At 41.2% G+C, this 144,179-nt stretch overlaps 2 protein-coding genes and 1 pseudogene across 2 annotated transcripts; 2 read left to right on the forward strand and 1 right to left on the reverse strand.

Annotated features, from left to right (window-relative positions):
• Positions 1-31,329: 31,329 nt before the first annotated feature.
• On the forward strand, positions 31,330-34,686 carry TEX37 (testis expressed 37). Its single transcript, XM_041754538.1, has 3 exons — positions 31,330-31,356; positions 32,270-32,362; positions 34,264-34,686. Exons 1-3 carry the CDS (start codon positions 31,330-31,332, stop codon positions 34,684-34,686), a joined length of 543 nt encoding a protein of 180 aa, XP_041610472.1.
• A 20,524-nt stretch (positions 34,687-55,210) lies between these two features.
• Positions 55,211-119,385, reverse strand: EIF2AK3 (eukaryotic translation initiation factor 2 alpha kinase 3). Its single transcript, XM_041756559.1, has 17 exons — positions 118,856-119,385; positions 107,600-107,729; positions 86,385-86,579; positions 84,899-85,029; positions 83,010-83,244; positions 81,582-81,744; positions 80,445-80,585; positions 79,471-79,593; positions 77,675-77,895; positions 77,205-77,317; positions 75,330-75,452; positions 72,653-72,802; positions 70,858-71,635; positions 66,426-66,593; positions 61,304-61,405; positions 58,149-58,211; positions 55,211-56,406 (listed from the first exon to the last, which is right to left on the reverse strand). Exons 1-17 carry the CDS (start codon positions 119,158-119,160, stop codon positions 56,206-56,208), a joined length of 3,342 nt encoding a protein of 1,113 aa, XP_041612493.1. The 5' UTR covers positions 119,161-119,385; the 3' UTR covers positions 55,211-56,205.
• A 10,472-nt stretch (positions 119,386-129,857) lies between these two features.
• Positions 129,858-131,719, forward strand: LOC121491851 (annotated as a pseudogene).
• The last annotated feature ends 12,460 nt before the right edge of the window (positions 131,720-144,179 follow it).

A 144,179-nucleotide genomic window follows, 5' to 3' on the forward strand; every position in this document is an offset into this window, starting at 1 on the left:
CAAAGGCAGCACTAAACTGCAGAGCCACCCGGGCTGCCCCCATTTTCTTTTTAGTGTTAGCATGGTATATATTTTTCCATAATTTAATTTATTGTATATTTATATTTAAAGCATGTTTCTTGTAAGCAACATCTAGTTGCTTTTTATTCAATCTGATAGTCTCTGACTTTTCATTGTGATGTTTGGACAGTTTTCCTGTATTTTCATGTCAGACATTTAAAATAGCTCTTTTGCCTGAAAGAAGGAATACCAATATACGTATACTGATCAAAAGGTCTGGCCTTAAGTGCTATAAAAAAAATAAAATGTTTTCAAGAGTCACATTTCATTCTTGGTGTATTTATCTACTTGCATTTGTTCTTAAACTTAAATCAGTACAAAACCCACCATGTTTTAATATTTAGGTTTCTGGGCCCCTCTCCCAAAGAGTCTGATTTAAGTCTCGGTCTGGTCCTGGAGCCTGTGCTTCATGACACAAACTGTGCCTCTCTCTGCCATCACTGTGGTAACAACATGGCAGGAAGTTCTCAGATCACGGTTGGAGTAACACTAGGAAAGCAGCCAGGTTCACTAGAAATACCATCATCTGTTTTTCTTTTCTTTTTTGAGGTTATCAAAAGTAGTGAATAATTATACTGAGGCTTGCCTTTCCATTCTCAGCTGTGGGACAACATGAGCCAATTTCCTTTTAATTCAAGCCAATTTCCATTGACATAAATTGAGCTCTCTGGGGAAGCAAATTTATTCTTCAGGGCTAGGTCTCCATCCTTTAGCAGAATCTTTGTTACCAAGAAATGAAAGAGAAGAAGAAAACTACTCAAATGAAATCTGAATTTAATGAGGACAAAAGGTTTTAATGAGTTATTTAATTGCAACAATAACAGCATATATTTATAATAGGAAAGTATCTTGCATTTGCCAGTCATCTATTTTGAAACCTTTTCTTGTTATTGTTGTTGTGGTTGGTGGTGGTGTTAGAGATTTTTTTGCTCATGCTGATTTTTTCCCTCTGGAGTGTTTCTTCCCAACTACCCCCTATCATGGCCCAGCTGAATCTTGCCCATTCTTCAGGGCCAGCCCAAATAAGTTCCTTTCTACAGTTCTGCTTCTCAGATTTACTATAAAGCTAGAGTTGTTTGTGCAAGTTGGTCATTTGGTAAATTGACCCATAACATTAGAACAAATCAGCTTTGGAAGCCAGATGTCAAATGAGGAGAAGAAATTACAACCTGGGCCCATAAATTGGGGGAAAAAAGTATTGGTTCCCTGGATGCTGGGATGGATGGGAAGTCCCACCTGCCAGAACAGGTGCTGAGAAGAAGCAGCAGGTATGAGGAGAGAGTACCACCGAATGCGGAGCACTAAAGATTAAAAGAATTTTTTTCCCTGTGCTAGTAAACATGGATGTAAATAAATTCAGTACACTTTTATTTAAAATTCTAGCAGCAAAACATCATTTAGCCTCTCCCATACCAGGAAGTCTCTGATGTAGCCTCAGCCAAATTGGCACAGAAGTCAGGCACATGAACAGACCATGCAGTGAAAATCTGAGGCAACCCAGAGGAGGCTTCTGGGGAAAGTGACATAGGAACTGGGGGTAGTCTCAAAAGGAAGAATGAGCATTTCTGATGGGTTTTTTTGTGGGGATGGCTGAAAGTGAAGTTGAGGTTGCAAAGATGGGAGATTGGGTTGGGACCAGACCAAGAAGGACCTTAGATGTCAGAAGTTTGAAAGTCGTAAGAAGCCAGAATCTTGCAGGTTGACACTGGAACCTCATCAGCTCATCCGGGGCCTAAGGGGAACGATACAGAGACACAGATGTGATATCTTGCAGTGTATGGCAATTAAATCTGCATTTGATTTGTGTTGTTGTTTTAATGCTCATTGAAGTTTCTAGGCCGTCTCACCAATGATGGACAGTGATCTGTGCACAGACTGAGCAGTGTAAGAAGATAGATCACCACGAGAAGGGGCTCTGTTTATCCACAAACACTTTGACAACTTGCCATGATGGAAAAGGAGACAGGCAAAATGGCAGGTGGAATAGGCAGTGGTCAAATTGGCAATGCTTCCCTTCCCTCTCTCAACTTTGTTCTTTTCCTGGCCATGTTTTTGCAGCCTGTGATGGCTTAGTAGTCTATGCCCCTGACCCCAGTGCAGAGGTCTTTTCAAAGTATTGCTTTCAGCACGTGTTCATGTGCTAATGAATATGATCTAGGCGGTTTCAAAGCTAGGCAGGAAGAGAAATGGGGATATCCAAGTTTCCAAACTGCAGCCCTAAGATCTGTACCTGCCTAGTGGCATCACCTCAGCTGCCATCTAAAACTATGCCTGAGTCCTTTTTCATCCTCATGTAACTCCTATGTCTCACCAATAATATAGCCACTCAATGGTCAATAGCAAAGGACTTCTCCTGGTGGTTGTTTGAATCTATACCTGATATTGGGATACTTCTCATGAAAGTATAAAATAAGAAAGACTATGGAAGAGAATACTAGACAGAATGGATGGGTAAAAAAATGGTTTGTTTTTTTTTTAAGATTTAAAAGATTTATTTATTCATGAGAGACACAGAGAGAGAGGCAGAGACATAGGCAGAGGGAGAAGAGGTTCCCTGCAGGGAGCCTGATGTGGGACTTGATCCCAGGATCATAGGATCACGCCCTGAGCCAAAGGCAAATGTTTCACCACTGAGTCACTCAGGTGCCCCTGGATGTATGTTTTAAATATTGCTTGCATATTTTTTTTTTAAGATTTTATTTACTCATGAGAGACACACAGGGAGAGGCAGAGACACAGGCAGAAGGAGAAGCAGGCTCCCTGTGGGGAGCCCGGTGTGGGACTCCATCCCAGGACCTAGGGATCAAGACCTGAGCTAACAGCAGATGCTCAACCACTGAGCCACTCAGGTGCCCCGCTTGCATATTTTAAATATTGGCTCAGATGATCAGTGAATTGTTTCTTTTATTATTATTGTTGTTGTTGATATTAGTTTAAGTATACTCCACGCCCAATGTGGGGCTTGAACTTATAACCCCGAGTTCAAGAGTTGCATGCTTTACTGACTAAGCCAGCCAGGTGCTCCTGAATTGTTTCTTTCAAAGTAAAGTTTATAAAATGAAGTATTTATAAATTAACACAAGTAGAGTATAGAACACTTAGGAAATATTCAAACATTGAAAGAAAAGAAATAATATATATTTCTGCCAACCTAATACATCAGTTATTAACATTTTGCTGATTTCCTTTTAGACTTTTTTTATACACAGTTCTGATATCTTTTTTAAATAATAAATTTCTGTGGGCCAGCCCCGGTGGCGCAGCGGTTTAGCGCTGCCTGCAGCCCAGGGCGTGATCCTGGAGGCCCTGGATTGAGTCCCGCTTCGGGCTCTCTGCATGGAGCCTGCTTCTCCCTCTGCCTGTGTTTCTGCCTCTCTCTCTCTCTGTCTCTATGAATAATGAATAAATAAATAAATAATCGTTTAAAAATAAATAAATAAATAAATAAATAAATAAATAAATTTCTGTCAAAAGTGTCAGGGGAGCACCTAGAATTCCTGACAATTACTTTTTATTTTTAAAGTTTTATTTATTTATTCATGAGAGACACAGAGGGAGAGAGGCAGAGACACAGGCAGAGGGAGAAGCAGGCTCCATGCAGGGAGCCCAATGCGGAACTCGATCTCCGGAATCCAGGATCATGCCCTGAGCTGAAGGCAGGCATTAAATGGCTGAGCCACCCGGGCGTCCCTATTTTGGAACTTGAGAGAGGTGATCACTATACAACATTGTGAACACAGTAAATGCTACTGACCTTTATAGTGTAAAATGATTAATTCTATATTATGTGAATTTCACTTGAATAAGAGCTGTTAGATACAGACATATAAAGGCTTATACAGACATAAACTAGATTTTTCATACTTTAGAGATTTTATTTATTTATTAATGAGAGACACAGAGAGGGGGTGTGTGCAGAGACACAGGCAGAGGGAAAAGCAGACTCCATGCAGGGAGCCTGATGCAGGATTCGATCCTAGGTCTCCAGGATCAGGCCCTGGGCTAAAGGCAGCGCTAAATCACTGAGCCACCCAGGCTGCCCACTTTTTACTTTTTTTTATTTTTATTTATTTTTCATTTATGATAGTCACAGAGAGAGAGAGAGAGAGGCAGAGACATAGGCAGAGGGAGAAGCAGGCTCCATGCACCGGGAGCCTGACGTGGGATTTGATCCTGGGTCTCGAGGATTGTGCCCTGGGCCAAAGGCAGGCGCCAAACCACTGTGCCACCCAGGGATCCCCCACTTTTTACTTTTTAAATGAGAGAGACACGCTTAGCCTGATGTCACCCAACTTCTGGATAGGTCAGTAGAAACACTTTGATATCCAGAAACCTTAAGACAAAAATGAATTTGGGCCATTATTTCCTTTGCCAACATTGAGCCCCTCTTCTGTGGTCTGCATGGTAGTAGGCATGAGGTAAGTTAAAAATTACCGAATTCTCCAGGTGGCTAGATGTGAAAAACAAAAATATGTTCATTAGTCAAAGCTGCTAGTTGACAGGATTTGAGTGATGACAGGGACAATGACCAAATCTGGAAGATAAATGGAAACCATGGAGAGAAAATGAATTTTTTTTTTCAGTTAAAATAAATAACAACCTACTATGTGGTTAATGCTCAAAGATATAACAGGATTACATGCTGTAAGGACAGGACCGAATTGCCCCTTCAGGTAAACTTCCTTCAGTTTCTGGATAGTGAGTGGCAGAAGGATGTCCCAGGGGGGCAGCAAACTGCCTTCAGAGGAACGCTGCTAGTTCTCATGAGGTGGGCACAGTGTGGAGACAACACACAGCCCATAATAAGTCATCAACTTTACTTCTCCCCACAGGTACCCTGGACATGAATAATACTCCTCATATCTAATGATGACAACTGAAGCCCAGAGAGGTCCAGGAACGCCTGTGAGCCCACAGCCCAGAAAAGGTTGAAGCCAGTATCCAAACAATCTATTGTTTCTGCTCTTGAAAACAAGAAATGCCTCATCTCTGAATAAAGGGCTTGCTCTGTTGGCAAGGCAGGAGGATATACCAATCACCCTATCAGGTTCCCCCAAAAAACCCTTTATCTACAAATCAAAGAGCAGTATCTCCATGTCTTACTCAGCTAGATCTACAATGAGTAGCTAATCAGTGTCACCTTCAAATCACAATGGCAAATATTTTATTTCATGGTTGTGCAAAATAAGAAACAGAAGCCTGGAGTTCTGGAGAGCCAGTGTTTTTGTCTACAGGCTACTGCTTCTGAATGATACTAGTGATACCTCTGCTCATTTCCAGGATATCTGACTTATAAATTAGGACGAAAGTACTTTGGGTTTAGCCAAATTAGGGAGGGTGGGGAAAAGATTCCTGGAATAGCATCTCTGGTTCCACAGTGGTTTATCTCTACTCTGGTTAATCACTTTGAAATTAATGGGGCCTCAGGGCCTTGCGGTTGGGGAATGGCAAGAAAATGCACAAAGAGAGAATTTCACATTTTACTGCACTGCCAATGAATGATATGAAGTCATAAGAGGGAAACAAACCAAAAAAAAAAAGAGAGAGAGATAAACTTTAGAACTAGAAAAATCATTGGTGATCTTCATGAGCCTTTCCCTCAGCCCCCCAAGTCAGATAAAAAGCCCTCTTTTGGGATCCCTGGGTGGCGCAGCGGTTTAGCGCCTGCCTTTGGCCCAAGGCGCGATCCGGGATTGAATCCCACGTTGGGCTCCCGGTGCATGGAGCCTGCTTCTCCCTCTGCCTATGTCTCTGCCTCTCTCTTTCTCTCTCTGACTATCATAAATAATAATAATTTAAAAAAAGCCCTCTTTTGCATCACTGTACTTAGCTGTAGGATCTTCAGTTTGTGGTAATATTCATGGAGTGAGGGACAAAGGGGTGGGCCACAATTGAAGGGTTAAACAAAATGCCATTCCTTTTAATTGGTATCATGGTGATGATTATTTTCAATAGTACAGAGACTGCATTTAGATTCTGGTAACAAAAGATTGAACCACACTGAAAAGAAAACAGAGGAGCCTCCAAAAAACTCACAGCCTGCTTCAGAGCCCCCAGATTTTATGATGTTTCAGAGACCCCTGACTTCATTTTGAGCTTCTTAAAGTCTTGAGAGAAGCTACTGACCATTCCAGGGCAGGTTCATTAAGGAATTCAGGGGGTAGATTTTCAGGAGAGAGGAAGTGAGACGGAATGTCTGGGGAAAAGCAAACAATTCACATTTGAAGGTGGACTGAAATTTCTCTCTGCCCTACCCCTCCTCTCCCATGACCCTTAAGATCCTTGATGCACCTTCGCTGAAGTACAGATCAAAGGGACAGGGTGCCTCTTGACACAAACTGAAACCATCCAGTTGTTTAATTATCTCTTGATGCAAAAGGCCAGGTCTTACTCTGCTTGTCCGTCAGTGTGGGCAGGTAGCTGGTTAGTACCATGGTATTTACTTTCTGGGAGAGGTTCATGTTACCTAACAGCACAAAAGTGGGCCAATAACAGAAAATCTTGGACTTAATTATCCATTTTGGAATGATTGAACTAATGACTCATTTTGTAACCAACATAATATCTTTTAAGCATATGAAATGTAGGCATTACACTCAATTTAGAATTTCGTGCGAGAGAACCTGAATAGACATTTTTCTAAAGACAGGCATATGGCCAACAGACACATGAAAAAAATGTTCAACATTTCATCATCAAGGAAAAACGCATTAAAAACACGATGAGGGGCGCCTGGGTGGCTCAGGAGGCTAAGCACCTGCCTTCGGCTCAGGTCATGATCCTGGGGTCCCAGTATTGAGCTCCACGCAGGGCTCTCTGCTCGGCAGGGAACCTGCTTCCCCTCTCCGCTGCCTATTGCTCTCTCTCCTTGTGTTCTCTTGTTCGCTTGCTCTCTCTCAAATAAATAAATAAATGAAATCTTTAAAAATAAAATAATAAAATCACAGTGAGATATCAGAATGGCTAAAATAAGAAACACAATAAATAACAAGTGTTGGCAAGAAAGTGGAGAAAAAGGAACTCTTGTGTACTGTTGTTAAGAATGCAAATTGGTGCAGCTACTGTGGAAAATAATGTGGACGTCCCTCAAAAAATTAAAAATAAAATTATCATATGATCCAGTAATTCCACTATCAGGTATTTACCCAAAGAAAATGAAAACAGTAATTTGGAAAGGTATATGCTCTCCAAGATTTATTGTAGCATTATTTACAATAGCCAGGATAGTCAAGATAGGACCAAGTGTCCATCTATAGATAAGTGGATAAAGAAGATATGGTACAATGGAATATTATGCAGTCATAAAAAGAATGAAATCTTGCCCTTTGCAACAACAGGGGTGTAATGCTAAGTGAAAGACGTCAGAGAAAAACAAATACCATATGATATCACTCATATGTGGAATTTAAAAAACAAATGAACAGCAAAGAAAAAAAAAGAGATAAACAAAAAACCAGACTCAAATACAGAGAACAAACTGATATTTGCCAGAGGGGAGGGTGGGCTTAAATAGATAAAAGGGATTAAGAGTACACTTATAGTGATGAGCACTGAGAAATGTATAGAATTGTTGAATCCTTCTATTGTGCACCTGAAACTAATATTACACTGTTAATTATACTTGAATTTTAAAAATTTACTGAGACACACCAAAAAAATAGAATTTGATGCTAACTGTATGCTTAGGCTTAAAAAAAGGTCTATAATTAAATTGTCAAATTCCTTACTTACTCTGACATGAAACTAAAATATTCTCTGCTAGTTCTGTTTGAGCATCAATCCACTTTCTTTGTCTCAGCTTCGAGTTTTAGGAACATGAGGAGTTTCAGTAACGGCAGCTCTGTTTAAGGATAAAGTCACAACATTTCTGCTTGTAAGGGCAGGAGGATACTTTATAAATAGCAGTCCAAGTCCAAACTGAGGCCTAAGAGGCAATGTAATAGCTGAAAAAGAGTGGACTTTTAAGCCAACAAATGGGTTACTTTCCAGCTTTGTGATCTTGGGTTTCAGTTTCCTTATCTGTAAAACTGGTGTTCTGATAGATTACAGGATTGTTATGAGGATTAGTGATAATATTCATGGGGTAGGAAGTACATGATCACTTTCTAATGGCCTTGGGTAAAGATTATAACAATGGCATATTAAAGTTGTATCATATTATACCATATTATGGTTTACCCATTAGTACGCTAATTATAAAATGCAACTCCAGTAAATTTAGGAATTATAAGAGTTGTGCTTTCAAGTCAAATTTTGACCTACCGATTAGATATTTTGTTGGAAGTGATGTGTGTATGAAGCACTTTTAAATTCAAAGTCCCCTGCAAACAGTAACCAGAAGAAATGACTGTATTGTTAACCATTTGTATTTCCCTTGGAAGAACAGGTGGACAGCTTTTGTAATAAAAGTATAACCTATCCCAACTGCCCCCTCCAATGGATCTGGTTTTTAGAGCTCTGGAACTGTAGCAATACTGAAGGAGCACTGCAGGACATCTACAAACCAGTTCAAAGGTAGGTTCAGATTGAAAATTAAAGGTCTTCACATTAGCGGCAGCATCAGTTCAGCCAAAAGACATTGCTAAAATTTTATGTTTTGTGAGATTGAAGGGTTGGTTATAGTAACATTTTTTTTTTTGAAACGCAGAATGTAAAAAAGGAAAAACTGCTCTGTGATTCAAAAAAAAAGGTAATGGTGCAAGCTCATGAGACAATATATCATAATACGTGTGTGTGTAGGAAGGGAGAGACAGAGCAGAGAGCACAGCAGTTATAAAATGCATGTCAGAGGAAGAATATTTGCTTCATAAAAGATTCTCTGTTTAAATCCAAAAAAACAGCTTATCACTGGAGTCTGTGGATTGCCCCCCAAGGCTCTGGGAATTCCTCAAAGGTGTAGGTATGATTTTTTTGCATGTGAATAAATTTCCACCTTTCTGAAGAAAACGTCCATGGCTTTCATCTGATTATTATAATAATAATAATAATAATAATAAAGAAATGTGGAGGGTGGCAATATAGTTGCTTTAAATATTGAAATTTAAAAAAATAAAATAAAAAATATTGAAATTTTATTTTTTATGTCTTTAAAGATAAAAAAAATTTTTTTAAAAGTAATCTCTACACCCAACATCGGGCTCAAACTCACAGCCCTGAGATCAACAGTTACATGCTCTACCGACTGAGCCAGCCAGGTGCACCTAAATATTGAAATTTTAGAAACATTTCAAGTGAGTTTCATTACCTATTTATGGGAAATGTTAAAACTGACTATAAATAGCCCTTGTATTATGGTTCACCAATGAACACCTTAATTTTAAATGCAAGTCAAGGGAACTTGGGGACCATAAGAGTTGTGATTTCTTTCTTTCTCTCTTTTCTTTTCTTTCTTTCTTTCTTTCTTTCTTTCTTTCTTTCTTTCTTTCTTTCTTTCTTCTTCTTCTTCTTCTTCTTCTTCTTCTTCTTCTTCTTCTTTCTTTCTTTCTTTCTTCTTTCTTTTTTTCTTTCTTTTCTAAGATTTTATTTATTTATTCATGAGAGACACAGAGAGGCAGAGACATAGGCAGAGGGAGAAGCAGGCTCCCTGTGGGAAGCCCGATATGAGACTCGATCCCAGGACCCCAGGATCATGACCTGAGCCAAAGGCGCTCAACCACAAGCCACCCAGGTACCCCAGGCATTTTCCTATTATCTCCTATCAACATCAGCTTAACAGAGTTAAGCTGGACGCTATTGGTTGTTTTAGGTTGAACAAATAAAATTCACTAAGTTGTGTGTAAAATATAAATGCCCCTGTTGGAATGGATACAGCCATCGGTGGATCTGGAAATGTGCCTCATGGCTGGGTTACAGGGGCTCCTGACTAACCAGCAGGGAGCAGTGCCCGGAACCAGCACAGAGTGGATTATCTATACCAGCTAGCAGGACCCTGTAACTGAACTGAATTCCGTAGTGGTGGTGGAAGCCCCAAAGCAGAGGGAAGTCAACTGAGTTTGACACTCAGTGTGGCATTTCATTACCTTTGTAACTTAGGGCAAGTTTCTTAACACTCTGGGCCTCAATGTCCTTATCTATAGGATGGGCTTGATAATGGGAGCTCCCCCTTAGTGCTATAACAAGGATAAAAAGGAGGTAAGCCTTTTAAGGGTATTTTGCATAGTACCTAATACTACATAGTAGATACTAAGTTGTGTGAGTTAAGAAGTACTTACTGCAAAAAAAAAAAAAAAAAAAAGTACTTACTGCATGTCTGACTTGATGCTGAATTTGAAAATCTGAATTAGCTCTTGTAAAAGTATCTCTGAGGTAGGTGCTAGTAATATCCCTGTTTTATACAGAAGAAATCTGGGCATAAAGCATTTGAGAAAGTTGCCCAGAGTCACGCAGCTAGAGAAGGAGGAAGGCAGATTCGTCAGGATCTGCTGGATCCCAGCCATGGTCACCGCACTGTCAGCCAGGTCTTTGTTAGATCAGGATTCCTCTATGCATGGCACTGGCCTTGAGGTTCCAAATCCCTCCACACCCAAAGTGGTGGCAAAGGAGGACAGAGAGTAAATCCCTTAGCCCAGAAAACTGTCCCTAGATCACTCAGATCCCACAAAATGTACCAAATGGACACACAAACAATTATGCATTAGGTTTGTCTAGCATCTTCTCTATGTGGGGACAAAAAAAAATCTGTGCCTAAGGAGTTTATGTGTTGGAGGAATCTGGAGGAAAGCTAAGCTTTAAGTAGTAGTGGGGGCTCTGGTGAAAGGGTCAGAGCACTCAGAGAAAAAGGATCATCAGCAGCAGTTAGGGGTTTGCCTCCTTCAATGTATGATTTGCCTAAGGCGAGGTCTGAAGGAAGTTTTCAAGAAGTGCCTCCTAATTGCAGGATGACTCCCCACCCTCTTCTGCAGCCACACAGGCTCTACTTTGCCTTTTTGGCCCAATCAGTATCCTCGGAGTTAACAGTAGGGAGCCTGGCCTTTGTGACTACCCAGCCCCCAGCCCAACAATCCTATCTTTCTGGCTATTAGTGGCAATATCAGTGTGAAGGCCTTCCCTAGATGGAGCCCTTCATTTGGCCACATGGGTGGGCCTTGTCATTTTAATGAGATCGAGTCACTCAGAAGGGGAGACAGGCTGTCTCAGGGCAGCCCAGGTTGAAACAGCATTCCTTTTAGCCGATCACGTCTCCTGGTTTTAAGAAGCAGAACTTATACTTCTGCAGAAATAGATGTTCTGCACACCCACTGATGGATTGAATCATGTTCAAGTTATTTTTCTGGAAATATGTATGGAAATACACTTGATATTTCAGATTTCATAAGTGGTCAAATGAAGCAAAACAGAAAGGACATCTGTGCAGCAAGAAGATGGTAAAATCGTCTTCAAATATTTATAATATTGAAGTGTACATAATGGTGTTATGGATGTCCCTCCTTACAGCCTCAAGAAGGGATTGGGTTTAAAGGATGTGAAGAACTGGCTGTATTCAAAAGCTGAAATCTTTGAATTCAACAGTTCACTTGGATGTGTCATACCTCATCAGACTGACCATGTTTAATGCATACTTGGGGGATAAACTAGAAAGAAAATCAGGGAGGCAATATGCTGTAATCAGGGTATCAAAAATAATAAAATAAAATAAATAAAATCAGGGTATCAATTACCTTGGTGGGAGGGATGTTTGGGATCAAGAAGAACCTTGGAAGATCTGGTGATTTGCAGGGTTCTATTTCTTGACTTGGGTAGAGGTTATATACATACAATGTGTTAGAATAATTCATTAAATGGTACATGTATATCTTAAGCATTTTTCTTTACATGGACTTTTTCACAATGACCAAAAAAGAAAGATGTTACCCATATAAGACTAGGCCTCCCTCCATTCTCTACCATTTCAGTCATCGGTGGCACCACCATTAAGGATCTAAGACCTGAGCATTATTCTTGACTCTTTCCTTCCATGCCTCCATCCATTCCATCAACAGCCCAGAAAGTTCTCTCCTCGCTTCAGGCCTCAGCATCTCCAACTGCTCCCACACTGTTCAACCTCAGCCATGTCTTGCCTGGATAGCTGGTCTCCTCTTATCCACCTGTTCTCCCCACACAAACCATGAACTTATAAAAATACTGTCTATTTGAAATGATTATAGGTTCACAGGAAGTTGTAAACATAGTAGAGAGAGGTCTCATGGGCCTCCAGTTGTTCTGAGTGTTAAGGTCTTCTGTAACTATACTGTACCATCAACACAGGAAGGTGATATAGGTATAATCCCTGGAGCTTGTTTGGATTTTATCAGTCTCACTTGCTCTTGTGTGTGTGGAGTATGTGTGAGTGGGCAGATGGGTCTCAGTCTTTAATTTTATCACAAGTGTGGTTTCATGTAAGTACACCACAATCAAGACATAGCCTAATGCCCTGGAGATCCGTTCATGCTGCTGTATTGGTAGTTGGCTCCTTTTCAACGCTGAGTAGTATTCCATGATACGGATGTGGAGTAATTTTTTTTAAAAGATCTTATATATTTATTTGAGAGAGAAAGAGAGAGACAGCACAGAGAATGAGTGAGAGAGACAGACTGCTCGCTGAGCAGGGAACCCGATATGTGACTTGATCCCAGGACCCTGGAATCATGACCCGAGCTGAAGGCAGACACTAAATGGACTGAGTCACCCAGGTGCCCCTAGAGTAATTTTTTAAAAAAGGATTTTGGCTCAGGTCATGATCTTGGAGTTGTGAGATCGAGCCCCATGTTGGGCTCTGCACTGGGTATGGAGCCTGCTAGGGATTCTCTCTCCTTCTCCCCCTGCCCCTCCTGTGCCTCTGGAAAAAAAAAAAAAAAGAGAGAGAGCACAGTCTTACATCATTGCAAGATGCCTACCAGTAGTATCTGCAGCCACTTGCTTTATATTCAGGGAGGGGCCACCATAAATCTGCGCGCCCATCCCTGACTCAGTTGTAAGGCAAAGGAAATAATATACCCTGACTAGTATAGACCTGTGCTTCTCTATGTCTGGTCTTTGGGCCAGCAGCATAAGGATTTGCCGAAAATACAAATCCTTGGGATCAGAATCTGAATGAAGGACTCAGGGGTATGGTCCAGCAATCTGCACTTAACAAGCCCTCTAGGTAATCCTGATGCATAGTCAAGTTCGAGAACTGTGCTTGGAAGTATCAGATCCCATCTGTGGAGCTGGTGGTGGAGTTTTTCTACCCAAACTACATAACCATTACACAGTGGCAGAAGGACAGAATGGATAATGTGGAAGCAACCCTAGTGGCCACTACCTTTAGTGGTTATGACAACTATCATGATAGCCAGCTTTTACTGAATATCTATCATATGCCAGGTCACTCTGATGAACACTTCATGTGCAGGATCTCATTTGATCCTCACCACAACCCTGTGAGTTAGGTACTATTATTATCTGTGACCATTGAAGAAACTGAGGCCCAGTGCAGTTGAGTAAAGTTATTTAGGGTTGCACAGCTAAGTATCAGGGCTGTAGTTTGAGGCTATGTGCTAATAAAGAGCCAGTTGCCACGATGTGAAGTGAACAAAACATAGAGGAAGTTCCGGGTGTGTTAGGAGCACTATGGAGGCACCTAACATGCTCTAGTGGGGGTCACAGAGGACTTCCTGAAGGAAGTGACAAGCTGAAGAGGAGTTTGCTGGCTGGGTAAAGAGGAGGAGGAGGAAGAGTGTGCAGGGATGTGGAGTCCAGAGATGTGCTTGCCATGCTTGAGGGACTGGCTGGCTTCAGTGTGATGTTGGAGGTGGGAGGCAGGGAGGGGGGAGAGAGGCGGGCAGAGGCTACACCTAGAAGGGCCCTGTGGACCAAGTGAAGAGGTTCAGCTTTGTCCTAAGTAGGAATAGTAGGGAACACAGGGAGTTCTAACCCTGGGGGGATGAATACTTGGGACAAGATCTCTAAAAAGATTATCCTGTCTGCAGGGTAGAGAATTGAGCAAAGACAGAAAAGCTGCCCCTTTGCAGGCAGGGGTCCATCTCCATAAAAATGATGGTGGCTGGAAGAAGGGTATGGAGAAAAACTGACACATTGAGGACTTGGTAATTAACTGGGTAGCTCTTGATTGTCTGGCTTGGGCTGATGGGTGACCTTCTTCACAAAGACCTCATCACAAAGATAAGAAAGAGAAGATTTGGGAGAGTGAAGCTCAGTTTTTGACCTGATAGATTTAACAAAAATTGCAATGAATTATATATGTAGGATTTTTATTAGTAGTATTCAGTATAATTGACATACAGTGTTGTATTAGTTTCAAGTGCACAATAGAACGATTCAATAATTCTGTATATTTCTCAGTACTTAAGATAAGCGTATCCCTTTTATCTATTTCACCCTCTCTGGCAACCCCCAGTTGTTCTCTGTATTTAAGAGTCTGGTTTTTTGTTTATGTCTTTTTTCTTTGTTCATTTGTTTTGTTTCTTAAATTCCACACATGAGTTAAATCATATGGTATTTGTCTTTCTCTGACTGATTTCTTTCACTTAGCATTATACCCTTTCGGTCTGTCCAGGTTGTTGGAAATGGCAAGATCTCATTCTTTTTATGACTGCATAATATTCCATTATACCATATATTCCATTATGCCATATTTTATCTGCTCACCTATAGATGGACACTTGGTCCTACCTTGGCTATCTTGGCTATTGTAGATAATGTTGCAATAAGTATAGGTGTGCACATAACTTTTTCAATTAGTGTTTTTATTTTCTTTGGGTAGATACCCAGTAGTGGAATTACTGGATCATATGGTAATTTTATGTTTAATTTTTTTTAATTTTTATTTATTTATGATAGTCACAGAGAGAGAGAGAGAGAGAGGCAGAGACACAGGCAGAGGGAGAAGCAGGCTCCATGCACCGGGAGCCCGATGTGGGATTCGATCCCGGATCTCCAGTATCGCGCCCTGGGCCAAAGGCAGGCGCCAAACCGCTGCGCCACCCAGGGATCCCTTATGTTTAATTTTTGGAGAGACATCCATACTGTGTTCCAGTGGCTGCATCAATTTGCATTCCTACCAACATTGCATGAGGATTCCTTTTTTCTCCACATCCCTGCCAACATTTGTTATTTGTCATGTTTTTTATTTTAGCCATTCTGATAGGTATAAAGTGATATCTCATTGTGCTTTTAATCTGCATCTCTCTAATGATTAGTAATGCTGAGCATTTTTCATGTGTCTGTTGGTCATCTGCATGGCTTCTTTGGGAAAATGTCTATTGAGGCCCTCTGTCCATTTTTAATTAGATTATTTATCTTTATATATTTTAGATATTAATCCTGTTTCAGATATATCATTTGTAAATATCCTTGGAGAAAAAAATTTGAAGATTACACAAACAAATGGAAAGACATTCTATGCTCCTGGATTGGAAAAACCAATATTGTTAAAATGTCCATACTACCCAAAGCAATCTACAGATTTAATGCAATCTCTATCAAAATATCAATAGCATTTTTCACAGAACCAGAACAAATAATCTTAACATTGCATGGAACCACAGAAGCCCTGAATAGCCAAAGCTATCTTAAAAAAGAAGAACAAAGCTGGAGGTATCACAATCCCAGATTTCTAGGTATACTACAAAGCTGTCATAAGAATCAGAATAGTATGGTACTGGCACTAAAATAGACACATAGATCAATGGAACAGAATAAATAACCCAGAAATAAACCCAGATTATATGGTCAATCGATCTTCTATAATGGAGGCAAGAATATGCAATGGGAGAAAATCTCTTCAACAAATGGCAAAACTGGGAAGCTACATGCAAAAGAATGAAACTAGACCACTTTATTACATCATACACAAAAAACAAATTCAAAATGGATTAAAGACCCAAAAGTGAGGCATGAAACCATAGAATTCCTAGAAGAAAACATAGGCAGAAATTTTTCTGATACTACTATAGAAAAATTTTTCTAGATATGTCTCCTCTGGCAAGGGAAATGGAAGTAAAATACATATATTTTAAAAAATATATAGAGGGACACCTGGGTGGCTCAGCAGTTGAGCATTCTTAGGGCATGATCACAGAATTCCAGGATCGAGTCCCCCAGGATCTTAAAAAATAATAATAATAAAAAATAATAAAAATAATTTAAAAAATAATAATAAATACATAGAGTTGAGGATTTTTTTGGGGGATAACTATCAGTTGGTGAGTTTTTACTGTTCAGCAGATGCTTTATATATACATATATATGTATGTATATATATATAATTTTGAATGCATTCAACTACTCTACAAGGCAGATATTCTTTTAAAAAAATGTTTATTTAAATTCATTTAACACATAGTGTATTATTAGTTTCAGAGGCAGAATTTAGTGATTCATCAATTGCATATAACACCCAGTGCTCTTTACATCAGGTGCCCTCCTTAATGTCCATTCCCCACCCTCCTCTTGCAACCTTCAGTTTGTTTTCTTTTTTTTTTTTTTTAAGATTTTATTTATTTATTCATGAGTGATACAGAGAAAGAGGCAGACACATAGGCAGAGGGAGAAGAAGCAGGCTCCACGCAGGGAGCCAGATGTGGAACTCAATCCCGGGACTCCAAGATCACGCCTCAGGCCAAAGTCAGGCGCCTAACCGCTGAGCCACCCAGGGATCCCCTATATCCACATTTTCTTTATCCATTTATCTGTCTTTGGACTTCTGGGCTCTTTCCATATTTTGGCAGTTGTGGACATTGCTGCTACAAACATTGGGGTACATGTGTCACTTCCTATCACTATGTTTGTATCCTTTGGATAAACACTGAGTAGAACAATTGCTGAGTCGTAGGGTAGCTCTTTTTTTTTTTTTTTTTTAAGATTTTATTTATTTATTCATGAGAGATACAGAGAGAGAGGCAGAGACACAGGCAGAGAGAGAGGCAGAGAGAGAGAAGCAGGCTCCATGCAGGGAGCCCGACATGGGACTTGATCCTGGGTCTCTAGGATCACGCCCTGGGCCGAAGGCAGGTGCCAAACCACTGAGCCACTATCCACTAGCTAGTTGCTAGATAACCACTAGCTACCCCCATGGGTAGCTCTATTTTTAACTTTTTGAGGAAACTTCATTCTGTTTTCCAGAGTGGCTGCACCAGTTGATGTAGGCATTCTTATCTGCATTTTCTGTAAGAGGAAGCAGAGATAAATTATCTTCCCTGGGAATCACACTCAAGTGGTGGGACAGCTGAGTTGAACCTAAGTCTTCATCCCATGCAGGGAATCATGCTGCCTCCCCAAACCACAACCATCACTAAAGCCTTCTATGGATCAGGTATATTCATGAGTTATTTCTAATCATTTCTATAATTATACTTACATGATTAGTTATGTCTATAAAACCCACTCCAGAAAGTGAAAGGGTGGGACATGTCCCTTGTTCACTAATACATGTCCAATGCCAGGCATATATTGGGTGCTCAATAAATATTTGTGAAAAAAAAAAGAATAAAGGTAGGAAGGAGAGAGGGAGGAAATGGTGAAGGTTCCGGGCATGTTACACCTAGGTGGTTAATCAGTTTTAACCAGTGAAAAGGTTACATTCAAGGTTTCAATTGAAAGAGTAGGGAAAAACAAAATTCTTACCTGTGTATACTACATGTTACAAATGAATACAAATAGAAACTCTCTGGGAACTGAAGATAGGTTTTTTTTTTTTTTTTTTTTCCCACCAAGCTTTAAAACTTTTGTTTTATTTTATTGTATAAACAAATTCTTGTTTACAGCTGTGAGCTGTTTAATGTTTGCTAATTAAGTGAGTCAATAAATGGCATGTATCTACACAATATGACTTGATGTCTTCTTATTTTTTGTTCTAAATTTTTTTTTATTATGTCTGATATTGCTGGACTATAACAGAGGTGCCCACTTAAATCAGGGTTCATTTATTTTTAAATATTCTCTACACCAGGGGAATGGAGTACTTGACTAGGGTCACTTGACTACTTGCAAAAATGCTTCACACCAAGATATGATCAGTCATAATGGGATTTTGAAATACTTACCTATGGACAAAATATCATTAAGGCCTTCCTCGGTTGTCCCCAAACTTCAGGGCACAAAGGAATTCCCTGAGAGCAAGTTTAACATGTTGATTCCCATACCTGACCCCAGTCCCCCATCAGATTCTGATTTGGAAGATACGTAGTAAAGTCTTGAAACTGTGTTCTTAGCAGTCACTTCGGGAGGTCCGAGGACCACACTTTAAGATCGACCAGATCTTAAATACTAGAAAGTATTTGTAACCGGAAGAGTTACAAAAAGTATTTGTAGCCCACTGCCAGGTTGCGTTATGAGGTGCGAAGGGGCTGACCTCAAATTGACTGGCCAATCTGTCAGCGCAATTCCTAGGAGAGATGCTCCTCTCGGCACTTCATTCCAATGTGATGGCATGAAGGGAGATCCCCTCACAGATTACACCACTGGTGCCAGGTCAAGCAGGGAGGGACAGAGGTGTGACTTACTGGTCACCTTACCCTTTCAACATCTAAATGGCCCGACCCACCACTGACCCCAGATTCATGGCCCAAAAGGCATTTGGAAGGACTTAGGAAAGTTGACAGAGGCACAAGGAGAAAAATTACACGCTGCTAATATGTTGCTGTAACTGCTAGGCAGAGTAAGATCTCTAAGGGATAATATTCTTCTAATTCTTTTGGGCATTGAATCTTCACCATTACCATCTTCATCTTCATCATCATCATCATCATCATCATCAAAAACAATTACAATAATCAATTGTTACTGAATACCTATAGAATGCATCTTAGATTTATTATGGGCAAGATCCTGAGGGTTATGAATTTCCATTCCATTTCCAGACCTTTGAGCCAAAGCATCTTATCCAGCCATCTCCAGGGACAATGAATCATTCTTTAGTATCTTCACAGAAATGGTTTTCTTCTTCTCAAGAACATGGACATCCTTCCATTTCAGTTCACCTGAAGATCTATCTTTTTTTTTTTTTTTAATTTATTCATGAGAGAGAGAGAGAGAGAGAGAGGCAGAGACACAGGCATAGGGAGGAGCAGGCTCCATGCGGGGAGCCTGATGTGGGACTCGATCCCGGGTCTCCAGGATCACGCCCTGAAGGTGGCGCTAAACCGCTGAGCCACCGGGGCTGCCCAAGATCTATCTTATTTTCTTTAAAGAACACTAGTATTTCATAGTGTGGGTGGACCCATATCTATTTAATCAGTTCCTGCTGATATAGATTTAGCTTGTTGCAGGTATTTGTTATTTCAAGCAATGCCATATGAACATGTCATGCCTATCTTTGTACATGTGAATGAGTGATCATTGATGTAAGAGCAACATCTAGAAGCATAATTGCCAAAGGTCAAAAGGTACAGCCATTTCAATTTTTGGCAGGTACCTCCTGTTGCCTTCAAAAAGATTATGGCAGCCTATATTCAAAACAATAGTGTGTGAGACAGGGCAGCCTGGGTGGCTCAGCGGTCTAGCGCCCCCTTTGGCCCAGGGTGTGATCCTGGAGACCTAGGATCAAGTCCCATGTCGGGCTCCCAGCATGGAGCCTGCTTCTCCCTCTGCCTGTGTCTCTGTCTGCCTCTCTCTCTGTGTCTCTCATAAATAAATAAATAAAATCCTAAAAAAAAAAATAGTGTGTGAGGCAGTGCCTGTTTTCTTCACACCAGGACTGGATATTATATTTAAAACGTTTTTGGCGCTCTGATAGATGGGAAATTGCCTGTTTGTTTGCATTCCTTTTGATTTGTGATGATGTGGTTATCAGTCATTTGAGTATTTTAATTCTGAGAAATGCCTGATCTTCTACTAAACATTTGAAAAATTATTAAACAAGTTAATTTTTTGGAAATATGTCATTTTAAAAATCATAAGCTTCACTTAATGAGAAAATGTATGCTATAAGGCCACTGAACACCTCACCCCTCACTTACAGCACATATTTTGAGCTTTATTGTAATAGAAGAGAGAAGCTGATCATCTGAATGGATTTTTTTAAAATTTTATTTATTTATTCATGAGAGAGAGAGAGAGAGAGAGAGAGAGAGGCACAGACACAGGCAGAGGGAGAAGCAGGCTCCATTCCATGCAGGCAGTGGGACTCGATCCCCCACTGAACCCCCCGGGCTGCCCTGGATGGATTTTTTTTAAAAGGTTTTTGGTTTTTATTTTTTTAAAGATTTTATTTATTTATTCATGAGAGACACAGAGAGAGAAAGAGAGGCAGAAACACCAGGGCTGCCCTAAAGTGTTTTTGAACATTACTGAAACAACAGTAAAATAAAACAAATTATGGGCAGGCTGGGTGGCTCAGCGGTTTAGCACCACCTTCAGCCCAGGACGTAATCCTGGAGACCAGGGATGGAGTCCAATGTTGGGCTCCCTGCATGGAGCCTGCTTCTCCTTCTGCCTCTCTCTCTCTCTCTCTCTCTCTCTCTCTCTCATGAATAAATAAATAAAATCTTTAAAAATTAAAAAAAAAAACCAACAAATTAAGAATTGTAAGGGTGCCTGGGTGGCTCAGTCGATTAAGTACCTGACTCCACTCAGATCCTGATCCTGGAGTCCTAGGATAGAGCCCCTCATTGGGCTCACTGCTCAGAGGGGAGTCTGTTCCTCCCTCTCCCTCTGGCCCTCCCCACTGCTAGTGTTCTTTCTCTCAAATGAGTAAATAAAAATCTTAAAAAAAAAAAAAAAAAAAGAATTGTAGTCTGAGTTCTCTCTGCCAGTCACCATGGCCTCATGTCCTAGTACTAAATCTTCTTAACAGTTCTTTGATGTTGGTAGGATTATCATCCTCACTTCAATAGAAAATTCGTCCCCCCTTTCTACAGGAGAGATTAGAGAAACACAAAAATGAAGCAACCAAAGATGAGGACTGTGAGGCTTTCCAAGTCCCCAGCCATGGATAGGACAGTGTTTGGTCATTTTTTGTGTCTAGGACAATGTTCCTGGTTTATATGTGTTCAAACATAATTATCCAGTTGTCTTGTTTTTGTCGTGATCCATCTTGATCACAGTGGTCTTGTCCGACATGGGTATTGTGGGAAATTGTTTGTGTTCAACTGGAGAACACCACATCCTCAGTATGGGTGCCAGCCTCCAGGATCAGGGGCTGCTTTTCACTTTGTGAGGGAATTCAGGACATTGTTTGAAATGAAGACTATCCCCCAAATTCCAGCATATAACTTGTCCTCTTTAGAACCCCATCCTGGGACGCCTGGGTGGTTCAGTGGTTTAGCGCCTGCCTTCGGTCCAGGGCGTGATCCTGGAGTCCCGGGATCAAGTCCTGCATCAGGCTCCCTACATGGAGCCTGCTTCTCCCTCTGCCTGAGTTTCTGCCTCTCTGTGTATCTCTCATGAATAAATAAAATCTTTAAAAAAAAAAAAAAAAGGAAAGAAAAGAAAAGATAGAACCCCATCCTATTTCTGTCCAGGGCTACAGAGGCCATAGGGCCCAGTGATTGAAGACATGAACTCTGGCTGCAGACAGTTGGGGCTGAAATCCTGCCTCTGTCACTTACTAAATGTGGGGGACCCTAAGCAAGTCATCTATCCTTTCTGTGCTTCATTTTCCTCATTTACAAAATGGGGAGAGTAAGGAGAATCTACATTGTAGGGTTATGGTCAAGCTGTCAGGACAGAACCCAGCACAGAGATGTGCTCTGTTGTTACCACTATCACCAAATGTCCATTCAACTCTCAAGTGCCTGGCCGAGTGTAGGAGCCTCTGGCTGCTATCATTTCTTCTGTTGCCTTCCCCCTTCTCTGTCTGTGTTGTGCACCTCCCCCACACTGATCTTCTTTAAAAAGTCCCTTTCGTCATGTTCTTTTCTTTTCTTTTTGTAAAGATTTTATTGATTTGAGGGAAAGAAAGTGAGCAAGAGAGAGCACCAGCAGGGGAAGGGCCAGAGGGGGTGGGGGGAGAAGCAGACTCCCCACTGAGCAGGGAGCCTGATGCAGGGCTTGATCCCAGGACACCGGGATCAGGACCCAAGCCCAGACATTTAACCAACTGAGCCACCCAGATGTCCCCTTTTTCATTATGTTCTGTTGAGTCATATGTTCCATACTCTTGTTTATTGAGCATGTGCTAGGTAGGGGCCAGATGTGGGGCTTGAGCAGGGCATTTACAGCATTCTCATCCATTCCCCTGAAAGGTAGGGGCTTTTAATCCCTTTTACCCCGGAGAAGGAAACTGAGAAGATACTATAAGGAACTTACCCAGGGACACCTGGTTTGTAAGCGGCAGAGCTGGGTTAAAATGCAAAATCATCTGACTCTCAAAACTCTTTGCTATCTATACTAAGCCTCCCCTCTGAAAGTCCCCACCTCTTCGCCCTGCATGGAAGGTGTTTGGTGTGCAGCCCCAGCCTGACTGTTAAAAAGCCCCCAAACAACCAAAGAACACTCTTGGAGGGTCTAGCATTTATGAGTCTAGTCTGGCATGCTCAAGAGAGGCAAAAGGCAGTTAAATCTTTTGGGGCAGTAAGAAATGCATACCTAAATAAAGACATGGAAATGGCATCAATTAAATGAGAGATATCTCCCGGAGTATTATGTTTAGAGACAAGGGATGTGGATGAGCATGAGCAGGCAGGAAGGGATTCTCTCCAGAGAGAGGGGGTTGCCTGAACCTTCAGAGATGAGCCAGATTTGGACAAAAGGAGGCTTTTATTTAACACTTGATTTCATCCCATCGTTTCTGCCACGTGTCTCTCTTATACCAGATGGCCCTCACTCACTTCTAGCCCCCCTCCCTGGGCCTACTCACTCTCACTTTGGGCACTTCCTCCCCCCTCCCCATCACCAGTTTGTAAAGTTCTTGATGGCAGGAACCTTTTCTTTTCCATCTTTCTTTATCACGGTGCCCCTTCCTACTTCTACCCATCCATCCTCCAGGGACACACATAGCATCTGACATCATGCCTTGCTCACCTAAGGGAGACAACAGTTGCATTTGTTGTTGCTGTTTTTTAAAGATTTTATTTATTTATTCATGAGAGACACACAGAAGAAGAGACATAGGCAGAGGGAGAAGTAGGCTTCCCCCGGGGAACCCACTGGGGACTTGATCACAAGACTCTGGGATCACGACCTGAGCCCAAGGCAGATGCTCAACCACTGAGCTGCTCAGGCGTCCCCAACAGTTGCATTTTGAACAAATGAAGCAGAAGACCCTAAGTTCTTAGCCCAGTGTAACAATTTTCCAGGCTTTTTCTGTATCACTTCTGGCTTCCTGTGTGCATCTACCACCCTGCATGCCCCCCAGGTTGGGCCCTGATTGGCTTTCTGCACTGGTACAAGTCCTTGGAAGACTGTGGTCCTCACCTCCATCCTCTATAAAGAGCTAGGATGGCCCGGCCATAGTTTGCTTGTAGGTGAGTATAAGAATCAGAAGAATCTCCTACGAAGCTCCTTAAAAGGTAGACTCTGGGGAACACCTGGGTGGCTCAGTAGTTGAGCATCTGCCTTCCCCTCAGGTCCTGATTCCGGGGGTCCTGGGATCGAGTCCTGTATCAGGCTCCCTGAAGGAGCCTGCTTCCCCCTCTGCCTATGTCTCTGCCTCTCTCTGTGTCTCTCATGAATAAATAAATAAATAAATAAATAAATAATCCCAGAGCCAAGACTCTGGGCTTGGCTCCTTCTCCCAGAGTTTCTGACATGGAAGGTAGCAGCAGAAATCTAGGTTTTAATGCGTATCCAAGGGACTCTGAAACAGGTGGCCACTGGGGGGCCTTTGGAGAGCGCCTACACTAGGGGACTCAGCTAGGGCCTATGAATCCAGAATGAAAAAAGTTGGCAGACCCTGTGTTTGGGGCCGATGAAGGCATCTGTGGGAGGACAGACCTCTCCGAAGCACAAACGGGTCTTAATTTTCAGAGCTGTCCACTTGAAAGCTAATGAGCTGGTTGTGTGAGTCCCCAGGGGAAATCTAGAAGAGCTGAACTGTGGGCCCATCTAGCGTCCGGCCCCCTCTGGAAGACACGGTCCTTCCGCTTGGCCTCTTGCCGCCTGAGCTGCGTGGCAGGGGCTGATCTAAGACCACGGATCTGTTTTTGTTTGTTTGTTTGTTCTCCGCGGGAAGAGGTGTCCATTTCTGCGGAGGGCCCTCCCGGCTAAGGCACCCTGTTTGGGAAAGGCGACGTTGGCTAAGCCCTTTGGAGGCTCCTGGCTCCCGGAGAGGGATCAGTATCCCCATCCCTCTGGGAGGAGGCCTTTGTAGTGTCGACTTGCTGTTTGTGTTTCAGGCTCTAAGGGAAGGTTTGCTCCTAATTAAAGGCGTAAATGCTTTAATCCCTGGCCTGAGGGCTTCCCATAGCGCATTAGCCGTATTAGGAAGGAAATGGATTGTAATCCCTTTAATATAAGCCTGGAGGAACTCGAAGGCTTCTGGTTTGGGAAAAGAATTTCCTCCTGTGATTTAACAATATTAACATGCTGAATTTGCATAGACAGAAACCTGAGGCCCAGCTTTCCCTCCAGAAAGAGCCAAGCTGATTCTCTCGCAGATGAATGAATACTACAGTAATTAAGCTCCTACAGCATACCAGACCCGATGCCAAGGCACATATTTTTCTCCTTTAGTTTTGTCATCCAACCCTGTACATATGTATTTTGTCAATAAGGAAATGAATGAAGATAGAGAAGTGAATATTCTCACAGGAGGAAGGGGAGGAGGATCTCCGTGAGAGCCTTTGGTGTGCCCTGTGCTTTTTGTATACACTGCTTATGGATTGCTGTCCACACGATGTTTTTTATTTATTCATGAAAGACAGAGAGAGAGAGAGAGAGAGAGAGGCAGAGACACAGGCAGAGGGAGAAGTAGGCTCCACGCAGGAAGCCTGACATGGGACTCAATCCTGGGTCTCCAGGATCCTGCTGAATGGAAGACGGCGCTAAACCACTGGGCCACCCAGGCTGCCCTGTGTGTGCTTTTAAACAATGTTTACTTCACCCTGACCATGCTTTTAGAAATACATTCATGTCGGGATCCCTGGGTGGCTCAGCGGTTGAGCATCTACCTTTGGCCCAGGGCATGATCCTGGAGTTCCGGAATGGAGTCCCGCATCGGGCTCCCGGCATGGAGCCTGCTTCTCCTTCTGCCTCTCTCTCTCTCTGTGTGTCTCTCATGAATAAATAAATAAAATCTTAAAAAAAAAAAAAAAACCACTCATGTCAGTTTCATTTGTGCAATTTAATTTGTCTTACCCTACACAGTTTGAACCCAACACTTGTATTCAGGTTTAAAAAAAACAACAACAGGATTTGTTGTCTGGCTTATTTTTCAGCCCTGACAAATGCTGAAAAGATCCCTTTTGCGTGCTGCTAAAGGAGACAGCAAGGACCATGAGAAACTTACCTGTGTTATTTCAGAGAAGAACACGGGTCATACTACGAAAACTTAAACGTTGGTACATGGCGATTTTGCCAGGCTTCAGGATGCGCTTACAAAAGTCCCTAACTCTGTCGTAGTGTGGATGGAGGAAGTCTCGGCGCTTCAGTTCTCAGTGAAGAAACGAGGATACAGGCTCTCCAAGGGGACCTGCCCACCGTTACAGGATTCGTGATGCCTTAGCACTCCTGGTTCTTGGTCACATCGCTTCAAAGGATGAAGACCAGAGTGATGGGCAGCAAAGCAAAGTTTATCGAGCAAGATTATAAAGCTCGAGGAGAGGGAAGGGGTTCCGAGTAAGTTGCCCTCGGAGTTTCTAAGTTTGGGGGTTTTTATGGGGTCTTTTGAGGAACTCTTTTAAGCAATCAGGGTGTGATGAGTCGTGCCAATCAGGGCTTTGGTCACATATCTGCCTAACTGTTAGGTTAATGTCCGTGTGCTGATGGTCCTTTTTTTGCTGATGTCTGGGGGCTTACGTCTTAATTGCCCCTTGCCCGTAATATTGACAAAAGGTTTGGTGGTTGTCTTATTTTAGGACAGTTCGCAGAAGTCATTTCTGCAAAGGCTGCAAAGCAGGATGCCAGTGTGGTCCTGTCTAAGCTGCAGAACAGGATGTCAGTGCAGTTTTCTTTTAGCTGTCCTGACTCCATATTTCCTTGTAGGGGACCCCAGCCCTGACTACCTCACTGTCCAACTAACCCCTATCACCATGGACCGGTGGCCTCAAGTGGCCCAACTGAGGCCCCGCCCAGCTCCTGCAGGTTGTCACATTGATGCTGCTGTATTAACTCTGAAGCCCAGAGATTCTGCAGAAACCTGACCACAGTGAAATCGGCAAACACCGGAAACCAGAGAGAAGACTGAGTACTGGACCCCTCTCCATCTCTTCACTCCCGTGGCCTGATTTCCTGTCCTGCTGCCCTTAAGGAGGGCAGCAGAGAGTTCTTCAGGGCAGCCTTGCACTGCGGGGCCACGTGGGAGGGAGGCTATGCGCCCCAAAATGCGGCAGATCCTCTCTGTTCACTTCAAATGCTTCCTATATCACCAGCAGTTCCAGAATGTCTGGAGCTTTCTTCCCAGGGCTATAGATTCTCTTACCCAGGTGTTCACCCCACTTCTCCACTCGGAAGCCACTCGGAAGCCACGGAGGCTGCACAAATGCAGTCAGTGGTCTTACCCCCAGGCTGGCTCCTCTGCCGGCATTTCCTACCTTACCAAAGGGCAACCAACCCCTAACAGCTCATTTCAGAAATCTGAGAATCATCTCTAATACCTCTCTCTGTCTTGCCCTTGCCAATTCTTGATAAAGATGATATTCTATAGAGTTTACTTCCAAAATTTCTCTCCAATCTACCCCCTGTTCTCCATATCACTGCATCTCCTCCAACCTGTCCCAGCCACCATTGTCCATCAACCAGTGGCCTAATCACCAGGATCCTGTCTCATCCTCCTCCCAGCCCATTGTTCACCAGTGATGTTTTTGATAAGTTGCTTCATCCTTCTGCTTAAACTCCCCAGTACTTCCCACTATTTTCAGGATAAAACCCACTGATCCTCCCGTACCCCACTGGAGGAACCACCCCCACCCCTAGCCGCATCTGGAGCCACACGTGGCCTAGCAGAGCAGCCTCCATCTTCCACATAGGACCAGGCTCCCCTTAGCTCTAGAGTGGTCATGCAGGCCAGAGCATCCCTCTTCCTCCCTAGGACTGAGTTATAAAGTCACTACTTGACGCGGGTCTTCCCTCCAAGACTGGGTCAGGTCCCCTCACCCCACTTCTCTTCCATGGCATTGTCACAGTTATAATTAAAGACTCACTTGCATAAGATCTATCATCACAGTGTAACTTCATGAAGGCAGAGGCCTCTTCTGGCTTACTTCACTCCTCTGATTATAGGCCCTATACAATGCCTGGCAGAGAGCAGAAACTCAGACAATGTGGGTGAACCCTAACATGAAGAATCCCAAGGACCACCAAGGACCATCACAGACACATCCATTTGACTTTCTACATTCATTTCCGGTGGAGATTACACCCCTGTTTCACAGATGATCACACTGACTTCTATTGAACTTACATGATTTGCCCAAGGGTGTGAAGATAGCAAGTATCAGGATTTATTATTTTTTTTAAGATTTTGTTTATTTATTCATGAGAGACACAGAGAGAGGCAGAGACATAGGCAGAGGGAGAAGCAGGCTCCCCACTTGGAGCCCCATGTGAGACCTGATCCCAGACCCCGAGATCACGCCCTGAGCCGAAGGCAGCAGACGCTTAACCTCTGAGCCACCCAGGCATCCCGCAAGTACCAGGATTAAAGGCAGAACTCCAAAATCAACTTGGTAATATTTTCCTGAAAATGTCCTTGAGGCACAAAAATCCCTTGCTGTGGCCCAGTTGTCCCCTCCACTTTCACCTCTGCAGCCTTTCTGTTCTTCACTCTGTCCTTTGTTATTATTTTTTTTTTTTTAAGATTTTATTTATTTAGTCATAGAGACAGAGAGAGAGAGGCAGAGACACAGGCAGAGGGAGAAGCAGGCTCCATGCAGAGAGCCTGACGTGGGGCTGGATCCCAGGTCTCCAGGATCACGCCCTGGGCTGCAGGCGGCGCTAAACCGCTGTGCCACCGGGGCTGCCCTGTTCTTTGTTACTTTCTTCAGTATTCTGTTCACACAAGCACTTCGTAAATCCCTACAAGTCAGTAGCAGTGCACCATGGGATGAAAAGGTGACTAAGACCACGTTCTTTACCTGAAGGATACTACAGTTTGTTAGGGGGATTAACTACTTCAGCTCTCCAACCTTGAATTTGTTGGAACTGCTTCAGTTGTTAGCTACGTAAACTCAACTAAAGCGGGCCTCAGCAGGAAAAGGAACCCAATGGCTCACGTAAATGCAAAGTCCAAATGTAGTTAGGCTTCAGGCATGTTGTATCCAGGGACTTAGTGTCCTCATGATGCAGTCACTCTTTGCCTTCATCCCTTGGGTCTTCTTTTCTGTGCTGATTTTATTCTTGACCAGGCTCTCTCCACTTGGTGACAAAGATGGCCCCAGACAGCTCCCGGGTTCCCACAGTTCCTAGTACCCACTGTCTCAGAAAGAGACAGACTCTGCCAGGAGCTGGGGGTGATGCTTCTCAGCCCACCTTGGGTCACGAGCCTGTCCTTGAACCAATCACGGTGGCCTAGGAAATGGAATATTCTAGGGACAGCACACCCGTTTAGAGCTGGAGAAGAATCAGTATCATACAAACATGATCCCGATAGGGAAGAAAAATAGTTCTCCAAAAGGAAACCGGCATGCCATTACAGAAAGCGGAAAATCAGAGATTCACAACACCCTTGCTCTTGGCCTCTTGCCCTCACCCACTCCTCTCCTGGGCCCTTCTCATTCCACTTTGTTCCTGTCTTACAGGCTTTGCACTCGCTGACCTGTGCTGAGAAGCCCTATCCTCCAGATCTTTCTATGACTGGTTCTTAAGCTTCCGATCTCTTCTCTAATGCCACTGTCTCCGAGAGGCCTTCTCAGATCCCCCTGAAGTGCCACTCATTAATTCTCTCACACTTCATTTTTTTTTTTTATTTGCTGGATCTAAAGGAGCAGTTAAGCAATTATTATTTTGTTTGCTCTGTGTTTTGCTCTCATCAGAATGTAAACTCTGTGCAATCAAGGGGGGTTCCCATCTATTTTGTTCACTTGTTGTATCTGCACAGTTCAGAACAGTGCCTGACACCAAACAGCGCACAGTAAATATTGGTTGGATAAACGAAAAGAATCTAGTGGCATCTAGTGAGAGACCAAGGAGAGCTTCCTGGAAAAGGTGACCCTTAAAGAGAATGAATAATTTTTATTGTCTTAAATACATAAAACAGGGCAGCCCGGGTAGCTCAGTGGTTTAGTGCCACCTTCAGCCCAGGGCCTGATTCTGAAGACCCAGAATCGAGTCCCACATTGGGCTCCCTGCATGGAGCCTGCTTCGTCCTCTGCCTGTGTCTCTGCCTCTGTGTGTGTGTATGTGTGTGTGTGATGAATAAATAAATAAAATCTTTTTTTTTTAAAGATTTTATTTATTTATTCATGAGAGACACAGAGACAAAGAAAGGCAGAGGGAGAAGTAGGCTCCATCCAGGGAGCTCGACGTGGGACTTGATCCCAGGTCTCCAGGATCAGGCCCTGGGCTGAAGGCGGCGCTAAATGGCTGAGCCACCCAGGCTGCCCAAGTCCCTTCTTTCAATTCTTTGGGTCACACACTCAAAGGAGGAATTGCAAGATCGTACGGTAATTCTATGTTAATATGTAAGTTTTTGAGGAACCACCATACTGTCTACCATAGTGCTGCACTAATTTCCATTCCCAGCAGCAACACACAAAGGATCCAACTTCTCCATATTCTCAACAATGCTTATTTTTTCTTTTTTGGATCACAGCCAGCCTAAAGGTGTGAAAGAGGGTGAAATTTTGATGGAGGAGGGACAAGCCAGCTTTTCAGGCAACAGCACCCTGGAGGGGCCATGGTATGCAGTGGATGGATTCGCACACGATCTGATGTGCAAAAAGCCATGTGGAGTTCTGTTTACCTCCCTCTCCTGGAAATGACTGATTCTGTAGAGTTTTGGGTAGCCGGGGTCTCCCCGGTACCTTCTAATGCTGCTGCCAGAGTTCACATGGGATCAGGCCTTCTGGAACACCAGCGGCTTGCCGTGGGAGGGTGAGCCAGGAACAGAGGAACTGACACCCAAGAGGTTAGCCAATCACCCATCACAATGACCAGGGACTATGACCAAAGCAACCTGCATTACATAGGTGGGGGTTCATCTCAAAGACAGGTGTGGCAGTGGGACACAGTGGCAGCGCTCTTCATGCAGCAGGGGCACCTGGAGTTGCAGGGGCAGGAGCATCTTCGTCCCCCTGAGAGAAGGAGTGGTAGGTGCTGTTTGCACTGAAGCTGGCCCCCAGCCCCAGGAAAGGAGCTGTCTGTGCACCAAAATAATGGGACACGGGGACTATTTGAGGTCTGGCAAAACCACCGTGCTGAGCCACAGCCCACTGCATGGAGTGAGGCTCAGGGACCTGTTCCGCGGGACTGAAGCAGAGTACCCATCAAGAACCTAGGGGTCTGTGCACACTGGATAGGATGAGCTCAGATTGCTCCCCTGTGCCCAGCTGTAAGGCTCCCCACTAGGACTTCAGGGCTGGGGGCAGCGAGGGGCAGGATTGGACCTATCTGCTGCTATTGTTCAACTGGGAATGCGGAGCCCTGCAACTTTTTTCAACCTGGTTATCCTCAATCCCTGCTAGAAAACATGATTTGTGTTTCTGAATCAGGCAGGGCGCCTCTAAGTCCTGGGTCTGCAGCCTGCTTCCTCAGGCCAGACCAGAGCCCTGATTCGGTGGGACCATCCTGGCTCTGGGAGCCCGTTCTGTGTTTATCTTTGTGACTGGGCATTAGTGACATTATGCTGATGGCTTGAAATGGGCCAAGGTCAGAGCATTTACACCTCAGGAACTGGTAAATGCTATCAATCAGTGTTTATTCATTTTCCTAAAAAAAAAAGTGGTTGTTAAAGATTTTACCAGCACACTAACTGCCCTGCTTGAGAGGTGAATCTGATGTTCTCATCAGCTCTGATTCCTGCTGGGCCTTCTCCTGCCCCTTTGTCCCAGGACCCCTGTCCACCTGCCCATTTATCCTTGCTGCTGCCATTAACCCTTGGATGACTGTGTAATGTGCAGGGTGGCGCTAGGAGGATTGGGGTGGTTGTGCTTGGTGGCACAGCTTTGGGGATGATGGCAGTTTTCCCCGACCTTTCCTGATAAGAGACCTGTGGCAGAAGCAGGGCTAACCAATTTGTCTGTGTCTAGGTTATCTGCTATGGCAGGTGTGGTGTACCCCAGACAGGTGAGTATTGTGGATTTCTGTCCCCTGTGACCACCTCAACATTGAGCAGCTTTAGCAAACAGGCCCTGGCATCTTGGGGCTCCTTCTGGTCATCATTCTGGAATGGTGTGTGTGTGTGTGTGTGTGTGTGAGGAGGGATGCCGGGGTGGCTCAGCCGGTACGCATCTGCCTTTGGCTCAGGGCATGATCCTGGAGGCCCCTGGATCGAGTCTCACATCGGGCTCCCTGCATGGAGCTTGCTTCTCCCTCTGCCTATGTTTCTGCCTCTCTCTGTGTGTGTTTCTCATGAATAAATAAATAAAATATTTTTTTAAAAATAGGCAGAGGAAAGTAAGGATTTACAATTTTCTGGGAGTTCATTTATGTATTCAGTATGCATTTATTAGCACCCTCAGTGTGTCAGGCTCCATGCTAGGCTTTGAGGCTGCAGAGATGAAAAAGATTAGGTCCTAATCTAGTATACTTCATTTAATCAATTACAATTACCATAGTAAGTGCTGTAATGAGAGATGCTAAATGTGCTACAAAAGCAGAGGAGAAAGAGTTCAATTTGGGGGGTGATAAGGAATAAAAGTGTGGGATAGCTGTTTTAGGGGAGAAATTTCATCCGGGTTTTGGAGGCTATGTAGGAGTTTGCCAGGCCTTGAGGAATACAACTAGCATTTCCAGCAGGAGATAAGAGCATGTGCACCTGTGAAAAGTGGAAAGTAGTGAGATTGGAGAACAGAAGGCATGGAGGGGAGCCAAGCAGGGCAAGATGGTAAAGGTCAGTAGAAGCCAGATGATAAAGGCTCCAAATGCCAGTCCCAAAACTTGGTCTTGGTCCTATAGACAATGAGAAGCCATTGAATGCTTTTGGGTGGAAGAATAGCAGGATGGGATCTCCTGTCTTATACTCTCCCTTGCTCTGCAGGCCCCTGTGGATTTAGACATATACCAAAGCTCCTACATGGTTGACTATCAACCCTACGGGAAGGACAAATACTCCAGGGTCACACCACAAGAGGTAAGAAGTCACCCAATCTTATCTTCTTTTCAATGGCCCACTGAAATTATCTTTACTTCATTTTTATTATGTGTGGATATTGGGGGCACTGATTTAGAACAATATCTGTGGCCAGGAGATCTAAAGAAGTCTTTTATGGGTATGCTTTGGGTATATGTTTTAAAATGTACATCAACGCTAAGTCATGCACATGAGAGGTAAATAATATACATTCACAGTTTAAATAACATTGACAAAACAAACACTAGTATACGCATTATCAGCCAGCTGAAACAGCACATTAGAAGTCCCCTATATGGGACCCCTGGGTGGCTCAGCAGTTGGGTGTCTGCCTTTGGCTCAGGGCATGATCTGGGAATCCCAGGATCGAGTCCCACATCGGGCTCCTGCATGGAGCCTGCTTCTTCCTCTGCCTGTGTCTCTGCCCCCCTCTCTCTATGTCTCTCATGAATAAATAAATAAAATCTTTTAAAAAAAAAAGAAGTCCTCTAGAGCTGCCATGGCCCCTCCCTTTTCCCACCTCCCGAGGTAGCCACTATACTGACTTTTGCATTAATCATTCCCTTGTGTGTCTTTTAAAAAATCACCTAAATCTGTATGTATGTATCTCTTTAAACAAATATTGAGGTTTGCCTTTGAGCTCTATTATATACTGGATTATACTATTTGTACTTTTCTGTGACTTTTACTTTTTGCTGAACATTATATTACACATAATACATTATTCATTTTCTGCTGTGTAGTATCACATTGCATGAATGTGCCACCATACATTTGTCCCCTTTCTTGTTGGACATCAGAGTTTTTACTTTTTTGCTGCTCCTCCCACTGCCCCATGCCACAAGGCAGGTTGCACAGCCCAAGGCTCAAGAGTCCACCGCCCCAGGAAGGGCAATTGCTTGTCACAGGGAACATCCCTATTTGTCAAAGTGGCTGTGTCGATGCAGTAGAGGCAGCCTGTTCTGTAGTTCTCCAACCTTGCTGCCAACTCAGTATTAAAAGCCTTTCCAATTTTGACTCATTTGGTGGGTTTGAAATGATATTTTTCTTGTGCTCATAATTCTCATTTCACTGCTTATTAATGAGGTTCGGCATCTTTTTGTTTGCTTACGGATGTTTATTGTTCTGTGAGATATCATGTCTTTTGCCCATTTTTTTTAATTGGGATGCTTGTCTTTTTCTTCTTAATTTGTAGGAGTTCTTTAAATATTCTAGACATGTTCCATTTGTCAGTTATACATGTGGCAACACTCTTTCCGTGAATGGAAATTTTCACTTTAACATAGTCAGCTGTTGCCATCTTTCCCTTTATCAGGTGTTCTTCTTAAGCCTCGTTCAAAAAATCCTTTCCTGTCTCCAGATAACTCCATTGAAAATAAGAAGAAAATCTGTATAAACATGGAACAATTTCTGGAATATATTATTTAGTGGAAACAAAATGCAGAGCGGGATTATAACATGCATCATTTGTGTACAAACTGGGGTGTGTGGAGGAGGGGTGAGAAAGAGACTTCTTTTTCACTAGAAACCCTTTTCTATTATTTCAGTATTTCCCTGGATCATAGTATATATCACCATTCAAAAACCAATTAAATTAAATTAAATTAATTAATTTATTTAAAGATTTTATTTATTTATTCATGAGAGACACAGAGAGAGAGGCAGAGACACAGGCAGAGGGAGAAGCAGGCTCCATGGCAGGAGCCCAACGTGGATCTCGATCCCGGGACTCCAGGATCACACCCTGGGCCAAAGGCAGGTGCTAAAACCACTGAGCCACCCAGGAATCTCCTAATTTTTTTTTTTTTTAAATAAAGAGAAGTGTGCTCTGTCTCAGATGAGCCAAGGAAGCTTCACCTCTCACCTCTCTCAGCCCTCCATGCATGTGATTTATTTCACAGCAGGTGAAGCTGGATGCCCAACTCCGGGACAAAGAATTGTATAGGCCCATCCCCAGCTCCAAGCCCAAGCTAGAGGATGGGTACCCCGCCTTCAAAACACTCCACATGACCGCCAGAGACCTGGGGCAGCCCGGCTTCTTCCCCCCGCAGGACCATGGGACCGCAGCAGAGGACGAATGCAGGTTCACCAGTATCTGCCGTTCCGTGTACCCCGCTTCCCACACCCTGTACCTGGCCCAAGGTGATCCCAACCGGGGCCGCCAGAGCACCGGCTTCCCATGCCTCCTGGAGCCTGAGCGCCAGCCTGCGGCGGATGTGGGCAAAGGCTACTTTCTACTGCCTGGCTGTCTCTGTCCTTATCACCACAAAGTCAAGTTCCCCATCTTGAACCGATGGGGCCCCTTGATGCCATTTTACCAGTAGGAAGGGCAAGAGCCCCTTCGGGGGTGCCGTGGCAATCCTCCCTCTCCCAAGGAAGCCCCCCACCCCGCCGTGGCCCTGGGAGAACTGAAAATAAAACCCTGCAAAGGTGTCACCTTGTTCGCTGGCCAGCCCTGGGACGGGATGGCATCCCCACCGTGGCACCACTTGCAGAAGGAGGGGGAAGGGAAAGCTGGTGCATGGAGCCTGGAATTTGGGTAGCACCTCATTACAGTGAAGAGCCGTGCTGAAAAGGTTCTTGCTGTTTTAGACATTTTCTTACAAAGTGGGAAAAATCGTGCTTCCCGTAGTTGTCTACACGTCGAGTGTGATTGTAAAATGCTGCTGGGTCACTTTCCCTCGGTATGCTTAGTTTGCTCACCGCCCCCACCCCTCAATGATCAGTGTAACCATTTCCAGGGCATCATTTTATACTTTCCTTCTTGGTCAGTGGAGCTTTTGTAAACATATCCCTGTGTGCGTCGGTGAGGAAGCCAGTGAAGCCACCGAACAAAGAGCTGAAGAGCCGTGGCTTGAACAACATACTAGCTTCTCCCCGGTCTAAGAGTTCAAAGGGAGGCCAATGAGCAGGGCGGGGCATCACTGCTGTGGCCCCCATCTCTGGGTCGAAGGTGACTGCCATAGACTAAATTTTGTCCCTCTCCAAATTCATAGGTTGAAGCCCTAACCTCTCATGTAACTGTATTTGGAGATAGGGCCTTTAGGAAGTAATTAAGGTCAAATGAGGTCATAAGAGTGCGACCCTGTTCTGATACGATTGGCAGCCTTCGGAAAAGAGGAAGAGGAAGAGAGCTCTCTCTCTCTCTCTCTCTCTCTCTCAGCACACACACACACACACACAGACACACACACACTCTAAGGAAAAGCCATGAGAGGACAGACATAGCAGGGAAGGCAGCCATCTGCAAACCAGGAAGAGAAGCCGCACCAGAGACCTCCTCTGTCAGACTTTGATCTCAGACTTTCAGCTGCCAGAAGTATGGGAAAATAAATTTCTGTTGCTGAAGCCCCCTGGCCTGTGATATTTTGTAATGGTAGCCCCCAAGCTAAGACAGTGACTCATTCAGGTATTGACATTTTCCTGTTAGCAGAAAGTGAGAAATACCCAGAGGAATACAGGTGTATTCCCTTTTAGGGCCACAAGGCAGAAATGATATTCTTCACTTCCAATCCTGTCCTCTTGGCCAGAGTTCAGCTCATGGTCCCATCAAACTGCAAGGCAGGCTGGGAGATCTACCTATATCCTGGGTAGCCATATGCCCAGCAAAAAATGAGAAGTTAGCAGAATAGAAGGAGAGGATTATTTGGATGGATGACTATCCATTTTTGCCACAACACATGAGAAGGCTTTCCCATTGGAATCACCTTATACATCAGTACTTCCCTAGTGGATCTTGTTAAAATGGAAATTGGGAGTTGGTTGGCCTTGGGTGAGGGCAAGATTCTGCATTTGCAACAAGCTCTCAGGTGTGCGGTGCTAGACAGGAGACCATACCTGAGTAATGAGGGTCTACACAATACTCTGCATCTTCCTTTTCTCTCAAGTCATTATTTATGGGTCTAGTTATTTTTAATGGCTGCCCGATATTCTATTGAATTGATGGATCTTGATTTATTAAACTGCTTCCTTATTGAGGGGCAGTCATGCTTTTCCAATTCGCTTCCTACAAATTATGCAGCAATAACAATTCCTGAACATATATCCTTACAAATGATGCTTTTATTTTTCCTGTAAGACAGAGTCTCACAAGTGCTGGGTTTGCGCTGGGTGGGGTGGGTGTATGGTGTTAACAGATACCACCAGAACGGTCCCCTTCCTCCCAGCCCCTTATTCCCATCTCCTCACCAGCGTATGGATATTAGCAATCTTTTTTATTTTTGCCAATCTAATGAATAGTAAATGGTATCTCATCATGCCTTTAATTTGCAATTACTTGGCCACTAGTGAGATACAGGATCTATTTTATATCATTAGCCATTGGGCTTCCGAGTCACATCTTTTGTCCTGAATTATCTTTTTCCTTATCAACTTATAGGAGTTTTTATGCACATTGCCCACGTTAGCCTGTTATCTAGCACATGTTCCAAACATATTCAGTCTTAACTTTTAAATATACAATTTTAAATATGTAATCTGAACATATTTTTTTCTAACATAAAATTAATACCTTCAGTAGAAAATGTTGCAAAGTGAAGAAAGGTGTGAAGGAGAAAAAGAAATCACCTCTAATCCCACTGCTCAGTCAGTGACAACTACTGTTAACATTTTGATGCCCAGGGCGGCAGATAATGGTTAGACCCTTGGGCTGTTGAGCCAGACAAATCTCAATTCACCTCTGAGTTTACTCTGTGCAGCTGAAGGGTATTCTGGAAAGTTATTTCATGTCTCTGAACAGCAATGTGCTCACCTGTAAGAGGCATTAATTAATTAATTAATTAAATCCTACCTTCTGAGTAAATTTGCACAGCATCTGAGATAAAGTCAGTGTTCAGAGAGACCTTTTATAGACATTTTTACAAATCTCATTACTGAATACATAATTTTAAATCCTGCTTGGTCTTCATTGTACTAACTATAAGCATTGCTTCTCAACCTTAAAACTTTATAAATATCCTTGCACGAACATACCATAATTACTAATGTTAAACATTCAAGTTGTTTCCAGTTATGTATTTTTCTCTACAAAATAATCTTTTTTCTGGAATTAGGTAGAAAAAGAAATGAAATTACTGTGTCAAAGTGTATGGATATGTCCTCAGTGAGTATTACCAAGCTGCTTTCTAAACAGGTGTATCTTTAATATTAAGGCATCAGGGATCCCTGGGTGGCGCAGAGGTTTAGCGCCTGCCTTTGCCCCAGGGCGCGATCCTGGAGACCCAGGATCGAATCCCACGTCGGGCTCACGGTGCATGGAGCCTGCTTCTCCCTCTGCCTGTGTCTCTGCCTCTCTCTCTCTCTGTGTGTGTGTGTGACTATCATAAATAAATAAAAAAAAATTTTTTTAAATATTAAGGAATCATGTGTTAGGTGCCATGGTCGCATTGTGGTTATGTTAGAGAGATTTCATTTTTAAATATTTACAGAAGAGTTTATTTATTTTTTTTTGAAGTTTACTTTAAAATGCTATAACAGGGATCCCTGGGTGGTGCAGCGGTTTGGCGCCTGCCTTTGGCCCAGGGCGCGATTCTGGAGACCTGGGATCGAATCCCACATCGGGCTCCCGGTGCATGGAGCCTGCTTCTCCCTCTGCCTGTGTCTCTGCCTCTCTCTCTCTCTCTCTCTCTCTCTCTGTGACTATCATAAATAAATAAATAAATAAATAAATAAATAAATAAATAAATAAATAAAATTTAAAAAATAAAAAAATAATAAAAAAAATAAAATGCTATAACAAGGGCATCTGGGTAGCTCAGTCCATTGAGCGGTTGAGCATATGCCTTGGGCTCAGATCATGATCCCAGAGACCTGGGATCAAACCCTGAAAGGTGGGAGGGGGCTCCTTGATCAGCAGGGAGTCTCCTTCTCCCTTGCCTTCTGCCCCTCCTCCCTGCTTGTGTGTTCTCTCTCTCAATTAAATAAATAAAATCTTTTTAAAAAAATGCTGTAACAGAGCAGTTTTATAAGAACAAGGGAATAAGTAAAACAAGATCAGTGACAAAATAAAAGCTGTAGCTGATGATGGATGCTCAGAAGTCCATTGTCCTATTCTCTCCACTTTTGTGTGCATTTGAAATTTCCCATCACAGACATTAAAAACAGGAGGAAATGAGGAAGGGAGGGAAGGGAAGGAAGGGAGAAAAAAAAGAAATATGCACCCCTTTAGACTACTGCTAGCCATTTGTAAGCATATCTAATTCATAATATTCTTGTTATCATTGCATCTTTCAGCAAGAAAGAAAAACACGAAGGAAGGTAGGAAAGGAGGGAAAGATGAAGGAAAGGAAGGGAGGGAAGGGGGAAGGAAGGAGGGAGGGAAGGGAGGAGGGGAGGGAGGGAGGGAGGGAGGGAAGGGAGATGGAGACTCCCTGCTGATCAAGGAGCCCCTAGACAGTTTTAACACATAGTTATTTCCACAAAATGATTTAGGTGAGGTGAAAACATTCCTAACAATAGCCACCCTTTAGGGAGCAGGCTCTGTGCTGCACACATTATTTTGTCCTCACATAACGGTGAAGAAACAGAGGTTCAGGGAAGTTAAGTGACACTTGGGAGGCACACATGGTAAAGCCAGAATTTGAATCCTAGATTTATCTGATTCTAGCCCCAATGGCCCAGTCATTTTTAGAATGTTGCATGCCATTTTTATTCTAAACAAATGATGGAAAGCCCTTCAGTATGATAGCTGTCTTGCTCCCTAATGTCCAAGTTTCCGGGATTAACCACCCATTGGGGGAACAATCATTCAACCAAGATGGACAGATGCAGAGCTGCCTCTGGATTCTAAGTCTGAGGTGTTCAGGAGGTCATAATCCCCATCAGATTCATGAGGGCTGTGACTCCCTGTGCTTAAGATCTGAAATGGACCTCAGAGACATGCCGGAGGGCTCCCTGGGAGGGGACATGCCCTAGGGCTCCCTGGGAGGGGTCATGGGCAGACCGGGGTTCTGGGCCTACAGGTGAGGGCAGGAGAGCATAGGGAGGGACTGGCTCCAGTGACCAGGATGACTGGAGACCCCAACACGCCACACTTGAGACGCTGGCCACACAGTCCCACGGGGAGGCTTCATGGTGACCCTGAGCTGTGTCTGGGCAAGAGCCACTGAAGTCCAGAGAGCCCCCCTCAGCAATCTCTTTCCGACTGGGCCGTTGTCCCCACCACAGGCACTCAGGAGCACCTCCTGCAGGTCCTCCCCATATCCCGCCCCCCCCCTCCCCCCCCAGCGATCTGAAGGCACAGGTCATTATTCCTCATCTCCTGCCTAACCTGGCTCCATGGCCCTCCACCTGCACACGACCCTTCCCACCCCAGGTCCCCGCTTTCCCCAGGCGCACACTGCCCACCTCTGTGCCTGTGCACTTGCTGTTTCTTTCTGTCTGCTAGAAACACGCCCCCCCCCCCCCACCTGTGCTGAGTTATTGTCTCCTTGGAAAAGCCTGTCTTGACAATCCCCTGTCCCTAACAGTTTGCCTTTCCTTCGAGAGTTCCCAAGTCCTGTGAGTTCCCATGTCTCTCAGAGGGGTGCTGTAAGGCCAAACACCTAGGGCCCAGCAGAGAAGCTCAATCATTGCTAGAACTTTTTAATTTGTATTTTTATTGGTCTTTAGAATTATTACGGTTTTATTTATCTCTGAGAGTGTTTTATTTATTTTTGTTGCTCCTGGAACTTGGCATACAGTAGAGGCTCAATAAATATTGAAGGAATGTAGGGGGTAGGAAGGAGGAAGGGCTTTCCAACGGGAAGCCCAGCAATAAGGTGGCCCCAGGCCTGACCTCCGGGCACTTTCTCCAGCAGCTCTCCTGGCTCTTGCCTCTAGAAGCTTCAGGCTCCCTGCAGGGTTGTGAATCCACCTTCAGCCAAGGAAGCTCTCAGTACCTGGTGATGTCAGGTGAAGTTACCTGAGTGACATTCCTCAGGATGGCCCACAGCTTTGCCCACTGAATTCTACTCTTTACCAGATGGAGTTGTCTTTGGGAAGACAGCAGGACTGTGGGAACTCCACACTGGCTTTGGGCCACCCTCATACATTTCCCAGTCCCTACTTTGGCCCTAGTGCAATAGCTATGTTTAATTAATAGATTCAGGAGAAACCTGCTTTGCTCAGCAACATTCTAATACTCGCAGAAGAAGATTCCCAGGTCCTGGTTCAGTTTACTCCTGGGGCAGAACACGGCTGCACACCAGCAGCCATCCCGGCCGTCTTTATTCCTCATGCATTTTTTAGAGCCCCTAGAAGTACCTCAACATAAGTGAGAAAGCACATAGTGCCACTGGGTGTGCCAGCCCATGTCAGGCACAGCACAGATCTTACCCTATTACAAACCTACTATAAGCATCACTTAATACAGCTGTCAACCCTATTTGATAGCTGCGGAAACCGAGGGCTCAGGCAATTTGGTCAAAAGTTACAGGATTTGGAGTTAGGCTTCTTTCTTCCATGAAATCTCACTTCCATAAAAGCCTTCACTTTTGGGGGTACCTTGGCTCAGGGCATGACCCCAGGGTCCCGGGATCAAGTCCCACATTGGGCTTCCTGCATGGAGCCTGCTTCTCCCTCTGCCTGTGTCTCTGCCTCTCTCTCTGTGTCTCTCATGAATAAATAAACAAAATCTTTAAAAACCAAACCAAACCAACCAAACCAAAAAACCCCTTCAGTTTTATCATCTATAAAAAGAGAGTAATTATGTTCCTTTCACAAGGTACAAACATGAGTGAACTAAAAAATTTTTTTTTCAGGTTAATAAAGTGCCCCTTTCAACTATTAACATAAAAGACAAGGAGCTGACACCTGTTTTGCTGCCCTTGCTTGGAGATTTGCCTGGCCCAGGACCGTGCCCCACCCCCAGCATGAAGTCAACCTGAAGGGATGTTTTTGTCATTCCTTGGCCTGGGGAGGAGCCCTGATTCTGATGCTGCAGAAACAGGATTGGGAGGCTCCAAGATAATGCTAACAGCCCTTACATGTGTATATTCTTCTGAGTTTACAAAACACAGCCATAGATGGTATCTCCCTTCAATCTCATTTCATCTCAGTGACATAGGAAATCTTACTCCCATTTCACAGAGGGTACCAGTAGCTAAAGGCTGAGTGGGGATGCAGACCCCCGCTTGTTTGTACTGTGCCTTTTCTAGATCAAGCAGCCATTCACCACTGATCCTTAGCTCTGAAAGAGTGCCTTGTATTTGAGCACCTCGGTAAAATGCTGATTCCTCAGTTCCACCAGGTCTGGATGGAGGGTCACCAGGTCTGAAGCAAACTCCAAAAATCTGTATTTTTATCCAGGTTATGTGAAGGTTGGGTCGCTGGTGCTATGTGGGTCACACTTTGAGAAGCAGCAGAGGAGGATGCGGAATTCTTGGAAGTCTCCGGGCAGACACTAGTAAATCTCGGCTGGTGATAAACATAACTGGGGTGGGTGTGGGAGTGGTGGGTGGGAGGGCTGGAGGAAGATCAGAGCAGGTGTGCATATTGAAGTATCTCAAGAATGTTTGGACCAAGCACCATGCCGGAATGTGTTCATTTATTTCCAAACATTAAATATATATTTTGCTTCTATGAGGTACCTAGAGTAGCCAAACCTGCAGAGACGGAGGGTAGAATGTTGGTTGCCCATGGCTAGGAGGAGAGGGGATGGGAGGCACAACAGTGTGATTGTACTTACTGCCACTGAACTATACACTTAAAAATGGGTGAAATTGGGTACCTGGGTGGCACAGTGGTTGAGCGTCTGCCTTCAGCTCAGGTTGTGATCCTGGGGTCCTGAGATGGAGTCCCGCATCAGGCTCCCGTGAGGTACCTGCTTCTCCCTCTGCCTCTTTCTCTGTGTCTCTCATGAATAAATAAATAAAATCTTTTTTAAAAAATGGGTGAAATGTACCTTTTATGTTAGGTGTATATTTTATCACCATATATATATATATATGTGTGTGTGTATCTATGTATGTGTATATATGTGTGTATATATATGTGTGTGTGTATATCTATCTGTCTATCTATCTATCATCTATCTATCTATATATTCCCTATAGGAAAGGGAGCTTCTCTAAGTATAACCTAATATCTGGAAGCTATAAATTAAAAAAAATAATAATACATTGCCTACATAATAATAAAAATTTCTGCATGGAAAAAATTACACAAAATCAAAATACTCAAAATCAAAAGGCAAGAACAAACTGAGAAAATATTTGCAATACAAATGGCAAAAGCATCTGAGTCCCTTGTATACCAAGAAGAAAAAGACCAACAATGCAAGGGAAAAAATTCCTTTTTAAATTCAATTATTTGTGCTTTTAGCAAATATTTGTTTAACACATGTGTGGCTGACAGAGTTCTAAGTGCTGGGAACATAGCAAGAAATAAATAAACAAAAATAATATTCAGATGACGAGATTCCATACCAGTTGGGGAAAATGACAATAAACTAAATCAGGAAAGTATATAATGGGTTGGAAAGTAATGAGTGATAGGGAGGAAAGGAGAGCAGGCGTGGAGGACAAGACAGCTGGGCTGAGGGGCATAGGTTAAGTGGTTCATCAGAGCAGGTCTCACTGTGAAGGTGATATTTGAGCAAAGCCCCGAGGGGGAGAGAGATATTCTCACGGTGATGAGTGGGGCCAAATGACCAGGAAAGACCCTGAAGGGTCAGGCCTGGGAGGCGTCAGGGCAGCACAGTGAGGTCAGGGAAGTCACAGGGTCCAGCACAATTGTCTACAGATGGGTGAGCGGGTGCAAAGGCTCTTAGTGTTCTTTCACATGAGATGGGAGCCACTGGCAGGTAATGAGCAGAGAGATGACATAACCCAATTTTTGTTTTTGTTTTTGTTTTTTTAAAGATTTTACTTATTTCAGAGAGTGACAGAAAGAGAGCACACATGGGGGGAGGAGGAAGGACAGAAGGAGAGGGAGAGGCAGACTCCCTGCTGAGGGACTCTATCCCAGGACCCTTGGATCATGACCTGAGCCAAAGTCAGATGCTTAACCAACTGAGCCACCCAGGTGCCCCCCTAAATTTTTCCCAATTTTTAAAGAAAGATCTTGGCCACTGGATTACAAAAAGTCTCAGAGGGACAAAGGCAGAGGCAGAAAAATGGATTAGGAGAATCCAGGCAGGAGATGCTGGTGACCGGGACCAAAGCATTAGCCATGGAGAGAGTAAGTGGCTGGCTTTGGGATGTCTTTGAAGGGACAGCCAGTGGAATTTATTAAGAGATTGGCTGGGAGGCACGGGAGAGAAAGAAAGGTGTCAAGATGACTCCATGTTTTGGGCTTGTGCAAAGGGGAAAGGTGAGCTGCTTTTCTTTGAATTGGAGACTGATGACAATTGAAATGGGTTTTGGAGGGAGATCAGTTTGAATCAGGCAATATTAAATCCAAAATGCCTCTAGAACATCCAAGTGCAGATTTGAAGAGGCAGTTGGCTACACAGGAGAGGTCAAGACCAGCTGGAGATCGGAACTTGGCAGTCAACAGCTTATGGGTGGTATCGAAAACCAGGAGACCTGACGCCATTGCCAAGGTGAGGAAGTGGTCCAAGGCCTGACGTCTGGGGCAGGTCAAAGTTGAGAAGTCAGGGAGATGGGGAGGAGCTGTTAGGTGGGAAGAGAACCAGGGGAATGTGATGTTCTGGAAACCAGGTGAAGAGAGGTGTCAGGGAGGAAGGAGTCATCGTAGGATCTGTGGGGTCAGTTGCTGCTTCAGGGCCAGCAGGTGAGAGCACTGAGGATTCCTGCCGGATGCAGAAAGTTGTTGACAGCCTGGCAAGGAGCCTGGGGTGGGGCTGGGGGAAGAAGCCTGGCAGGAGAGATTGAGACAGAAGAAATGGGAGCACTGAGAACAGAGAACAGTTGAGAAGCTTTGAAGTAAAGGGTGGTGGGGGGAGGGGAACAGAAAAATGGGCAAGGACGTGCAAAGATCACAAAAAAAGAAATACATATGGCTTTTAAACACATGAAAAGATGCTGGACTTCATAATCAAATAAACCCCTGAGATGTCATTTTACACCTAGTATTAAGAGAAGTTAATACTATATCGTTGGGAGGGCAGAGAATCCAACCATCATTCCTTGTTTTAGGACTTTTAAATTAGTACAGCCTTTCTGCTAGGTAAAAATGCACTTACTCTTTAACTGGGTAATTCTACTCCTTGGAATGTCCCAGTGCATAAAGTCACACAGATATTCAATGACTGTGTACAGGTATATGCACAGCAGCATTATTTATAATATTTATAATAAAACCCTGGAAGAAATCCAGATGTCCATCAACTAGCCTCACGGCGCAGCCATATATGGAACACAAGCAACTATACATAGATGTGACAGGATCGTTCTGGACCAGTAAACAAGGAAAGCAAGTGTGTATCATCTCTCATTTGTGACGAAAGGCGACACCTACATACATGCCTGTGCAAGTCTGGGAGGCTTCTAGGAACACACACAAGAAACTGAAGACAGGGGTGACCCTGACCCTGGAAAGGTAGACTGGGGTTCAAAGGTGGAGACATATTTTCCTTTTGCACTGTTGGAAATTTTACCCACAAACATGTACTGTGTTAAGAGTTCATTTTAAAATAAAAACTTCCGGGGCACCTAGGTGGCTCAGTGGTTGAGCGTCTGCCTTTGGCTCAGGGCGTGATCCCGGGTCTTGGGATTGAGTTCTGCACTGAGTTCCCTGTGGGGAGCCCTCTGCCTATGTCTCTGCTTCTCTCTCTGGGTCTCTCATGAATAAATAAATTACAAAATAAAATAAAAAAAACTTCTATAGTGAGGTCATACCATGCAGAGTTGGAGAAGACTTTCGGGTGATCTAACCCAATGGTTCCCACACCCCAGTCCATGGTCGGGGCTGCATCAGAATCACCAGGGGGCTGTGAGGACACCAAGCTGATGTGCAGAGTCGCATCTTGAGGCCCTGTCTAATTGTGTAGGTAACCGCTCCTCAGGCCATTCTGCAACAAGGCAGAAGAATTTGGTGGGCACTGTGCTCACCACAGCATGTCAAGCATGTCAAGTGTCAAACACTGCTCTGGGGGCTGTCCTCCACCCCCAACCCCAGGAACAGTCAGGTAAGAAGACCCCAGAGAGCATCCTTATTGATAAGAAGAGACCGTTGATAAAGCAATATAATAGCTTGCATGAACTATTTTACAGAAGATAACTCATGCCTTTAGCAACCCTATGAGGGCAGGCACTCTTACTATCCCTGTTTTATAGATGAGGAAACAGAGGCATAGAAAAGTCACAAGCTAGCGGCAAGCAGTTGAGGTAGGATTTGAATCTCAGCAGTCTCGCTCTTAAGATTATAAATATGATGAGGGGCGCCTGGGTGGCTCCAGTCAGTTAAGCATCTGCCTTCAGCTCCGGTCATGATCCCAGGGTCCTGGGATTGAGCCCTGATGGGGCTCCCTGCTCAGCAGGAGTCTGCTTCTCTCTCTCCTCCCAGCTTGTGTGCTCTCTTTCACATAAACAAGTAAAATCTTAGGAAAAAAAGATTATAAACATGATGAAAAGAAAAAAGAAAAGGATTTGGCCTGACAGAGTGGAAGAGCCCCTCCGGTAGGTGGTGAGAGCAGATCTCCTTGCTAACCCGAGAGACAAAGACTGCAGGGGGACAGACTCGTGGCAAACACTGGGCCCTCTGATGGAGCCGATGGCTGGCTGCACTCATGGGACAGGAAGAAGGCCAGCATGACTGGCTGTGCCAATTGAGAAGGACAGACTGAGTGAATATCTGATCACTTTAAAGCAGCATGTCTCTCTGCTGTGAACTTCCTTAGGTGGCGGGGAATACCTGCATTGCCTATTCCATTACATGCCAGTCCTGTTCTTTAGGAAAGTCTTCCTTGGCTTGAGTTTTGCTGACTTCCCCCAACAGCCACTCTCTCTTCTGGATTAAGAGAACCTCTAAGTTCTTTAGGGGGCCATGGCCACCTGGACTAAAAGCCTACATTTCCCAGTTCCCCTTGCATAAAATGTGGTCATCTAAGTTTCAGCTGAGGGGCCATAAGTAGAAGTGACGTGTGCATCTTCCCCTCCTCCATCTAGTAGCTTAGACAAATTGTGAGCCAGATGAACCTTGTGGATGGCAAGACAAGAGAGAAGGAGGCTGGATGTCTGAGTGGTACCCAGCAGTCATATAAGCTCTGGAATGTCCCGTGGGAGAGAAACAAACTACCAAAGGTTCTCAACCTTGACCAAACATTAGACTTACCTGAAGGAGCTTAAAAAAAAAAGTTTATTAATTGTCCCCTCCTCCTCAATTTCTGATTTAATCAGTCTGAGGTACAGCTTGAGCATTAGATATTTTAAAAGTTTCCAGCCATGGTTGAGAACCGATGGTTTGGGTGCCTGGGTGGCTCTATCGTTAAGCATCTGCGTTCGAGTGAGGTCATGATCCTGGGGTCCTGGGATGGAGCCCTGTATCAGGCTCCCTGCTCAGTGGGGAATCTGCTTTTCCCTCTTCCCTTCACCCCACTTGTGCTCACTCTCTCGCTCATTCTGTCTCTCAAATAAATATATAAAACCTAAAAAAAAAAAAAAAGAACCTGGGATGCCTGGGTGGCTCAGTGGTTGAGCGTCTGCCTTTGGCTCAGGGTGTGATCCTGGGGTCCCGGAATCGAGTCCCACATTGGGTCCCCAGGATCACATCCTGGGCTGAAGGCAGCCCTCAACCACTGAGCCACCCAGGCTGCCCTCTCCTTAGTTTAAAAGTCAAATTCATGGGACACCTGGGTGGCTCACTGGTCGAGCATCTGCCTTCGGCTCAGGGCATGATCCCAGGATCCAGGATCAAGTTCCACATCGAGCTCCTTGCAGGGAGCCTGCTTCTCCCTCTGCCTGTGTCTCTGCTTCTCTCTGTGTGTGTCTCTCGGGAATGAATAAATAAAATTAAAAGTAAATAAAAATTTGAAAAAAGGTTGAATTCATGAGCTTGGCATTGGAGGCCCTGCACCAGGTTACCAGCTAAGCCTCAATTCTGAATAATCACCCTGTGCTTGCTCAGCTCAGGAATAATGACTGAACCTCAGTCTTCCCTCAAGCTGCCTAGCTCCTCAGCTTCTCTTTTTGTCACCTCTTTTCTCCTCCCTCTATCCACATGAACCCTCCCCTCCTCCAAAATCCCTGCTTCCTAGATTAGATCTCAAGATTACAATCTCTGACTCTCCTCCTGATCAGCCTTCATCCCAATGATGGCAGAAGAAGGAGGAGGCATGTCACCTGACGTCAGATTTAAAGAACCGTCCAGCAAGAGCAATGGGACTATTTGCTGGGCACAGCTTTTTAAAAGCCAAAACTCATCAGAGCCAGGACTAGTTAGGATACAGGTTTAGGTGTGTATAACACAAGCCCAAATCAACAGTGCCATAAACCATAGGTTCTTTTTTTTTAAAAAAAGATTTTATTTATTTATGAGAGACACAGAGAGACAGAGACACAGGCAGAGGGAGAAGCAGGCTTCCTGCAAGGAGCTTGATGTGGGACTTGATCCTGGATCCTGCGATCATGCCCTGAGCCGAAGGCAGATGCTTAACCACTGAACCACCCAGGTGTCCCATGAATTTGACTTTTAAACTAAGGAGAGGGCAGCCAGGGTGGCTCAGCAGTTTAGCGCTGCCTTTGGCTCAGGGTGTGATCCTGGGGACCCGGGGTCAAGTCCTATATCCGGCTCCCTGCATGGAATGGAGCCTGCTTCTCCTCTGCCCGTGTCTGTGTCTTTCATGAATAAATAAAATCTTAAAAAAAATTTAAGGAAGACTAGGAGCTTTCAGAGGATAGTAAGTAGGGAATAAATCACATGGCCAGATTTGTGCTGTCATATCAGTATGAAAATTGGAGGGGGGGCAGTTTTGAGGTCCAGTGAAAGGTAATATATAGACACAACTTACTTGAGTCTTAAGTTTTACTAGATGCCTCACGTTGATTTACTTGAAACTTTAATCACCCTAGAGTTCTGGCTGAATGCACTTGTATTGCTTCCAGGCTGCTTTTTCCCCAACCTGCATTGGTCCAGATTTTAGCGATCTGGAGGAAGGTTATAGCTCCGTTCCCCACAGGGGTTGCTTGGGAGATACTAGCAGAATTATTTGTGGCCCTAACTGCTTTTTATTGATGCAGCCCAGAGTTCCAGCTCACTCTCTCAGCAGCTGAAGCTACAGGAGGAAGATTGAAATATAGCTAAAGCCTCACATACAATCTATTGCAAATATTAATGTGCATATGGATCACTTGGGGCTCCTCCTGAAATGTGGATTCTGACCCAGCAGGTCTGGGATTGAACCCGATTCTGCATTTCTGCCAATGTTCCCAGTCCAGCAGCCACACTGCAAGTGGCAAGGCCTACGCTTCTCAGCCTTGACTGCACCTGGGAATCACCTGGGAGCTTTAAAAACTCCCAATACCTGGGCCAGACACCCAGTGCTTATGTTAGAGGGCTGGAGCCTAGCCTGGCTGTCGGCATTATTTTTAGAGGACCCAGCTTTTTAAACTGCCTTCAAGATCAAGAAGAGTGCTTTAGAATTATCTAGGAGCTTTTTTTTTTTTTTTTTTTAAATGTAGGTTCTAGGGCAACCATTTTATTTTAGTTAAGTGCCCCCGGAGATACTGCTGCAGGTGAATGATACTTAGACTTGGAAGCTTTCCCCTATGAAGATGCCTGAGGGCAGTAATTCCCGAGAAAAAGGCTGGCAGGGGGTTGGGGTGGGTGGTAGTGGGGGGCGCTGATTCTCAGAATTAGCAAGTGCCCATTAGACTCCGGGCCTCTACAGCAGCAAGGCAACAAGGAGTAAATCACGTTTAATGAAACAATCCCTTGACTTGCCTTTCCCACTAAGGTTAACACATCTGTGTGACTGTTTCTGTAGAACAGATCCCAGAAGTACAATCGCTGCATGATGAAGAATCAGCTTTCAGATTACGACAGATACGTGCCCAAAAAAATTCACTGAAATGCACCCAGGTGAATCTTTCTGCCACGTGGGGAGGACGTGGCTTTCACTCGCAGCTCCCGGGTGAGTAGCGAGGTTGAGCTCTTGTCACTCGCTGACTTACTTACGACCCGCCTGGTTTGCGGGACTGTACTCGTGGGGGAGAAGTCCCTGCACTTAGTACCCCCCGGTGCCCCTCCGTAAGGTGGGGGCGGTAACCTCTCCCGAGGGCGCCGCGAGCCTAAGGCTGAGCTCGCCTCGGCGCAGGGCCGGCCAGGCCTGGGTGTGCGGCGGGCGGCCGAGGGCCGCGCAAGCCGGGGGTGGGGGTGGGGGGGTGACCCTCCCCGGCCCGCGGAGGGCCCGCGGCTCCCGCCACCTCCTGCGGCCCCGCGCAGCCCGTCCCCCGCCGCAGTTCCCCTTCCCGCCGCGGCTCCGGGAACCGGCCCCAAACCCGAGCCTTCCCTCGGTGTCTTGTCGCCCCCTCGTGGCCAGTGTGAGCTCCGCTTCCCTCCCGGGGCCGGTTCCTCGCGAACCTTTCCCGGCGCCGCTCCCGGCTGCGCGGGCGCTCGGCCCGACCCGGGGAATCCGGGGGCGCATCCACACACATCTCGGATCTCCAAACCCTCTGGCCACACTGCGCCCGGCTCCCCGCGGGGACCATCGAGGGTAGACTCCCAGGCTGCCCTGTTGACCGGCAGCTTGGGGTCACAGTCCTGGAAGAAAGCAGGAATTAGCAAACTCGAACCCCTCGCCCTGCCCCGCGGGCAGCCCTAGACCCCTCCGGATAACCACGGACGCTCCTTGGTTGCTCTAATCATAACCATGTTTTCACATCAGCATCACACGTTATCCTCACGCGATCAAACGCCAGCCTCTCCAGACCTTTGTCACAGGCATATCCAGTATCTACATTTTTGCAGAATCATTTTAATGCTGCATATTTTACTGTGCGATGGTTTTTCTTTCCTTCTTCACCTCCCGGTTTCCTTCCTTTCTGCTCCTTGAGTGCCCAACAGTAACAGCCAGCACTTCTCTCCGTATCTTTCCCTCTGGTCTTATAATCCTAGAATTGCACATAGGCACCTATTCGCGTCACTCTAACCCCTACTGCTGTCATCTGGTCCTCGCAATAAGTCTTGCCCAAATATGGCCATTTTGGAGTTCAGGAACCTGACGTTATGACTTCATTGATCTATTTGCTGAGTGCTTACTACTTATCAGGTTCTGTGCTAAATATCACTCTTAGCTGAATCTTCACAGCGTGTTATTTGCAGTTGAGGGAATAGCACAAAGAAAACTGTAAAGCAGTAAATAGTAACCTGGCCAACAGTGATGCCAAAGCCCGGTGAGGTCTTGTCACCTGTCACTCCTCTAAATGCCCTCTGGATTGAAGGGAACTCAGTGAAGTGGAATTGTTATGCTAAGAGGGTGGTGGGATGATGAGGGCATTATTACCAGTTTCCTGCTGTGTTTCTCCGGTTATTTTAATAATTGCGTTCCTTCCTCACAGGCAAAACAGCAATCAAAAGGTCTGGGTTGCAGAGGTCCTAGTAGAATTAAATGAGATCCTCTTAAATCTTTCTAAAGACAGAGCAGGATACAAAGATGAGATCAATGGACATATTGCAAATGCGGCTTATTGGTTTCTTTTTTCTCGTCTTGTTAATATTATCAGTCCTGAAAGTAGTGTATTCATTGGAAGAAGTCAGACAATACTGAAATTAAGTTAATTGAAGTTAATACTCTCCTCCTCATTCCCCTCCTCCAACTCTAGTCTCCTGAGGTAACCAGCGTGGCATCGTGTAGGGTGTAGATACTTCTAAACTCTATGCCTGCAGAAATATTTCATTTAAACAGATGCAGAAGCTGTTGCATCTGGACTATTCACACTCCTCTGCTACTTGCAGATTTGTCACTTATCTGCTTAATAGACAGTTGATAATCCCACTCATGCTGCTGACTCTTGCATGATATCCATAGTATGAATGCATCCTTACTTATTTAGCCATTACCCCGAGTATTTCTTCAAATTTTAAAAATATTTTATTTATTGATGATAGACATAGAGAGAGAGGCAGAGACACAGGCAGAGGGAGAGACAGGCTCCATGCCGGGAGCCCAACATGGGACCCGGGATCGCGCCCTGGGCCAAAGACAGGCGCTAAACCCCTGAGCCACCCAGGGATCCCCCGAGTATTTCTTCAAATGGAGACAGAACATCCTTTCCCCTTCATTACTTCCCAGCATCAGACCCTCTCCTCTCCCTGCCTCTGGGCAGGCTTGTGACCTTTCTGCATAGGGAATATTGTCCCAGGCTGTTTCTGGAGGCACCCAAGCTCTGTGCCGGCAAACCACATTATTCTTTCTCCTCTTCCCACCCACATTCTTGCTGCTGGCAAGATAGGAACTGATCCCAAAAATGCTGTCATCCCAACAATGTTCTCTGGGTGCTCTTTACAAGCTCATGTCATTTCAGCCGGAGGCAGCTAGGGAGCCACACACTGATGCCCCGCCTTTGGAGAAATCCTTCAGAACGCAGCATCACAGAGCAGTGGAGGAGGATCCTCCTCTGGCAGCATCACAGAGCAGTGGAGGAGGATCCTCCTCTGGCCGGTTGGGGACCCGCGTCTGTAAGGCTTGCCAAGGGAGCTCTCCGGGCTGCTACTGCCCTGGCTTGGGCGGGGCCTCTTACACCCTCTGCATAAAGGCCTCCTGCCTGGTTCTCCAGCTCCAGCTCCTTCTCCTCCAGCCAACCCTCCTCCTCACTTACCGTAGTGATCTTGGCGATCTTCAAATATTGTTACATCATTTTATAGCTCAGCCACTTTCAATGGCTTCCCATTTTCTCCAGAATAAAGCCCTAACTTTTTACCACAGAGTCCTAGGACTCTGGGAAACTCCTCATTTTTCAAAGGGCACTTCTGTCCCCAAACCACATCCTTGTTCTTCTGGATTCTATCCAAGTTCCTGCACCTGAAATTGGGGAGCCAGCTTCTCCTTCACCTATGGTCAGTTCATTCCAGGGTCCTGGCCTTTCTGCCTCAAAAATCATCCTCAAATTCACCTATTCTTTCCACTCCCACTACTGAGGGCTGTCTTCCTCATTCCTCCTCTTCCCCACAAGCCTTCCCCTGGGCTGTCCCTGCTATCTTCCCCAGTCTTGTCTTCTTTTTTCTTTTGTTTGTTCCCTTCCCCTCCCTTTTAAAAAAGTATTTATTGGGATCCCTGGGTGGCTCAGCGGTTTAGTGCCTGCCTTTGGCCTGGGGTGTGACCCTGGAGACCCGAGATCGAGTCCCACATCAGGCTCCCTGCATAGAGCCTGCTTCTCCCTCTGCCTGTGTCTCTGCCTTTCTCTCTCTCTGTGTCTCTCTCTGTGTATCTCATGAATAAATAAAATTTAAAAATAAAAATAAAAAAGTATTTATTTGTGAGAGAGAAAGATAGCAAGAGCAAGCATAAGTGGGGGTAGGAAAAACCAGACTTCTTACAGAGCAGGGAGCCCGATGCAGGGATCCCAGGACCCTGGAAACATGACCTGAGTTGAAGGCAGATGCTTAACTGACTGAGTCACCCAGGCACTCCGTCCACTTGAATTTAAAAGCAGCTTATGGCAAAAGCATTCTGAGACATCCTGTGGTCGAATTTTATCATATCTGGTATGTTTATGTCAGTCATGTGTGGATACACGTGTCTCATAATGAGTTGTTTGGAGGAGGGAAAAGAGCTCTACCTCAACCATTTCCTTCTTGGTGGGGAAAGAGCTGAAAACGAGCCCCCTGGTGGCAGCTACCGTAGTTGCATGGGTAGAATCTGGAGGGGGATGTCTCCTTAAGCAGTGCCCCGCAAATCTAGTTATGGAAAGATCGAATGTCCCCAGAAGTGGACCAGAAAGCATTCAGAGTTTTTGCTTAGCCCTTGACTTATGCAGGGGTAGGGCCGAGTCACTCTATGGCCCGTGGTTAGGTTGGAAACTTGTTCTGTCTCCACTTTCTCATAGAAATGTAATTGCTTTTAGTGCAAATGCATCCAGAGAAAAGTTATCTGTGAGAAACCATATGGACAAGAAGACCACCCCCCCGCAAATCACAATGTCTGTTTCTCAGTCTAATACTGGAAGGCAGAGGGCAGGGTAGGTAGCTCGTTTTTGAAGTTCTCACAATCCTCCTGACCTCCAGACCAGCACTCACTTCAAGACTGTGGCCTCCCAGGAAGGTGGAACCTGAAGCCTGGAAGATGTGCCTGTGCTTTCTTTCCCCTGGCACCGTGTCAGTAGGCATGCGTAGGAAGCTGAGGAAAGAGCTACAGGGGGCCTGCACTGGGCAGAGCCACACGGTGCCAAGTGTCCCAGCCATTTCTTTTTGTTTAAATGAAAGCAGAAAGCCCCCATCCTTTAGGACACTTCCAGGGTTTGAGACTTCTGTTTTTAGCATTAGGATTGTTCAACCATCTTTTCTCCATTTTTGCCAAATATTTATTGCAGTGACGGGTATGTGTCTTTCCCTCCTCATCTAGCCACTTCTGGAGGGCTGCAGCTGTGCCAGACATACCGGACGTTCTCCCAATGCAACCGCACAGCTGTCATCAGGCACCAAGCTTTATGCTTGATTTGTTGGGATGATGAGAAGGTGCACACCTGCTCCCCGGGCCTTGGCTATTAAGAAGGCTGATCTGCAGCAGAGGACTGGCTCATCTGCGGCTTGACAATGATGAGTAATATTAAGTACAAAGTGCTAGAGGGAGAGGCAAAGTGTGGAGGCAGGGAGCTCAGAAGAGTGCTAGAAAAGCAACAGTTGGAAGGGAGGGTAGGGTGTGGAGTCAGGAAAAAGGGTTTTTGTATGTTTTTAAAAAAGGTTTTATTTATTTAATTCATGAGAGACACACAGAGAGAGAGGCAGAGAGACCTACATAGAGGGAGAAGCAGACTCCTTAAGGGGAGCCCAATGTGGGACTTGGTCCCAGGACTCTGAGATCACACCCTGAGCCGAAGGCAGATACTCAACTGCTGAGCCACCCAGGTGTCCCTGGAAAAAGGGTTCTGAGTGAGAATACAGGAGACTTTGTCCTGGCTACACTGAGGACTTACTAGGTCCTGCTGGCCCAGCCCCTGAACTCCCCATGCCTGCTCTCCCACACAGAATTAAAATGAGGGCAGCCCGGGTGGCTCAGCAGTTTAGCGCTACCTTCCGCCCAGGGGGTGATCCCGGGTCCCACGTCGGGCTTCCTGCATGGGGCCTGCTTCTCCCTCTGCCTATGTCTCTGCCTCTGTCTCTGTGTCTCTCATGAATAAATAAATAAAATCTTTAAAAAAAAATTAAAATGAAAGTAGGCCTGGAGTACCTGAATGGCTCGGTTGGCTAAGCAGCTGATTCTTGGTTTCGGCTCAGGTCATGATCTCAGGGTCGGGGCATCAAGTCCTGGATTAGGCTCCAGGCTCAGTGGGGAGTTTGCTTGAGATTCTCTCTCCCTCTCCCTCTGCCCTTCCCCTGCTCATATTCTCACTCTCTAAAATCAATATTTTTAAAAAAGGCTTGGTTTTGTCATAAATGAAAGGAGTCCCAGTGACTTTTGAAACAGACTTTGGGAAAGAGCAGAGAAGACCTGCTTGGAATAGATTAGGTAAACTTTTCTTGAAAGTAGGGTTATGGGGCACCTGCCGGCTCAGTCTGTTAAGTGTCTGCCTTCAACTCAGCTCATGATCCCGGGGTCCTGGGACTGAGTCCTGAATCACGCTCCCTGCTCAGTGGGAGCCTGCTTCTTCCTCTCCCTCTGCTGTTCCCTCTCTCAAATAAATAATAAAATCTTAGAGAAAAAAAAAAAAAAGAAAATAGGGTTATGACCCTCCTAGACCTATGATTCCATTTTATAAATTTGAAAAGCGACCACTTGGGGGCTAATTCCCCAAAATAAGAGTCAACTATAAATAATTTTTTAAAGTTTTATTAAATCATTTAGACTTGAAAGAAGTCACAATACTTAACACACTTAAGTGCGTCTGTACACCACCAACCCAAATGGATTGAGTTCAGAATTTTTATAAATAAAAAATAAACATATTTACAGTGAAAAATAAAAACATGTTAGCAAGTTAGATGATGAAACTGTTACCTATAATCAGTTTTGGGAAAGTACCAACCTACAGGATTACACATAAAACATTTAAGATTTCATTAGGTTTTTAAAAGTCCATAATTGAAGAAGTTAGTTGTAATATATGATTCATATCTTACTACAGCTTTTTACTTCCCCAAACCAGAACTTTTGGCCAATTTACACAAAAAGCTTCATTTTCCCTTTATTGGAGGTAAAAGTACAAAAAGCTCTTAAACTCTCCCTAGAACCATCTAAGGAATAAAGCTATGTAATGCTACAAATATCACTATAAAACTAGCTATGGACATAAACCATTATACAATTTGTGCTACTTGTCCTCCAAAATAGTGCAGTTTCCTCATTTACACACCAGGACAAAAATGGAGTCAGCTTTTTTGGAAATTAGTTTCAAAATCATCATCTTATCTCTAGAAAGCATATTTCTAGAACAATATAGTTACCACATGTAGAACTCTCTTCTGTACTATAAAAATATTTCCCTTTTAATTCTCTCTCTGTATTTTAGGGATTGTTTCTACCTTCCCAGGCAAAGGTGAGGGCTATAAAGCTTGGCAGCCACTTTCAAGAGACCAACGAAGAAGAAGGACCACACGTGATTTACTGATAGCCCTCTCCTAGAGTTTAGCAGTATAGAGTTGGCTCAAATTAGGTTATGCCCCCAAATCCAGTTTAAATATGACTTAGAAAAAGCAGTCCAAAGTAAAATTGAGCAAAGAACAGAATTTTCAAGTTCATAATTTTGGAAAGCCACATTCCTAAGAGGCTATTCTGTGCCACCTGATAGGGGTGCGAGCATACATTAAGGCTAATTGCTTGGCAAAGGGCTCCGGGAGTTGCTGGACTGTCTTGAATGCTTTGTTCCCGATGAGCTCATGGAGCGAGACCTCTGTCTGAGAACTGTTTTTCCCGGAAGCTCCAAGTCTTCAAATACAGCATTTTCAATGATGTTGGTGGCTTCAGGCCGTTCCATGGGGGATGGAGAAAGCATGTCTTGAACCATCACATGCTGAAATATAAAAATCATTTTATAACAAAGGGCCAGGTTTAGACCATGAAACAGTCTATGAAATCAGGAGTTAGAGAACTTTTTCTGTAAATATATTAAGTTTGCAGGCCAGTTTCTGATGCAAGTTCTCAACTTTGCAGTTAAAATACAAATGCAGCCACAGATAATAAGTAAACAAATGGGTACGGGTGTGTCCCAATAAAACTTTATTACAAAATTAGCAGACTGCATTTGGCCTGTGGGACATAGTTTGCTCACCCCTGCTCCAAATAGACACAGCCCATTTTGTGGTAATTGTCTGTTTTCTAACATATAATAAAGGGTCTTAAATCATATCCTTGAAATACAGACATAATCTGACTTTAAAAATAATTCCATCTTATAACAGCATGTGAATGTACAATTGTCTTAATAAAAATTTCAATTAAAAATAACCATGCCAGAGATCAGTACTTAATCCCTTTCCTCAATTTTTTTTTGAGTCCTTCTTAATGTAATCTTATTCTTATAAGCCACCTTGGAGGGATGCCTGGGTGGCTCAGTGGTTTAGGGCCTGCCTTCAGCCCAGGGCGTGATCTCAGGGTCCCAGAATCAAGTTCCACATCAGCCTCCCTGCATGGAGCCTGCTTCTCCCTCTGCCTGTGTCTCTGCCTCTCTCTCTATGTCTCTCATGAATAAATGAATAAAATCTTTTTTTTTTTTTAAGATTTTTATTTGTTTATTCATGAGAGACACACAGGGAGAGAGAGGCAGAGACACAGGCAGACGGAGAAGCAGGCTCCATGCAGGGAGCCCCATGTGGGACTCCATCCTGGTCTCCAGGATCATGCCCTGGGCTGAAGGCAGGCACTAAACTGCTGAGCCACCCAGGCTGCCCTAAATGAATAAAATCTTAAAAAAAAAAAAAAAAAAAAAAAAGCCACCTTGGAAATTGATTCTTTGACTTCGCAAAATATTTAACAAAATAAATTTTAGTAAAACATATTTCATCTTAGCTTAGTGTATCTTTATATTATAAAGTCTCTTTTTAAAATGTTTTATTTTATTTTATCTTTCAATGCAATCCTTCATTATGCTTACAATACTGACAGGTAAATTTAGATTTTTCCTAATTTGATAATTGACAGTTTAATTTACTTCAATTTAATTATTTAAGAAAATTCAAGATATATCAATGTGTAAATTTTTAAATGATGTGTTTGTGGACCAAACATGGTACGGGATGAAAATAACAGAGGCAGCACAAAACAAACTTCAAAGATTCATTACACACAATTTTCACCATTAGGACCAGTTTAATTTCTACTTCCTATTCTTCTTCACCATTTTACTGTGTCACTCTGAGTGCTTGAACTCCAACACACATAATCAATGTGCCCCCCTCCCCTTTAAAGAAAGAAGCCAGTTTTTAAGTTCTCTCCCAAATTCACTAAAATAAATTAATGGCACAGTCAGAGCAGCAGCTCTATTCCCTAGAGTGCGTTAGGAGTTCAGCCTTACTGAAGCGAGAGGATGCTACAGTGCACACACAGGAAATCACCCAGTGGGGAAAACAGAACACCCAGCTCAAGTTCCTGTCTGTGATTTTTAATAAGTTGTATGCTCTTTGGGATCAGGTCCTTTTTCTCTCTACACCTTGGCTTCCTTGTCTGTAAAATGGGAAACTGAAGAATTAATTGCTAAGAACCCTTTAGGTTCTAAATTTGATTCTCAAGAAAAGAAAAGATTATAATTATACAAACCTCACGAGGATATTTCTGAGTAAATAGTGGTGGAAATTTGAGATTTCTTACATCAGTTAAGACCTAAAAAGAGAAAACTGTTACTTGTTTTTAAATGTTTCAATACATGTTATTTATTTAAACATATTTTTGATGCTCTACTGGAGTGACAAAGGGGAAAGGTTGAATATTAAACAGATGGAAAACTTATCAACAGCTTTTCTTGACCTGATGATAATCTACACGTTAATGCTTCCTGACCACAGATGTACATGCCATCAAATTACTGAAATCTAGGAAACAACTCAGATATAATTATGTTTGAATTGTACATATTATACTGATACCTGAATTTAATGGAGAATGGACTGATTTGTGTAAAAAATAACTCATTTATGAGTACACATTTGTGACTTAAGTGGGTAACCTTTTCTATTAGTATCTAGCCTCTTTGTATATGATATGAAAGAGTACATTCTTTCTTCCTCTTCTTCTTTCTTTTTTTTAGTAATCTCTACACCCAACATGGGGCTTGAACTCATGATCCCAAGATCAAGAGTCACCAGCCAGGTACCCCCTTCTTTTTTTTTTTTTGAGTGAAAGAAACCCACTAAACCCAAGTCGGTTGTGCTAAATTCTGAGTATAAAACTAAGCTTTTGAAATCTTACTGGAAAGTTTTCATATATATTATCATTCTCTTTATGTTCCAGAAGAGACAATATTTAAAGCATATAAATATATATAACTGAGATTCTCAAAGAGAAGATACTGAGTCCATGTAAAAAGAATGAATTGTCATAAAAAGGAACAATCTTGGACATTTAAAAACTGGATTGTCAAAATACAAAATTAGGAAATTAGAATAACAAATTAAGGAACTCTTGCAAAGAACAGTATATGAAGAGACAAACAGATGGGAGGTAGGAGAAAAAATTAGGCATTTATAGGAGTAAGTCAGGAGTTCCAGAAAAAGAAAACAGAAAAAGTGGAGAAGAACTTATCAAAAACACAAGAAATTTACTAGAACTGAAGGAGTCCCATCTCGTAACTGAAGAAACCTACCAGTTCAAAAATATTCAATAGGGCAGCCCGGTGGCTCAGCGGTATAGCGTCGCCTTCAACCCAGGGCATGATCCTGGAGACCCAGCATCAAGTCCCACGTCAGGCTCCCTGCATGGAGCCTGCTTCTCCCTCTGCCAGTGTCTCTGCCTCTCTCACTCCCTCTCTCTCTCTCTCTCTGTGTGTCTCTCATGAATCAATAAAATCTTAAAAAAAAAAACATAATAAATAAGAGGGAAAAAAGGATCAGTGAAAGGGCTAAATGTCATAACAGCACTGATAAAGGAAGAGCCCTAAGAGTTTCCAGAAAGGAAAATAAAACAGTTCCAAAGATCTCACGTCCAAGTGGCACCAGCTCTTCAGCAGCAGTGCTGGGACTATAAGGCAGTACCCTTAAGGTTCTGAGGGATATTATTTCCAATCTAGGATTAGAACCTGGCCAATTTATCAACAGGTTGAAGAATATAAAATATATTTTAGAAACCTGCAGATGCTAAAAATTTCTCTCTCATATGTTCTTTCTGAGGAATTTACTGCAGAATGTGCTCTAGCAAGGGGCAACATGAACTCTAGGAAACAAGGGATCCATGCTGGGAGCAGGAAGTATGTCCTGGGAAGACAACTTATAAAAGGTCTAGAAAGTAATCACTTCACACTGGAGGACAAAAGCTTTGGCAAGAAAAGACTCCAGGAAAGGAAAAAAACAAAACAAAAAAAAACCCAGATATACAAGCTATACTGAAGCATGGGGGAAAACATTTTGGACATGTGACAGAACATGCTAAAAATTACAACAAAGGTTCATAGAAAACTCAGCAATTGAGAAAAGGAGATTCTGGAAAAAAAAAAGTTGTATCAGAAAGAAAAGCAAGCCAGAGTACATTTGCTTTAGCACAGAATCATTTTCATGGTCAAGATAAATACTGACTTCATTTAACCAAAATTTTTTTTACACAACTATACTTTTTAGTCATTTTTTATTGAAAAGAAAATTCACTGTTTCAGTCACTTCAAAGTGCCCTATTCAGTGATTCTTATTCTATCCAAAATGTTGTATAACCACCACCACTATCTCATTACAGAACATTTTCATCACCCTGAAAAGCAGCTTATTAAGCAGCCACTCTTCATTCCCCGGCAACCACTGATATACTTTGCCTCTGTAGATTTGTATATTCTAGATATTTCATATAAATGGAATCATACAATATGTGGCCTTTTGTGTGTGACTTCTTTCACTTAGAGTAACATTTTCAAGGTTCATCTGTGTCGTAGCGTGTGCCAGTATTTCATTTCTTTTCATGGCTGAGTAATATTCCATGGCACAGGCATACCACCTTTTGTTTTTCCTTTCATCAGCTGATTGACATTTGGGTTGTTTCTACTTGCTGGTTATTATGAAGATGCTACTATGAACACTTGTTTGTATATGGACCTATGTTTTCATTACTGTTGGGGAAATCCTAGGAGTGGGACTACTGAATCATGTGTGACCATGTTTGATTTTCTGAGTAACGGTTGAGTTGTTTTCCATACCAGCTGCACCATTTTACATTCCTGCTGGCAAAATATGGGACTTCCAGTTCTCTGCATCCTTGCCAACACTTATTTTCTGTTTTGTTTTGTTTTGTTTATTACAGCTGTCCTAAATTCTGTAAAGTGTATCTCATTGTGGTTTTGATTTGGATTTCCCTAATGAATAATAATGTTGTATTATTACATTTGTGTATCTTCTTTGGAGAAACGTCTACTCAAAGCCTTTGCTCATTTTTTAATTGGGTTATTTGTCTTTTTGTTGAGTCATAATAGTTCTTTGTATGCTCTGGTTTACTAGAGTTTTACCAACTATATGGCTTACAAATATTTTCTCCCATTCTGCAGGTTATATTTTTACTTACTTTTTTTTTTAAGGTTTTATTTATTTATTTATTCATGAGACACACACACACACACTGAGGCAGAGACACAGGCAAAGGGAGAAGCAGTTACCCTGCAGGGAGCCCAATACGGGACTGGATCCCAGGATCACGACCTAAGCCAAAGGCAGATGGCTCAGCCACTGAGCCACCCAGATGCCCCTATTTTTCCACTATTTTTGAGCAGAGGGGGAACTTACCCTGACTCTCTCCATTTGAGTGCCGAATGGGTACAGCAATTCAAAGAGAATGAGGCCTAAAGAAAAGATGTCCACTTTATGAGAGTAGTTGTTCCCATGAATCTGAAATACCATATAAGGAATAAATATTAGAAAAAAATTAACAGAGATCATACAACTGATACTTTGGCATTTGTGAATCCCAAAGCTGACCTAGTCACTCCTTGGTTTACATATAAATGTATGGGTAAAAACGTGAGAAAAAAAAAACAAAAACATGAGCAAAGAGTTAATAATCTCCGCAGCCTCTTTTCTTCAACTCACTACAGCAAGAGTAATTAAACTACTCAGCATTACAGAAGGAAAGCCCAGGTACTGCTCTGAGATATGCATCAGTAAAATAGGCCCCAAGAAACCTGGAGCCTTGCAATGCTAAAAAAGTTTGTGGGAGCCAGTAAAAGCTACTCAACTACCCCCGAGGTGAAGATTTTCAAAGCCAACACTATCTAAAGCAGATCTCTCATTTCTAATCATCTTAGACCTCACCCATTTTTATGAGAAAATCTTCATTACTCCAAACCACTAATCAACTGCGGTTAGCCCTCATTACGGCACTTAATTATGGACTACTTTGCATTCTTAGTTGTATTTTACGTGTGCATATTTCTTATTGTTCACAACTAGATTATAAAGTCCTGGAGGGAAGGAACTGCCTCTTTTGTGTTCCATCATCCGGCACTGGGCTAAGTATAGAGAAGGCCCTCAATAAAAACTTATTTGTTAAAATGAACAGACGAATTACAGCCCAACTACTCTATTAAACAAAGCCTCATTCAAATTAAAAGTGACCTCCTGGGACTTAGAAGAACCCTTTTATTTGTGAAAATTACCCTCGGCACAGAACTTCATATTTGGCAAACGTTAGAAGAAGGGCTTCACTTTGAAACTGCTCCATAGAGGCATTTCTTTTCTTTTTAAGGATTTTATTTACTTATTCATGACAGACCCAGAGAGAGAGAGAGAGAGAAACTAGGCAGAGGGAGAAGCAGGCTCCATGCAGGGAGCCTGATGTGGGACTAGGTCCCTGGACTCTAGGATCATGCCCTGAGCGAAGGCAGACACTCAACCACTGAGCCACCTAGGCATTCCCATAGAAGCATTTCTTAATGAGGGGACTCCAAGCCCTCCACCACCTCCTGTCTACAATGCAGTTGACATTCATCAACCTGGCTCCTTTCACCAGCCAGCCCACCTCTGCGTGCAGGGTGTATTAGATAGAATGTTTCAATGAAAGTTTCAATGACCCCATCAGTGGCATAACCTTCCCCTTTTCCCCTTACCTTTATCTTATCCTTGGGGTTTGGGAAGTGTTCAAAGACAGTATGTTCAAAAAGAGAGCTTACAGAGGTGCTGTGATAAGAACACACCTTCTGCACTATTTGGAAAATATAAACTAACACACTTTCACGAAAAGCAACTCAGAAATAAACGATTCCGTTTAGTAGTCCTCTTTAATCTTGTTGCCCAAAGACAGTGAAAAGTGGACAGAGATTTGTACACTGGGATAGTTACACGGCAAAATCTTTAAGTAACTAAAATGTCCAAAATGTTGAATGAATTGTTTACCAGAATACTATAGACTATTCTCTAAAAAAATTTAATAATGTTGGAAATGCTTGATTTTAATATTTTATCCAAAATTTTATGGATGAGAATCCCAATTTTGTTTTCCAAAATAAGATACGTATAAATACATGTTGTAAGGCGTGTGTGTGTGTGTGCACACACACATATATGGAAATATAACCACTGTTAATGTTTTAGAAAAGTAAGTGATTTTTATTTTTTCCTTACACATTCCTGTATTCCCTCTATAGAGAATAGATTCATATATAATGAAGGGGGGAAAGTATTATTAAATACACTTAGAAAAAAAAATGTAGTTTCATGAATACAAAGTGGTCTTTACAAAATATCTAAAAAATAAGGAATTAAGTTGAAAAACACAGGGGGGTAGGATATAACATGCCCTCTGAAGGTTTAAATTGATTGCTTTATCACTGTGCAATACTAGAATGAACTCTATTTCTTGGTAATTTCAACCAAGTAAAAATTAGCTGCTCTGTGCTCATTTTCTCCTAGTAGGATAAGAAAATTAAGAGCTTTGATAAAATATATTTTAAAACAATGTTTTAGTACAGCTTCTGAAGTTTGAGTAAGACAATTCTTAACCAACTGAGCCACCCAGGCACCCTCTTGAGAGACTTTTAAAGGGACATTTTATAAAGTGACAATTTCTATATTTAAGAATGTAAAGTTTAAGAATGTAGAAGAATAGAGAAGAATAAGGAAATTATTAAGAGAATTATGGCTGTCCATTTTTAACTACCATATTTTCACTATTGTGTATTGTCTATGGCAACATTTCCCTAGCTATCCTTGTTTTTTAGTATCATCAACAACATAGTATCACTTATCAACATAGTACCACTTATCATGAATCTCTTCCTTTCTCAGAATGGCAACCCTTTCCTCCAACAAACACATACCCACATGTGTGCACATGCACACGTCAGTCGCAAGCCATGATCCAGTCAACACAGCAGTGTGTGGGGTGGCCAAGACCACCTAGTGTTTATGTTCTTACTGACATTCACAGTCATTCATCCACCAAACATTTCTGCACACCTGCTGAATTCTAGTACCATTGCAGGTGTTGGGAATAAAGTAAAACAAGAGAAAAAGCAAGGTCTCCCTTCTTTCAGAGTGTTAAAAATGCTTACTGAGTTTTGATGTACCATCATAGACAAATACCCACAATTACCTGAAAATGTTATTAAATATTCCTCTCTTTCCAACCATCTATCTGTGTGAGGTCAGATTGTCTTCATTTATTTTAGCCAAAATAACAGAGCAACAGATTAAATACAAAAGCAGATATGAGACTCCAGCTCATTTTGTTGTTGTTTTAAGTAGACTTATACCCAGAGTGGACCCCAACATAGGGCTTGGACTCATGGCCTGAGATCAAGAACTGAGCTGATAATCAGAGTCGGATGCTTAACCAACTGAGACACCCAGGCCTCCAGAGAATCTAGCTTTTTCTTTTTTTATAAATTTATTTTTTATTGGAGTTCAATTTGCCAACATATAGAAGAACACCCAGTGCTCATCCCATCAAGTGCCCCCCTCAGTGCCCGTCACCCAGTCACCCCCACCCCCTGCCCACCTCCCCTTCCGCCACCCCTAGTTCGTTTCCCAGAGTTAGGAGTCTCTCATGTTCTGTCTCCCCCTCTGATATTTGCCACTCATTTTTTCTCCTTTCCCCTTTATTCCCTTTCACTATTTTTTATATTCCCCAAATGAATGAGACCATATAATGTTTGTCTTTCTTCGATTGACTTATTTCACTCAGCATAATTCCCTCCAGTTCCATCCATGTCGAAGCAAATGGTGGGTATTTGTCGTTTCTAATGGCTGAGTAATATTCCATTGTATACATAGACCACATCTTCTTTATCCATTCATCTTTCGATGGACACTGAGGCTCCTTCCACAGTTTGGCTATTGTGGACATTAGAATCTAGCTTTTTTTAAGTCAGATATTAAAGAGATCTGCAAAAATCTTTTTTTTTTTTTTAAAGATTTTATTTATTTACTCATGAGAAATACACAGAGAGAAAGAGAGGCAGAGACACAGGCAGAGAGAGAAGCAGGCTCCATGCAGGGAGCCTGACGTGGGACTTGATCCAGGGTCTCCAGGATCATGCCCTAGGCTGGAGGTGGTGCTAAACTGCTGAGCCACCCGGCTGCCCAGATCTGCAAAAATCTAAATAAATGTCACTCTTCTTGCTAATTTGTTTTTGTTTTACAGAATATTTATTTTTCATAAAAATACTTTTAAGATGTGATAGGTTTAATATTGCTAGTTTTAATAAATAACGTTTTTATAAATTTCTCAATTTTATCCTCTAATATAGAAAATATCGATAGATAAAATCCAATAAGAAAAACTCTTAAAGGATGACTGGGTGGCTCAGCAATTGAGCTTCTGCCTTCAGCTCAGTACATAATTCTGGAGTTGCAGGATTGAGTCCTGCATCGGGCTCCTGCATTGAGCCTGCTTCTCCTTCTGCCTATGTCTCTGCCTCTCTCTCTGTGTGCCTCTCATGAATAAATAAATAAAATCTTTTAAAAAATTAAATTAAATTAAAGAGAAAAGAAAAACTCTTGGGTTTTTAATCACGTTTACAAGTATAAACAGGTACTGAGACCAAAAAGTTTGAGAACCACTGATGTAGAAGCATATATAAGCTTGTGAGTATCATTAGCTGGACTGGGCATGCTTCTCTGATGATCCCAGAATGCCCTGTTCCCACCACTCTTCCAGGCTGTGTCCTGTTCACAGTGCTTTTCCTTTGGTAACTAAGCATTCCACAAGGCAATAAATCCCAGCCCATCTATCTCTATTTTCTGCCATGGTACATTCTAGAAGTTGCTTGTGAATTACCAGAACGAGCAGCTCAGGACAGTACCTCTGGCTCTAGCTGGTTCTGAAACAAGTTTCTACACAGCTTACACAAGAAGAACTGGAGTGACATTTGGGAGAGAGGCATTCAAAGTCTTTTTCTAAATTTCTGGTTACTATCAGGTTCTTTTTTTTTTTTTTTTTTTAAGATTTTATTTATTTATTCATTAGAGACAGAGAGAGAGAGAGAGAGAGAGAGAGAGAGAGAGGCAGAGACATAGGCAGAGGGAGAGGCAGGCTCCCAGAGGGGAGCCTGATATGGGACTTGATCCCTGAATTCCAGGATCACTCCAAGATGAAAGCAGAGCTTAACTGCTGAGCCATCCAGGTATCCCGTATCAGGTTCTGATTCAGGGGTAAGCAATGGTTTTATGCCTAGCGTTTTTCTTAAGCCAGCCCTAACTCAGGTTGTAGAAATTGCACCTTACCTCTGCTGCCTGTGAACACTACTACCAGTTCTCATAATTTTCAGATTTTATTTTATTGGGTATTTTAAAAAGAATGTGGATAGAGATTCATGGGGCACAACTAGCTTGCAGCCATGCTAACTAAAAATCTATTTTTAATTCATTTTTTTTTTCCATTTTTAATTCAGAAGGAAAAGGGAAAACTTGCCTGTTCTGGGCTCATATACAGTTTGGTCCCCACTTGTCCTGTATGTCTGGCATACGCTGGCATTGGGGTCAGAACCGTCTGCTCTTCTTCATCCTGGTCCATTGCAGTCACTAATCCAAAGTCTCCAACCTTGACCACATCATCCACTGTAAAGAATATATTGGAAGGCTGGAAAAAAGCAGACAAAAAGTATGATTAAGTGTGTATGGAGAAGTAGAGAAAGTGAAGAGAGATTTATTTATTTATCTATTTATTTATGACTTTATTTGAGAGAGAGACAGAGCATGAGCATGAGCAGAGGGGAGGAGGCAGAGGGAGAGAGAAGCGGACTCCCCGTGGAGCAGGGAGCCCAACATAGGACTTGATCCCAGGACCCTGGAGCCTAACACAGACCACTTAACTGACTGAGCACCCAGGTGCCTGTGAAGAGAGTAATTTAAGTGACTATAGAAGATAAATACAAGAAACTAGGTACTCTCAAGCATTAAACAGAGTAATATGAAAATAAAAGCAATCCTTTCGATGCTAAGCAAGTACCTCTGAGTAAGGAAAAGGGAAGGGTAGCAAAAGTAGTGAGTATTTATTGAACATCTATTTAAATTCTTAGAGGTTCACATTCTCTAGGGCCCAGTCCTCAATCTCAGTATTCTATATAATCTCCTTTGGCTAGCTTTTTATGTTTATGACTTAAGCCATGATAATAATAGTAGTAATACCAGAAAATGCATATATAGCACTGGTAATGCACCGGGAGCTGTTCTAAGCAGTTTACTACTATTAATTCATGTAATACTTAACAACCCTATTAGTCCTCTTAGACCCTCATTTTAGGATATGAAAACTCATGCCGAGAAGTTAAGTGCCCAAGGTTTTCCTCCTAGCAAGTGGTGGAGCAGAGATTCAAATCCAAGCAGTCTGGCTCCATAAGAAAAAGACTTCTGGTTCACTGCCACATGACCAGCATTCAGTACAGTCCATACCCTATGGTAGCTAATCACTTGTATTTGATGAATGAATGAAACAGACTGACCTTTCATTTGTGTCTGAGCGGGGGAAGTAGGCTACAGAGGAGAATAAGAGCTCTTCACTAGCACCCTCTTCTAATAGGTGCTACCTCTTCTAATACCCATATGCTCCCATTTACTCCCAGACCGGTCTTGAGTTCTAAACTCTGATATGTAACTGTTTATAGGACATATCCAACCAGATGTCTCATAGCCTCCTCAAACTTCCCTGTGTGAAATATATCATCCTTCCTTCAGCACCTTCTCTAATTCCGGCTAACATAATCAAAATTCAGAGCCCTGAAAACAAGGAAAAAGGAAGCCATTTAGTTCATGAAACTGAATTGCACTGGGCTTCAAATACTGCAGGACAATTAACATTTTATTCCTGAACTTCAAAATATGATTCTACAGTGTTGACTTTGAAACAATTAAAATTATTGCATACAACCAAAGTCTATAGTAATAACCTCCTGCTCTCCCACAAATGACCTTATGTGAGAGACAATGCAGACTGTGATGCCTTAAATTTCATGTTTCCTCCTCCTCTCTCCTACCTTCTAGTGTCAGTTGTTATTTACTAAACACTATAATAGACTTTTTTGGGGAAGAGGGGTTTCCCAGTATCTATCCCCTGTGCTTCCACCAGAAATACCATGACTTGATTTTGGGAACTCCCTTTTTTCCAAATGTGCAGCAATCCCATGGTTCAGGTGGAAGCTATTCTGAGGTTACACCCAGAGGTTATATAAATCAATCAGCAGGATTCCATCTCCTGGCCAGGAAACTGACTTAGGGATGGATATGTGTCTTTGGCTTATCAATTAGAAGGAAACCAAGGACTTCTGATCAATACTGGGGAAAAGAGATACTTTTCTCTCACGCCCTATCCAACCATCTCTAAAGATTTATATAACATGTAGTCCTGAGAATTGTTGGCTGCTATCCTGGGACAGTGAAGGGAGAGCATGCCTGAAAATGGAAAAAGAAATGGCGATGGGACAGGGGCAGGTTCTGGCTGCATCACTTGATCCTAGATAAAGCTTTACCTGAATCTTGGACAGTTCAACTACATGGGCCAATAAACTTCCTTTTGGCTGCAGACAAAAAGACTATTCAGAATAAAATGATAAGAGAATATAGAATGTGTCAGGCACTGTGCTAAGGATGTAACAGCTGAACAAAACAGACAGGAAACCAAAGGATAAATGATAAAATTGTGATGAGAATTTAAATGAGAAATACCAGGCTCTATGAGGCCAAGATGTATTTACGGAGCTGGGAAAAGCCCAGCATGAAGCCTAGCTAGAGTGAAGAGAAGAGACTGGAAAGAAGTCTGGAGAATCAGGGTGCTGCAGAGTGCCAATGACAAAAACAAATGTGGGGATGGTCCGAAGGTTAAACATGGAACTCAAAGACATGGGTCAGAGTGAACAGAATGTAGAGCTATTTAAACTGGGAATAGAGGGATCCCTGGGTGGCTCAGCGGTTTAGAGCCTGCCTTCGGCCCCAGGCGTGATCCTGGAGTCCCGGGATCGAGTCCCACGTCAGGTACCCTGCGTGGAGCCTGCTTCTCCCTCTGCCTATGTCTTTGCGTCTCTCTCTCTCTCTCTCTGTGTCTCTCATGAATAAAAAAGTAAAATCCTTAAAAATAAACTGGGAATAGAAATTTTGGAGGTAATTTTTTTGGCACCCTAGAATTCCTTAAAAACAATGTACCTTTACAAAGGAATAAACTTTTTGATTTCTAGAAAAACTAAGGGGAAATGAATTTTCTTCCTGGAATTTTTTGGTGCACAGATAAGCATGAAAAGAAATCTTTAGACAACACTGTAGCATTTAACAACTCTTCATTAATATCTCATTAACATTATAAAATCAGCAGAAGAGTACTCATTGTTAGTGACAACATAATTACATTGTCTTTCTTTTTTTTTATACATTGCCCTTCAACATAGCATCTTGTGTGTATAGTAAGTAGTAAGTACAAAAGGAATGTGTATACCACTTAATTGTTTCTCACCAAATGATAAATGTTTACTATATTCAAATAGCCAACACTCTCTCAAGTTAGGGGTATCTGGCTTCCTGGAAGTTGGTTGTCTTCTCCTTTCCAACCAAAAGAAATAATCTCTGAACTATTCATTCAGTGCAGAATAATTCCTGTCAGTCTGTTTGGGCCCATATAGAAACCACTGAAGCACAGTGATAATATATAATTCAATAATAATTACTTGGGAAAATAGGAACTAATTCTAATTCTTGTCTCCCTTTATTCCAAACTCTTAAGATATATTCAAGGATTAAAACACATACTGCCAATAGGAGTAGAAAATAACTTGTTCAAGTAGCTACTTTGGTGCCTGAAACAAAAGTTTTTGGTTACATGACACAAAACTGAAAATACTTCAATAATTGAAGCTACTTCCATCAGAAAAGTACTTATATATTCACGACACATTTACTGATGTCATTCTGAGCATATGAAATACAGCAGAAATTAGCCAAGTAAGAGTTTCATATAGTTATTTCAGAAACACGTATCTAGGAAATATTGAGTATTTCATGTAAGAATCTTATATAATTTAGCATATCACATTGGTACAATATTCAATATCATACTTAATGAAAACAGAATCAAAGGCTTTAGAACTGCAAACAATAACCTGGCTAACTATTTGCTTTCTTTCTCCATCTAGTTTCTCTCTGTCCTTCCCCAAAGCCTAAATGGTTTAGGAACCCTATTCCTATTAGGAATAGGGGCAAAAAACCTGGAGACGTGCCCCAACTCAGAGCTGGCTAATGAAGGAAACTATGTCTCTCTTTCCACTTGGGTCCCTTTTCACCATGCTACCTTGGGGCTTTCAGGAACTTACATCAGAGTTACCCAAAGCCATAGGAAAAACAGGATAGATCTGTTCATGGTAGATTTGTCTTTTTCAGTAGGAGGACTGGGAATTCTCTTTATAGTAAAACGAACCTAAACACATAGTGGAAAAGAAAAAGAACACATGCTCTCCCTGAAATTTTCTTTCTTTCTTTTTTAAAAAAAATTTATTTATTTACTTATGCATGAGAGACACAGAGAGAGTGAGGCAGAGACACAGGCAGAGGGAGAAGCAGGCTCCCTGTAGGGAGCCCAATGTGGGACTCGATCCTGCGACCCCCGGATCACGCCCTGAGCCAAAGGCAGACACTCAACCACGGAGCCACCCAGGCGACCTTCCCTGAAGTTTTCAAAATACAAGACTTCTTTCTCCGGCAGGTTCCTCAGGCTACTTCCCAGGCCTCTCCTCCCCTATCTGATACCTTTCATGTCCTTTGCCCTTAAGGGCATTTCAGTTAAAAACTGACAAATCCTGAAAGTACTGTTCTCAATCACACAAAATCAGACTGAAACCCAGGGCTGATGTTCCATGAATACAGACCTTGAGATCCCTGTGCATGAGCCCTTTACTGTGCAAAAACTCTACTGCCTCTGCGATCTGTAGGAAGATGTGCAGACACACGCTCCTCTCTCGCTCCTCTATGGTACACCGGCTGTTCATCCAGTCTTTGAGGTTTTCCTTTCTGCAGAGCTGCATCTGGATGTAAAGATATACCTTCGGGGAACTGGGCTGGAGTTTTTCTGCAGTGTTTTTGCTGAGATCTAAACTTAAAGTGGTCGGTCTTGGAGGAGAAACAGAGAAAGTAGGTTCAGAAGAAGATTTGCTACTGGAATGCTTGAAAGTAGTTTGTTTATTAGCACAATGGTTGCCAATATGCAGTCGCTTAGTTTTGAGCTCTTCTTTGCTGGATGCGTTATCACAGCCGGAATCTTCAAACACTATGGAAGAGGATGTTCTCTCCCTTGATCTTTCATAAGGAGAAGCTCCAGAAGGACAAAGTTCAGAGGAGTGTCCTTCGACATTGCCGTCCAGAGTACCATCTTCTATATCACAGTCCGTGACACAGCTGTCCTGGAGGTTGCATGCTGCATCCACTGACTCACTGGTATCTCCATGGTCTGTTCCCGAAAATTCCAGTGGAGAGAACTGGCTTTCAGAAGAACTTGTCTGGCCACAGGAAATCCCTACTGAAAAAGACCTCCTTTGTGAAGAAGGAGCTATGATTTCAATATGTTCCTTTGTAGAGAAAGGATCCATTCTGCGTATTTTAACTGATGGTGCGTCCATTGGACTAGGAGAGCTGAGTGGCCAGTCTGTGCTACAAGTGGGACAGATACAAAGGCAAGAGAGGGAATTTGTGATTAACTGATCTGAACTATAATCTTTATTCTAAAAGCTTTATCTATAAGAAAGCCAGTTATCAAATGACAAACACAGATTAAATAAAAACTTGCTATATGAGACAAAGAACATCATGTCCCATTCATTTCTTTCAAAAAATTTAAATTGGAAAGCTTAATTTTATAGCTGAAACAGTTACCTGGGATTGTCATGCCAGAGCAGCCAGGGCCTTTGTGCAAAACACAAAGCACTGAGGGACCACCAAGGTCAGGATTCTTCAGTGGCCACAATTCTGAAGCCCTACTCTGAATTAGGGCAGCAGCTCACAGTGCCTTGACCATGGGGCCACCTCACTTGGTCCTTCCGTGGTTTGGCTACTGACTTCATCTATAAATGTTGCCTTAACAAGTTACTTCATGTGGATGTAGGGCTATATTTGGTACTTTTAGGCAGGAATTTTACTGCCAATTATTTGGTAAACAGTCTATACACAGCTTGCTTTCTCTTTGTTCGCATTTAGTCATTTTTAAAAGAGCCTTCCTTCCTATTGCAGAGCATATGTAATATGGGAATTATCTTCATATTGCCTAAGTTTAAGTATTTTTAACTGCCAATAGCTTTAAACTAGTTTAATAGTTTCAAAGGAGTTGTAAATTTTTAACTACTGAGAAACTAAAAATCTAAAATAAAAATGGTGACAAAAGTAGACAATATCTCTTAATGAGAAAAGCCACTGTACTGTAAATCCCTTAGTGACTTATAATTCATAGAGCCCTATCTAAAAGTTATTTTTAAAATTCATGTTCTTAAAAAATAAACTTTTCAACTAATAAGTGACTAGAGAACATTTTAAAAGATGATGACAGAGAATAGCATTTTTTCCTAAAACAAACAAAACTCCTCTCTAGTTATGGAAATGTATTTTATTCACAGAAGCAAAAAAACTAGCCTAAGAGAAAGTACTAGTTTTTAAGTCTATGACTAGCCAAGTTACCTTTCGTCTTTTACCCAAATTTCATCCATTTTTTCTTGCCACTTCTCTGGTGGTGCTTCCAACCAAGCATTGAAATATCTAACAATCCCTGGATGGTCAAGCTTGGCTAAGGCTTTAACTTCTCGCATTACCTTTTCCCGAGCCAGCTCTCTGAAAGAAAGAAGACAACACTGAAGGTTGCTCTTACCTGAAAAAAGTCATCATATCTAACAGTGAGAAGTAAGAAAATAAAACTCTCTCTTGAATCTAAAAGCCACATAGTAGGTTTTATAGTTTAAAAGATACACATATATTTTAGGGTTTTCTTTTCCTTCTAGAAAGAAGTGCTATGAACACATTGCCTCATTCAAATAAAGCTTTCTTGGGTGACTAAAAATGAATAGACCATTAAAGATTATTGCTTAATGTCTGTTAAATCTATAGGACAATGAATAGGTATAAATGAAGTATTCAGAAAAGAGCTCAGGATGGCTGCTTAGGAGGATGGGGAATGACCATACTGGTATAAACATAATTGGCACATATTGCAATCCAAAAAACCTATATTAGAATGTTTGTTTTTTTAAAACAAGTCTCAAATACCGAGTATCACAGGCAATGCAGTTTAATTAGAAAAGCATTTGGATTTGATTTTCTGCTTTGATAGCTTTTCTGGTAGAACTAATCTTACATTTCTAGGCCTCCCACTATCACTGAAGCAACATCATAAATACAAGTTACATCCTCCTCCCTCTCCAGGAGATGGTCAGCTCCTTCCACTTTGCCCTCTGCGCTTGGCTGTTGGTCAATGCCCCCACTCTCCCAATCTAAGAATTCTTGGATTTTTGAACTCTTTAACTTCTAGGTGCCCACATTCAGTATCCAAGTCCTATCAGCTGCTCCTTTTCAATTCATTATACTCATTCCTTTCTCACCCATCCCCACTTCTCCTCACAAATGTTCTGTATCTTGGGACTAAACTTCTGGAAAAAAAAAAATCTAACATTCTTGTCTCTGACCCTTTGCTCATGTCAGCCATCCACACACACCACCTCCAGAGCTACCCTCACTTTGATCACATCATTGCTCTTCTCAAAGACCTGACTGTCTACAAAATAAAATCTGAACTCCCTTGCTTGGCATTTAAGGCTCTGTAACTCCATACTCCCCCATCCTTATCCTTTATTTCACCCATGTCAGAACACATATCGTGCTCTACACCACCTCCAAGTGTTTTGCCTAGAGCCTTTCTTAGGCCATTTCACATAGTCGGCCATCCCTTCCTTACACATCTGTCTACTACGCAACAGGCTACTTTTGAATACCCAGAACAAATATCACCACCTCCATAAAGTTTGTCTTCCTTGATTTCAGTTACATCTGTACTTTTTTCATCAGAAGCTATTTACTAATCTGTAACCAGATCACAACCTTCCTCGCATTGTAGTTATTTGAATATATATGCAAAAGCCTCAGACTTTTTGGTTCTTGGGGGTAGAAGCTTTGCTTAATTTCATATCCTATGTGGTGCCTTGCACATATGAATATTTAAACTACTCAAAAATTATATACCAAGGAAAATAATTAGTTCCATAGTACACAAATCCCTCCTAGTCCTGTGTCCCTAACTGTTGGACAGAATGTTTAACTACTAATTACAAGGACAACACAGCAATTAGTGCACATTTAATTAAGAATCAACAGGAGCTTTCCAAAATAGATGGAAAAGAAGGCATTATTCAAAGCCCATCATCTTAAGCATAACACTGTTCTGAGTCAGAAATGCTACTTCTAGCTCTATCTTATGGAAACAGATGTGGTAAAAAAATTTATATAAAAGATGGACATGGGACTTCTGAGTGGCTCAGTGGGTTAAGCATCTGCCTTTGGCTCAGGTCATGATCCCAGGATCCTGGGATTGAGTCCCATATCAGGCTGCCTGCTCGAGGGGAACCTGCTTCTGCTTCTCCCTTGCCCTCTCCTCCTCCTTCCCCTGATTGTGCTCTCTCTCTCTCTGTCAAGTGAATAAACAAAACCTTTTTTTTTTTTTAATTTGGACACTGCAAAGTTGTTTTTAACTGCAACAAATTTGAAACCCAAATGTTTAACAATAAGAAATAGTTAAAATATTTCACATGTATCAATTGGAGTGTTATCTAGCCATAAAATACTTTAAGTTTATTTTAGCATTTTAATAATATATTCTTAAAAACATGGAAAATGCCAAGGATATAATAAAGGAAGCAATAGATACAACTGTACTGTAATGGTAAGTATGCTACTAACTGGATGAATTTATGATCAGATAAAAAATTATCAAGGGGAAAACCCTAACATGGTAACAGTGAGGATTATCGGGAAGAGAAGACACAGATAATTTTTGTTTTAATACTTTTCCCTTTTCCACAATAAACAGATTATTTTTAAATGGTGCTATGTAGTAAATATGATAGTCATCATAATTCACTGTGGAAAAGTCCTGATTAAGAATCAAAAACAAGGGCAGATTTTTTTTAAGTTGAGGCAAAGCAATCTAAAGAGATTACCCCTTTTAGGACAGCTGGTTACCTGGTGGCACTTAGAGGCTAAGATTCAGGAGGTTGGAAACTGTTTTTGGAGTATAGCAAGAAGGACATATTGCCTATGGGATGAGCAAGATGGTGCTAGGTCCAAGCCCACTAACAATGCCTTCCCTTACCTGTTGGGGAGGCGGATTCTCTTGATAGCATAATTGCAGTCATCTACTTTGTTTTTGGCTTCAAAGACTACTCCAAACCCGCCACGACCCATACACTGAACTGGTTCAAAATCTGTCAGATAGCTTAAAAAAAAAAAAAAAAGGAAAATTTAATAATTTATGATTTGCACACTCATATTAATTTAGTAGTTGGCTCAGCTGATTAAAGCATGGAGTTAGGAGGAGAGGCAATTGATCCCAATCTTCCATGGGCCAATTACCTTCACAGAAAATGAAGAACAATAATCTATACCCCTAAAAATAGCTAGTCAAGGCACTTTGGTACAAATTCACATCTCCCCAACTATAAAGCTCATGAAACTCACATCCTATTCCTACAGGGGCAACTGAATTACTGTCCTAAAGAAAATAAATGTATCTTCTGAAAAAAGAGATATCTTATGTATGATTATAGATTCTATAAAATATAAGTATCATCTTGCCTAAGATCCTAAGTGACAAATGATGAAGTTGGGACTTGAACCCAGAGCGCAGGTTCTTCATAATGCCTACAATATAGCAGGCCTTCAGTAAACATTAGCTATTATTATTATAGAGCTTCCTGTCTTTGAAAAACAATCAGTTGTACTCTCCATATTGAATAAAATTAAATCTAATTCAATTTCAGAGTACACAACACATATTCTGGTTCTCTTCTCAATGGCCTTATAGATGTATGTTTACTCACTCTACCCTACTCCTCTTGTCTTTACCTAACTCTTCCTTATTCATAATTTACAGTTCAATGAAAATGCAACCTCATTTATAATGCCTTCTGGAATCATTGCAACCAGACTGAGTCACTTAGAGTTCATGGCTTTTTTTCTTAGATGTTTGTTTTGCCCAGTATTGTCTTCTCTCAGCCCCTCCAGGATAGGCCCAGTCATTTTATTTGTCACAAAGCTGAAAATACCGCCCTGCATTCAGTTTTTCAGAGTAAATGTTGAGTGAACAATGAATGGCTTCAGTAGTGGATTACCTCGTGAGAGCCGTCACATCCCTAGTTCTCTTCCCTCTCTGCCTGCTGGTATTGCCGGCCACTGACATATTAGTCAGCATCCTTATCAGAAGGGTACTAAAACTTCTGCCATTTCTAGTCACCTAGGTAAATTCTGCTTTGGAAAACTTGGAGCTAAAACAAACTGATTACAGTCAATTTTCAACTTGTGATAATACAGTATGAAGGCAGCTTAGATAAATTAGGTCCACACATAATCCAAGTGTCACACATTTTAGCTGTAATTTTCATTTAGTTCCGTCATACCCTAGATGTTATGCAGTAAGGTTATGTATAAGTTCCTTGTCCCTATATCACCAAGTGCTAAGTATGATATCAAAACAAAGGGGAAATGTAGGAATAAACCATGTAATATGAAAAATGAACCACAGCACCATCCTATATCAAAAAGCATAAAAACCCCTATACTTGATAGCTGCTGATTCCCTACTTTTACGTTACCTTCAAATTATCTGAATTGCCTACTTTTTAGGTGACTCACCTCCCTCTTCTAGTTTTAAAATGACCTATTGGTGTATTTCCTTCCATTTTTCTACTTCTCATTCTAGATATAGACAAAATAAATAATGAAGTCATCTCAATATGAACTTAATTCTGAACTTCTATAACACTCTATTTTTATCCTTCTTGGGGTACATATCATTTTGAATAAATTCAAGTCACTTGAGGGTTAAGTTTATGTCATATTTACCTGGATATTCACACATTAAAAAAAAAGTTAAACAAGACCTTAGAGGTCATTTCTTCCTTGATTCAAACAGTTGCCACCAGAAGCTGCAGCACACATGTATATACTTTATGTATGACAAGACTCTTACCGTGATACATATCCAGAATTTTTTATGTCATTCCAGCTGCTGTCCTTAGCTTCTCCACTTACAGAATCATATTTACTTTCAGTTTGACACTGAGTTTCAGATTCCTTCCTTTGCTGATAAGGTGGGGGGAAAAAATCAGTTTCAAAGCTGACTTGAAATTAGCTAACAATCTTAAGCTATAAAATAACATTAAAAAAAATAAATAATATGGACAAAAATAAAAGTATTATAAGAACACAGAAGATAGCATTTCCCTTGATAATGGGAAGTGAAATGGGAGGGGTGAAAGCCAGATTGCAGCAGGCTGAGGAGTGAAGGAATATTAAGTTAGGAGAAATGAAAGGATGGGCAACAATGATTTCATGGTGAAACTTAAGTAAATGGCTTCTTGCCCCTGCATTCCCCGCACCCCACACACACACTATTCTCCCGACACTCTGAAATATATTAGATTCTAAAAAATGTCTTACTCTGTGAGGATGAGGATGGAAAAGTCTACGGACAATAAAAGTTGTTGCTATGATACAAAACAGAATAGTTCCAACTATTTCTTTCCACCAGTGTAAGAGGAGAACAGGATCCTTTTTGCGAATGTTCTTGTTGTAATTTGGGTTATCAAGAAATCGGACTGTGATATGCGTGCTCCGTTTGCTTCTCTCCCTCTTGTAGTATGGTAGATAATAACCATTATCTTCAAAAACAAACATTAAAAGTTTTTTTTTAAAAAAGATAAAGCAATACAGGTCCACCTTTGTTAAAAATTATTTTCTTATCACTTCTATTACTAATTCATTTTATTAAAATTTCATCTCGTCTTTAACACTTTTCGATAGCCTCATTACCCTTTTTTATTTTTTTCTACACTAACATATTTTCCTTTGTTCCATAAGCATCACAGATTTTCTTTGTACAAATAATAAAACTAGAAAAAAACCCCATAAGGGCCATCCTATTCATGACCTTCTTGATAATCCAATTATTTAAATATATAAGGAAGAATCAGCAGTATTCTATCTTCCTTCAAAGACTTTAAACTTTAGTCTCATTTGGCATCAATTAAATACACATTTTATTGTAAATCATTCTTTGTAAACTCAGAAGAAAACACCTCTAACGGTCTCCTTGGTTCATTTCAAGCTGTCAAAATAAGGCTATCCTAGAAAGCATACTGCCTGTTTGTCTTCTATTTTGTACCACGTGGACAGATAATTCTCTCTTAACCTGTATTTTCATTGACATCAGATAAAGACTGCTACCTCTAGGTTAGAACCTTCTGTGTTTGTCAGTTTTTTATTTTTTATTTATTTATTATTTTTTTTTAAGAAAATCTGTTTTTTATAATTTTTTAATTTATTATTTATGATAGTCATACACAGAGAGAGAGAGAGAGGCAGAGACACAGGCAGAGGGAGAAGCAGGCTCCATGCACTGGGAGCCTGACATGGGACTTGATCCCGGGTCTCCAGGATCGTGCCCTGGGCCAAAGGCAGGCGCCAAACCGCTGCGCCACCCAGGGATCCCTGTTTGTCAGTTTAAATTTTACAATAACTTCCCAGTTCTAGCATCTAGGTGATTGATGAGGCGTTTGTTTTGTCTAATACAGATTTGACAATTTTGTTTAATATCTAACTGTTGAAAATATTTTCATATCTGAATACACCCTAACTTCAAATACCCAGGAATGTATTTCATGTCAAATTTTACCTACTCTTGACTTTTGCACTAATTTCCCTTATCAGAGGACAAAGTTAAAATCCCCTCATTTTATAGCATTTTCATATAGCAGTACGGGAAACACCTATTTTCTTCATTATACACGCTGATATCATATAGATTATATTAAATAGGTTAATAACCTACATGAAAGCTAATCATAAGAATTAATGCTTACTGAACACTTACAATTTGTGAGACACAGCGTTAGTTAAGACTATATGTGCATGATCTCATTTAGACCTCATAACAACCCAATAAATAAATATTATAATTACTATCCTTGCTTTACAGATGAAGGAACCAAGATGCAGGTAACTTAGGTGTGCCCAACCTAGTATGTGGCAAAACTGGGTTTTGAACACTGGCAATCTAACTCTGGAACCTGCACCCTTGGCCACCATTCCTACTATTCCTCTGAAGGTATTTTATATTTTCTACCTTCCAATTAACTACCTTTCATTTGAATCCTACTAATTAATTTCAAACTAATAAATAAACTAAAACAAAAAATAAAACTTGATATTTTCAACACAAGCTTCACCACACTTACCATATGGGTATTGCAAGATTGAAAGTGCACCATTACTGTACTCTTCGTGAGAGAACTTATCATTACTAAGACATTTGTCAAATTCGTCAGACCCTACCAAGACAGGAGTTCTGGAAGGAGAATCTAAAAGAAAATGGTAAAATCTTAATTGTTAAGATGTCAGTGAAAATGCACATATCACATTCATTCAAAAAACAGATATTTAACCATAGTTCTGCTCAAATATGTTGTCAAACAAATGGCTCACGGTTCTTTAACAAGCATAGTCTTGTAGAGAAGATAAGTCACTTAAAACAAGTAACTAAAATAGGATGTGATATATGTGATATAAAACATATAAGCTATGGAAAGATAACTGAAGGAATTAGATGGCCTAGTATTTGGATTCAATTCATTTAAGTGTTCAAAGAACATGACATAATAACCAGATAATGTTTCACAAATACTCTTTCTTTTTAAATTTTTTATTAGATACTGAGAGAGAAAAAGCATGAGTGAGGGGTGTGGGGGGTGGGGGAGGGAGAGAGAGAGAGAGAGAGAGAGAATATCAAGCAGGCTCCACCGTCAGTGCAGAGCCGGATGGGGGGCTTGATCCCACAACCCTGAGATCATGACCCGAGCTGAAATCAAAAGTTAGATGCTTAACTGATTGAACCACCCAGGTGCCTATTTCATAAATATTCTTAATATGTTAAGACCTAAATGATACTTAGTCATGGTCAGTGAATGGTTAAGGAAGTTTCTATGTTGTCTAGAAATATTTTTTAAGACTGATTTCTTTAGAAGCAGCTTCTGTTTCAATGAAATCATGTTGTAAAGGATAATTAAAATTCACTGACTTCTGAAATACCAGTTTGTCAGAAAATAAAGAGGACATAACAGTTGTAATCTCTGTAGTATCCATACTAGGACAAAGAAGATGATAAGGCCTCTGAACACTTCAATAATATTACAAAAGTTCATAATTTACTTACGAATTAAGGGTTTCCACTTGATGGTTGGCAAAGGCATAATTGCATATTCATTATTGACAGATTCCAAAGCCTTGGGACTTGTAGGAAACTTTTCTGAAATTCTGACTGATGACTGGAGATACAGCTGACCTCTGTACATTCCTGAATCAACGAGAACACTGTCAATTATATTTGGAATCAAGCACCAATGATTTTTTTCAAAATTATTCATTTTGATTTAGTAAAATTAGATTAATCTGTTATTTCTTCCTGTGGTACATAACTCTTTTCAAAGAAGAATCAAGCCTGAAGTACTCCAATGTGACCCAAAGGTTATTTAATAAAAACAGAAGAGGAAAGTTACACACAAATTACAATGTTTCCCACTGAATAATAATTTCCAGCAATTACTGAAACATTTCCAGTAGGAAAGTTCAAAGAAAAAAAATTACTATATACTTATAATAAAACTCATAGCTCGGATGAAGTAACTTTCTTTTTAAGGAAACCAAAACATCTGTAATTTCAGACACTGCTAACACACCAGTTAAATACTATCATGGTACATGTGTAACATGTTATTCTTTCAAAGTCTTGCATTCCATTGAGATTGAGGAGCAGACAGCACATTCATTGAGCTTAAAAAATTTTATAAGTACTTGACCACCAACACTAGTACAAATAGTTAGACTCAAAGATTTGCAAATTTTATTTTGCAGAGGCCTTCAACCACCCAGTAGCACACCAGAATTCTGTTATTATTTCTCAGATAAGTTTTAAAGACAAATAGAAACAAACCTAATCTTTGGGAGAGGGGGCCAAATTGACATAGATGCTGATATAAATGTAGAAAGTTTCAGCCTCTGAGGATATAGGAGTAACAGGATACAGCATGCTGTATGTTGACATATTCCTAACCTTTCTAATATAGGTCTCAGAAGAAAAGAATATGCCACAGTATTTGGAAGTTTCAGAATTGGATAAATGGGAAAAAAACAGCAGGGATGGAAACCAAACTATAAATCTTGGGGCAACCTAAGCCAGAGAATGTATTTAGGAATTAAAACTACTACAGGCACATGTGAAGTAGGCAGGAACAACGTGCGAATAAACCTTAAATATTAATGTCTTATCGCTAGATGAGACACGTCTACTCACCCAGGTAAACACTGCTTTCTGTGGCTCCTCGAGCAGCTTCTACAATGTCTTCTTCATCTTCTAAAACTTCATCATTAGATGCGTAACTTGTATCATCAAAAAGACTGATGGGAATGACTTTTCCATCTTTAACCAACCAAGCAGATGCAATGGGAGTACAAAACTAAACAAAAATGTAAAAGAAATTTCACATTATTTCAAGCAGTATTTATGTAATTCAACTCCTAACATGACATTTAAAAATCACATTTTACAATTTCTCCAGCTTTACGAGGTATGATTGACAAATAAAAATGAATATGTTTACAAAATGCCATGTTTTGACATATGTACACATTATGAAATGATTAGCACAATCAAGCTAATTAACATATCCATCACCTCGCAGTTATTTTTAGTGTGTGGCAAGAACATTTAAGATCTACCTCTCTCATTTCACAATGTATATGCATATCAAATCATCATGCTGTACACTTCAAATGTATATAGTTTTTATTCATCAATTGTGCCTCAACAGACAAAAAAAATTTTTTTTTTAAAGATTTACCCTTGGGGTGCCTGGGTAGCTCAATCGGTTAAGCATTCGACTTTTGATCTCAGCTCAGGTCTTGATCTCACAGGGGTCATGAGTTCAAGCCCTGCATTGAGATCTACTCTCAACAAATATTAAGTATACAATATAGTATTATTAACCTTAGTCACCGCATTGTACATTACATCTCCAGAACTTATTCATCCTGCATTACTGAAATCTTGTACCCTTTGACCAACATGTCTCCTATCTCCCAGCCCCTGGCAATTACCATTCCACTCTGTTCTAGGATTCCAATTTTTTTAAAATTCCACATGTACGTAAGATCATGCACTATTTCTCTCTCTGTGCCTGGCTTATTTCACTTAGCATGTCCTCCAGTTTCATACACGTTTTTGCAAATGACAGCATTTCCCTCTTTAAGGCTAGATAATATTCCACCATGTACATATACACATTCCATTTTCTTTAACCATTCACTTACTGAAGGACACTTAGATTCCTCCTACATCCTGGCTACTGTGAATAATGATGCACTGAACACGGCAGTGTAGATATCTCTTCGAGATACTGAGTTCACTTTCTATGACTATCTTCCCAGAAGTGGGACTGCTGGATCATATGGTAGTTCTATTATTAATTTTTTGAAGCACCTCCATACTGTCTTCCATAGTGGCTGCACCAATTTACAACCCCACCAGTGGGGCACAAAGATAGAAAACAATCTCACCTGCACTTGTTTTCTGTCGTCTTTTTCAGAAGAGCCACTCTAACAAGATGTGGAACTACAAATTTCTTAAAGCATATAGAACAGGCTGAGGATCCCAAGTGACAGTTATTTCCCTCTACCTGATACATCTGGTCAAACAGGGAAAGGAAAAGATGTTTTCAGGTACCTGGTATTCCCATTCCAGCTGTCCTCCTTTCTTACTGAACGCCATAACCTTCCAGTCAGCAACTGAGACCTTTATCACTGTGTCCAACATGGCAGCTTCCTGTTCTTCCACATCTGAAATAATTTTAGACCCTTCTTTGTTCCCACTGGGCTTTAAGGTGCTTTCAATAAATCCAGCTCTAGTTTCCATGTCTGGAATATACCGAAGTTCAAAGTGGCCAACACTGAAATTCCACCTTAAATTTACAAAGGTTTGTTTTAGAAATATACACTTAAGTAAAGGGACCAAATAATAAAGAATCATCCTAGATTCGAGAAGCAAACACTAAAATTTTGTCAGGAGAAAAAACAACAGAATTTTCTGGGAGTGCTCTGCTGACTTATGCCACAAGAGGGCATCACTTTGTCCTGATCCTTTAGAAACAATGGTTCTGCGTTGTAAACTGACAATGGCTATGGGACAGATTTTCTCTCAAAAATTAACATGGACATGTTCCTATGTCCAAATCAGAGCGATTTTCTCTAGACACATCAAAGTTACCTTAAAATGAGGGTAGCAGCAGTCTGCTTTCTTTATTACAGTCTGGGCACATTTCATTCAAGTGCAGAAAAATTAATTTAAAAAAATAGTGCAGAAAAATTAATATATCCTGATAAACCAATGTACACAGTAAGATGAATGCATTGATTTTATATTTATATGAAAACAGCCCCAAAAGGCAATGAGACCCAGTGTACCAAGCCTGAAGGTCATACCACCTCAGCTCCAGATCTCAGATCCTGAGATCTCCTGAGATCTGGCAAGTCATTGAACCTTTCCTGAGTTTCACTGTCTTCATCCACAGAGTGACAGTAATAATGTTTCCCTTATAATTAATATACAGAAAAATCACTTAACTATTAATAATATAATAACCTGTCACTTAGATATAAAATGGCTTGATAAATCTGAAATCTATTGCAAAATATACTTAAGGAACATGATTCTTCTTATTCTGGTAACTCTTAGATCCCAGACTCTTCCTATTTTGGTAACTTAAGTTGGTAAATTAAGATGGTTATCTGTTCCTATTGGTGGCTGGACACCCAGCAAGCACTCAAATACTTAAGGAAATAAAATCCCATCAGGATAAGAAGGTCAGGTTGCCAGCAGATGCAAAGCCCTATTCACAGTCCAGTGAACATAGAAATACTTTCTTAACTGAGTTTGAGAAAACAGGAAAGGAAACTGAATTATATTGCATCAGATTAGACAAAATCGGAAAGTCTGGTTCACTTTCAAAAGATAAAGATGAGATCTCAAATGATTTTTACTACAGACAAGTTAAAATTTAAAAAAGCTTTAAAAAAATCAAGCATGTCATTTAGGACCAGCCATTATCTTACTTGTTAACCACATATTTAAATGTAGAAATTACATAAAGAATTCATTATTTGAAAAGGGAAACAAACAGATGTTTGACCAAATAAATTACACTTTAACACTTTAAGAAAATAAACTAAAATGTATTTTAAAATTGGGGTTGTCAAAGATACTAAGAAACTATTTATTGGAGAGAACCAGAGTCAGAGGCCCTAGCTGAAATAAAGCACATTAACTTTGTCCTAAGAGTGTTCTGAATTCCAAGAACTGTGATCAGTGAGGCTGCTATAGTCATTGTAAGGACCTCCTCCTGCTAATCACCTCCAGAGCACATGGTGGGAGTTTCAACCCAGAATATGTTAATAATCAGGTGACTATTTTTATTTTGGGGCCTACATTTCTCTTCAAAGAGTTGTATGATTTTAGGACAAGAAAATAGTTCAGGAAATCTCCATAAAGAAAAATCTGAAAAATCTGGGTTTCGCTGAACTTGTCTTTTCAACAGCAACATTTCTCTGAATACATACTTCTCATTGCCACTGCGAGGTCCGACAGCTCTAACGGTTTTCTGGGAGCGTTGCAGAAGTAGGATGTCTTCTTGTTCTATGTCATCGTTATCCCACTGGCGACAACCCAAAGCTGAACAGATGTACCTCACCTGAAAAGAGATACAAGTTTTGCGAAGAATACAAGTTACAGGAGATTAGAGACATTAAAAGAATCTATGTGATTTATTAAAAAATGAGGAGATCTGCAAGAAATACCCAAGTATTAAGAAGTATCAGTTAGACTACCAAATCCTAAAATAAGTTACTTAGAACCATAAAAGAAACAATACATATTTATTTCAGGGAATGGTTTTTAAGGATTTAGATAATTTTATTTGGAGGGTTTCCATGGAATATACAAAAAGAAACAGATAACTAGTTGTGATCTCCTAGCAATAATATCATTAATAAAATTCCAGGTGAATTTTTAAAAATTAGCCTCAGAGTTCCTATTTGAATGGAGTATTAAGTTTTTAGACTTAAACCTTTACTAATAGCTATAGTATGTAAAAGTGCCTCCGTCAAATCTTCATTAGAAAGAAAAAAGACTCTTAGCATGATTGAACTAAAATCCTCACAGAAAGAAACATACCTGCTAGAATATCAGAATTTTGTAGCAGCACAACAAATCACAGAACCAGATGATTGGGTTCAATCCCACTGTTTTACAGACGAGAATACTGAAGGCAACTGAGGATCACAAGGTCTCCCCAGTACAGTGCAGATGCAGGGAGTGGGGAAGGCAGAAACATATCAGCAAGAACGAGACGGGGCTATGAGCCTAACACTTAGATAAGGAATCGTTAGTGTTTGAAAAATTCAAAGGTCTAAAGGTCATTTTTCTATTCTTCTTTTTAGTCTTACGTCTATATATAAAATATTCACATATCAAGCTTAAGGGATTAAAAAAAAGATAAAGTCTAGTGTGTATCAGTTGCATTTTACATGTTATTTTGAAATCTTCACAATATTCCTTTTTTTTAAATTAATTTTTATTGGTGTTCAATTTACCAACATACAGAAAAACACCCAGTGCTCATCCCGTCAAGTGTCCACCTCAGTGCCCGTCACCCATTCCCCTCCAACACCCGCCCTCCTCCCCCCTTCCACCACCCCTAGTTCGTTTCCCCGAGTTAGGAGTCTTTATGTTCTGTCTCCCTTCCTGATATTTCCCAACATTTCTTCTCCCTTCCTTTATATTCCCTTTCACTATTATTTATATTCCCCAAATGAATGAGAACATACACTGTTTGTCCTTCTCCGATTGACTTATTTCACTCAGCATAATACCCTCCAGTTCCATCCACGTTGAAGCAACTTCACAATATTCCTAAAGGTCATACATTTTTGTTGCCATTTGGACAGATGAGGACTCCTCCAAATATTTGTAAATTATTAATAAATTAATTCTTCTATCCCTATTTACCCTGATTTCTCCTCCAGACAATTCAACATTTTCACTCACCTTGCCACTATATGCACTGAGTCCATATGTAGTGAGAGACTTTCCTCCAACCAAAACAACATCATCTCCAAATTTATAAGAAGATTCAAGAAGTGATTCAACTGTAAAAGGAACTGTTTCCATGCTCTCACGGTCCCGGTCCCACTGGAAGAGGTCTCCATCCAGGGAAGGAATGATCATCTTATTCCCAAATACCTAAAACAAAAGCTAACTTTTAAAGGGATAATAACTTTAGTAACTAAGAGCTGGAGTCTTGAGCCTGATGTTCTCTAGCCTCCTTCTGAGCAGCATGTGAAGTGGTACAGTTCATCAACCAAAAAGCAATTTGAAAGAACTGCCAGTCTCTCCTGGGGCCGACGCATAATATTCTAGTATGGCTTTTCTCAAACTCTGTTATTGATGTGCCATAATGATAAGTGAGCTACCAAAAGAAAGTTTTGTGATCAAGTGAGTTCAAGAAGAGGTTATAGGAGTTCTTATAGCAATTAATATGCTAATATACAGGGGCACCTGAGTGGTTCAGTTGGTTAAGCATCTTATTGATGATTTCAGCTCAGATCATGATCTCAGGGTCTTGAGATCCAGACTCTGCTCTGGGTGTGGATTCTGCTTAAGATTCTCTCTCTCTCTTTCTCTCTGCCCTTCCCCTCCCCATCTCCCTGTGTTCTATTAAAAAAATGATAATGTACAATATGACTTTCTAGTAAAGGTCTAGTAAAGGGATAGTATATGCAGTATCTTCCAGACCTAATTACTGTCCAGGGTAATTACTGTCACAGGCTCAGATCCATGGAATACAGGTTGATTAAAGCAATATCCCAACCTTTATTTACTTTCTCAAATCTGCTATAAGCTGCAAGCCTGGTAACAAAGCTCCCTGATTTTAGGCTCTTAGTTGTCCTTCCTTCTTTTACCAATGTGTATTGAGGACCTACTATGTGCCAGGCATAAGTATACTGCTTGGAAGAGACCACTCAGCAAAAACAAAACAAAATAAAACCAAACAAACAAACAAAAATCCAAAACAAACCAAACCAAAATAATTGCCCTGTGGAGTTCAAACTCTGGTGTTGAGACACAAACATAATGAATAATCACAGAGTATGTGAGGTTATACATACCATAGGAAAAAATAGAACAAGATAAAGTAGGACAAGAAAACGTGCATATGGAGGGGGAGTATCAATAGGGAGGCTCAGGGTAGGCCCCACTGAGAAAGTAACATTTGCGCAAAACTTGAATCTGGGGGAGTTAACCATGCTTATATCTGGGGAAGAGGCTTGGCAAAGGCCATAAGATGCAGGAGTGAAATGTTGGAGGAAGCACAAAAAACACAATCAGGCTATAAGAGGCAAGAGTGGAGGCATGAAGAGCAAAAGGTGATGATGGATTCGATTAGGTTCACAGTACTGGAAGTGTTGTAGGTGGTCAGATTTGGGATATAATTGGAAGGCAAAGCCAACAGGGTATCATGGTGGATTCTATATAGTATAAGCAAAAGAAAAGAGTTCAGGGGTTTTTGGCCATAAACATCTTGTTTCTTGAGAAAGGGTTTTAGTACATGACTTTGTGATATTGGCCTTTTGGCATTTAAAAATATATACAACTTGACTCGGGTGCCTGGGTGGCTCAGGTGTTAAGTATCTGCCTTTGGGTAAGGTCATGATCTCAGGGCCCTGGGATCGAGCCCCCCATCGGGTTCCCTACCCAGCATAGAACCTGCTTCTTCCTCTCCTCTCTGCTGTGCTCTCTCTCTCAAATAAATAGATAAAATCTAAAAAAAAACAACAAACTTCAGTATCATTTAAAAAAAATAAAAATCTATACAACTTGAGTTACTTCAGCTAAGGCACAAATACTTCCCTGACCAGGCTCAAAACTTCAGAAAAAGGGAATATAAAAGAGAATATAAATAATATATTTATTATGAGTTTAATAAACAAAAACAAGGGCACCTGGGTGGCTCAGTCATTTAAATGCCTGGATTCTTGATTTCAGCTCAGGTCGTGATCTCAGGGTTGTGAGACTGAGTCCCACATTACGCTCTGGGTGCAGCAGGGAATCTGCTGGAGATTCTCTCTCTCTCTCCTTCTGCCCCTCCCCCCACCAGCTCGCTCTCTCTGAATAAATAAACAAATAAATAAATAAATCTTTGAAAAATAAGCAAAAAACAAAACTCCAAACAAATGTTGATCTTAACTTTTTTTTTTTTTTAAAGATTTTATTTATTTACTCATGAGAGACACAGAGAGAGAGAGGCAGCACAGGCAGAGGGAGAAGCAGGCTCCATGCAGGGAGCCCGATGTGGGACTCGATCCCGGGTCTCCAGGATCAGGCCCTGGGCTGAAGGCAGGGCTAAATCATTGAGCCACCGGGGCTGCCCGATCTTAACTTTTTTATAGCAATATTTCTCTATGTACTTCTCTGTTCAAGAAGACTCTTATCTTTAAAGGGATATTTACCTGAAACTGTCCTTATAGTCACTGAAAGTGCTTACATAGCCTCCCTCCCTCTAGCTGGCCCCCACACTTTGGGATTCTCTTCTCATCCACTTTTTTTCGTTTTCTAGTTCAAATCCTTATATCTCCTGCCTGAACTATTATAATAGCCTCTTTACAGTTCTTACCTGGCAATTTCCTCAAACTAAACTCTATATATCTTCTAGATTAATCTCTGAGTCAGAGTTAAGCTTGTTATGACATACTTCAAAAATTTTCAACAGTTCTCTATTATCTTCTTATTAAAGACCCCAATCCTAAATCTGATATTCAAAGTCCTCTACACATGACCTCAAACAACATTTTCTTCCTTGTCTTCCACTTTTCCCCACATGGGCAGAAATTGGGCATCACCACTTACATATATGTAGTGCTACTGTTATTGTCCTGTTATGTCATTGTCAATGTCACTTCTCCCTGGAACACCCTCCCATACCAACACTGACTACAGACACCTCATTTGGCCTCCAAGTTAGCAGCACTTATGCTTTTGCTTTGAAATCCAATAAAATGATAGCAGTGTAAGATTACTAAGATCTTCCCATTCCTTAACACTGTACTTTACCTTTTGCTGTAACTATAAACTGAGATAGCATTATATTCTCAAAAATTGTTTGTACCTCTTAAGAAATACTTATCACATACACTAATGTTTCTATATTTCTGCCTATACAATGTTTATACAGTGGTTGTAAAAGTAATGCACCTAAACCTGGTGCCAAGGTTTTGTTATCCAACTCCACCGCCTACCAAAGGACCAAGGCTCCTCAGAGAAATGTCTGATTCTAGGGCTGGGGCAGGGAAGGGACAAGATGAGATTGAACATTTTATTATTTTAAAGAGTAAGGATGTGCACAAAAAAGAAGTATACCACTGACCACATCTGGGACAACTTAAGTACCAAAATAATTAAGTACTGAGTTATAAAGTACTGAAGAAAAAGAAGATTTCATGAGTTCAAATAGATAAATAATACAGGGGAGAAGGGAGGGCTCTTCCTGCAATGAAATGCCAAATGTCTACTGGTAAATATGAAGGGAGGGGTGAAGTTGGAAAAATAAAAATTTTGCTACCATCATAGTAAAGACTACATTAAGAAAAAAATCAGCAATAGTGTTAAAACTAGGGATGGAAATTTTGATGAGGAGTAGGATATTTGCCCAATCTTAAAGTGTCTCCCTGTGGGCTGCTTATTAGTTAAAGAAACTAAAAACAGAAACAAAACCAAAAAAACCTAGTAATTATATAGTGGAGAATTCAGATAAGACCTTGACCAGATGATCAAAATTAACATCATCGATGAGTGACAGATGTGACACCATGAGAGAGGGCACTTCCCCTATGCAGGATTTTAAGCCAAGAATGCACAACCTAGATCTAATCACCAGGAAACACTAGACAAGCATATAATGAAATTTCTTTTTTCCTTTTGAGAGAGAGAGAGAGAGAACAAGACACAAGCGGGCAGAGGGGGGGGGGGGGGGGGGAGGAAGGAGGGGCAGAGGGAGAAGGAGAGAGAGAATCTTAAGCAGGCTCCATGCTCAGCACTGAGCCTGTTGCTGAGCTCGATCTCAGGACTCTGAGATCATGATGCAAGCTGAAATCAAGAGTTGGACTGAGTTACCCAGGGGCTTCAAAATGAAGAAATTTCTATACTTTTTAAATAAAACGGCAGAGAGACTGTATTCTTCAAAATGTCAATATCATAAAAGACAAAGTCCGGGAAAATCTAGATAGAGCAGCCCAGATGGCTCAGCGGTTTAGCGCCACCTTCAGCCTGGGGCGTGATCCTGGAGACCCAGGATCAAGTCCGTGTCGGGCTCCTTGCCTGGAGCCTGCTTCTCCCTCTGCCTGTGTCTCTGCCTCTCTCTGTGTGTCTCTGATGAATAAATAAAATCTTTAAAAAAAATCTAGATAAAAGAATCTAACGAGAAAAATAAATGTACTACCTGTCCCTAGACCACAGGGTATACTGGAGGTAAAGGACACTATAAGAGATATCATGGCACCCTTTGTAGATATTGTGGGTTTGGTTCCAGACCACCTCAATAAAACGAGTCAAATTTTTGGTTTCTCAGTGCCTATAAAAGTTATATTTATGCTATATTGTAGTCTATTAAGTGTGCACTAGCATTCTGTCTACAAAATAATGTACATATCCGAATTTAAAAAATACATATTGAAGTATTTAGGAGTAAAGGGCCATGATGGATGGATAGCTGATTCATCTCCAATTGTTTTAAAGATAAGGAAATGTGTAGGAGGGGTAGGGGGAGAGAAAGGGTAAGAAAGAGAGACAACTCAAATGATAAAGCAAACAAGGCTTGGGGTAGGTAAATCTGGGTGCATAAAGATTGGTCCTTTTGGGGTTTTTGGTATAGTTTTTAAGGATTCTATTTATTTATTCATGAGAGACAGAGAGAGAGGCAGAGATATAAGCAGAGGTAGAAGCAGGCTCCCTCACTGCACGGAGCCCAATGTGAGACCTGATTCCAGAACTCCCAGATCACACCCTGAACCAGAGGCAGATGCTCAACCACTAAGCCACCCAGGTGACCCAGTAACATTTTGATTTGTGCAACTTTTTGTAGTTTGAAATTATTTCCAAAGAAGAGGTTGAAAAGAAAAGAATGGTACTCAAGAGCCTTGTAGAAGCTTGGCCATACCATTAAAACAAAGGTTCATCATAATCCCGGGTATTGCAAGATCACTATCACTCTTTATTGAAAAAACATTTGATTTTTAATAAACTCTCAAATGGCATCAGCATGTATACCACCTCACATTACCTTGGAGTTTTCCCATTATCATTTTACTCTTTGCTTTCTTATTTTTTAAAAATTAAATCTTTTTATCTTTCATTAAAGATACATTAGTCATTAGTATACATACCCTATGTAAACAATGTGTAGCCAATAGGACATCCCATTTTGAGTTATATATCAGTTAGAAACTCAAGTATTTACTATTCTCTACCTCTGATATTATGTTAGGTATTCTTTCTTCTATTCACTAGAATAATAAATTCCAATGACAAGGGACACCTGGGTGGCTCAGCAGTTGAGCATCTACCTTCAGCTCAGGGCGTGATCCTGAAATTCCAGGATCAGGATCAGGTCCCATATCAGGCTCCCTGCAGGGAGCCTGCTTCTCCCTCTGCCTATGTCTCTGCCTCTCTCTGTGTCTCTCCTGAATAAATAAATAAAACCTTAAAAAAAAATTCCAATGATGCTAAAGTGAAAAAATAGGTATTTCAGTCATTGGTTCATATCAACAGTAGTAGTAGTTAAGTACAAACAAGGAAACCAGGTGTCCATCACTGAAAAACAGAGGAAGAGGGGTTAGGGAGTCTAGAGTAAATATGTATTTTGACTTTCCTTTTCCACTAACCACGTCTTTTCTCCTAAAGCAATAACAGATCCTTAAGAAACACAGTGACTCCTAAGTGCTACACAAAAACCCCCAAAACTAAAAAACAAACAAAAAACTGTCAAACTAAATATGGACTAAAATTAATCTCTGCTCTAAGATTGATCTATATGCCTTCAAATGTAAAAGGAAACAAACTCTTCCACAATTAAAAACAAGGTTTAGTGTTTGCTTCGGCAGCACATATGCTAAAGAGAAATTGTATACATACATACATATATATATATGGTTTAAACAACCAAGAAGATTTGAGATGATGGACCATATTGAGAAAAACTGACTTATTTTACAAGTGAAATCTTTAACAGCATCAACTCAGTGAGAAAAGTGCAAACTCCAAAACAACAAAAAAGCATTATGATTCAATACTTAATCATCATGTCGTATTTTTGGATTATGATTTTAACAGCTCACTTTGAAATAGCTGCTCTTCGCTAATTGGCTGCTTATGAGTCATCCACATGGCTGCTAACCTTTGCACCAATCTTTGTGAAGTCTTTCAGGCTGCATATGTGAAAGCAGATGGTGCTTTTCCTTGAGAGCCACAAGAAATGCTATATGCATGCAGTTCAGGTAGTATATGAGATGACATCAGCCCTCACCAGAGCATTACCTCACCCTCCCAGCACAGGAATGAGTCACTCAGAGAGTCAGCTGCAAATCTCTTGGTAGAAAAAAATGTAGGTTACGGTGATGTGATGCATTTTCACATTCCACTGATTCGTCTCTGCAAGCAGCTGTTTGTTCTGATTCGCTGCTCTGCCTCTCAGACTAATTGCGTGACTCGCTTCCTCTCTCATTTTTTAAAAATATAAATTCTTGTTATTTTACGTTTTTTTCCTTCTCTATTTGTTTTTTCCTGTTCATAATTTAAAAATAAAAGGTTGTCACATTGGTCGGCAAACTCAGTACCAAGAGCCAATCAAGATCTTTATCCATGCAATCACAAAGCAGTATGGTAAAATAATTTAATTTCTATTTCTAAACCAAACTTAAATGGTATAATGAATACCAGTGGCACATGTAATAAGGGGGTGCTATTTGAAATTAGAATGTGAAAATGAGAATTCTATTTCTAAGTGACAGAAAGAACTTCAACTGAGAAAACGTAGGATGTGCTACTATTACTAAAATGAATATAAGAAGCAGCAAAAACAAAATTTTTCTAACTACATAAAATAAAATTTTTAAATGTGTTTTTTTTTTCTATGTGCCCCTACCCTACCATTGACAGGTATACTTTTTTAGGGGTAGATTCAACTTTAACTTATTCTGAACATTTTGAAACACATAAAGTATAAAGAGACTAATGAACCCCCATGTATCTATCACTCACTTTCAACAATAATCAGATTTTGCTAATTCTTTAATCTGTTCTGCATCCACCCACTACATATATTTGTTTACTAGAACGTTTTAAAGTAAATCCCAGCCATCATCTCATCTCACCTATAAATACTTCAGTATTCATCATTGAGAAGTAACTACCATGCCAATATCACATCTAACAGAATTGAGAGTAATTCCTTAACATCATCTAATATTTAAACTTCCCTTATTGTCTCAAAGACATACAACTGGTTTGCTCCAACAAGGAATTCCAGCTCCATGTATTACATTGGATTCTTTTGCCCCTCATAGGAGCCCCTTTAATTCCTCTTCTTATGCACTGATTTGCTTGAGAAACCAGATTATTATTTATCCTATAGAATGTCCTGCAGTCTGGATTTTGCATGTCATTTAAATTGTTCTTTTGTCCCCTGTATTTTCTGAAAAGTGTGTAATTAAACCTGGAGCTTTGATATGATGCAGGTTTGGACTTCATAGGTGGCGCTACACACTTCCTTTTACATTGAAGGTCAGAAACTACAGCTTATAAACCAAACGTGACCCACTGCCTGTTTTTGTAAGAAAAGCTTTATAGAGCCATAGTCACACCCATTATTGTATTATCTGTGATGGCTTTCCCACTACAACTACATAGACCATCTGGCCCTCAAAGCCCAAGATATTTACTGTGTAGCCCTTTATAGAAAAAGTTCGCCAACCCCTGTGTTTATGTCGTATTTGTTACTAGTAATCAGTAGATTTGGCGGGGGGGTCATTCCCCATTTTAAAGTGTTCCATCAACTTTTCACCATCTCTGTATCAATTCATTACCTACTATTTTAATAAAGGGAATAAAACAATGAATTCTAATTCTATATTCTTTCTGCATTTATTAGTGAGAGTTTTTCTATAAACAAGAACTTTCCCTTCTGTAGCTTTGGAAGCTAGATTTACATACTCTATTATTTTCTCAAGTAGTGACTTAGGCATTAAACACTTTCAAATCCAAAGAGTTGGATCCATTGTGTTCCCTAACCAAGAAGGAGGAGAAAAGAATACACTGGCCCTGAGAGCTACAAAAGCCAAGTCCCAAGTACAAGTTAAGAAGCAATAAAGTTAAAAAGGAGGAGAGGGTGAACAAAAAGGGTTATAAAAAGTGTGTGGTAAGACTCAGACTTGTCAAGAGTACAGATAAGGAAGAATGAACACAGACTATAAGGGGAAAGGGCAGAAAAGAATTATTCTAGAATATTCACTGAAGGGGGGCACACATCTCTGTCTCACCTCAAGAACTCCAAGCATCTTTATCATAATACAATAGCTGATGCTTCCAATTGTGATCTCAAGGAATACAAAGATAAAATTCACAAAGTCTGGGAAGATGTAAAATGCATGAAAAACACTCCATTGGAAGTGTTAAATTACTGACTTTTTTATTATATGGAAATCCCCTTTTCCCTGAACAATTATTTTCTGGCCCTGCTAGCTGTTTTGCTAACATGGGGCAATAGCAGGCATTCAACATATGTAATGGAGCCAGGTGCACAAGGTGACGAGTATACCTTACCAGCCTCATTCCTGGGTCCCTGACTCTGCATGTCACTTGCTACATGACCTTGGATGAAAACTAACATTCCTGTTTTACAAAACTCCTCATATTAGCATACTGTACTTTTCCCTCAAATTCAGTCTCCACGGCTATTTTTTTTTTTTAAAGATTTTATTTATTTATTTATGAGAGATACAGAGAGAGGCAGAGACATAGGCAGAGGGAGATGCGGGACTTGATCGTGACCTGAGCCAAAGGCAGACACTCAATCACTGGGCCACGCAGGCATTCACTGGATTTTTTTTTTTTTTTTAAGATTTTATTTATCTGAAAGAGAGAGAGAGCATGACTAGAGAGAAGGGGAAGAAGGAGAGGGAGGAGCTTAGTGTGGAGCCTAACACAGGGCCCAATCCCAGGACCCTGAGATCAGGACCTGAGCCAAAGTCAGACACTTAACTGACTGACCCACCCAGATACCCCTCTGTGGCTATTTTAAAAGATGCATCTTTGGTCCCTAGGCTACTACTGAAGTTTCTACCAGGCTGAGGGTTGTTAGGCCTCCTACTTTTCTCCACTCCTATCCCTGTTCCCCAAAATTCCTCCATAGTCAAAACAGAAAGGGATTTAATTCTCTGGAATTAAATTAAGACCAAAGGAAGATTTGGGAGTGAATGAGGAATAGGTACAGAGAAGGAATAGAAGTTTACCTATTGTGGGTTCTGAGTGACTGAGAGAGCTCTCCAGGCAGAGATGGTGAGGAGGCATTTGCCTGTACAGGTCTGCTGCTCAGAGGGGAGGTCTGGGCTGAAGAGAAAATTAGAACTGCTGCTGTCATAGGAACAGAGACACACAACCCCCTTGAAAAAGAATAGGGTGAGAAAATGACCTATACTTAAACTTCTAGAATTCCAACATTTAAAAATTCTGGCAGAGTGATGAGTCAGAGGAAACCAAGAGAAAAAAGTGCTTCAGGAGATTGGCTTTAGTAAAATTCTAGAAATTTTCTTGTTTTTTCCAGGTTTCTCCAACTGCTAGTTGGTGTGAATACTTTATGAATGTTTATAAATACTTCCACAATTAGAGATAACTGGCTTGTAATACAAAGGACTTACTGAGACAACCCTTTGATTCATCAGAGGTTCAGTGAAAGTTTCAGAGCAAAAAAAGAATGTCAAGGAACCCTTTCCATTTTGAATGTGGAAGAATCTTTTCCACTTCAAATCCCTCATTGGTTTCAGATGGCTCAGGAGAAAATCCAAAATGCTCAACACAGCTGACTAGACCCTGTATAACCTGGCTCTGGCCTCCCTTAATAGCCTCATCTCTACTACTCTCCCCTAGGCTCACCTTTGTTGCCATCCTCCCCTTCCACTAGCATCTTGAGCACACCATGGTGGTTCCCATTGCAAGGCTTCCACACAGGCCATCCCCCCCCCTCCCCCCAGCAGTCTTTCCCCACTGCTCCCTGGGCAGCTCCTTCCCAGGGCAGCTCCTTCTCCTCATGAGACCTCAGTCATAAACATCCTCTCTTCTGAGAAAGCTTCTCTGGCTTCCTTATCTAGGTAGGTCAGGCATCCTTGCTAAGTCTTAGTTTCACCATTCCATGTGGCTGCTACCACCACTCAATTCCATGATTTATGCTATAATTACTCTGTATCTGTCTTCTCAGCTGGCTCCACAGAGTGCCACATGAGTTCCACAGGGTAAGGATCTCATGTGTCCTGCTGTACCCCAGTGCACAGTCCTGCCAGACTCCCATCCCACTAAAGAGGAGTTCTGGTTGGGATGTGGTAAGGTCACATACCCCCAACTCTCCCAGTAAGGATGTTTAATAGGTATAAAGTACTTAAAATAGGCTAAGCAGCATGCTAAGTCTGCTATATACATGATATCTTTCAGCAATTATTCTGGATGAAGCACATCAAGAATAATAATTATTAGTACAGAATGCAGATACGTTGCTAAGTACTGAAGTATTTCTTTTTAATTTTTTTTAAAATTTTTATTTATTTATGATAGTCACAGAGAGAGAGAGAGAGAGAGAGAGGCAGAGACATAGGCAGAGGGAGAAGCAGGCTCCATGCACCGGGAGCCTGATGTGGGATTCGATCCCGGGTCTCCAGGATCGCGCCCTGGGCCAAAGGCAAGCGCCAAACCACTGCGCCACCCAGGGATCCCTGAAGTATTTCAAAAGTAGGAAGTGGGACACCTGGGTAGCTCAGTGGCTGGGCATCCGCCTTCAGCTTAGGGCATGGTCTCAGGGTCCTGGTATCGAGTCCTGCATTGGGCTTCCCGCAGGAAGCCTATGTTTCCGCCTCTCTCTCTCTGTGTCTCTCATGAATAAATAGATAAAATATTAAAAAAAAAAAAAAAAGAAAAAGAAAAAGGCATGAAGCATTGCTGTTTAAGACACTGAATGAGGCTGCTCTGGCCAGCTCCTGTAGGACCCAGCAGAGAATGGTAAGGAAGTTGAACCTTACTTTATGTGTAACGCAGAACCATTGCAGGGCTTTAGGCAGAGGAGGAACAGGTAGATGTGTCAACATCATTCAGATGGCAGCATGAAGAGTGATGACAACAGATAACAGAGGAAACAGGTGAGCATTGGGAGACCTGGGCAGTTCGTTATCATAGAGATATGATGCCAGCCATCAGCTCTATCAGCAGAGACTTGTATTTTGGGATGTCAACAGCACACAAGTTCTGTTTAAAATCAAGAGCCCCCCCAAAAAATAAATAAATAAATAAATAAATAAATAAAACCAAGAGCCCAGAGATCATAACTTATTAACCAGCATCCTTTTTAGGACCATACAGCTTGTTTCTAATTTTTAAAATTATGAAAAATGTTATGATGAACATATTTTGTATTTCAGATTCTTTCTTTAGGAAAGACTGCCAGAAAAGGAACTCTTAGAAGTTTTCCCCAATGCACAGATTTCTTAAAAGTATAATTTGATTGACAGAAATGTTGCAAAAATAGTATGAAGAATTTCTATAAACGATTCTTTTTTTTTAAAATGATTTTATTTATTTATTCATGAGAGAGAGAGAGAGAGAGGGAGAGACACAGGCAGAGGGAGAAGCAGGCTCCATGCAGGGAACCCAACGCAGGACTTGATCCTGGGTATCCAGGATCACATCCTGGGCTAAAGGCGGCGTTAAACTGCTGAGCCACCCGGGCTGCCCTCTATAAATCTTTCATTTAGCTCCACTTAAGTTACCATCTTGAATTGAAGGAATGCTATTGACTAAATTATAGACTTTATTCAAATTTCCTGAATATTTTCACTAATGTCCTTTTTCTGGTCCAGGATCAAGTCTAAGGTGACATACTGTATTCATTTATCATATTTTTCTGTTTCCTTCAATCTGTGACCGTGCCTTAGTTTTGCTTTGTTGTTCAAAGCCTCAGACCTTATTAGGGCTTTTGAAGAAAACTAATCAGGTATTTTATAGAATGTCTCTAAATGTGAGTTTGCCCGATGGTTTCTTGTGATTGGATTGAGAGTATGTATTTTTGGCAAGAAAACCAGAGAAGTGATGTTGTGCCCTTCTCAGTGCATTATATCAGGCAGCTCTTAAGGCTGATAAGTCTTATTTTTGTTGTTAACCTTGATCACTTCATTAAGGTGATGTCTGGTGTCTGTCGGGTTTCCCCACTGTACAGTTATACTATTTTTCCTTTTGTAATGAATAAATATTTGGATGATAGGAGATTTTTTAAGACTATGTTTAAAAAAAAAAAGCATGAAACACTGGAAAGAGGGCACAGGCTAAGTCCAAAAACCTAGGGTTGAGTCTCAACTCTCCTACACCAGACAGAACTCTGACCCATTTTGAGCCCCAATTTTGTCACATGAAGAACATAGTATTTATTTTACAAGGCACCTGTGTGGCTCAGTCGGTTAAGCATTTGACTCTTGATTTTGGCTCAGGTCATGATCTCAGAATTGTGAGATCAAGCCTTGAATTGGGCTCCAGGCTGGGCTGGAGCCTGCTTAGGATTACCATCCTCCACCTCACATGCAGTCTCTCTTGAAAAAAAAATTTTTAAAGAATATTTATTTTACAAGGTTATGCAAGGATTAAATAAGAATACGTTTGGTACCACTTTGCACACTGTATGTTACTAATCAAACAAGAGTTGTTAGGTATATGTAGTGCTACTTTGAACCTCTCATATAATTCATGTGTATATACATATATATGTATATTTATTAAAGAAAAATATTTAAAACAAAAACATAAACTCTTCATCTTGGTATCTGTAAATTCATCATGAACCTTCCTTTATTCTCTGTAAGATAACTTCAGAAAGTAACTACAGTTCATGAACACCAAACTTCAAAAATCGCAAAAAACCTTTTAGAATTTATTTATTTATTTATTTACTTATTTATTTATTTATTTATTTAAAGATTTTATTTGTTTATTCATGAGAGACAGAGAGAGAGAGAGGCAGAGACATAGGCAGAGAGAGAAGCAGGCTCCATGCAGGAGCCCAATGTGGGACTCAATCCCAGCACTCGATCCCGGGACTCCAGGACCATGCCCTGGGCCAAAGACAGGCACTAAACCGCTGAGCCATCCAGGGGTCCCCAGCTTTTAGAATTTAAATAGCTGCTCCAAAAGTAAAGTCAAAGAGAAAGTAGAAAGCTTAATTATGTCATGTCAATGATTTCTTCCCCAACTGTGGATTCATAACACCCATTTAAAAACAAAGCCTCAAAGCTAAATAAGATGAATTCAATGTAAGAATTAAAAATATCAAACTGTTATCAGTTTTGATTACCAGAAATCTCTATCAACCCTAAAATTCTCCTTTATTATATGGAAATTCTGAAGGATTATGAACTATTGATTACAAAGATGAACAATATTAAAGAAAAGTTAACAGGTGTATTATTGTGTATTTTATTTCTTCAAAAATGATACACTGTATGGAACATAAAATGGTAACTTTTAATAAGCTAAAACAAGCAAGTGACTAGATGACTAGATGCTAGAATTGACTATTTGTGATGTTAAGAGAAAAAAAATGTCCCAGCCCTTTGTGAAGCAGACTTTTTTTATTTCCCTGAAAACATTGAAATTACCATGATGCGGAGAATAAAGAAAGCCTTTTTGCTGAAAGGAAAGTGTTCCTGGGAATCATACCTCACAGACTAAGGAAGGAGGCAAGGTTAACAACTAGTTAGATGATCTAACATAAGGGGTTATGAAATCTTACAGTATAGAGAAGGGATCACACGTGACATGCTTAGGAGGAAATGTAGGTTTTTGTTTTTTTTTTTTTAAAGGAAATGCTGAAGAAAAAACAAATCTTAAAGCAATTTTGTTACTTATTATCATTAAAGATTGTGAATTAACACCCAAGAGCAGTGAAATGCCAAGGAGATACTAACTATTCCATTCTTTCTTTTTTCAACCTATAGTCACCTTATAGAACAAAATAAGGAAAACTATTAGACTAACTTTTAAGCATACTTTTTAAAAAAATATTTTATTTATTTGAGAGAGAGAGAAAGCACAGCAGGGGGATCAGCAAAAGGAGAGGGAGAAGTAGGCTCCCTGCTGAGGCAGGGAACCCGAACTCCATGGGGCTCGATCCCAGGACCCCAAAGTCATGACCTGAGCTGAAGGCAGATGCTCAACCGACTGAGCCACCCAGGCATCCCCTAAGCATACTTTTCATATTCATGGTGGAAAACACAGATTTTAGTAATTATTTCTCCCTTCAGTTAGGTCATTATACATTCATGAAGTAGATAATGTGCATGTGAAGTCAATTTCCTAAAAAATAAGGTCAAATCAATTTCTCACTTGGCAACATGCATGCTGGAGTAAACTGGTTTAGGTCACAGCAAAGCTTTCAGCCATGCTAAGAGATTAATAAAACAAAATTAAATCAAAGCACTCTTTCATTTCTATAATTAAAAGAAAAGCAATTAACCTAAGCAATTATTTACACATTGGCTTGCTACATGACTGAATTGACAGTGACTTTTCCCAACACACTGTGATCTTCAATGACGGATCAGGCTCAAAACGTGCTAGTTTATGGACAAATGAAAAAAAAAATGCAAAATGACCAGACATATTTCAGTGCAAATAAGAGAATCTTTAAAAGAGATTACAGATCCTCTCTTAATAAAGCACTACTCAAAGGCTCTACTGTGGGCTTTTTGTGAATAAATCAAGTTAACTATTAAGAATCTCCCCCACCTATAAAGAATGAATGCAGTCTGATGAGGGGTGAGGAGGAGGCTGGAAAGCTCTAGCATCATAGTTGCCTGTTTCTGCACCTGTCTGAAACAGAAAGGCGGTGTCCCATGGGGAGAAACATGCCGAAAATAAAACAAAACCCCAAACTCTAGCTATAGACTTATAATAGAGTTGTTTGTTCTTTTTAAAGGCGGAAGAAAAAGGCATTTTAACAGAAAACTGAAACAAAAAATAAATATGGTATCTCTAAGTAAAGAAAAGCCAAAGGTATTATCTAAGGACAAATTAGTATGTTTACAATTATAACATGCATTCTAAATAAACATTAGGAGGGCCTCTATGTGTTTATGAATGTGTTCCAAGACACAGAAAAGTAGACAGTTCAAGGATATTATATCTACTTAGATTTGGTGAAATGTGATCCAAATGTCACCCAGAGACTTCAAAGAAAACTCATGCTAACATGTTACAAAACAAAATTTTAAGACAACCAATGAGGAACCACAGCAAAATCTCCTCAGTGTTTTTTCAAGGTTTAATGTGCATATAAATTACCAGAGGAAAGCAAATCAGATTTTACCTCAGGTAGTCTTTTGGAAAATTAAAAAATAATTCTTAGCTACTATTATGTAAGTATTAGACCCTAGGGCACATCTGTTACAGTTAATGGAGTGAACTTAGGTTTATCATTTATTCTCTCTCTCTCTCTCTTTCTCTCTCTCTCTCACACACACCTATACACAACAGTTTTAGCTTGGTTTATTATCAGTATTCTTTTGAGGAAGTTTGTAAATACCTAGTCAAGAGTAGAGTGGCAAATCAGATCTATGTCTCAAGATGCCTCAACCTTCCTGCAGCACACCATTCTGAATGTAATGTAAAATCCTTGTTTAATGGAACTGTCAATCTCTCTTATCCTCTAGGAACTTATTTTTCATTGACATAATCAAAACACCAATAAAATGACATAATATACTATTTTATATGCCTTTTGGATCAGAGAAGGTTAAGGACATTTTAGAGTAGCCCCAGAGGCAATGACATACACACCTAATGGTAATTTCTAATGAATTTGTGCTTTATTTTTTAAAGAATCCTTAAATGTAGTTTTTAAAAAAGGGGGAAGTTGAAAACTCCCTCTAGATCATTTATTTGGGTGTTTCATGTATCTGATGGTACCTGATTCCTGAAGTTACAAAGATCTTTAGGATTTAGTGCAATCTCATAATTTTACAGAGGAGAAGATTGAAGCTCTACTGAACTAAAGAATCTAGCCAGGCCATCTAGTCAGTTAATGGGACAATCCTGACTAGAACTCAAGTCTCTGAATCCCAGCTTCTCCTCCACAATCCCACACAGTGCAATCAGTTCCTGCATGGCTTTACGTTATTATTGCAGCAGAAGTACATGTGATTCATCACCAACTGCTCTATCATTAATAATTTAAAAATGTTTATATAGTGGATCAGTCAGTACACCACCCAACTCTTGATCTTGGGGTTGTGAGTTCGAGACCCATATGGGGGGGTAGAGATTAATAAAAGTTTAAAAAAAATTATTACATACTCTATCAAATCTTCTTCATTAGATTAATGAGTTGCCTTACCAATTGCTTCACAGGGAATACATCTTCCCTGGCATTATAGGTTTTATCTGTCTCATCTTCATACCACTCTCAATGAAAGCGTGGAGAAACTGACATTTAATACAGGAGTGCCTGCAAGGAGCCATGGATCTTCCCACCATCATCTGGGTGGCTTCAGCTTTATCTCCATGCCAGTTCCTTCTGCCTGCTGCACTTGCCCCTCCTCCCTGCACTACCCTTTTCTACCAAATGCTGGGCTTCAGACAGAGCAAATTAACTATTTCTCACAAAAAGTTAGAGACTTTCATTCAAATAGCAGTTTTAAATCCTCTTTCTGTGGTATTTTGTCCAACTTCTGAACACAACTTGCAGATGCAACACACACCTTGCCAAGGAATAGATGACTCAAGCTCACAATACATCCCTGTTTCTCTTACAAATATTCTTATAATATTTCTATCATATACTAGATCAGCAATTCTCAAACTGTGGTCTGTGGATGCTTTTAGAGGTGCAGAGTCAAAAGGCTTTGCTACTAAGGTGTTATTTGCTATCTTACTGTGGTGATATTTGCACTGATGGCATATAAGCAATGGTGACTAGGGGCATCTGGGTGGCTCAGTCCCTTAAGTGTTTGACTTGTGATCTCAGTTCAGGTCTTAACCACAGAGTCATGAGTTTGAGCCCTGTACTGGGTTTCATGGCCTACTTTAAAAAAAAAAAAAAAAGAAAAGAAAAGAAAGAAAGAAAGCAATGGTGACTAAAACTGCTAGTGCCTTAGACGAGAATCAAGAGAATCAAACACCAAAATAGCAGTCATTGTATTCTTCACTGGTACACACTCATAGTAAAATGAAAAAAAAAAAAGAAAAAGAAAAAGAAAAAAGAAAAGAACAAAAGGAAAAGTTTCACTCAAGAATATTCTGATGAAGCAATAAAAAGCATTCATTTCATTCATTTAGGACCTAAGTACACATCTTTTTACTCTTTTTGCATGACTACCAAGGAAGTATGCACCAGCACTTCTGCTAAATACCCAATGAAACACGTCTTGAGGAAAAGCACTTGTGTGATTGAGCTGTGTACTGTCTGTTCACAGAGTTCCATTTCTACCTAAAAAACTGAGGGGAAAATGAAACTTATAAGGCTTGGGTATCTGTCAGACATTTTCTCAAAAATACATACACAAAGTGAACCTCTTACTTCAAAGAAAACAACTGACCATAACTGTGATAAAATTTCAAGTAAAGATTAGAATTTTGGAAAACCTGTCTCTACCAATGTGAGCTCAACAGTTTCCCAGGACTAAAAGACTTTTCTGATGAGATCAGTGGTGATAATAGCAAATCTGATCTTTAAAATAATTCTGTTAGGAAATATGTCAACAGCTGGAGGGTCGGTATAACTCACTGAATTTGTCAAATGATGTTAGAACATCATGCATGAGTAAAGGGCAAGACAGACAGATGGATGTTAATATAACAGAGTACAAAATGTTCACTGATACGGTTTCAGATTCTACAGTGCAACTAACCTTTAAGAAACTTCCACTTGTTTTGGTATAGTATCAAAAAAGAATGACCCAACCATCTGAAAAGGCTTCAAAAATACATCTCCCTTTTCTAACTACATATATGTATGTGCCCAGATTTTCTTTTTCATATAGTTCAACCAAAACAACAATGCAACGCATTAAATGCAGAAGCAGATACGAAAATCCAGTTATCTATTAGACCAGAACTTAAAGAGATTTATAAAAATATAAAACAATGCCACCACTCCTCTCACTGAAATATTTTTAAACTAGAAAATATTCTTCATAACAACATGTTTTTATGCTATCATCAATGGGTTCATTTTTAAAATTATTTAATAACAAGTCTTTAAAGTTTCTTTTTAAATTTCTAACATAGTTTAAGTCTAGGTAGACATAACCCATGAAGAAAGTTCTTTGGAGCCCTCCTCAATTTTTAAGAATATAAAGGGTCCTGGGACAATACAGTCTGAGACCTGCTGTACTAGAGGAGCAGCCTGAGTTTGTAATGGGGAGGTGCACCCACATGGGGAAATGGCTCCAGAGCAAGCAGAATGGGGTATGGTTAGGCCAGCCTGGGTTCAGTCCCAGCTTTATCATCTAGTTGGTCTGCAATTTCAAGCAAGTAACTTCTCTGAGCTTCAGTTTCCTCTTCTACAAAATGACATCAACCTCAGGAGGATCTGTGTGAAGATTACAACATGTGTAGAGTACGTAACATGTATACTACAACCCCAGAAACATGTTGTTTCAAGAAATGGTCTCAAGAACTTGTGGGGGCAGTAAAGTCTAGTAAACCTACTGTGTTATCCCAGATGGTCAGTACTTTAGATTTTCTTTTTTCTTTTCTTTCCATAAAATAGAAAATGAAAATCTAGATAATGCAAAGAGGTCTCCTGCAAGCTTGGTGGCCAATGAGCTTTTCATTTATTGTAAGGGTGACACAGAGAAACTTTGCAATATACTTGAGATTTAACATTTCAAAAGCATGCTATCCAAAGGATCTAGGGTTTGCAGTGGGTAGGAAGGAGGGCACTTAAAACAAGAAAGCCCTAATAAACCACAGAAAATGGTGTGGACTGGGGACGAGAAAGTTGAACTGTACTTAAAATGGCTAACATAATTTAAACACACTCAATAGCACTCAGGGTATTACAACTATTTGCATTCTACTTTGTCATACCATGCAACTTATCTTGTGTTCATGTGTAACACACACATGCTTTGTACCACTATGACATGCCATAATATTACCTCAGATGTAAACAGCTCAGTCTTCTGATTTTGCTGATCATCTTTTTATATCTAGTTTAAAAATAAAGCAAAACATGCATACCCAAGCATAATCCCAGCAGAACACAAATCAATGAATGTTTAGACTGAATAATAATTCATTTCAATATTACACCTGATTCAAATTTATTAGTGTAATTTACAAGAGAGTTGCTATTTATATCAATAATTCACAATATAACAGAAGTTCAGTATTCTTGACAGATATTTTTTAGCAAACTACCATTCGATAAATAGTAAGCACTAGGAAAGCCTAGTCAGGGCTTAGCACACACAAATGTGGAGACTGAGCACTGCCATTTCCCTTAGCACCTGCCTGGATGCTCCAGGAAAGCATCCCGGCTGGGTTTATAGAAGACCAGATGGGGCACTGGCAGCAGTATTCCCATCAGAAAATCTCGTCACCACTAATTACGTCATCCTTAAGCCTCTCATGATAGGGTTTTCAAATCTGATACCAGCTGGAAAGCTTTTGGTCTGGTTTGATTTTTAAGTAGGTTCTACACTTAGTGTAGAGCCCAATGCAGGGCTTGAACTGGCAATCCTAAGATCAAGACCTGAGCTGAGATCAAGAGTCGGCTGCTAGGGCAGCCCTGGTGGCCCAGAGGTTTAGCGCCGCCTGCAGCCCAGGGCGTGATCCTGGAGACCTGGGATCAAGTCCCACGTCAGGCTCCTGCCTGGGGCCTGTCCTGCTTCTCCCTCCTCCTGTGTCTCTGCCCCTCTCTCTCTCTATGTCTATCATAAATAAATAAATAAATAAATAAATAAATAAATAAATAAATAAATAAATAAATAAATCTTAAAAAAAAAATCTTAAAGAGAAAAAAAGAGTCGGCAGCTTAACTGACTGAGCCACTTAGGTGCTCCTAGCTTTCTAAAAGGGATGAAATTAAAAAAGAGCATTCAGAAAGAGTGTCCCAGAGGAACATAGCTTGGTTAGATATATCGGAGACTGAAGGTATTCAGGAAAAGAGGTGACAGCTTCCATGTCAGCAGTCTCAATTCAAATGAGGGACTTACTTTAAATGATTTAAACAAAAGAATAAAGCTCTAGAATTGGACAGAGATTTAATCTATCAGAGTCAAGACAAAAGCTGAGAAAAATAAACTTCCCTCATTTAACCCGCCCCCTGCCTCAAGTAAGTAGGTAGTGTCCTTACTTATTGCTGAGAATACTACAGCTCTGAGGAGCTAAGTCACTGATTAAGTCTTGGAGTCATGTGTCTTAGGAGTTTTAGAAGCACCATCTCTCTTTTTGTTTTTGCAAATAATCAAATTTGTCTAAAATTACATTCTAAAAAAATTCCATGCTTATAATTAGGATGTAAGCTTTAGGTAAGGTGTAGGGAATAATTCATGGGATTTTGCAGCATGTGTTTCTAACTATTAGGATACAGTTATTTATATTTGTTTTATTATTCTTAGGCACCTTGTGGTAATAATAAGGGGGAAGAAATGATGATCATTTTATAGTTCAGGTAATGAGCTATGCTGATGGATACAGCACATAGTATTCACAGTTACTCGTGTATATGATTAACTCATTTAACGTTCAAAACAATTCTAAGAAGTAGGTGACACTAGCCACTTGTTTTAAAGGAGGAGAACTGAGAACAGAAAAGTTAAATAGTTGCCAGAAGGAGACACAGCTTGTAAGAGGCAGACAGGTCTCACACCTAGGCAATCGGGTGCTGGACAAATACATACTACTGGTATCAGTAATTGCTCATTATAGCTATTTCCAATCAACATTTAATAGAAAATTCTTACCTCTGGTTTGCTGAGGCTGGATGAAACCAAGGAACCAGATCCTACGTCCAAATCCCACTGTTTTTTACCACGGTTCTCAGGATCCAAGGCAGCAATTCGCCCATCTAAAGTGCTGATAATCACTAATGATCTATAAATTTAAAAAATAATAAGACAAAGTTTAAAAGGTATTTACGATATTGGGCACCTCACTGCATACACTGGAAAGAAAACCAGACCATCCCCAAGGACGTTGTCTATTGCAAGAGGGAGGGCCCACCTCCTCACAACACTTACAGTCTTGCTATCACTATTTGTCTAAGGCCTACCAAGACCACTGCAATATACTCTTCAGGTCACTTATGAAAAGCCCCAGACTCCTCCGTCATTCCTCATTCCCACACTGTAATCCCTCAACATTCTCAGTGCTGTCCTCGTCTTCCTTCCCTAATCCCTGAAAGCCTTGACCCTGAAACACACTTTTTCCTGAATGTCCACTTGCCTTCTTGCTTGAGTAGAAACCTGGCTCTTCCTGAGAACATCACTTTTGAAGCAAAGAGGATTCTTTGCTCTAAAACCCTTGACCACTCAGTCCCATGACAGGGTGGGAGTACTTCTTGCATCTCATTGCTGTTTCTAGATTACTTTCTCTCCTGTCTAAAAATCCTCAGGATCAGATTGCTCCATCCACTATCCCCCCTAGTTATTGTCTTCTGATGCTTGGGTTACTAGTCTCACTCCTTGAGGATTTTAGCTCTTGGTTTAACAGTCATTATTAACACATTCTTTGGGTTTTTATGACCTGTTTACTTTGCCTCAACCACTGCCCCATATAGTGAGACTCTAGCCCTTGGCATTACCAATCACCACAACTCCCCTGCCTCACTGAAATTTCAAGCATTCCAGCCCCCACCACCAAGCCCTTTCTGGTTCATTTCCTCTGCTTCCCTCACTCCCACTAATCTCTGACCCCACTAGAGCCTACATGTCATTGATTCTGTCACTTTTACCCTGAGCTTCAATACTATTAGGCCCTCACTTCTTTCATACCCAGTTTAAATCCCATAGTCCTTCATTTGGAGCACTTCCTGGCCCCTGACATGTCACACTTGACTAGCACAACTCTAACCCTAGTTTAATCCAATGCTCTGCTTTTTCTCACTCTCACTTCTGTGCTGTTGAATGTGGCCAAAGAAAAACATAATCATGCTGACTGGACTCACTTTAATCATGACCACCAACATGAAAAGGGCTATTAATGCTGCTCCACCATCACAGCATACTACCGTGGTCTATCTACTCACCTGCTGTCCGAGGTTACACTATATTATTTCTCTTTTCTCTTCAACTTCCAACACTAGCTTTTCCAAGCTCATGTATCTCAGGGATAGATATAATCAAAAGGAATCCCACCATCACATCTCTCTCTTTATCACCACCTGGACCCATGTTTCTATCTTCCCTCCTGTTACTGCAGGTGAATTGTTCATGGTCCCATCCACTACCAACACTTCTGCTTAGACAACAGATCTCTATTTGCCAGTCCTCACATCTCTCTTCTTGCTCTTACATCAATTATTTCTCCTCTACCAGAGCATTCCTCTCAGCTTTCAAACCTATTATTCCCCCAATTAAAAACCAAACCAGTTAAACAAAATGAACCATTCTACTCCCTCTAAGCTTTCAATCCACTCCTTGTCTGCCTCTGGAACAAAACTCCTTGAAAGAATTCTTATACATTGTCTCCAGATCTTCTCCCCTTCTTCCATCTTGAACTATTCCTAATCAAGATTTTGCTTCTGTCACTTCACTTGAAAGGTTCTTATTGGGGTCCTCAATGACCTTCATACTGAAAAATCCCATGGTCAGGTGTCAGTTCACGTGACCTCGCAGCACCTGACCAGAGATTTCTCCTGCCCTTCATGAGACGCACTCTTCATGTGGCTTCCAGGATACTGTACTCTCCAGATTTTTTTTCTTACTTGCAGGTTACTCTTTCTCAGCCTCATTTTCTGATTCCTCCTCATCTCTTCTTTCAAAGTGTTCTTTACCTACACGTACTTTTTTTGACGGTCTCATCCATCCAGTCTCATAGCTTAAAATACCATCTATATGCCGGCAACTCTCAAATTTTTCCCTCTCCCTGAACTCTGGACTTATATATACCTAACTGCCTACCAGATTTATATGGTAGAATGACTTCTCCAAAACGACTTCTCCAATTCCCTCAGGTCCTTTGCAGCTACTGTTCCGTCTGCCTGGAACATATACTCTCAAATATATAAAAAGTCCTCAATAAATATTTGTTGAATGAAAGAATATGTTATATAGTTGTTCTACAAATTTGTTACGTATATTTGTCTGCTTTAAAGACCATGCAAATTCCAAGAACACATGATGTTCCACTTTAGGATTATAAAATACAACTTTTATCTGTTCTAATCCACCTGAAGTACATTGTATACAAATTCAAAGTGAAGCTATAAAATGATCAAGACAAACAGTTCAATAAACTCAGTTGAAACCTTTCAAAGAGGGATCCCTGGGTGGCGCAGCGGTTTGGCGCCTGCCTTTGGCCCAGGGCGCGATCCCGGAGACCCCGGATCGAATCCCACGTCGGGCTCCCGGTGCATGGAGCCTGCTTCTCCCTCTGCCTGTGTCTCTGCCTCTCTCTCTCTCTCTCTGTGACTATAATAAATAATAAATTTAAAAAAAAAATTAAAAAAAAAAAAGAAACCTTTCAAAGAACTTAATGTTTCTCAAATGAATAAATTTATCAAGGGAATAAATAAAATTGTCAATCTAGTTTCCAAACTATACACTAATTCTCATTTTGAATTTTTCAAATGGCAACTCTTAGTCTAATTTGTGAAAATAAAGATTTGCCACTTACAAACTCTAGTAATTTTAGATAACCAAAAGAAAGGAAACAACTCAACTCCCCTCCCTACACATTAACCTGCTTTCTAAAGAGATCTACCAGGAATTAGGGGAACAGACAGATACTCTGAGAAAGAAAATTATTTTATAATGAAGGGTATAAAAAATTCATACCTTATATGTGTCAATTTACAAATAAAAGAACAGAATCTAATAGTGATCCAGGGTTCAGAACCAAGTTAACTCTTCCCTAGTACCATTGTAGAAATGTCTAATTATTCTGGAATCATTAACCACAAATAGATGGTTGAAAGAAAACCACTCTAATTGAAACAAAATTTAGTATAAACAAACAGTGATAACCATGAGAAATTAAGGAGATCACTGCAACATTTCAGATACTATTTTTTGTTTTTAATTAAGAACGAACATTGTTTATCACCCTAGACATTCTACTTATAACAACGACAACAACAACAAATCCTGTAATTTTTCTGAGTATGTAGGTATTTGGGCTAGAGGTATGCAGAGAAGAATGGTAAAATTCTAGGTCTCATTTTCAAAACAAGGAAAAAATCCAACAATAAAATATGCATGTGTATCTTATGTGTATACAAAAATATTTTAATAAGTCACTTGGAGTTTAATACCTATCTATTCTTCCACTGACAACTTATCATATAGGGTGCATTTAACTGAGTCAAAGATTTTGTTTTTTTTAAACAAGATAGTTTCAGATTTTGTACTATATCTAGAAAATAAGTGTAAATTTGGGTAATAATTAAAAGAAATACAAACGTGGGCAGGAACAATTAAGTATATCATTCTCTTAACTGCTTTTTTTTTTTTTTAAGATTTATTTATTCATGAGAGACACACAGAAAGAGGCAGAGGCATAGGCACAGGGAGAAGCAGGCTCCCTACAGGGAGTCCGATGTGGGACTCAATCCCAGGACTCTGGTGATGCAGGCACTCAACCACTGAGCCACCCAGGTGTCCCTTAACTGCTTTTGATATTTAATGTAATCTGGTTCTTAGGTTTGAATGGGGTACCTTAATTATTTTTACCCTCTTAATGGGAATATCAGTAAATCCCCTACAACTCTGTAAAATGTTAAAAACAAACAAACAAAACCATTTTCTTATCTGCTACAAACTAGCCATAATATTCAGTGTGGGCCCCTTCCCAAATACATCTCTGGAAGGAAGTACCCCTGCTGTGGCTGAAATGAGCAGCACTACAGTGCAAAAAAGAGATGCTACAATTTAGACTATTGTGTCTAATCACATTCTAAGAGAGAGATGCTCATGGACATACTATGGATTGAGAAAAGCATCAAGTAGATAGATAATGCTGAATGCAGGGATAAAAAGAGGACAGTCATAAGCGTTTAGAATAAACATCAGAGATAAAAAATGAACATCTCTCCCCAAATAGGGAGACTATAATGCCATTTCTACCCACAATCCATTCACTCTATTTTCAGGTTTCTATGAACAAGATGAAAAGCCCTTAACTTATTTAAAAATTGAAGGGACCACAGAGGCAGCATTTCCAGTGGAAAGAACTGGAGCATTTTCTTTTTCTTTTTAAGAACTGGAGCTTTGAAGTCAGACCTGTATACACATCCCTATGGCTCTTCTCCTCTTCAGCATAACTCAAACTTGCCTGATCATAAAAATAATCTGGAGTGCTTGTTAAAAGCCAGTAAACATTCATGGGTCCCATCCCACCAGAGGGGGCTTGGGAGCTAGCCCCTGACAAGTAACCCCGGTGAGCCTTGCAATAAGACCAGCTTGGCAAATATTGACTTACCTCAAAGCGCTGTTTCTTTGGAGTAAAGAAATAATCTATTACCCTGATTGAAGAAGGCCTATTGGTCAACTCTGTCAATGAACTCTTCAGAAATTTCTATCTCTCACACCTTGCTTTAGTTTACAAAGGCATTTGTTTGGATTACTCAACAGCAAGCGCTGTTCTCTTACGCATGATCCAACGCTTCAAAGCTATTCTCAAGGTTTTCCACAATCTCCTCCTGCCAGATCCATTCTCATCAAGTCTGTCCCGCAGCAGCAGCTGAAAGAGTGGCTGGCTCCTCATTCTGGACCTTCTCCTTTCCCCAACTTCTACAAGGACACTTCTCTTCACCCCATTATTCCTAGTGCTCTCAAACTCCAGCACACAGGTCATGGAGTTCTAACTTTAGCCAATGGCCACAGCTTTGCCTTTACCTGTAAAGTGAGAGCTCCCAAACCTATACAATGTTTACTGTTCACTGTCTCTCTCCCTGCTCTACTTCTGCATTTTCATCAGGGCATGCTTCTTACCCCCACAGTGTGTTCAGCTAAATCTTCTCTCCCACATCCTTCTCCATCTACCTTGTCACTTAACATTTGCATCAGACATCAAGTCTACCTTCTCCCTCATGCTCTACATTTAGACAATAGTGATGTACTACTGATTCTATTTCTGAAGCTTTTGAATCTTTTCCTTCCTTTGTTACCACTGCCCTTGTCCTAGAGCCAATTCTCACTTCTCATCAGAACATTTTCAAAAGCCTTTCTGACATATTTTCCTGCCTCACATCTCTGTCCCTTCTGCAGTTCCAACAGTTTTGTTTCTGTAATAGAGATCTGATAAACTTCTGAAGCTTCCCATGCTCACAGAATAAAGGCCATACTGCTTGCTATAGCACATTGAGCCTTTCGTAATCAGCATAATCCCCCACTCCACTGCCGCATGTGCACGCGCACACACGTTTCTTAACTTTTCAACAAAGTTCCCTTTTAATTTATTCTTTATTTCACATCTTAAATGATTTCATTTAAGCAACAAACATTTCTTTCTAATGAACTCCCCCATTTTTTAGAGGAAATATTTAATACCAATAAAAATACTGAAGATTTCTGAAAAGACATAGCTAAGAATACTATATTGTTTGATACAATTCTAGTTCAAAACCAAAAAACTTGACTGTTTAATTAGCCTTCTCCACACTGGATATCTAATTCCATTTGGTTATTTAAAAATACTGACAATCTCATGGATCCCCATTCTTACCTTTGCAGATCTATAGATGTCCAGGAGCCCTGGCTTGGGAATCACTGCTCTGGACTCTGCAGCCTAGACTAGCCCTGACACTTCACATTCAAAGACTCACTCACTTGATACTTCCATTGTCTTTACTCTCAAATTCCTCTTATGTCACTCACTATCCATTCTAGTATAGTTAATTCTTTAACACAATGATCTCCCTGTCAAGACTTAGGGCTCAAGGGCTAGCTCAGCTGCCCATCTATCTATCCGTGACATGTAACAGTTAAATGCAGTAAATGTTAGCGAAACGAATATAATGAACTAAATAAAACATCTTAGTTGGGCAGATACTATTATACATATAAAATAAAACAGAAACCGAGAAAGATGTGACTTGCCTCAGGTCACATACCAAATAACAGGTTTTGAACAGACAGAAGAATGAATTTAGGTTTTTAAACTCTATCATTCTGTTAACAATAAGTTTTCATTACGTAGCCACTACTGTATTACTACAATGTGCAGCTTTTATTCATCACAGAAATCTCATCAAGATACCATTTATCCTGTTACTGCTCTGATTTGCCCTCTATTGAGCAGAAATGACCTTATGACACAGTGAAGATCCTATTTAAAAAAACTGTTTGCTCTGACTTAAGTCATCCAGAATACCTGCTTACTTACAATACAGTTTATCAGAGTATGAGAGTAGATCCTGAATTCTTTCATATAATAATTCTAAAGGAGGCTTACTACTTGTAGAAATTTCCTATGTGGGAAAAAGAAGCAGGTGACAAGAGAACATTATATGAAGTGAATAGTTTCTACATTAACAAGCGCTTATTTTTTAATTGCACATTTTCTTTCTTTGAGAGGAGGGGAAAAGAGAAAACAAAACTCTACAAAATTAAAAATGTGATTTGGTTCAATCTGTTTTTTGATGTAGCCAAGAATCCTCCACCTAAACACATGCTCTCATTCAAGAAAGCATATGTTCTTGTTCAAAAACAAACTAGTATTAATTGGACTATACTTCTTAGTCCTCACCTACTAAGTAAATCTTCAAATCAAACTTCCTTTATTTAAACATATCACAAGACTAGCCCTGCACCCAATCAAAACAAACATGTCAAAAATTACCAACTGTACTTTATAACTGACATATCAGCTACACCTTAAAGAAATATCATTTGAGTTTTCAATATTATAGACAACATGAATGACAGATATCCTTTCTCTATTAGGTTAAAGCATTTTTGGACACACTTTCTACTTTGTTCTAGGAAACATTTTTAATCAAAATATTTTAATCAAATTTCCCCCTTCACATTTAGTTCTGCAACCTACCAGCTCTCCTCTTTGTATTTCAAAATATTTTGCAGTAAAAATGTTCAGCAGCCTGTCTCTTACAAAAAGAGGAAAAAACCAGATGGGAGTTCCCAGGCAGTATTTAGGAAGTGAAGAGGCATGCTGGAGCTACAGCTCACAGAAGCTGATGAAGACCCAGTCCCTTTCTGCAAAATGCCTCAGTGTGTAAAGGCTTCATACTTTAAATAAAGAACAGAGTATCCTCAATCCTCTCACATATCATATCTAGAGCCCAGGTGTCAATAAGCTAAAAAGACAACTGTAGACAGGAAGGATAATTCATTACTTGTCTAAAGTATGTTTATTTTGGCTTACAACTTGCCATGCAAGTTATGCATAAATTCTTCTTTAAATAGGATTTCTAGTTAACTTAAAAAGTCTGGGGTCAGAAAAGTGAGCAGTATTGGGACCAGATGACTGAGTTCCCTTTTAACACTGTATTCTGAGATTCTATTATTCATTGGTTATATTAGCTTAAAAAAAAAAAAAAAACCAACAAACTTAATTATGAGTCTGAAAATCTGAGGAACACCAGATTTTGTACCATGATTCACATCAGATCAGTTTGTGAAAGGACAGACAAGAGAGAAAGAAAAAAATGAAATCATCTTAAATTTGCAAAATATTTTCATGTTATCTCATTAAATACAAAGAACTCAGTTTACAGATGACAAAGAAGCATCATAGATTAACATCAAATTTAGTATACTGTTGTTAGAGGGCAATTAGAGGAGGGGGGGAAGGAGGCAGAAATATGTTACAAATTAGTGTGATAGTTAAGATAAAATTAGTTCTTAACAGCTCTTGAGGTCCTTGGAGGCCCTCACTATGAGGATGCCTATTCCATCCTCCAAACCCCGAGTAACACTTAGCAATTTGCCATTTGTGTTGGAGTCAGGAAACTGGTAACTCCTAACTATGCCAATGTGCACAAAAACGAGCAGTGAGGCGGGATTGCAACCTTCTTCCCAGCTTTCCTTAGTGAGCATCCCATTTAAATTTCAACTAAATTTAATGTTTAACAGAAGCACTGACAAGGCTGCTGTCAGAAAGACAAGTTATTTTAGTTACTTTTTAAAGAAAAAAAAGTTTATTCCCTAATTCACATGCTCTTGAGATGTAAAGTAAGCAGTTAAGATAAAACCAATGAGAACTCCACTGAGGAAAGAAAAACGAACCAGAGCGTCTCCTATTGCTTCCTGGGCATCAAAAGACAGCATGCAAAAATAGCAACCTCAATTCCCCACCTCCCTCTTTTTAAAAACAGTTTTGCAAGTACCATAGCTCTTCACAGTTGTTTGTAATAAACATTTAGTTAATTCAAATCTGTTCCCCTAACCCTCCTCCTTTAAACAAACAGGATATTGGTCTATTATTATGGAACACTGACTGGTATTCTCCGGTTTTTCACTTTTTTAAGGAGCACTTAGGAAGAAGTTTTATAAACCCTGCACACATATCTTTTGTTGGCACTATCAATTTACTTATCCAAGGCTTCTCAAACTTTCTACACTACCTCAAGCTACCTGGCAGGCCCCTAAACACTGGTCTATCTCTTCCTAGACAATTCTGTTAGCCGAAGATCACCTACTCTCCGCCAGGCACAGTCTCCTTGTTTCCACTCTCCTGTTTCTGAGAAGGAAGTAGTCCTCCTGTTTGCCAAGTAGATCCTCTCCAACTACCTCCACCTCTATTCCTTTCTTTTTCAACCTGTTTACACAGGCTCCTTCCTCTGAATGTATAAATGTTTCTAGAACTTGCCTGCTGTCAGGCTGAACAATGCCATAAAAAGGTGTGGGGCTTTAAAAGGATGAATCCTTACCATCTAGCAATCTGAGCACCCCGTCTCAATCTGTGGACAGGAGCTTCATGGGAGGAGAAATCAATTCTTATTCGCCAGGAACCAAGATCCTGTCTCAAATCTCTCAAATTTATCCCTTCTGTTCTAGGGATATAGAACAACATACATATAAAGTTTATTGTTAAAAACAATAAACTTTAATCAAACCTGACATTCAAGTTACCCTACACAACACTTCTCAAATGGTAAGTCTCAAACTATCATGTGCATGGGAATCATCTGGTGATCTTGTCAAAAATGCATATACTCTTTCAGTGGATGTTGCCTGATTCTGATTTCTAACACGCTCCTGGGTTGATGACGATGCCACTCATGTTAGACTCTACATATAGAATCTGGTCCCAACATATTTTCTAGCCTCATCTTCCACAACTCCCTGCACACACGTGTGCATGTCTATATCTCCCTCATACACAGAGCACGCATGCACACACACAGGTATACAGACACAGAGCATGCCCAGACATGTACGTGCACACACACACACAGGTATACAGCAAAAACGTTCCCTAAACATACTTTCCAGCTTTTGTGCCTCTTGCTATTTCCTCAAGTCCAGTATCTGCTCATCATGATCCTACTCATATTTCATAAACCAACTCATTCTGCCACAGCCTTCTCTTTTTACCTACTTCATCCCCATACCCCACCCACTGAACACCACAGAAACCTTGGGACAGTCAGGGCATTTCATTTGCACTGGTTCTGCTCTATAATGTCATCATGGGTCTCTTCATTCAATCCTCACTACGAGGCAACACTCACCTTCTGGAAGACAGACTATCTGCATAACCCTTAACCCTAGGGCATCTTGTGGGTTGTAAGTGCTAATAAGTACCTGCTGCGGAACATCTGTACTCTAAGAAAAATGAAACATCTCACTTTACTTCACATAACTTACTTTGGGCAGGTGCTTCAGAAGTTTAAGATAAACAAAAAGACTCTCTCTTCCAGGAAAGTTCATCCATTAGCAAAATCTATGAAAATACTGTCAAATATGTGCTACTTAAAAGGAAAAAAATCTACATATAAACATTTAAATAGTGCCTAGAAAATTTTAGTACTTATCCCATTTTAGTAGTTTCCAGATATACAGATCAAGGTTCTGATATTTAACTGAAAATTAAATCTAACTTGTTAGGATCTAGCAATTGCTACATTCAAAGCTTACAATACTTTCTAATCCAGATTCCAGCCTTCTCTGGTTTAATTTACCTAATGCTCTTTCTATCACTCCATTTGTTAGATGGGACATCACTTTCTCCCCAGTCGTGCTGAGATTGGCTGCCCGCAAAATGTTTTACCATTAAAACACTGACGTTTGTGTTCAGATTTCGAAGTGCTTAAAAACATGTATTTGCAGTAACATTTTTAAGGAAGTTAACCAATCAACCAAGACAATCCGATTTCAAATGTTTACGTATCTTAAAACCCTCTAAATATCAAAGAACTGCCCAAATTCAAGACCTACCCGCAGCTCTTAAACTTCAGTGTGTTCAAGAATTACCTGGAGCTCTGGTTAAACTTGCCCAGATTACAGGTTCTTGCCCCAAGACAGTCTAATTCAGTGCAACTGGGATGGGGCCTGAAAAAACTGTACAGTTAACCAGCATCCCCAGGTGATTCTGATGCAGATGTTCTGTGGATCTCAGTTCACGAAATACTGACCTCACCCCTGGCCCAGGGGCCACTACAGGGTTGTGTTTAAAGGGAAAGGTAGAAATGTCTTTGTGAAGTCCTTTTCCCTAACAGTTGTCAACCCAGCAGAGATACGGAGTGACTCATCAAAGAAGTAAAAGGGGAGGGAGTCCTTGCAACACGAAAAAAGTTCGAAAACAAGAACAGAGGGAAAGTGATGTTTCTTCCCCACCTTTGCGCTCTATTCTCTCAGCATCCCCCAGACACCTTCAAGGATGCTGCTTTGCCTGCGAGCAGGGATAAAGGCCTGTCGCTGGCCCGGGGGATGGGAACGCGGCCCCGCGCTCGCTCCCGGGTCACCCACCGGTGGTCCTTCCTCCGAGAGAGGCCACCGCCTACAGGGGACCCAGACCCCGGATCCTCCGCGGCACACGTGCCGTAAACAAGTGGCCTCCCGGGTCGCCGGTGCCGGCGCTCAGCCTGAGCCACTCACCTGCCGCGCGGCCGTAGCTCGGCCTCGTCGTCAGGTTCCGGGTCCCGGGGCTCCTGCTCAACCGCGGCCGCCGGCACTGCCTCGGCGTCCTCCACCGTCACTTCGGCCGTGGCCACGGCCCCCGCCGCCGGCAGCCGCGCTGCAGAAGTGGGGGCGGCCGCCGCGCCTAGGCCGAACGCCGCCTCCGCCTTGGGCGCGGGGAGGTCGGGGGCGCGCCCTGCGGCCACCTTGCTCGCCGCCAGCCCCAGCAACAGCGGCAGCAGCAGCGTCCGCGCGAGCCGCCCCGGGAGGGTGGCGCGCTCCATCAGCGGCCCGCCCCGCTTACGGGCATGGAGGTGCAGCCGCCGGCGCCTGCCTCTCCCGCCACTGGAAGCGCCCGACCGGGACCACAACGCGCCAGGCACCCCGCCGCCGCCCCGACGGCCCGGACAGCCGAGCGGAGATCCACCGGCCACGTCTTAGCCCGGCCTCCGCCACCGCCACCTGAGTGACAGCCTCCCTCAGTCATCGCCCATTGAACAAACTTTCCGCGCGTCTCCCCTCTGATTGGCCGCAGCCACCGCCACTCTGGAGCTGCAGGCTGGTCCGCTTGGAGAAGGTGGACTTTCCCCGGATGTCAACATCAAGCCGGCCAATCAAATCGTACTGCTCTCTCCCGAGGCCCGGCCCCCTTCCGGGCGCGGTTACCAATGAGAAACGCCCCTCCCCGCAATCTTCTCACCTGATTGGTAGGCCCCGCAGCACCCGGAATACATTTCCCCGGAGCAGATTGGCCAGCGCTGAGTTGGCCTCGCCCCCTCGAAATGAGGCGCTAGAGAAGACGTGCAGATCATTGGTAGAAGTCGATGCTCCTCCAGAGGTCTGAGGTAACTTCTTCTTGATTGGTTGGAAGCGGCACTTAATACGTGGCCGATTCTGACTGTGGAGCGCATGGTCCCAAGTGAAATCTATCTAGAGTGGGAGGCGAGTCCCCGGTGGCGGGGAGGCGGCCGACCTTAAAGGAGCTGCCGCTGTGGTTCTTCTAGAGCCTGGCCTGTTTGGAAAGGCAAAAGCGAAGCAGGGAAAATAAGTGACTGTACGGGACGTGTTGGTCCCCAGAAGTGGAAGGGACAGGGCAGGCTCCTCCGGAGGGTATCCTGCCTGTGGCCACGATGATGCTCATAATTACAGCCTGCTAGAGATGCTAGTGACCCACAGAGGAGCCAGGCCACCTGACACGCCCCCTTCCTCGTTCTAAAGGGGAAGGAGCCCAGGCCCAGCGCACTGCCCCCGAATTTGTCTAAAGTCACATACCTAGTATTTACAGAACTGTGACTTCATCCGAGCTTTCGGACCCTGGTCTGACATGCTTTGTGCCTCACTCCAGGGCTCTGACGAAGAAAGATAAAACCGCAGAAGGCCAAACTGCAGAAAATTTGAACGTCCAACTAAGGCATTGGAACTTTTCCTACAGCAGCCAAAGAGACCCTGAACATTTTTTGAGCAGATGGATGAGACGGTAAAATGTGTCCATCTGCAGTGTATCCAAAAGAATACCGTCAAAGATGAGGAAGCTAGCTGGGAGGCTCCTGCCTCCTCAAAACTGAAAATGTTTTTTAAAGACATTGGCATATAAACATGCTCTAATTTCCTCCCTCCAAAAGCAAAACAAACAGCCCCACTTCCTCCTCCACCTCCTGCCACATTTTCCTGTTCTTCAGTACAGCAAAGCTCTCCAGTGTTCTATCTCCTTGTCTTCAATTTCTCTTCCCTCCCTCTCAAACACACTACAGTCAAGCTTTCAAGCTCACAATTCTACCAAGACTGCTCTCACTTTAGCCATCGCTAAAAAGACAATTCTGTCTTCACCTTATCAGCTATATTTAACCCAGTCTTTCAGTCTTTCTTGTATAGAATGCTTTTCACTGGTTTCCTAGCCCCACAGGCCAGCCAGGTCATAACCCTCATTAGGTGTCATTTTACTTGAATCACCTTAAGGGCCTTATCTCCAAATACAGTTAGGTTCAGAGGTACTGGAGGCAAGGACTTTATAGGAATTTGGAAATGGGGGGGAGGGGGGGTGGATACACAGTTCAGCACCTAATACCCAGATACCTTCACTTCTTTCAAGGCTCTGTTACCTTCCCAGTGCAGCCTCTCCTGCCCACCCTTTTTAAAATTGAAACCTTAAAAAATAAAAAAATAAAATAAAAAAAAAATTGAAACCTTCCCACAGATCACTTCCTAAACTGCCCCCTGCCCTGCCCTGCTTTATTTCTCTCCTTAGACCTTAAATACTGTAATAAATGTATTTGTTTTGTTTATTGTCTGTCTTCTTCCACTCCTATATAAGTTCTTTTTTTTTTTTTTTTAAGATTTTATTTATTTATTCATGAGAGTGAGAGAGATATAGGCAGAGGGAGAAGCAGAGTCCATGCAGGGAACCCGATGTGGGACTCGATCCCAGGTCTCCAAGATCAGGTCCTGGGTCGCTAAACCGCTGAGCCACCCAGGCTGCTCCCCTATGTAAGCTCTAAGGAGAATTTGCTCATTGATATCTTCCCAAATAGAGCCTAAAACAATGCAAGGTATTTAGTGTTTGATAAATATTTGTTGAATGAATGAACAAATTTGTCCAACAGGACAGAAGAGAAAGAGACAAATATAAGGGGAGATTGTCGTTGCTGTAGAGAGAAGAGGGTGATTAAGGAAGCAAGATCCCAGAGTATCAGGGGAAGCAGAGGCATGCCTTCCATGTTGAAAGTTGAAGAAGTACCCCTAAAAAATAACCTACTTTGGAAGAAAAAAATAGAGAGTTCAAACTAGCCGATCATGATTTATAAAACGGGAAATAAGATTTCCTGCCAAAGTGATATTTAATAGATAATATAAGAAAAGTGTCAAAAAATTAACATGAGCTATAAATGATTTTTGACTATTTGTAATGTCCCATTTGAAATTAGGTAGTGTGTATATTTTAGTGAACCTAGTCTTCACGGTTTTTTAACTTTTTCAAAAAATGATCATGGCATGAACAGTAATCTGAGCTAATGAATTAGAAATCTGCTTGCTACCTGCAATTGATGTGGAGGTTTGGTTCATTTATTCTTCATTACCATTTAGGGAGTACCATAGGAATAAGGATGTGAATAAAAGAGGCATGGTCTCTGCCCTTCTGAAGCTTAACATTTCTTTAGTTAAAGAGACTGACACTACTTTAATAATCACACATATATTTATATTATGAAAACAAAGATAAGTGCCATAAGGAAAAGTCACAGAGAGAAGAGCACAGTGGCGGAAAATGCCAGTAAGGACAGTCAAAGTTTACACTCAGAAAAAAACATGTGAATATTTCCATTTAGGAAAAAGAAGAGTCATAATCATGAATCATGGTCAGCTGACTGGGAAAATAACTTGGAGAAGACAGAACCTGTCAGTTTGGGGACAGCATGGAGAGTCATGGTGGCTGCATGGGACCCCTAGACTATGAAAGTGAGTTCCATAGGGAAGTGTAAAAGTAGTTGAGACCAGGCAGGATAGCTGATCAATGACCCTGAGCCAGGAAAAGAAACTACTGCTTAGGTATCTGAGCCAGGGTTGCTCAGTTTAGAATTGAGATTCTATTTTTTTTTTTTTTATGATAGTCACAGAGAGAGAGAGAGAGAGAGGCAGAGACATAGGCAGAGGGAGAAGCAGGCTCCATGCACCAGGAGCCTGATGTGGGATTCGATCCCGGGTCTCCAGGATCACACCCTGGGCCAAAGGCAAGCGCCAAACCACTGCGCCACCCAGGGATCCCTAGAATTGAGATTCTAAAACTGAGCATGGTCTGGAAGGTGAGCAAAAGAGGTCAGTGATTTAGAATCATGGGCTCAGTCTATTAGCAGAGAAAGTCTGTACCTGGTGCTGCCTGAATTTGCCCTCTGCCAAGAGCTTTCCTAAAATCCCCATGAAGGGGCCTCTGCTTACCTTTCACAGGCCAAGACCATGTCAAATAATCATCCAGAACTAAATAACCATCCGGAACTAAAAAGGAAGCATACTGCTATTGTGAACAAAACTAGGGTTCTGCTGGTGAGGATGAAGGAGAGAATTTGTAATCTACACTATTGCAATTTAATATGTGTACCTATAGAAAGTGCCTGCTTGGATAAGGTTCAACAAATGTATATACCAGCCAAGATCTCTTGGCTGATCATATATACCAGCCTTGAATCTCCTTACAGGTCCTTCTTCCAACCCAGGCTCTGGGTAATCATCGATTTGTCTTCTGCCACAACAGATTTTCTAGAATTTTTTTTTAAAGATTTTATTTATTTATTCATGAGAGAGAGAGAGAGAGGCAGTGACACAGGCAGAGGGAGAAGCAGGCTCCATGCAGGAGCCTGACGCAGGACTCCATCCCAGGTCTCCAGGACGCAGGACTCCATCCCAGGTCTCCAGGACCACACCCTGGGCCAAAGGCAGTGCCAAACCGCTGAGCCACCCGGGCTGCCCAGATTTTCTAGAATTTTTAATGTAATTATATGGTATATACTCTCTTTTTGTCTGGTTTCTTTTGCTCAATATAAGTTTTAAAATTATATTTCATGTTCTTGTATGTAGCAATACTTTCTTCATTTTTATTGCTGCATTGTATTCCATTGCAAATCAGTGTACATTGAGATATTTCCAATTTGGGGCTATTCAAGATAAAGCTGCTAGGAACCTACATGTACAAGTCTCTGTGTAGATGTGGGCTTTTATTTCTCTTGAGTAAATCCCCAGAAATGAAATTATTGGCTCATGTAGTTGATATATTTTAACTTTATATGAATTTGCCAAAAAGTATTCATGCTCTGGGTAGGTCAGTTAATCCCCAGGTGAAGGGTGTGAGAGTATAAATTTCTGTTGTTTTAAGCCATTGCATTTGGGGATGGTTTTTTACACAGCATTATTATGGCAATAGTCAACAGATACAGCACTGTATATTTCACTGTGTGGCAAACTCTGTTGGGTGCCTACCCATATAAATTCTTCCCTTTGTAGATGCTTTAGATAACAATCTCACTAAAGAAAATATATAAATGTCCAATAAGCCAAACCGTGTTCCAAGGTGGTTTCATTTTACACTGGTACCAGTGGCATATGAGAGTTCCAGTTGTTCCACATCCTCAACAACCTTTGTATCGTTAGTCTTTTAATTTTTGCTTTTCTAGTGAGTGTGCAGTGGTATTTCACTGTGATTTTGGTTTGCATTTACCTGATGACTAATGATTTTGAGATTCTTTTGATGTGCTTGTGTAACATTTATACTATATGGAACTCATACCCTTCATCTTGGCGGGGGTGGGGAAGGGGGTTGATCTAGCCAGAACAAGTCTTTTTTTTTTTTTTTTTTTCAGAGACAGAGAAAAGAGAATGTGAGAGAGCAAGAGCATGAGGTGGTGGGGGGAGGGGCAGAAGGAGAGAGAAAAAGAAAATCTTTTTTAAAAGATTATTTATTTATTTATTTATTTATTTATAGAGCAAGCAGAGCAGGAGGAGGGGCAGAGAAAGAGGGAGAAAGTCTCAAGCAGACTCCACATTCAGTGCAGAGCCTGACCCTGGGGCTTGATCCCATGATCCTTAGATCATGACCTGAGCCAAAAGCAAGAATGGGACACTTAGCTAACTGTGCCACCTGCAGAGCACATCTTTCTTATGGCAATGGCAGAAACACAAGAGAAATGAGTGGAAATTCACAGGGCCTCTTAAAACTGGATCCAGAAGTGCAGTACTGTCACCTTCACTCACATGCCATTGGCCAAGGCGAGCATATGACCAGGCCCAACATCAATGAAGCCGGAAAATATGCCTTGCCTCTAGTGAAACTGCAAAGCCACATGACAAAGGACATAGGTCTAGGATTTCAGAGAGAAAAAACTCCAGTCTAACACAAGTGCTATGAGAATAATCAATTATATCTGTGCCTGAGTCTAGCATGAACAATTGTTTCAAAGTTGTATACACAATGAGATCATTCCATGTCTACTAGAACAGCTCTTTGAACAAAAAGTAGCAAGTGCTGGCAAGGATGTGGAACAGTTAGAACTCTCATATATTGTTGATCTGAAGGCAAAATGGTAAAACTATTTTGGAAACACTTTGGCTGCTTTTTATACAATTAGACATATACCTATCATATGACCTTACAATCCCATTCCTAGTTTTTTACCTAAGAGAAATCAAAACATATCTTCATACAAAGATCTATATGTTTATAGCAGCTTTCCTAATAATTGCCCAAACCGAAAACACTGATATCTATCAACTAGTGAATGGATAAACAAATTGCAGTATAGCCATGTGATGGAATACTACTTAGCAATAAAGAAGAACACCACACATGCCTATTTTCAAACCTCTGCTTTTTTTTTATGGTGAAAAAAATTAGATTTATAGCCGGCTGGAATCAGTTTTTTTTTTTTTTAAGATTTTATTTATTTATTCATGAGAGATGCAGAGAGAGAGAGAGGCAGAGAAACAGACAGAGGGAGAAGCAGGTTCCATGCAGGGAGCCCGATGCGGGACCGGATCCCGGGAGGCCAGGATCATGCCCCGGGCCAAAGGCAGGCACTAAACTGCCAAGCCACCGAGGGATCCCCTGGAATCAGTTTAGATGATCCCAATTTTGTTGGCTACATCCAAAGTATCATAGTCAGGAGCCAGTCGAATGTATGCTTTTTTCTCTCCATCAGGCCTGATCAAGGTGTTGACCTTGGCCACATCAATGTCATAGAGCTTCTTCACAGCCTGTTTGATCTGGTGCTTATTGGCCTTGACATCCACAATGAACACAAGTGTGTTGTCTTCTATTTTCTTCATGGCTGACTCAGTAGTCAGGAGGAACTTGATGGTGGCATAGTGATCAAGCTTGTTTCTCATGGGGGCGCTCTTTCGAGGATATTTGGGCTGCCTTCAGGGACGCAGGGTCTTGCTTGGGTCGTCGGAATGTACAGGACATACGTTATCTTCTTATTTTTCTGACTGTGCACGCCTTTCAACACCGCTTTCTTAGCTTTCAAAGCCTTTGCTTTGACTGGGAGGGGCAGGGGCTTCCTTCTTCGCCTTCGTGCCATCTTCGTGAAAGGGCCAAACCTCTGCTTTTATATTTCTGCTAACATCTCTGTAGCCCAAGTATGCCACACAACCAAGTCCAAAGTGAAAGGGCAGGGAAACAGCCATTACACCAAGAGGCCATGGCTACAGTGGGATGTGAGTGTTTTATTATTTTTTAAAATTTATTTGAGAGTGAGAGAGTATGAGCGGGCAGGGGTGGGGGTTGGGGGGGTAGGAGCAGACTCCCTGCTGAGTGGGAACTGATGTGGGGCTCTATCCCAGGACCCTGGGATCATGACTTGAGCCAAAGGCAGCCCCTTAACTGACTGAGCCACTTAGGCACCCCTACAGTGGTGATGTGTGTTATTATCACAAGGGAGAGAGATTTGTGACCATACGTTATTCCACCACACCCATTATGAGTATTTATTCCCTTATCTGAGTGACTTAGTCTAAAGAAATGCCTTGAGGCTTCACCAGGATAGTAACTGATAATTATCAACTTCTGAATTTACATAGTTTGGTCTTGTCCTGGACAGGTATAGATGATTCTTTCTGGTCCAGGTGGAGATCTCTCTAAAAGTCGGATCTTTGGCATGTATGCATAAGTGCAGAAACGAATCCCTATGTATATACCCACACATGCAAATATACATGGACTGACTGTGTGCATGTGTTCTGGTCCAGTTATACATGGCCTTCCTCCAAAAGAAGTTGAGTCTCAAGAGATTTTCAGAGGCAGAACTTTTGAGTAGAAAAGGATTTTTTCTAACTGCTTTATAAATTGCAAAGAATTCTATTTCATAATTGTATCAAGATTTTACATTATGCTGAGAAATATCAGTGCCTTTTCTTCAGTCTTACCTTTTCAAGATCAAACTCATGTGAGCCTGCCAGGAATAGGAAAGCAGCCAACATTCCCTTAAATGCACGAAGACCCTTGCATTGGAAAATTCTTACTCAAGGGCTACATTGCTTTTATTTTCTATCTGAAGGAAAAGGAGGGGCTAGTTTTGTTCTTCCAGTTGTATGTAATTCTTGCAATTCAGGGCAAAATATAAACATTAATCAGCACTAATTTTGGAATGCCAAGTAACTTGCTGTGTGCTCTGGGACAATCTGCTTCTTCCTGAATCTCATAGTGTCTTCTGTGGTAATTTGCACCAGGCACTCCTTGGTCACTTGTGTCAGGGGCTCTCTTTGGTTACTTAGTTCCATTTTTCTTTCTTTCTTTTTTAAATATTTTATTTATTTATTTGAGACAAACAGAAAAAGAGAGCATGAACAGAGGGGGGGACAAAGGGAGAGGGAGAAGCAGACTCCCCGCTGAGCAGGGAGCCAGCACAGGGCTTGATCCCAGGACCCTGAAATCAGGACCTGAACAGAAGGCAGACGCCTAACGGACTGAGCCACTCAGGCATCCAAGTTCCATTTTTCTTTTTTTTCTTTTTAAAGATTTTATGTATTTATTCATGAGAGATACAGAGAGAGAGGCAGAGACATAGGCAGAGGGAGCCTCATGTGGGACTCGATCCCCGGATTACTACCTGAGCAGAAGGCAGAGGCTCAACCACTGAGCTACCCAGTCATGCCTCCAGTTCCATTTTTCATATAAAAAATCTAAACAACCAGGTAGCAATAAGTAAACATAAATGCAAAGTAGCACTTTATATCACTAATCATAGATAAAATTATTTCTCTCATGGGATCACAAATATATTCTTAAAATGGTCAACACGTACAGAGTAAAATATTTTAAATTTGTGTTTTTATTTAGGTGATAATTTTTTTAAAAGATGTATTTTATTTATTTTAGAGAGGAGGGGAGCGGAGGGACACAGGGACTCTTATGACCCTGAGGTCACAACCTGAGCAGAACCAAGAGTTGGATGCTGAACTGACCACACCACCCAGGTGCCCTGATAATTAAAAAAAAAAAAAAATTAAATATAATTATTGGCTCATCTGGCTAAACCTCTTCAACATTTTGGGCCTAAGCTTTCATTTGTGTTTATTGAATTAGCACCAAATAATACTATTTTAATTCTCATAAGCAACAGAGAAAAAATAAGCTACATATTTATATATGAAAGATTCATTACTGTCAAATAAAAAACAAAAGACACAGTGTCTCTGAGAGCAAGGGTTCTACATAATTCAAATAAAGAAAAGGGTTGGGAGAATCAAATCCTTACACCACACATAATTTTATAAGGGATCCAGACTGAAAACTGTATCTTAGCTATCAATATTTGAGAAACTACTTCTAGCTCTGATGTAAGAGCTGGTTTTAGACCAAATATCTCACCAAAAATGATGGTAAATTAGATTTCTTTAAAAAACAAAACTTTAAACGTATCAGAAAGCAACCACGACATCTAGGACACAATGGGCTACAAATAGGAAAGAAAGAATATAAAAGGAGATCAGGGTAACATTCTCCATCATTTCCCACCTAAGATATTTGCTGAATTATAAGCAAAAAAGTACAGGGCCTTAAAAAAAAAATGCAGGTCCTAGAGCCCAAGCAAAGAGGTGCCTCCTAAAGGAGATTTTAGGAGTCTCGGGGCTACCAGAACAATATATGGAGTTCAGGGCTAGCAAGACAGCCAGGATTGGAAGGGCTCCAATCCCAGAGAAAAGAGAATTATTGAAAAGTGAACTGATATTCCAGCTCCTTTTCCCACCAAGGTATTTGCTGATTCCTTAGCCATGCACCAAGTGTATAAGAGATTAGAAGCCTAAGCAGAAAGAACAGAAAGAAGCAGATAACAGGTTGACAAGTGAAACAGTTTCATTGGGCTGGAGACTCAAAAAGTGGAAATGAAGTCCCAGCAAGGAGTTGGAGCTCTGAAAAACACCTCCAGTTGAGACTCTGGACACACTATGAATGGAAATAAGGACAAAGTGGAAATAAATTTACCTCAAATAGCCTCAAAATACCATATTCCTTAATTGGGTTAGGGTGACCTGCCCCTACTCTTTCTGCTAGAAGAAAGTTAAATTATCTCTGGAGAAGGAAAGCATTATTTAGAGCCTCCATAATTATTTATATACAGTGCTTAGCATTTGAACAAAAATCTACAAGTTATATCAATAAATAGAACCAAGTGACAGAAAATCAGAAGAAAAACACAGAAATAGATCAGATCCACAGGAAATTGAGATATTGATGATGTCAGATACAGGCTATAAAATAATTATGATTAATATCCTAAGTGCATTTGCTTCCTCTATGTCATTTCATGGTTTGATAAATAGTTCATTTCTTTTTTAGCACTGAGTAATTCTCCTTGTCTGGATGGACCTCAGTTTATTTATCCATTCACCTATTGAAAAACATCTTGGTTGCACCCAGGTTTTGGCAATCATGAATAAAGCTGCTATTAACATGCACGTGCAAGTTTTTGTGTGGACATAAGTTTTGAAGTTCATTAGGTAAAAGGTAAGAGTTTATTTAGTTCTGTAATAAGTCAACTGTCTTCCAAAGTGGCTATACCGTTTTGCATTCTCACCAGCAATGATTTACAGTTTCTGTTGTTCCACATTCTTGCCAGAATTTGGTATTGTCAGTGTTTTGGATGTTAGCTGTTGTAATAGATGTGTAGTGTATCTTTGTTTAATTTGCATTTCCTTAATGACACATAGTTTGAGCATGTTTTTCTATGCTTACTTGCTATCTATATATCTTCTTTAGTGAAGTGTTTGTTCAGGTCTTTTGTGGGTTTTTGTTTTATTTTTACTGAATTGTTCTTTTTCTTATTTTTGAGATTTAAGAGTTCTTTGTATATTTTGGATAACAGTCCTTTATCAGATATGTCTTTCACAAATATTTTCTCCCAGTCTGTGAGGAAGTCAACTTTAAGGTAAGAAAGATTACTGGAAATATAGGGGGACATTTCCTAATCATAAATGGGTTAATCACTCTCCTTCTCCCAACATGGTAGCTCCAGCCAAAAAAAATAATAATAATAATAATATGAAGGGGAAGACTATCTCCCTAACATACTTTCTGGCTGAGGATGGGGGAATTGATAGAGGAAGCATCTGTGTCCGTAAACCAGTCAGCTGGGCTGATGAAACAGATAACCTGGAAGATGTTTCAGCCACTTGGCACAGTACTGATGACTATGTGTATAGGACTCCTCCAATTGACCATTCTATCCTGCCTACTGCTCCATGGGCTGCTCAGAAACCCAATATCAAGCAGACCCATCTTCCCAAATTGCCACCCACACTGCTTTTCTAGGGAATGTGCCCTGTGCTGTGACAGAAGACTCTGTGAGGAATTCTTTGAAGGATTAAATATCAGTGCAGTACATTTACCATGGGAACCCAGCAACCCAGAAAGGTTGAAAGATTTGGTTTATGCTAAGTTTGCGGACCTGAGTTTGAAGTCCTTTGCTTAGTGCCCCGAGCCTCAAATGAAGAGTCTCTAGGCAACAGGAGAATCTGAGTGGATCTTGCTTCTTAAACACAGAACAAAAGCAGGAATGATCATTCCTCTGGTGGAGATAGAAATCAGAATTCTGACAAAACAGATACACACTGGAGGGCCCATCTTGCAACAGATAGCTTTGATGACTATCTGCCTAGAAGAGGCAATGATAGCTTTGGAGACAAAGGCAAGATTGTTATGATTTCAGCCAATATCATAATGGGCATTAGGATGTGGTACCATGATGGCCCACATCAGGATATGGATTGATATGGGGGCTCTGATCACTATGATGACTGAAGCAGCAGAGACTATGACAGAGGCTATGATTCCAGGATAGGCAGTGGCATTTGGTAGTGGGTACCATAGGGATGATGTCTATAGAGGAGGGAAGGGACTGCTATGAAGACAGATATGACAGAAGAGATGATTGGTCATGGAACTCCAGAGATGATTACGCTCAGGATGATTATAGAAATGATGATAGAGATGCCCCCAACCAACCAAGTCTGAAGCCTTGGAGTACTTACAAGAAGAATGATTCCTCTGCTAGCACCTCACAGCCCATTCGAACTGCCTGTCTGTGGAGGGACAAAGCTTGTTGACCCAGGTGCTAGAGAAGAAGTAGGGGAACAGCTACAGAAGGGGCAGAAGAAAGAAGGAACAGAGAAGTGTCAGCTGGATGCGCAAAACTATAATGTCAGCCTCAGGAGAGATTCCAAGCCAGCAAAGTGAAGAAACTCAAGAAAGGGAATGGTTAAAGACAGGAAGTGAGTCATCACAGACTGAGACCTCAGCCCCATCTGGCAGAAGTGCACCAAGGAGAGAGCATGAGAAGTCTCTAGAAAATGAAACACTCCATTAAGAGGAAGATTGTCACTCTCCAACTTCCAAACTTCCCAAACCTGAACAGCCTCTAAAGGTAATACCAGCCCCTCCACCAAAGCCAAATGTTTGGGTGCACTGAAGTTCTAGCCCTCCTTTTGGATCTCAGAGCTCAGACACAGAGCAGCAACTCCACTCTACAAGGTCTGGGGTAGTTCCTGTTCAACGGTCTGAGAAAGGACCATCATAGAAAGATGAAAATAAAGTATGTGGGATGAATGTCCCCAAAGGTCAAAGTGGGAACTCTAGCTGGGGTTCAGGAGATGAGGGAAAAAGACTACTGAAAGGAGTCACATAGGAAAGATGGCAAAAAAGTTCAAGTCCTCCAATCGGTACCTGAGCCAAAGAAACTTTAAGAAAATCTGGCCTACAAGTTCCATTCTGCAAGCAAGTATGCTGCTTTCTCTGTTGATGGTGGAGATGAGAAAGAGGGAGAAGATTACATGGAAAAGATCTCTACATCCTGTGCTTCCTCCTAGTCTCTCACAACCCTGGAACATTCGAGAGCAAAGCAAGCCTCTATACAGAAAAGATAAAATAAAACTCACCATCTCCTAGGGAGAAAAAAAGAAAGGGGATCAATCTATTAGGATGATTTAATAGTTCTGGAAATGGGGGATTTTCTGGAACTTGTTTTAAAGCAGAAAGTCCTGTGCACACTGGGATATGTTTGTCACCATTTAATTAATTAGCAATATAGTGGCAAAAGGCAAGGGAACCTGGGTGTCAAGCTAGGTGAAGTCTTCCTTGCAGTCTCTGGTTTGCTGCATCTCCCACCCTTCCACCAACACACCTGCAACTCCTCTCACCCTGCCTAGTAACCCAGTTACAGCTCTGGTGCGCCTGCCTGTGCCTTCTTTCTGTGGCCATATGGCCAGTACATCTACCATCCTGGCAGTCAGACTCTATCTTTCTCAATGATTTTGTATTTAAAAGAGGGAGAAAATACAGCCTTTTCCTGCTTAAAAGGGGGGATGTGAAAGAAAGAAAGAAAGAAATATACATATTTCTATATCTTTGCCTTTATGTCTCTGGAAGAGGAAAATAGAGTTGCTCTGGTAAAACAAACAGGGTGGCCAAGGCACAAGGGTGAGAGGATAGGAGGGAGACTTTTCCCTTTTTTATCAGCTTTATTAAGATACAATTCATATACCATTCACCTGTTTAAAGTGTACGATTCAATAGTTTCTAATATATTGACAGATATGTGCCACCAGGAAGCTTTTAAATATTAAGAAGTCTTTTGTTTGTGTCTTTGGATCAGGAACCATAATAGTATATCAATAGCTACCACTGAAATTAATTATTAGTTATTATTAGTAAGCAGTTATTACTAATTATTAATTAGTTATTATTAGTTATTAATTAATAAAAAGGTTTATATTACCCTTGGGTTCTGTGCCAAGCATGGATCCTGCTTGAGATTCTCTGGGGTAGCTCATAAACTGACTTCAGTGTTTTTTCCTTGTTTCATACATTCATTCAATTTTCAACACATATTTTAAATTTCTAGGCTGTGGCTAATCCCATAGGCACTGAGATTTCATACTAAGACAGAAAGTAATCTTGTTCTCAGGAACATGCAGTATTCATTTAATATGTTCCTAGCAAAATTGGTATCCCTATGGAGGAACAGCTGATTAATATCCCCTTTTGCATTCTGAGCCTCTCAATAGTTGGGAACACACGTTTGGTACTTATGGGATACATGCAATAAAAAATGAAATAGAGTGCAAGGCATAACCCAAACAGAAGGATCTTTCAATATTTTAATGAAAACATTAGACAGGTAACTTTTGTTGCCGGCAATTAGAGAATGGAGGGAAGCTTCTCTAAAGACTAAGATCCAGGTCTTCCCACCCCTTGCCTCTCCAGGGACCTACCTCTTGCTGAGCATTGATTTCAGAATAGCACTTGGTACTGTTTCAGGTACATTTTCAGGTGCTTGTCACCAAGCATGGATAGCACCATGTACAATGGGTGATCATACATTTGGTATCATAAATCCCCCCAACTTGACACAAGTTAGAACATTTTCAAAAAGGTGTTTATGGGCAGCCTGGGTGGCTCAGTGGTTTAACACCGCCTTCAGCCCAGGGCGTGATCCTAGAGACCCGGGATCAAGTCCCATGTTGGGCTCCCTGCATGGAGCCTGCTTCTCCCTCTGCCTGTGTCTCTGCCTCTGTGTGTGTGTGTTTCTCATGAATAAATAAACAAAATCTATCTATCTATCTATCTATCTATCTATCTATCTATCTATCTATAAAAGGTGTTTATGTTCATCTTCAGTGTTCTTTCTTAATTCACTCTGATTTACTACAATGAATCTATATTACATGGGTGGTTTTGTTTTTGTTTTTTTGTTTTTTGGTTTTTTTTAGAGAGAAGCTGGGCAGTGAGCAGAGGGAAAGGGAAAGAGAATCTCAAGCAGGATTCATGCTTGGCACAGAACCCAACATGGAGCTTGATCTCACAACCCTGAGATTATGACCTGAGCCAAAATCAAGAGTCAGACACTTAACCAACTGAGCCACCCAGGCTCCCCTACCTGTGTATTTTTTAAGTTAAAAATAAGTTAAAACTTAAGACCTCCTACAAGAAGCCTTCCCTGACTCCTCCCTCACCTCCCCATGATAGGTTTTGTTCCCTTAGTGTCCATAAAACTGATACTCACCTCTAGCACAGAATTTACTATAAGTACTGTATAAATATTAAAAGGTATTTTTAATCACCTGGTTAATTACCTAGGTCCCCTTTAGACTGTGATTTCCTAAGGGTAAGTGCTGTGCCTTTCATAACTGAGTCTCTAGGGTCTTGCATGGAGACTGGTGCACAGAAGCTTTCATATTTCTACCTTCCCTAAGTATCCTGCTTTTCACACCCAACTCAGTCAACAACTAACTCCACACTTATTCTCAAACAGCCCAAAGAAGACTTCTTCTCTTCAATAGGCTGACATGTCTTACTAAGCCCTGAGTACCCAACCATGAGTGATGAATATGAGAAAATAAGGATTCCAGATGGACTTGATGGGCACACCTATCTCAGGAATGCTAGAAGTTAAGGCAGCTCCCCAGACATGTGATTTAGGTGAGAACTATATTCATTCATATATTCATACTTATGGAATGAAAGGTAAAGAAAGGGAAGAGGATGGTGAGTTAGGGACTGGAACTAGATCTTGAGACAAGATATAAATTGGGGGCTGGAAAGGCAAGGAAGGCATGAATTTCTGCTTTGGAAGATAACTTGATGGAGGACAGATAGCATCATACAAACATTGAACTTACACAAATTTAATTAGGTATACTTGGCAGAAAGGGAGGCGGGAAGAGGGAAAGTACTAAAGGGGGAGGGGTAGAAAAAAGATACAAGAGAAATAATTAAATAATACAGGTTTTTATTTTTAAAAAAGATTTATTTATTTATTTGAGAGAGAAAAAGAGAGAGCTGAGGGGGGGTGAGGCACAGAGGGAGAGGGAAAGAAATCCTGAAGCCGACTCCCCCTGAGCACAGAGCACAATTGTAGGGCTCCATCCCAGAACCCTGATATCAGATAACCTGAGCTAATGAAGAGTCAGACACTTATGAGCTACCCACATGCCTCAATAATAAGGATTTTTATGTTTTTTTTTTAATGTACAGGTGATTTTACACATTTCACACAGTGTTGTTCCTAAAGAGCTTGAGAAGGGAGAAGTGAAATCGACTCTACCTTAGTGTGCAGGGATTCAACTTTAACCACTTGGATTATTAGAGGAGCTTAGAAAAAATACAGATGCCTGGATCCTACCCTCGGAAAATCTGGTATAATTTATTGGTCAGAGGTGCAGCCTGGGCTTCAGGTTAAGAGCTCCCAAGTGTTTTGTTTTGTTTTTTTTTCCAATTAAAAAAATTGAGGTAAAATACACATAACATAAAATTTACGATCTTAACCACTTTTAAGGCTATAGTTCAGTGGTATTCAATATATTCATAATGTTGTGCAATCATCACCACCATCCATCTCTAAAATTCTTTTCATCTGTAAAACTAAAAATCTATACCCGTGAAACGACAACTCTCACCCTTTACCCCAGCCCCAGGAAACCATCATTCTACTTCCTGTCTCTACGATTTTGAATCTTCTAAGTACCTCATGTAAGTAGAATAACTTGTCTTTTATTACTGGCTTTTTTTTTTAAGATTTTGTTTATTTATTCATGAGAGACCCAGAGAGAGAGGCAGAGACATAGGCAGAGGGAGAAGCGGGCTCCATGCAGGAAGCCTAATGTGGGACTCGATCCCAGGACTCCAGGATCATGCCCTGAGCCAAAGGCAGACTCTCAACCACTAAGCCACCCAGGAAATCCCTGGCTTATTTCGATTAGCATAATATCCTCAAGGTTCATCCATGTGGTTAGCATGTGCCAGAATCCTTTTCCTTCTTAAGGCTGAATATTGCTCCATTATATGTATATAACATATTTTGCTTATCCAGTCATCTGTCATTGGACACTTGGGTTGCTTTCACATTTTAGCTATAGTGAATAATGCTTCTATGAACCTGGGTGTACTAAAATCTCTTTGAGACCCTGCTTTCAGTTCTTTTGCATATGTAGCCAGAAGTGGAATTGCTGGATCGTATGGTAATTCTATTTTAATTTCTGGAGGAAAGTCCATACTGTTTTCCTTATGGCTACACCAATTTACATTTTCATTGATAGTACATAAGGGTTCTAATTTCTCCTCATCCTTGTCAACACTCATTATTTTCTGGGTTTTTGGTAGTAGCCATATTAATGGGTATGAGGTGATATCCTATTGTAGTTTTGGTTTGCATTTCTCTAATGATAGTGATGTCAACCATCTTTTGATGTGCTTACTGGGCATTTGTCTATCGTTTTAGGAAAAATATCTATTCAAATCCTTTGCTCATTTTTAGTCAGGTTGTTTGGTTTTGGCTGTTGAATTTTAAAGGTCTCTATATACTCTGGATATATACTCTGACTCTACTTTGTCAGTTATGGGATTTGCACATATTTTCTCCCATTTTGTGGGTTGTTTTTTTATTCTCTTGATGGTATTTTTTGATGCATCAGAAACCATTTAACAACATATGAAAGAGTTTATTTCTGGGCTGCCTATTCTATTCTGTTGGTCTATATGTCTATCATTATTTGAGTACCATATTGTTTTTGATTACTGTAGCTTTGTAGTAAGTTTTGAAATCAAGAAGTGTGAGTAATCCAGCTTTGTACTTCTTTTTCAAGATTGTTTTGACTTTTCATGGTTGCTTGAGATTCCATATGAATTTTAGGATGGGTTTTTCTATTTTTGCACAAACTGTCACTGGAATTTTTTTTAAAGATTTTATTCACTTATTCGAGAGAGAGAGAGAGAGAGAGAGAGAGAGAAAATGGCAGAGACATAGGCAGAGGGAGAAGCAGGTTCCATGCAGGGAGCCTGATGCGGGACTCGATCCTGGGTCTCCAGGATCACACCCTGGGTGGAAGGCAGACGCTAAACCACCGAGCCACCCAGGGATCCCCCATGTCACTGGAATTTTGATACAGATTACATTGAATATGTGGATCACTTTGGGTAGTATTGACATTTTAACATTTTAAGTCTTCCAATCCATGAATATGGATGTGTTTCTGTCTGTGTCTTCTTTACTTTCTTTCAATAATGTTTTGTAGGTTTTAAAAAGATTTAATTAATTAATTTATTTGAGAGAGAGAGAGAGAGAGAGAGAGAGAGAATGAGTAGTGGGGAGGGGCAGAAGGAGAGAAAGAGAGAGAGGGAGAAGCAGACTCCCTGCTGGGCAGGAAGCCAGATGTGGGGCTGGATCCCAGGACCCAGAGTTCATAACCTGAGCCAAAGGCAGACACTTAACCACCTGAGCCACCGAGGTGCCTCTATAGTTTTTACCACACAAGTATTTAACTTCCTTAGTTAACTCCTAAATATTGTATTCTTTTCATGCTATTTAAGTAGAATTTTTAAATAATTTTCTTTTCAGATTATTTACTGTGTGTATAGAAATGCAGCTGTGTTGACTTCACATCTTGCTACTTTGATTGATTGATTTAGGTCTAACAGGTGTGTGTATGTGTGTGTGTGCACACGAGTGTGCACTAATCTTAAGGCTTTGCTACATATAAGATCATATCATCTGCAAACAGAGATTGTTTTACTTCTTACTCAAGTGATTTCACTGTGTAGTGAGGGTTGAGAATCTTTGCGGTCGGTCTTGATCCCTGATCACTATTCTTAGTTGAGACTTCCTGCTGTGTTGAGTGTGATGCTAGTATTTAAAGACATGTATTTGTCACTCAAAATGATCCCCCCAACTCAGGCCTATAATTTCATCTGATGTTTGTCAGAGGAGAAAGTAACTTGTTTCAGTGTTGACTGTGTCTGACTTATGAACAGTTTATACATCTGTATTCTCTTTGTGGTATTTAAAAGTTTCAAATGGGATTTTTTAAAAAATCTTCCCATCACCCCCTCCTTCAACCCCTCAAAGATACCACTTTTATTAGTTCCTTATAAATTATTCCAGAGCTTCGTTATGCAAATTCAGCTAATAAAAATATTTATTATTTTCCCACTTTTAAAACATACCATGCTCTCTCTATTTTGCATCTTTTTAAAAAAGATGTATTTATTCATTTTTGAGAGAGAGAGAGAGAAAGTGCACACATGCACAAGTCAGGGGAGGAGCAGAGGGACAAAGAGAAAGAGAATCCTCAAGCAGACTCCCCACCAAGCGTGGAGCTGGGATGTAGAGCTTGATCCCAGCACCCTAGGTCATGGCCTGAGAAGAAACCAAGAGTCAGATGCTTAACAGACTGAATTCCCAGCCACCCTTACATCTTTATTTTAAATTTAAGAATATTTTGGTACCCTAGCACCCACATCTTTAAATATCAATTTTCACTTAAAGGAACTAGGCATTCTTGGAAAAACAACTCATTCCAGATTTGGGCAAGATATGTGCAAATATGATCTTAGAATAACTTGTTCTATAAGAAAATAAGATAGCTCTCAAAGACTAATAGAGGCTGCAGAGGCTACCTCTGGGAAAACTTGGGACAGTAAGAGCATTAACAGGATTGAAAATCATCAAATGTATTTAAATCCATAATTGCAAAAGATATCTCAAAAATATGTTCGTTGGAGGATTTTAGAGAACCTTAGTTTAAAACTGCAAAAAGCAAAAAAATGAAAATAAAAATAAAAATAAAAATAAAAGAAAATAAAACTGCAAAAAGTGAGAGAATGAATCAAGCATTTCATTACAAACTATGCCATTTCAGTACAAACATGATGAGAGAGGCTTCTCTTTAGAAGTATTCTACTAATGAAGAAGTAATGATAGAATTCAAATTCTGCCGTTTTGTACCTGTGATAAATTAATGGACATAAAGCCTTGAGGCAAGGCAGTGGCATGACAATAGACAGCCAGCCAGATGTAATATACCACCTCATAGAAGTACACACTACTACCTATTGAGTCACCCAGCTACCAAAGAAATGTTAAAAATCAAACTAAGTGGGATCAAACCTACAGATAGAACTACCAGTTCATGGGAAAGGCAAGGGGCAGAGGAATATTTCAATAACTCCACAAGGATGCAATAAGCATAATCTGAACTATGAGAAACAACAAATAAATTACAAGAGGTAAAAAGAGATGGAGAGAATCCTGTAGATTGAAAGAGATTTAAGAGATATTGAGAGTTGCAATGTATGTAACTGTGGAGACAGAAGTTAACTTAGCAGGCCTAAGACTGCTACCCTTACAAAGGCCTACTTACAAGGATGGCCCTTGACTGGCATCTGGGAACTTGCTAGGGAGGGTTCGCACCATTCCCTAATTAATAAGAATGGCTCACTGTGTGTAAACTATAAAAATAATGTAATTTGTGCTAAATACCTGCTTTCCTATTGGGAGTGCAAAATTTTGGTATATGCTAGGCACTGGGTTCCTATATGATTAGCCCTGAGTAAAAACCATGGACACGGAGTCTCTAATGAGTTTCCCTGGCAGACAACACTTCACATGTGTTGTTATAATTTGATGCTAGAGGAATGAAGTGCATTGTGGGTGACTCCTTGGAGAAAGGACTTTTGAAAGCTTCCTTCTGATTTCCTCTGGACTTCATATGCCTTTTCCCTTTGTTGATTTTGCTTTGTGTCTTTTTTTTGTAATAAATCATAGCTATGAGTATGACCATATGCTGAGTCCTGTGAGTCCTCCTAATGAATCACTGAACCCAAGAGCGGTCTTGGGGACCCTAGACATCATACCTTATTTGGATATTGTTAAAACATACAAACAAAAAAATTGGGAAGGGGTTGAGAAATCAGGGAAATCTGAATTCAATGTAATGATACTGAGGAATTAGTTTTTAGATGCAATAATAATAGTATTATAGTTCTGTTTAAGAGATACTCACATACATTGAAATATTTGTGGGTGGAATACTATAAAGTCTGAAATTTGCTTCAAAGTAATCTGGCAGGAAAGGCTGGAATTGGGTAAAGGTATAGTTGGAAAAAGATTGACCATGAGTTAAAGGCTGTTGAAGCTGGAGCATGTGAGTCTGGGGCTTCATTGTGCTATTTTGTCTACCTTTGTATATGTTTGAAATTTTATGTAGTAAAAAGCAAAAAAACCCACCCCATATCTTGGGGTTTTTAAAATTTCAGCTCAAAGACAGCTTCCTTGGTTTCATTTGTTTTTGTTTTTGTTTTTGTTTTTCTACTGATGCAGAATATCCTACTATATAGGGTGGTCTCAGGTCTATGTGATTTGCCTTGCCACTCTCTTTAGGACCTGACCCTCATATCACATGCAAGCACTCTTAGAATTGCTTCTCATGTGAGTTCTTAGAGGCTTGTCCCAAATCCCCCAAAGACATAACCATTAACCTGAAAGAGCTGTAGGGTCGGTCATTCTAGAGGTGAAAAATACAGTGATTCTTAGAGTACATCCTACTTGAGGCAATGTGAGCAAGGACAATCAGTGCAGTAGACAGTGATTGTTCCCACAGGAGACCCAGGGGTTAGAAGTGTCCAGAAGTATCAGAGTCTGGAGTGGAGCAAATGTGAGTCTGCAGCATTACCCTGGTAGGGTCTCCAGGTCTTTGAGAAACTAGAGGAGGTGCAATGTATGGCCAGAGAATGATAGATCTGTCTTTCCAGGGTCTCTAGATTTCATGGCTTGTGCTATCTTAGGGTCACTGATCCCAAGGTGTTGGGAGAATATATCAGTCAGGATTCTTCTGTGGTAAGCTGCGGGAACCAACTCTAATCATTTTAGGAGAAATTCTTAAAAGCTGTACTGTTGTTGGAAGACTCACAGAATTAAAAGAAAAGTTGAGCAATTAAGTCTCTGAAAGTACAGGAGCTGCCAGCAGCTTTGGGGAAATCTAGAAAGCAGGCCCCTGTGGATAGTCTTTTAGAGGTAAGTCATCAGGACAGAACCACCTCTATCATTGATTTTCCTGGAGTTACACTGTCAAAGTTGAGAAAGGGATCTTGGACCTAGCTTGGATTATGAGTCCATTCTCAGCTAGAGAAGGGCAGGGCCTCCCTGGTCAACAGGCCTCCAAGACAGCTTCAGTGGATGGGAGAGGGGTGAGATCATAGGGGAAATTAGAATTCTCTATCAGCTGATGAGAGGATGGATCCTTGGCAAACAAAACAACAAATTTGTAATGCTGAAGAGAGGAAGAACTCTGGGCCTTAGCATGGCCAACAGTGGAGCTGGAGTTCCAGGAAGACTGGGTGGGCTTTTAGCAGGTCAATTTCTTGGGCTATATGTAACCAGGGCCATTAATTTTCTCTTTATTGGTGTAGCCTGAGAAGCAAAGGCTGCGCTAGAGAAAAAGATGGCCTGTGACTGTCTTGCCCTCTCCTGTTCAACAGAGGTTTTAAAACACTCTGGACATTAAAAATATAGTGCAGCAGCACCTGAGTGGCTCAGTAGGTTAAGTGTCTGCTTTCAGATCAGGTCATGATCTCAGGGTCCTGGGATTGAGCCCCACATTGGGCTCCCTGCTCAAGGGGAGTCTGCTTCTCTGTCTCACTCTGCCCCTGCCCCACCTCATACACTCTCTCTCTCTCTCTGTCTCTCTCTCTCAAATAATAAATAAAATTTTTTAAAAAATACAGTGCAAACTAATAAAAGAGATGAAACAACATGAAAGATTCCTGAACAGGAGGACTCACTATAGCTCAAGGCAAGAGTTCTGCTATGTGCTGTTGACAAAGACAGTTCCATCCACTGGCTCAGTTAGCCAGCATTGTGTCAAGTCCCTTCCCAGATTCACCTGTACCACCAAATCCTGCAAATTCCACTGCTTGAGAGGCTTGTGTTGCCAATTGAGGGCTGTTACACCTTGATGCTGAATTGTGAAAATAATGTAGCACTCCTGATCACAAAATCAGAGCATATAAATAAACTCAGGAGAGCAGATTTAGGGAAAGTTAAGGAGGTTATTGAACAATGAGGTGATTGATCCAGGAAGCTGTGGAATTTCCTTCCTAGGATATCTTTAAATATACAATAAAAGAAATTTCTAGCTTAATGCCAATTTTAAGATGGCTGTTCTGGGAGCCTCGGGTTCTAAGGCTTTTTATTCTCTCAAGGGCCAAAGTGTAAAAATAGAAAATATAATGTCTTTCAGTTATAATTTTGATAACCTCTTCGGGCATGTTGCATAATTCCTGGCTTCCACATTCTGATGCTTGGTTGCTTAGATTTGGGAAACAAGTGGCTATTATCTTTACTCAGCTGTTTTCAGAAAGATTTATAACCTTTGGCACAGTGGTTATGAGAGGCCCAGGAGACAGCATTAGTAAATTCTAATCTTGCTTTACCCACAATCACACTGAATCACTCTGGCAAGCTCCTGACTTCTCTCTTCATAAGCTCCATTTCTTTCTCCTCTTCCTCCCTACCCCTTCTCTTTCTATCACTTGTACATTTCTTTTGATCCAGCCAAGGCACTAATGGTATCAGGGACATTATTAAATTCTTGCTTATCTTTGCATGTGCACAGCAGGAAAAATAAACACCCTCTCTGCTTCCATTTTATGATTATAGGCTAATTCCCATTAATTTTCTTTAAAATTAATGCAGCCGGCCATAGATAGGGCTGGTGAAAAGGGGTTGAGTCAGTGCTGATCCAGAACTAGAAAAATAATTCAGTGTTCACACTTTCCATCATGAGTCAGTCAGTGCATTTTCCTGGGTATGATAGAAACAGCATTGGTACTCAGAATATGAAGAAGTCAAGGGATAATCTTGACAGTCCCTTCCAACCCCAAGTCACTTGGTTCTCCATTTTCACCTCTTTGCGTGGCTAACCCTAGTGTGTTGACTCTTCCTTGGCAACGTCCTGTATGGTCTCCTGTATCTCCATGGATGATGCTGTCCCCAACCCTGGGTGCAGGCCCTCTGGCTAGTGGCCATCCTCAGCACCTGTGTCCAGTCAGGTGCCCAGTCAAGGCTCTGGGTAAATATTGGTTAAGTGACAAGAAGTGAATAATCGAATGACTTGAGGGAGCAGTGTTCACTTGGACTTGTTCTCTAGCTGAGACCATAGGGACTTCTGCCCTCTGAGTGCTGAGTTTGGAGAACCTCAAGGGAAGGAGTTGCTGAGGAAGGGCCAGTGCCATCCCACCTTTCTCTAACCCTTCCTCTAACAACTGCATGCATTCTGATGTGGATGGGCAGAGGTCATAGGAACACTTCCACTCTTGTGGCCACACTTGAAGGTAATAAGGTGTTTCCTTACTTGCCCTTTGCCAATGCTCTGCAGCTTCCTCCTTTTGCTTTGAAAGTAGCTTCATTGCAGGGCCTGAATTCCAGAAGCAGGTAGTGTGTGCTTATAATAAACTTCCTGTTGGCTTGGTGATTGTGTTTTCAAGAGAGTGGCAGTCACCTGACCATCCCTAGCTTCACTCAGAGAGGCCAATAGTTATTCTAATCTGTATCTGCTTTCCTGAAGGCAGATGTGGTTGTCACTTGGCTACAAGTGCGGGGGGGGGGGGGGGGGGGCACGTGGAGGAACCATGCCTTTATTTACCAGTCTATTCTGGGAGAACTGGCAGGACTTGGAAAAGCCAGACTGAGAGATGGAGGAGTGTGGCTTTGGCCACCTCCTTGGTGACCATCTCATTCTTTGTTAAATTAGGGCAGAAAAACGTTGGTTGTATTTTTAAAAAGGTTTTATTTATTTATTTGAGGGTTGGGGGTGGGGCGGGTAGAGCACAAAGAGAGAGTAAGAGGGAGAAGCAGACTCCCTGCTAAGCAGAGAACCTAATGTAGGACTTGATCCTAGGACCTGAGATCATGATCTGAGCAGATGGCAGACCCTCAACTGCTTAACCAACTGAACCACTCCAGGTGTCTCAAGGAAAAGTGATGGTTAATAGCAAAACTTCGACTTTAGTTCTGAAAAATAAGGAAGGAAAAAGGGCATTTTTTATACATAGCTCTGGCCTCCCATAGGCCTCAGAATTTTTTTTTTTTTTTTTTTTTTTTTTAGTTTAAAGGCCAAACATACCACGAACTTGAATGTGTAACAGCAGCTCAGCTCAGCTCAGCAGGGAGGAGCAGCTCAGCTCAGCAAGGAGGAGCAGAAACTACTCCCAACTAAGGGTTCTTAGAGGATGGCAGAGAGTGTTCTCTCCAGCAGGAGACTTTCGAACTGTAGAGCCATAGTACCACATGGTACCATTCTGGACAGGCATTTGGGTGTATTTCTCAGCTTATGGAGAGACCAGAGACTCTTTTTTTTTGTTTTTGTTTTGTTTTATTTTGCTTTGCTTTGCTGTGTGGTTAAATGAGGAAACTATAATTGGTCCTCTGCATAACCAAAGCATATAAATAACCTAAACCATAAAGAGGGAAACTTTCAGAAAAATCCTTTCAATATA

This window comes from Vulpes lagopus, chromosome 5, assembly GCF_018345385.1.
Source record: "Vulpes lagopus strain Blue_001 chromosome 5, ASM1834538v1, whole genome shotgun sequence".
In the NCBI taxonomy this organism is placed as follows: Eukaryota; Metazoa; Chordata; class Mammalia; order Carnivora; family Canidae; genus Vulpes; species Vulpes lagopus.

What these genes read in the sequence shown, in the direction of transcription:
- TEX37 (XM_041754538.1), top strand. Translation starts at nt 31,330, where the DNA reads ATGGCAGGTGTGGTGTACCCCAGACAG. An exon ending in GTGTGGTGTACCCCAGACAG is followed by an intron (nt 31,357 to 32,269) that starts GTGAGTATTGTG and finishes CTTGCTCTGCAG; the next exon opens with GCCCCTGTGGATTTAGACAT. An exon ending in CCAGGGTCACACCACAAGAG is followed by an intron (nt 32,363 to 34,263) that starts GTAAGAAGTCAC and finishes TTTATTTCACAG; the next exon opens with CAGGTGAAGCTGGATGCCCA.
- EIF2AK3 (XM_041756559.1), bottom strand. Translation starts at nt 119,160, where the DNA reads ATGGAGCGCGCCACCCTCCCGGGGCGGCTCGCGCGGACGCTGCTGCTG. An exon ending in CAAGTGGAAACCCTTAATTC is followed by an intron (nt 79,594 to 80,444) that starts GTAAGTAAATTA and finishes ATTTTCTTTTAG; the next exon opens with ATTCTCCTTCCAGAACTCCT. An exon ending in ATTTGGGTAAAAGACGAAAG is followed by an intron (nt 71,636 to 72,652) that starts GTAACTTGGCTA and finishes TCCCACTTGTAG; the next exon opens with CACAGACTGGCCACTCAGCT.